Here is a 144,179-nt window from a genome sequence, read left to right as displayed (position 1 = left end):
TGGAATCATCAAGGGTTGAGGTTCTTTCTAGGCAAGTCAATGGAAAGAAAATGGAGCAAAGGAGTGGTAAGACAGACCATGAAATCCATAATGGAAAGTGAAGAGAGTGAAGAGAGAAAGCTGCTGATTAAAAAGGAAAACAATGAGAGGGAAGGTCAAAGAAGAGTTTTGGTAAAGTAAGACAACAGCTGGAATGGGAGCACCTAAGTGGAAAAGCTGAACAGAGAGGTGGGTATGGAAACATGAGCAATTTTACCAAGGAACTTTACTGATGACATTGATGAATTCTGCCTTTTACTTTGCTCAATTTGGTTGATGCTATTTAATAGTAATGTTTAGTGAATCTCCTATGATTATAAATGGAATGTTTCTCAAGTTTCCATAAAATGTTCAGAGAATATGTAAATATCATTGTGTGATAACTGCAGTGATTAAGAGCTCAAGATCTGAGGTTGAGTGATGGGCATTGAGGAGGGTACTTGTTGGCATGAGCACTGGGTATTTTGTATGTAAGCGATGAATCATGGGCATCTACCCCCAAAACCAAGAGCACGATGTATGCACTCTATGTTAGCCAACTTAACAATAAATTGTACTTAAAAAAAAAAAAAGATCTGAGGTTAGGTTAGAATCCTGTCTCTTGAACCTGCTTTTTCATTTATAAAAGTGGGATAAAATGGTATTTACTAAAAAAAATGGTCAAATGACATTTGGTCAAATGACAGTGCACATAAAGTATTTAGAATAGTTTTGGGCACATAGTAAGTGCCCGCTAAGTGTTAGCTATTATTATCATTACCATTACTATTAGAGATAATTTTGTCTAATTAGCTCATTTTACAGATGAGGAACCTGAGGTTCATTGAAACATATTGACAGTCCCAAGTCAGGCAGTAGACCTAAGTCTAGATCCAGATCTCTAGATTCTTGGTCATTCTCTATCTTTTCTGTGTCACAATGTTTGGATTTTTAGCTACTTACAAGGAGCCAGACCTGCCAATTGGCCCCAGCCCCTCAGACAGAAGAATGTATAGCACAGAGATGCCCAGCAGAGAGCTAGCTCCTCCTCAGGCTTCTCCTGTGCCTTCTCATGTGGCTTCTCATGGTATAGTGACACCATGAGACAGTCATGCACAAGAGACAGTACAAGTAGATCCAGAAGTCTACGGCAAGGTCACCAAATTGCCAATTCATGGGCCTTGTGCCATCTCATCATAACAAAGAAAATTGCACTTTCACAAGCTTCAGTGCATTTTCTGTTGTTCTATAAAATGAAGGCAGCAGCTGTTCTCATCTAATTTACTGTCCTGTCCAGATGGTGGAAGAAAAGATATAATCAAAGTCATTGATGGTATTTTAAAGTTGGGACTCTGTAAGCACTCACTCTTTCCAGCCTTTGATTGTTTACAAAGTCTTCCAGCTAAAATTGGATGCAAACTGACCTGTCCTTCTCTGAAGTAATGGAGCTAATGCTGGGAAAAATTGGTGATTACTTTCTTAATTCCTATGCCTCCAAATACTGTGTGCACAAATTTTTCTGACTGATGGCCTCTGGATCTCTGTCATGACCAAATACTCACACAATCCTTCCTGAGATGTGTATCACCTCTAAAATTTGCCAAAGTTGATTATTAAAGAACCTAAACTGAAACCTTGAAAATCATACAGGGTAAATCATGCAGATGAGATTTCCAAACCAATTTTGGGTTCAGGTGGCCTAATTTAGTTCAAATCCCTATGTGCTCCAAATCAGAATCTTGATTTGTGGTTCCTCAGCTGTGGCCTCAGCCTTCCTACACAATATTCAGGTGGTTTGTTTTGTTGTGGCTGTTGCTGTTATTTTGTTTCTTTCTAACTGAAATTAGAAACAAAGGCTATGTGAGTTATTTATAGTTGCCACATTTGACATGTACTATGCATTTAGGTCTAGAGAAGTAGCTCTTAACCTCCACTGTGCATCAGAATTGACTGGTAAGCTTTTAAAAAACATAGATCTCTGGGTGTTCTTTTTCAGTGACTTACAAGCGGTTTCAAATGTAAGGCAGGGTTGAGAACCAATGCTTTAGACACGTGCTTCTCAAACTTTAATGTGCATATGAATTCTTACTCCTGAAAATGTGATCTGTAGACCTGCACCATTAACATCATACAGCATGTTAGAAATGTAGTCAGCTCCCACCCCAGACATACTGAATCAGAATCTGTGCTTTAACAGGATCCCAGATGTGTCATGTACACATTAAAGCTTGAGAGGTAGTGCTCTAAAGAGTTCTGTTTTCTTCTATAGATCATGATTTACGTATGCTGCCACCAAGATTTTGTGCCTGAGTTGTGGCATGGAAATCCCAACCCTAGGCTTCAAAGATTATCAAAGGCTTTCCCATGTTACTCTTAACATATAATATGAATTTTCAAAAAAGAGAGGTATAAAACTTTATATATAAAGAATGATTCCAGTTATACAAAATGCAAATAAAAATAAAGGAAATATATACTATCTCTGAGTTGTAAAAATGTGGGTGATTTTTATTTTTTATATTTTTTTGTATCTTACAAGTTTCCTTCAATACTATAATCAGAAAAAGTAGTTTCAACAAGACAAAAATCCTATACAAATATCTAACTTCCTTATTATCTTTTACTCTTCTTGGTCCCTAAAGGAAAAATTCTTCATTTTAATATTAAAGCATATCAGGAGATGTTACTTCAACATATTTATTCTCTAGGCTTTTCCACTGTTAGGCAAGAAACCTGACTTTTTTTTAAAGAGCAAGAAACTTGGTATCTTAGAGCATGTAGTGATGAGCTTCTTGTCAGTCTTGATGAAAATTCTAGGGGAAAAAAATCTCATTCTTAGAGAGTAAAAAGAGGTGACTGTTGGAGGCTGGCATAAGTAACACAAAAATGATACATGATTAACCCTAGTTCCTTTTATAGCAAAGTCAATAGAATGGTAAAGAAAGAGGATGTTTTAAATTTTATCTAGCTTGTTTTGTTCCAAAAATTAATTTCATGTTATTCTGATTAAAATATTGAAAATATCAAGAACTGTGGCTTGAATGGTATTAAAATTGGTAACAAACAGTCAGAATCCCAGTAGGAATGAAACATTCAAACAGGTTAACCTAAGAGAGTTTAATAAAGGGACAATTACAAAGTGGGAGCACATTTAGGGGAAACCCACATGGGATGGTGTAGTACAGAGGGATTAGCTATAATGGACAATTGTTACCACCTGGTGCCTGCATGTGCAAGGAGAAGGAGAGGTTACCAGAAGGCAGAGAGAATTCCTATATAGAAGTCTGACAGAAGATGTGCACTTAATGAAGAAAAGGAGCCAAACCATAGCAACCTGGCAAAGGGAATTACTTCAACTACAAAAGGGGTTATTCACTCTTCACCTGTGGATTTCACCTGGTGTCACTTATTGGCCAAACCACCCAAAGGTTAGAGGCCAGGGATCCTGTCCGTGCAGGTCAACCCCCAAGTAAAGCAGTATACCAAGTAAAGTGGTAATAGATCCACAAATGCATGTGGAAAATATTAACTATTAAACTATGTAGATCCCTAATAGGTTGAAAGAAAATAAAAGAATTAGTTAATGGTTTAGAAGTCCATTTACAGGGGTGCCTGGGTGGCTCAGCTGGTTAAGCATCTGACTCTTGATTTTGGCTCAGGTCATGATCTCACAATTCATGAGACTGAGCCTTGCATTGGGCTCCGTGCTGACAGCACAGAGCCTGCTTGGCATTCTCTCTCTCCCTCTCTCTCCATCCTTCCCTCCCTCTCTCTCTCTCTTAAAATAAATAAGTAAACATTTAAAAAAGTAATCCATTTATGTCTTTGCTTCATTCAACATTGCATCAATACTTTGAAGATAGAGAGGATACATGTTAACAAATTTGAAGATGTCACAAAAGTAGGGAATAGGGGAAACATCAGACATACAGTCTCAGTATTCAAAAGAATGATGTTCTGGTTCTAATACAAAATATTTAATAGGTATAAATGAAAGGCCAGCATTTGAGTTAAAAACATAAAATGTATCTATAATTGTGGGAGAGATATGACTAAGTATTATTGCTTATCATTAAGATTTTCAATTAACAAGATCAGTATAAATAATCAGTCATGAAAAGACTGCCGCCCAAACTAATGTGACTTTAGTATGAATTAGAACCAAAATGTCCAGAAAGAGGGGTGAAAGTCTCACTCTATTCTATGCTGAATAGACAGTAATGATAAAATGAATTATTTGCAGGGGATTTAGGACCAGGATGGTAAATATTTAACCTGGAGAATGAGACTCTGTCCAGGAAAGGAGGTGAAGGAATAGATTCTGGGGTAAGTTCCCAAATGTCTAAGGACTCCCCTGTAAAGAGTGATAAGACTTTCTTCCAGCTCTGGGGGCAGAGGGTCATAGGCACAGGGAGCAGATATCAAATTACATAAATCAGCTAAACAAGCCATGCCATCTGAAAATCGAATGCATCTACTGTAGGATCATAAACTCTTTATCCTATTCAATCCTATTCAAACAAAGGCTGAGTGACCACTTACCAGATATACTGCTAAGGAGCCTGGTTGCAGAGAACTGTGCTCTCTGTTATCTTGGAGGCGAGACCCCACCATACCTGAATCCTCAGGGTTATGGTGGCCCCTCTCATCCTGTTTTCTTCTCTATCTCTCTATCAATACTGCATGTTGGTGTTTTCTTCATGTTGTCTTCCCCAGAGCTAAGTAGAAATATAAGCTTAAGCTATGGAGTTTTAGAAGGATTTTGAAGCTTTAGAACTGTTGTTCCCAATTTCCACCAATGGCTTAAATATTTTTCATTAAACATTAAGTGCTAAAGCAGCCCTTCTTATCTCCCACACCAATTACTCTTTTTAAAGAAAAGGCCAGCTTCAATTCCAAATATAATAGTTAAAAACAAATTTTAATTTAGGCCTTTATTTAGCTATTTATTTTTCTGTCTATACAAGTTCAAATAAATTAAAAAGGTATAGAAATGAAAGCAAAAGTCTCTAGAAATCCTACCACCCTGAAATAGTCACATCAATGTTTTGGTGAGCATTCTATGGACCTCTGTCTATGAGTACCAACATAAGGCTTTCTGGATACACAGAAAGATATATTATACATGCTGCTATGCCATCTGTTTTTTATATGCAACATCATGTTGTTGAAATACTTCCATGTTAGTGAACGCTTTTTAATGCTCTGTATGATTATACTTATATTATATTATATTATATTATATTATATTATATTATATGAATGTAATGTGGATATTACTACATACCCATCTAAATAGAATATAGTAAAATATTTAACATGCATTTATTGGTTCTTTTCAAATAGACTACTAAGAGAATATGGTATCCCAGCTGATACAATTTCAGCTCCCTTTCTGGATGACAGCAGTCCTTAAGAGGACAGGTCCGGGGCGCCTGGGTGGCGCAGTCGGTTGAGCGTCCGACTTCAGCCAGGTCACGATCTCGCGGTCCGTGAGTTCGAGCCCCGCGTCAGGCTCTGGGCTGATGGCTCAGAGCCTGGAGCCTGTTTCCGATTCTGTGTCTCCCTCTCTCTCTGCCCCTCCCCCGTTCATGCTCTGTCTCTCTCTGTCTCAAAAAAAATAAATAAACGTTAAAAAAAATTGTTTAAAAAAAAATTAAAAAAAGAGGACAGGTCCATGATTATATAGCAAGGTCAGATGGGATGCTAGGAAAAGCTGGAGCTGTGAGGCTCAAATGAAAATTTTAATTTCAGGAATGAATAAAAGTATTTATGGACTCATTGCTGTGTTAAGATGAAAACTTTAGTGTTTTCTCTCCTTTTCTATCCCTGTTACACATATTGAATGGATTTAATCAGATTCATTTTATTTTTAACATGCTCATATTTTTTAGTGTCTATCAGATTATATTATCTGTAGCTCTCGAAGGTCTAAAAATCTTGTTTCTTTCAGTATAAATTCTCTTGATCATGTTGGATTTTCTAGACTTCTATGTTTTGTTGTTTCAAATTGTGAGTTCATCATCAGTGGGCCTTAATCTATAGAAATGTACTCCCCAAAACAGACATGTAAATAAAGAATAGAATAGAGAACTCTGAAGTGGACCCACAAATGTACAGCCAACTAATCTTCAACAAAGCAGGACATATTATGCAGTTGAAAAAAGAAAGTCTTTTCAGCAAATCGTGCTGGGAAAACAGGACAGCAACATGCAGAAGAATGAAACTGGACCACTTTCTTATACCATGCACAAAAATAAATTCAAAATGGATGAAAGACCTAAATGTAAGACAGGAAACCATCAAAACACCAAAGGAGAAAACAGGCAGCAAATTCTTACCAGACATGTCTCCAGAGGCAAGGGAAACAAAAGCAAACATGAACTATTGGGACTTCATCAAAATAAAAAGGTCCTGCACAATGAAGAAAACAATCAACAAAACTAAAAGGCAGCCTACAGAATGGGAGAAGATATTTGCAAATGACATATCAGATAAAGTGTTAGTATCCAAAATCTATAAAGAACTTATCAAACTCAACACCCTCCCCCCCCAAAAAACCCCAAATAATTCAGTGAAGAAATGAGCAAAAGAAATGAACACTTTTACAAAGAAGATATCCAGATGGCTAACAGACACATGAAAAGATGCTCAACATCACTCATCATCAGGGAAATACAAATCAAAACCACAATGAGATACTACCTCACACCTGTCCAAACAGCTAAAATTAAAAACTCAGGCAACAATACATATTGGCAAGGATGCAAAGAAAAGAGAACCCTTTTGCATTGTTGGTGGGAATGCAAACTGGTGCAGCAACTCTGGAAAACAGTATGGAGATTCCTCAAAAAATTAAAAATAGAGCTACCCTACAACCCAGCAAATTGTATTACTAGGTATTTATCCAAAGGGTACAAAAATGCTGATTTGAAGGGCACATGCACCCCAATGTTTCTAGCAGCACTATCAATAATAGCCAAATTATGGAAAGAATCCAAATGTCTATTGAGAGATGAATGGGTAAAGAAGAATATGTTTTACACACACACACACACACACACACACACACACACACACACACACACACAATGGGATACTACTTGCGATCAAAAAGAACAAAATATTGCCATTTGCAACAATGTGGAAAGAGCTAGAGTATATTATACTAAGCGAAATAAGTCAGTCAAAGAAAGACAAATATCATATGATTTCACTTTTTGTGGAGTTTAAGAAGCACTACAGATGAACATAGTTGAAGCGAAGGAAAAATAAGATAAAAAGAGAGAGGGGGGCAAGCCATAGAAGATTTTTAAATACAGAAAAGAAACTGAGGGTTGCTGAAGGAGTGTTTAGTGGGGAGATGGGCTAAATGGGTGACAGGCATCAAGGAGAGCTCTTGTTGGGATGAACATTGGATGTTATTTATATGTAAGTGATGAATCACTGGGTTCTACTCTGGAAACCAATACTACTGTTATGTTAACCAACTTCAATTTAAATGAATAAATAAAAAAAAAGAAAGAAAGATGCCCTATTGGCTAGTAATGCATCCCTCCAAAGAGGCTTTGTATTTAATTATGCTAAATATCCCAGGGACCAACTTTTAAGGTAACTTCTATTGGAGGAGATTTCTATACCATGTAGGTAGCATTAACTCATACCACACTTTATATGAACATAGATTATGTGGTTGCTATAATTTTTTAGAACCTTGGCCAGGATGCAGGCCCTTTGGTCATCTCTTTGTGCTGGTGAAAATAATTTTTTTCATTCCTCTTCAATGAAGAGTTCTAGCTTACATTGAGGGGACTTTAGAGGGGTAGTTACCACCATTACTCACTCAGTGGTAAAATATTGAAAGTTTATCCCTTTTACTGACACCAAAACAAAGATGTTCATTATCACCATTTCTATTCAACATGGTACTGAAAGAACTAGCCAGGGCAATAATGCAAGAGAAGGAAACAAGGCATATAGATTAAAAAGAAGAAATAAAAACTTTTTTATCCATATATAATGTTTCATAAATAATCCAAAAGAATCTATAAAGTATTATAAATAATCGAATTTAGCAATATTACTTAATGCAAGATCAATGTATAAAAAGCAATTGTATTTTTATGTAGTAGCAAACAGTATGTAACAGCAAACAGTTGGAAAATAAAAACAATAAGCATTTATAACAGTACTGAACGTCAAATACCTACTAATAAATCTAATGAAATAGGTGAAAACTTCTCCATTAGTAAAAATAACAATGGAGAAATTAAGGAAGACCTAAATAAAGAAGTATAGATGGAGAAAGATTATAGGTTAATGCATTGGGAGACCCAAATGGTTAAGTTGTCAATTCTCAAATTGGTCTTTGAACTCAATGTATTCTTAATCAAAATCATAGTAGCTTTTTTCTTTTGGTGGAAATTGGCAGGCATGATTCTAAACTGTATATGAGAATGCAAAGAGAGTCTTGAAAAAGAACAAATCTGGAGGTCTTCCTCCACCAGATTTTAACTTACTATAAAGGTGTAATATTATAGTAGTTAAGACATCTTGGCATTGGTGCAAAGCTAGAAAAATAGAACAATGGTACAGAGATGCCATAAATAGACACATACATATATGGCAATTTGGTTTAGCAAAAGGTATCATTTCTAGTCAATGAAGATAAAAGAACTTCTTTTCAATGAATAATGCTGGGGCAATTAGAAACATGGGAAAAAACAGAAACTTTGAATCCTTCATCAAACCATACATAAAAGTTAATTTGAAGTGGATCATTGACCTTTAGTTTCTTAGTGGAAGCTAAAAATAAATCAAGCTCTAGAATAATCTAGGAAAATATTTTTATGACTTTAAGGTAAGCCTCTCTGGAGCTTGTGTTTTAATCTGAAACTATCTCCTGTACTCAGAGGGCAGGGAAAGACTGATGAAAGATGAAGTCTACTTTAGGATGATGGGTGGCCCATTTCAATAAGCAAGGAAACTTACATATGAGGCTTGTCTTGGACAGCAGCAAGATGTATAAATCCCTGCACCCGCCCACCAGATCGTAAAAATTTTTAAAGAGGACTTAACTGGGTTCAGTCACATATGTATGGTGCAGATGTTCTCAGTACCACATCACTATCTCAATGTTGTATCTTTGGAAAGCCTCTGGGAATGGGAAAGGAAAGCATCATCCACATTCCAAGGAAAGGGGAGGTGTTAAGGAGCTTCTGTGTGCTGTGTGATTTTAAATATGTCTCTTATCTTCTTAGAGTCTTAGTTCCTTCTATAGGTTAATATTTTTGGACCAGATGTTTTTTTAAAATTTTTTTAATGTTTATTTATTTCTGAGACAGAGAGAGACAGAGCATGAGTGGGGCAGGGGCAGAAAGAGAGGGATACACAGAATCAGAAGCAGACTCCAGGCTCTGAGCTGTCAGTACAGATCCCGACTCCGGCCTCAAACTCACAAACTGTGAGATCATGACCTGAGCCCAAGTCTGTTGCTCAACTGACTGAGCCACCCAGGCACCCCTGGACCAGATGTTTTATAAGATCTCTCCTGTGATTCTACCTCAATTTATATTATTCACTGCATTATGTTATAGGTTACACATATATTATATAATATATAATATATATAAGTTTCCATTTGATTTTTGTTGTAATAAGAGTATTATAGACCAAAATTAGGCAATGAATTTTAGAAGTTTTTATTTGCCCTTGCTCTTGTCACATATATGGAAATAATTGACAGAGGATAATATACAAGAGCTCAAAATAACTTGGACTTTATTAGAAAAAATAACCAAACTACTCTAGAGCAATTATAAAAATATCATTAAAAATATTACTTATCTTTCTGTAATCAAAACAAATTTTAAGTTACTGTCATGTGTGGCAGGATATAGGAACTTTCTGGGTTTATAAATTGAATACAAATCACACCTGTTATTTATATCATATCTATTTATAAAGAAGTAAAATTGCACTGTATTTTAAAGGAATATTTTCATTTTTAAAATTAGTAATGAAATTTAATGAATGTATTATTATCTCAAGTTCGTTAGAGCTCTTCAGATAGCAAATGCAACAGTTGAGACCTGAAAAGCTGTTGATTATCACACTTATTTTATTTTATTTTATTTTAGAGAGGGAGAGTGCAAGCAGGGGAGAGGGGCAGAGGAAGAGAGAGAGAAAATCTTCAGCAGACTCCACATTCAGCAGGACTCAATCCCACGACCCTGGGGTCATGAACTGAGCCAAAATCAAGAGTCACTGAACCAACTGAGCCACCCAGATGCCCCCAGATTGTCATCTTTTATTTTTTTACTTTCTAAGTGCCTAGAAGAGCATGGTCCTTGATTTTTCTCACTTAAAAAATATTGATAGGGATAGAATAACATTTTCCTGGAGTATTTATAAGCTTTTGTTTGTCCATATCCCTATCACAGATCTTCTGCTTCCACTTAGAAAGCCACTGGATATGGGAGCTCCCACCCTAACAATGAGGACAACCAATATAAAGTATATAATTATAGTTGCAAAAATACAAACAAACAATAAACCCCTTCAGTGGCCTAAGGACTCAAAGAAACCCAGGTGAACTAAACTTTACAAGTTATTAGCCCTTCCTAGAGGAAAAGAGACCCCTGGCCATTTTCTTTCCTAGCATGACAGCAGTAGGAGGTAAAGGAGAAACCAGCCAAACTTGTATGTGAGTTGGTGTGATGGATTAGAAACTATGGCCACAGAGCAGCCTTCATCCACCCATCATGGACCTTCACCAAGTATGCCAAGAAATTAAGGTTGGGTTCAAGACAGAAGAGATGAGGGCCATCTACATGAGGAAGCTTTTGGAGTCACTGAGGTACTTTGTTGGTCTCAATCCCTTTATAGACTCCAGTGGTTATTTGAAGGATGAGGAGACCCTTCTGTTCCCGGCATTAAGAATGATAACGATTGGAGGATGGTTAAAATGGTGGAGTAGTTTAGGGACCCTGAGCTTGTTTCATCCCTGAAACACAGCTAGATCAGCGTCAACCCATTATGAACACCTAGGAAATTGATCTGAGGATTAATGCAACAAATCTGCAAAATTTGACCTAGAGAGCCTGGCAGGTACACAGTGCAGAAAGGTGAATTAGGGAGAGAAAGGCACAGAACCATGGAGGTTACGGAGCCATTTTTGTGGAGAGAGGACAGAGAGAGAAAGAGAAAGGGGAAGAAAGTGCAGAGCTTTGGGATTGAGCAAATAAAGCACTCCCCCTGAAAGTAGCTGGAGGAAAAAGAGAGAGAGAGAGAGTGAAAACACTCTTAGGGGACTGGAAAAGAAATCTGTTCCTCAAGACCATTGACAGGGAGGAAGGAAAGGGTTTCACTCCCTCCCAGGTTTCTATAAACAGTGGAGCTCAAAGTCTGAAGTTTAGAGCTCAGTGCCTGATAGTGCTCCTGCAAGGAAGTAGGGTGAATCCCTAGGAGGAGGCAGTGCAGTCTGAGGGGTTCCTGTGCCACACAGGGAGAAGCGGTTCACTGCTTGGAGTACATTTGGTAGAGGATATATGGCCTCCCTGTGGGCAATGAAACTTAGAGCTGATTCTTAGAAAGAATTAACAAAATTGATAAACCCCTATCCAGATTTATTAAAAAGACAAAGGAAATGACCCAAATAAATAAAATCACAAATGAAAGAGTAGAGATCACAATCAACATAGCAGAAATACAAACAATAATAAGAGAATATTATGAGCAATTATATGCCAACAAATTGGGCAATCTGGAAGAAATGGATAAATTCCTAGAAACATTTTAAACTACCAAAATTAAAACAGGAAGAAATAAAAAGTTTGAACAGACCCATAACTAGAAAAGAAATTGAATCAGTAATCAAAAATCTCCCAACAAACAAGAGTCCAGGGCTGGATGGCTTTCTGGGGGAATTCTACCAAACATTTAAAGAAGAGTTGATACCTATTCTTTGGAAGTTGTTCCAAAAAATAGAAATGGAAGGAAAATTTCCAAACTCCATTCCATGATGTCAGTGTTACTTTGATTCCAAAACCAGGCAAAAGACCCCACTAAAAAGGGAAATTGCAGACCAATTTCCCTGATGAACAGGGATGTAAAAATTCTCAACAAGATACTAGCAAATTGAATCCAACAATACATTAAAACAATTATTCACCATGATCAAGTAAAATTTACTCCTGGGCTGCAAGGATGGTTCAATATCTATAAATCAATCAACATGATACATCACATTAGTAAAACAAAGGGTAAGAACCACATGATCTTCTCAATAAATGCAGAAGTAACATTTGACAAAATACAACACCCTTTCTTGATAAAAACCCTTGAGAAAGTAGAAACATACCTCAATATCCATATATGAAAGACCCACATATGAAAGATCCAGGTTTAAAAAAAAAGATCCAGGTTAATCTGGATCCTGGTTAATTTATGTGTTAACTTGAGTGGACTACTGGAAGCCCAGAGAGCTGATAAACATCATTTCACAGGGGTTGCCTATGAGGGTATCTCCAGAAGAAATTGGCATTTTAATCAGTAGACTGAATAAAGAAGATTGCTCTCACCAATGTGGTGGGAATCATCCAAGCCATTGAAGGCCTAAAAAGAACAAAAAAAGTGGAGGAAGGGTGTATTTATTTCTGCTTCAGATGAGACATTCATCTTCTCCTGCTGTCGGACATCGGTGCTCCTGGTACTTGAACTTTTGGACTGAAACTGAGATTTGAATTCTTATTCCCATAAGGTCATTAACCCATAAGCTCAAAGGTTCATAGGTATGAGAACAAAATCTGCCTATATGGGGAAACTGTCTATGGACAAGAAACTGAATGTTCAGATACTGTTGCCAATTCTTGTGACTGTTTTTTCATTCATTCACGGATTTACCTAATGCCTGCTATGTGCTGGATACTTCTCTAGGAACTGGGAATTCACCAGTTAAAAGCACCCAGGAGATTTCTGACCTCATGAAGCCTACATTCTAGCTTGAGAAAGAAAGATAATAAAAAAATCAACAAATTAATAAATAATATATAAGATGGTGATAAATGCTATGAAGAAAAATAAGACAGGAAGAAGGGATAGGAAGGCACAGAGGGCAGATTTAAAGGATTTACATGAAGGGGCACCTTGGTATCTCAGTTGGTTAAGTGTCCAACTCTTGATTTCAGCTCAGGTGATGATCTCAAGGTCATTGAGGTCAAATACAATGTTGGGCTCTGTGCTGAGCATGGGGCCTGCTTAAGATTCTCTCTCTCGGAGGAGAAGGCAAGATGGAAGAACAGCATGGAAGTTTTTTGTGTGTCTCTCATCAATGAAATACAGCCAGACCAACACTAAACCATCCCACATACCTAGAAAACTGATCTGAGGATTAACACAGAAATCTGCACAACCTGAACCACAGAATTCAACAGATACGTGGCATGGAGAGGTGAACTTGGGGAAAGAGAAGCCGTGGAGGGCAGGGAGCTGCTTTTGCGTGTGGAGAGAGGATGGAGATGGGGGCAGGGGAGAATACGGGAAAAGCACCCCTCCCCAAAAGCAGCTGGAGAGAAAATGGAAAATTGGAAATAGCCGCAAAGACTGAACTAAAAAGGGAGAAAGGAGAGGGTTTAAATTCAATTAAGACTGTAAACAGGGGGAGTGCAGAATCTAAAACTCCACAGCTCCATACCTGGTGGTGCTCTGGTGGGAGGGGCAAATGCCCAGGAGCAGAGTGGGGTCTGGGAGGTTCTCGGGCCACAAGGGGAAAAGCGGTTCCACTGCTGGAAGGACATTTGGTAGAGGCTGTAAGGCCACCAAGGCCCAGCAGACCCCAGAGAATTGCCACATTTGCTGGTACTTGAACAAGGATGTTGGGGGTGAAGCCTGGTGCCAGATGTATGTTGTGATTTTCCATAATCCCTGAGGCACTGCTGCTACACTGTCTTATGAACTTTTTCTGGGAAAACTGGCACCTGGCTGCACTCTCTGGGCATTGGCAGCAGCACAATCCCACAAGCGTTCCTGGGTATAGCCAGCACCTGGCCATTGCTCAGTGAGACCCTCTGCAGAAGGACTGAGCAGGTCAAAGCCGCAGTCCCTCAGAAGTGGGGGGCCAGGGAAGGCAGCCACATCTGAGACAAAACATGGGAGGGAGGTGCTGTCTGGGGCTTAGTCACAGACAGTGTGGAAGCATGGAGTGGACGGAAGCTGAAGACAAAGGATAGGTGTGCAATTGCTGATTGAGAACAGAGATCTGATACCAGAGACTGGGTAGCTGTGTGAGGCCATTTCCACTGCTCCCGCACATGCGTGTACCCACCTACGAGCACCACAACAATCCACCCCAGTAGGCAAACAGCTCCACCTAGTGGCAGGCGGAGCCAATACCTTAAGCCCCGTCCAACTGGGCCAACCTCGCTCTACAAGAACAAAAGTCTTGCTGCTAGCTTAGTTTATGGACTATAAAGTACTTCAGAGTTGGACTTCTAGACAAAATGAAGTAATTTCAGTTGGATTTCAGTCTGTTAGCTGGTCTAACCAATTTTCTTTCTTTCTTTCTTTTTCTCTTTTTCATTTTGTTTCGTTTCTTTTCTTTTTCTTTTTTCTTTTTTTTTAAATAGATTTTTTAATTTTTTTTTTTTTTTTGAGACAGAGACAGAGCGTGAAGAGGGGAGGGGCAGAGAAAGAGGGAGAAAGAGAATCCAAAACAGGCTCCAGGCTCCACACTGTCAGCACAGAGCCTGACACGGGGCTCAAACCCATGACCTGTGAGATCATGACTTGAGACAAAGTCAAACGCTTAACCAGCTGAGCCACCCAGGCACCCGTTCTTTTCTTTTTCTTGAATACAGAAAGAGAAAAATACATTTTTATTTTCAATTTTTATTAAAAATATTTTTCTTTAGAGTTTTATACTATATTTTTTAGTTTTGTGTAAATTTTTTCAAATTTTATTTTATTTTATTTTTTTCAAATATGAAATTTAGCATCAAACTGGTTTCCATACAACACCCAGTGCTCATCCCAAAAGGCGCCCTCCTCAATAACCATCACCCACCTCCCCTCCCTCCCACCCCCATCATCCCTCAGTTTGTTCTGTTTTTAAGAGTCTCTTATGTTTTGGCTCTCTCCCTCTCTAACCTCTTTTTTTCTTCCCCTCCCCCATAGACTTCTGTTAAGTTTCTCAAGATCCACATAAGAGTGAAAACATATGATATCTGTCTTTCCCTGTATGACTTATTTCACTTAACATAACACTCTCCAGTTGCATCCACGTTGCTACAAAGGGCCATATTTCATTCTTTCTCATTGCCACATAGTATTCCATTGTGTATATAAACCACAATTTCTTTATCCATTCATCAGTTGATGGACATTTAGGCTTTTTCCATAATTTGGCTATTGTTGAGAGTGCTGCTATAAACATTGGGGTACAAGTGCCCCTATGTATCAGCACTCCTGTATCCCTTGGATAAATTCCTAGCAGTGCTATTGCTGGGTCATAGGGTAGGTCTATTTTTAATTTTTTGAGGAACCTCCACACTGTTTTCCAGAGTGGCTGCACCAATTTGCATTCCCACCAACAGTACCAGAGGGTTCCCATTTCTCCACATCCTCTCCAGCATCTATAGTCTCCTGTTTTGTTCATTTTGGCCACTCTGACTGATGTGAGGTGGTATCTGAGTGTGGTTTTGATTTGTATTTCCCTGATGAGGAGTGATGTTGAGCATCTTTTCATGTGCCTGTTGGCCATCTGGATGTCTTCTTTAGAGAAGTATCTGTTCATGTTTTCTGCCCATTTCTACACTGGATTATTTGTTTTTCGGGTGTGGAGTTTGGTGAGTTCTTTATAGATTTTGGATACTAGCCCTTTGTCTGATATGTCATTTGCAAATATCTTTTCCCATTCTGTTGGTTGCCTTTTAGTTTTGTTGGTTGTTTCCTTTGCTGTGCAGAAGCTTTTTATCTTCACGAGGTCCCAATAGTTCATTTTTGCTTTTAATTCCCTTAGACTTGGGGATGTGTCAAGTAAGAAATTGCTGCGGCTGAGGTCAAAGAGATTTTTTCCTGCTTTGTCCTCTAGGGTTTTGATGGTTTCCTGTCTCACATTCAGGTCCTTTATCCATTTTGAGTTTATTTTTGTGAATGGTGTAAGATAAGTGGTCTAGTTTCATCCTTCTGCATGTTGCTTTCCAGTTCTCCCAGCACCATTTGTTAAAGAGACAGTCTCTTCTATTGGATATTCTTTCCTGCTTTGTCAAAGATTAGTTGGCCATACGTTTGTGGGTCTAGTTCTGGGGTTTCTATTCTATTCCATTGGTCGATGTGTCTGTTTTTGTGCCAATACCATGCTGTCTTGATGATGACAGCTTTGTAGTAGAGGCTAAAGTCTGGGATTGTGAAGCCTCCTGCTTTGGTCTTCTTCTTCAAAATTACTTTGGCTATTCAGGGCCTTTTGTGGTTCCATACAAATTTTAGGATTGCTTGTTCTAGTTTCAAAAAGAATGCTGGTGCAATTTTGATTGGGATTGCACTGAATGTGTAGATAGCTTTGGGTAGTATTGACATTTTAACAATATTTATTCTTCCAATCCATGAGATGGAATGTTTTTCCATTTCTTTATATCTACTTCAATTTCCTTCATAAGCTTTCTATAGTCTTCAGCATACAGGTCTTTTACATCTTTGGTCAGGTTTATTCCTAGGTATTTTATGCTTCTCGGTGCAATTGTGAATGGGATCAGTCTCTTTATTTGTCTTTCTGTTGCTTCATTATTAGTGTATAAGAATGCAATTGATTTCTGTACATTGGTTTTGTATTCTGTGACTTTGCTGAATTCATGTATCAGTTCTAGCAGACTTTTGTGGAGTCAATTGGGTTTTCCATGTATAATATGATGTCATCTGCAAAAAGTGAAAGCTTAACTTCATCTTTGCCAATTTGGATGCCTTTGATTTCCTTTTGTTGTCTGATTGCTGATGCTAGCACTTCCAACACTATGTTAAACAACAGCGGTGAGAGTGGACATCCCTGTCGTATTCCTGATCTCAGGGAGAAAGCTCTCAGTTCTTCCCCATTGAGGATGATATTAGCTGTGGGCTTTTTCTAAATGGCTTTTATGATGTTTAAGTATGTTCCTCCTATCCCGACTTTCTCAAGGGTTTTTATTAAGAAAGGATGCTGAATTTCATCAAGTGCTTTTTCTGCATCGATTGACTGGATCATATGGTTCTTATCTTTTCTTTTATTAATATGGTGTATCACACTGATTGATTTGCGAATGTTGAACCAGCCCTGCATCCCAGGAATGAATCCCACTTGATCATGGTGAATAATTCTTTTTATATGCTGTTGAATTCGATTTGCTAGTATCTTATTGAGAATTTTTGCATCCATATTCATCAGGGATATTGACCTGTAGTTCTCTTTTTTTTACTGGGTCTCTGTCTGGTTTAGGAATCAAAGTAATGCTAGCTTCATAGAATGAGTCTGAAAGTTTTCCTTCCCTTTCAATTTTTTGGAATAGCTTGAGAAGGATAGGTATTATCTCTGCTTTATGTGTCTGGTAGAACACCCTGGGAAGCCATCTGGTCCTGGACTCTTATTTGTTGGGAGTTTTTTGATAACTGACTCAATTTCTTCACTGGTTATGGGTCTGTTCAAGCTTTCTGTTTCTTCCTGTTTGAGTTTTGGGAGTGTGTGGGTGTTTAGGAATTTGTCAATTTCTTCCAGGTTGTCCAGTTTATTGGCATATAATTTTTCATAGTATTCCCTGATAATTGCTTGTATTTCTGAAGGATTGGTTGTAATTAAAATTCTGTTTTACTTCCATCATGTCATTTCAGTCTACTTCAGTGTATTCATTTTTTCAAATTTTCAAACAATTTCCTTTTTTTTCCTTTTTTCCTTTCCCCTTTTTTCTCTAATCTATCAAGCCACTTTCAACACCAAGATCAAAACACACAGGATCTAGTATCATTTATTCTATTTTGTGCGTGTGTGTTTTTTTAACTTTTTAATTTTAATATTTTTTAATTTTAATACTTTTTACTTTAATTTTTCTACCTCATTAATTCCTTTTCTCCCTTAAAAATGATGAAACGAAGGAATTCACTTCAAAAGAAAGAGTAGGAAGAAATGACAGCCAGGGACTTAACCAACACAGACACAAGCAAGATGTCTGAACCAGAATTTAGAATCACAGTAATAAGAGTATTAGCTGGAGTGTAAAATAAATTAGAATCCCTTTGTGCAGAGATAAAAGAAGTAAAACCAGTCACGATGAAATAAATAATGCTATAACTGAGTTGCAGTCATGGATGGATGCCACAGGGGCAAAGCTGGATGAGGCAGAACAGAGAATCAGTGACATAGAGGAGAAACTTATGGAGAATAATGAAGCAGAAAACAAGAGGGAGATAAAGGCAAAAGAGCACAATTTAAGAATTAGAGGAATCAATGACTCAATAAAAAGGAACAACATCAGAATCATAGGGGTCCCAGAAGAGGAAGAGAGAGAAATAGGGGTAGGAGGGTTATGTGAGCACATCATGGTGGAAAACTTTCCTAACTTGGGGAAAGACACAGACATCAAAATCCAGGAAGCACAAAGGACCCCCATTAGATTCAACAAAAACCGACATCAACAAGGCATATCATAGTCAAATTCACAAAATACTCAAGCAAGGAGAGAATCATGAAAGCAGCTAGGGAAAAAAAGTCCTTAACCTACAAGGGAATACAGAGCAGGTTTGCAGCAGACCTATCCACAGAAACTAGGCAGGCCAGAAAGGAGTGGCAGGGTAAATTCAGTGTGCTGAATCAGAAAAATATGCAGCCAAGAATTCTTTATCCAGCAAGGCTGTCATTCAAAATAGAAGGAGAGATCAAAATTTTCCCAGACAAACAAAAATTAAAGGAGTTTGTGACCACGAAACCAGCCCTGCAAGATATTTTAAGGGGGATTCTCTGAGGGGAGAAAAAATGAATGAATAAACAAACAAACAAACAAACAAACAAATACCAAAAACAACCAAGATAAGAAAGGACCAGAGAACACCACCAGAAACTCCAACTCTATAAGCAACATAATGGCAATAAATTCATATCTTTCAGTACTCAGTCTAAATGTCAATGGACTCAATGCTCCATTCAAAAGACATAGGGTAACAGAATGGATCAGAAAACAAGATCCATCTATATGCTGTTTACAAGAGACCCACTTTAGACCGAAAGACACCATCAGATTGAAAGTAAGGGGATGGAACCATCTATCATGCTAATGTTCAACAAAAGAAAGCCAGAGTAGCCATACTTATATCAGAGAATCTAGACTTTAAAATAAAGACTGTATTAAGAGATGCAGAAGGGCATTATATCATAATTAACAGGTCTATCCACCAAGAAGACCTAACACTTGTAAACATTTATGCACCAAATGTGAGAGCACCCAAATATATAAGTCAATTAATCACAAACATAAGAAACTCATTGATAGTAATGCCATAAGTGTAGGAGACGTCAATACCTCACTCACAGCAGTGGACACATCATCTAATCAAAAAATCAACAGGAAACAATGGCTTTAAATGACACACTGGACCAGATGGATTTAACAAATATATTCAGAACATTTCATCCTAAACACTGGAATATACATTCTTCTCCAGTGTACATGGAACATTCTCCAGAATAGACCACATACTGGGACACAAATCAGCCCTCAGAAAGTACAAAAAGATCAAGATAATACCGTGCATATTGTCAGACCACAAGGTTATGAAACTCGCAATCAACCACAAGAAAAAATTTGGAAAGGTAACAAATACTTGGAGACTGAAGAACATCCTACTAAATAATGAATAGGCCAACCAAGAAGTTAAAGAGGAAGTTAAAATGTATATGGAAGCCAATGAAAATGATAACACCACAACCCAAAACCTCTGAGACAAAGCAAAGTTAGTCATAAGAGGAAAGTATATAGCAATCCAGGCCTTCCTAAAGAAGGAAGAAAGATCTCAGATACACAACCCAACCTTACTCATTAAAGAGCTGGAAAAAGAGCAGCAAATAAATCCCAAAACTAGCAGAAGACAGGAAATAATAAAGATTAGAGCAGAAATTAATGCTATCAAAACCAAAAAAAAAAAAAAAACAAACAAACCAGTAGCACAGATCAATGAAACCAGAAGCTGTTTGTTTGAAAGAATTAACAGAATTGATAAACCACTAACCAGTTTGATCAAAAAGAAGAAGGAAAGGATCCAAATAAATAAAATCAAGAATGAAAGAGGAGAGATCACAAACAACACAACAGAAATATAAACAATATTAAGAGAATATTATGAGCAATTATATGCCAATAAAATGGGCAATCTGGAAGAAATGGACAAATTCCTAGAAACATATATACACTACCAAAACGGAAACAGGAAGAAATAGAAAATTTGAACAGACCCATAACCAGTAAAGACATCGAATTAGTAATAAAAAATCTGCCAAAAAACAAGAGTTCAGGGTCAGATGGCCTTCCAGGGGAATTCTACCAAACATTTAAGGAAGAGTTAACACCTATTCTCTTGAAGCTGTTCCAAAAAATAGAAGTGGAAGGAAAACTTCCAAACTTTTTCTATGAAGCCAGCATTACTTTGATTCCCAAACCAGACAGAGACCACACTAAAAAGGAGAACTATAGAGCAATTTCTCTGATGAACATGGGTGCAAAAATTCTCAATAAGATACTAGCCAACTGTATCCAACAATACATTAAAAAAAATATTCACCACGACCAAGTGGGATTTATGCCTGGGATGCAGAGCTGGTTCAATATCTGCAAAACAATCATTGTGATATATCACATCAATAAAACAAAGGACAAGAATCACATGATCCTCTCCATAGATGGAGAGAAACCATTTGGCAAAATACAGCATCCTTTTTTGATAAAAACCCTCAAGAAAGTAGGGATAGAAGGAGTATACCTCAAGATCACAAAAACCATATATGAACGACCCAATGCTAATATCTTCCTCAATGGGGAAAAACTGACAGCTTTCCTCCTTAGGTCAGGAACAAGACAGGGATGTCCACTCTCACCACTGTTATTCAACATAGTATTGGAAGTCTTAGCCTCTGCAATCAGACAACACAAAGAAATAAAAGGCATACAAATCTGCCAGGAGGAGGTCAAACTTTCACTCTTTGCAGATGACATGATAGTGTATATGGAAAACCCAAAATATTCCACCAAAAAACTGCTATAACTGATTCATGAATTCAGCAAAGTTGCAGGATATAAAATCAATGCACAGAAATCGGTTGCATTCCTATACACCAACAATGAAGTGACAGAAAGAGAAATCAAGGAATCGATCCCATTTACAGTTGCACCAAAAAACCCATAAAATACCTAGGAACAAATCTAACCCAAGAGGTGAAACATCTATACAGTGAAACCTATAGAAAGCTGATGAAAGAAATTGAAGAAGACACAAAGAAATGGAAAAAGATTCCATGCTCCTAGATAGGAAGAACAAATATTGTTAAAATGTCGATACTACCCAAAGCAATCTACGTATTCAATGCGATCCCTGTCAAAGTAACACGAGCAGTCTTCACAGAGCTAGAACAAATAATCCTAAAATTTGTGTGGAGCCAGAAAAGACCCCAAATAGCCAAAGCAATGTTGAAAAAGAAAACCAAAGCAGGAGGCATCACAATCCCAGACTTCAAGCTATACTACAAAACTGTAATCATCAAGACAGTATGGTACTGGCACAAGAACAGACACTCAGATTGATGGAACAGAATAGAGAACCTAGAAATGGACCCACAAACATATGGGCAACTCATCTTTGACAAAGCAGGAAAGAATATCCAATGCAATAAAGACAGTGTCTTCAGCAAGTGGTACTGGGAAAACTGGACAGCGACATGCAGAAGAATGAACCTGGACCACTTTCTTACACCAGACACAAAAATGAACTCAAAATGGATGAAAGACCTCAATGTAAGACAGGAAGCCATCAAAGTCCTCGAGGACAAAGCAGGCAAAAACCTCTTTGATCTTGCCCGCAGCAATTTCTTACTCAACACGTCTTCGGAGGCAAGGGAAACAAAAGCAAAAATGAACTACTGGGACCTCATCAAAATAAAAAGCTTCTGCACAGCGAAGGAAACAATCAGCAAAACTAAAAGGCACCTGACAGAATGGGAGAAGACATTTGCAAACGACATCTCAGATAAAGTGTCAGTATCTAAAATCTGTAAAGAACTTATCAAACTCAACACCCAAAAAACAAATAATCCAGTGAAGAAATGGACAAAAGACATGAATAGACATCTCCAAAGAAGACATCCAGATGGCCAACCAACACATGAAAAAATGCTCAACATCACTCATCATCAGGGAAATACAAATCAAAACCACAATGAGATACTACCTCACACCTGTCAGAATGGCTAATATTAACAACTCAGGCAACAGATGTTGGTGAGGATGCAGGGAAAGAGGATCTCTTTTGCATTGTTGGTGGGAATGCAAGCTGGTGCAGCCACTCTGGAAAACAGTATGGAGGTTTCTCCCAAAACTAAAAATAGAACTACCCTACGACCCAGCAATTGCACTACTAGGCATTTATCCAAGGGATACAGGTGTGCTGTTTCGAAGGGACACATGCACCCCCATGTTTATAGCAGCACTATCAACAATAGCTAAAGTATGGAAAGAGCCCAAATTTCCATCGATGGATGAATGGATAGAGAAAATGTGGTGTATATATATATACAATGGAGTATTACTCAGCAATCAAAAAGAATGAAATCTTGCCATTTGCAATGACGTGGATGGAACTGGAGGGTATTATGCTAAGTGAAATTAGTCAAAGAAAGACAAAAATCATATGACTTCACTCATATGAGGACTTTAAGAGACAAAACAGATGAACATTAAAGAAGGGAAACAAAAATAATATAAAAACGGAGAGGGACAAAACAAAAGAGACTCATAAGTATGGAGAACAAACTGAGGGTTGCTGGAAAGGTTGTGGGAGGGGGGATGGGCTAAATGGGTAAGGGGCTTTAAGGAACCTATTCCTGAAAGCATTGTTGTACTAGATGCTAAGTAATTTGGATGTAAATTTAAAAAATTAAATTAAAAAAAATAGTTTCTCTCTCTCTGCCCCTCCTCCACCCCTTTCCTCCCCCCACCCCTCAAAAATAAAGAATTTACATGAGTCAATAAGAAAAAGGCACACTACAGAAATACAGCAAATGAACCAATAGAGACACAGGCCTAAATTATAAACAGGCATTTGACAGAAAAAGAAAGCTGAGTGCCTAATAAACATACAAAAATATATCACTAGTTATCAGGAAAATAGAATTCAAATAATGAGACACCATTCCCTAAGAGCCCATTAGATCAAATTATAGTCTGAAAATACCAAGTTTTTGCAAGGCTGTGGAATAACAGGAACTCTTATCCATTTTTGATAAGTTGTTTAAAAATTGGCTCAATCTCTTTGGAAAACAGTTTGGCATAATTTATTAAAGTTGAATAGATGCATTCCAAACAAATCTATTCCTACTACCAATGTCTATATCAGTCATGATAAGCCAGCCAAGGCTTTGGTTAACAAACCCAAGTGACTTAAAATAACAAAGGTTTCTGTCTCACTCATGATACATGGTCCCTGTGGGCTGAATGGAGACCTGATTCTATGTCATTGACATCCTTACTTTGGGATCCATGCAGACTGAGCAGCTACTATGTGGAATACTTCCAGGCACCATAGAAAAGGGAAAAAGAACATTGCATGTATTGCTTCTTAAAGCTTCTGCCCAGAAATGTCACACATCACTTTAGCCCACATTTCATTAGTCCAACACGGCCATACCGAAATTATGTGGGCCACGGAGGGTAATCATAGCATGAGCCTTGATGGAAAACAGCAGCAGAATATATGTGACCAGTGTTAATGACACTTACAGCATACTCCCAGGAGAAACTCTTGCTCATGCATGCCAGGAGCCACATAATGTGAATTCCAAGACACACTGTTTATAAGCATGAAATTTCCATCAACAGTAAAATGGATAAACAAATCCTGTTATGTTCAAAAATGAAATACGAAACATCAATGAACAAAATGAACTACCACTCAAAATGTTGAGTGAAAAAGAAAGTCATAGAAGTATACTGTGTTATTCATTTATACAAAGTGGAAAATCAGGAAAAATCAGACAACATACTGTGTTGGGATAGATGTGTATGTGGTAAAACTATACAGAAGAGCAAGAGAGTGACTAATAATACTGGATTTTTGTTACTTCTGGGCTGACAAGAGGTAGTAGAGGAAGGTGGATATCAGCAGGGGGAGCACACATGGGGCTTCAAAGATAGTGGATATATTCTATTTTTTTTTAAGTTGGCTGGTGGCACATGGGTATTTTATTATTTTATTTTATGTCATTTTTATTCTTAAGAAATATGTATCTTAGTCTGCTCAGGCTGCTATAACAAAAATAGCATAGACTAGGTGGCTTAAACAACAGATATTATGGCTCACAGTTTTGGAGGATAGAATTCTGAGATGAGGGTGTTGGCCAATTTTATTCCCAGTGAGAACCTTCTTCCTGATTTGAATATGGTGGCCTACTAATATATCCTCACATGGCAGAGAGAGAAACCATCTCTCTCATGTCTCTTCTTACAAAGGCACTAATGCCATTCATAAGGGTTCCACCCTCATGAGCTAAGTACCTCCTAGAGTCCCCACCTCTGAATCAGATATATACATGTTTGACATTTTACAATAAAAAGAGGAGTCTTTTAAGTGTTCTTTCCTGAACAATGAGTGATTTGATTCTCTGCCTTTAATAGTAGTTTCTTGGATTTTCACCAGCTAAGTACACATACCCAGTGCCAATGCCAGGAAACCGATCTCCTTTCCTCACATTGAGAGGAAAGGGTTTGGGTGCTACTGTGAAGATAGCTGACTTTTCCTGGGCTGCCCATATCAACAGAGAAGAAAGTTTTAGGATTCTGAAAAGAATTTTCTCTGACCTGTTCTGTGGTTCAATGTGGTTTAATAGATATCCCATATTATAAAGTGTCTGAGAAGGTAACTTAGAGGACATTCAGCATCTGCCCTCAGATGTAGGTGGTGAGAAAGAGAAGGGTGCCCACATGGCACACAGCATGTGCCCACTCCTTCCAGCTGTCTGTGAAGCATTACACACAATTAGCAGAGATGAAAAAGAGAACAGAGCAAAGCTATGTAGATATCAGAACCCTTGAGTCTTAGTGGGTCCTTGCAGAGCTGGGATCTGGAGGGTCCTCTTGCCAAGAACACACCCTCAGAGAGCAACAGTGATCTTTGGCTGAAGTCACCCAACATGTTGAGGGACCTGGGCCAACATTAGACATGTCTTCCTTAAAGTGAAATCAGTGCAGTCCAATGGGAAAGTGGAGTTTGTTAAAAGACAAACAAGAACAGAATTGCTTAGTCTCTATTCTCTGTTCCACTAACTGGTAAGAATGTAGAACCACATAATCATAAACGTTTTGTCATTTCAGACACAGAAAACTGAGGGCAAATATGTAACCTTCACTGATCGTTCTGTCTGCAGAGGCAAAGTGGAGTGAGGGATTATGATAATTATCGGGCAACCAAGGTAATTCTACCATTCTGAGTAGGAAAACATTTTTTAAAAAATCTATGATCTCTACAAATATTATCTAGCTATATTTTATCTGTGGTAATTGCATAAATTGTAAGACAGTGTGACCTAATGAAAAATAGACTTTCAAGTTCCAACTTTGATATTTGGTAGCTTGTGTGACTTTGTCCCAGGATGCTTTCAATTGTAAATTAATACAAAAAAACAATAACAGTGAGTTAAACTATTGCATCTCAAACATTAATGTGCATATGGATCACCTGCAGACTTATTAAAATGCAGATTCTGATTCAGTAGGTGTGAAATGGGGCCCAAGATTCTGCATTTCCAACAATATCCCAAGTGTGCTGATGATGTTTGGACACAGACCACACTCTGAGTAGCAAAGACTGAAAGACTAAGTATGTTTTTGAAGTCAACAGAAAAAAAAACAAAAACGCAGAGACAGGCAGCTCCAGGTTTGGCCAATAGCTCAAAGATGTCATAAGCACTTAGGTTCTTTACTTTTGTTTTGCCATCTTTAGCATGGCAGTGACAACTTTTTTTTTAAGTTTATTTATTTATTTATTTATTTATTGAGAGAGAGAGAGAGAGAGAGAGAGAGAGAGAATCTTAAGCAAGCTCCATGCTCAATGCAGAGCCCAGCGCAGGGCTCAATCTCACAACCATGAGATTATGACCTGAGCCAAAATCAAGAGTCTGACACTTAACTGACTGAGCCATACAGACACCCTGACAGTGAAAACTTTTGATTGCAGAAGAGTTTTAGCAATTTCTGCACCAATTTCTCAGACTTCAGTTTCCAGAGGCACTTTCTCCTTGGCCTTCCATCTGACTTCTCTTCCTAATTTATAAGCCAGAATTGCACTACCAGTCCATTCTTTATCCCATAACTGGCAAGAGGAGTAGAGTTACCACTTGATAGACTTCGACTAATCAATAGATTCCCCCCTTTCTGCTATCATCCCTTAGCCGGGGGGGGGGGGGGGCGTGGAATTGACCTTCTCCAAAAGGGGAATAGATAGTGATTAGATAAGCTACACTGTCTGTTATTGGTCTTCAGCAGGGTGATATGGCAGACTGAGATTGGACTAATACTGCTGGGGTTGTATCTTGGGCAAAGAAATGAAAGCAGAACTCTCAACAAATTAAGTAGAAAAATCATTTAGCATGGTAAAGTAAAATCCACTTAAAGCTAGGTTCAAAAGGCCTAGACTCTGTGTATGTTGTGATGGACATCTGTTATTTCAATACCCAGCACACCTTTGCCTTTCTTCTGTAAGTACAGTATGATTTCCTGAGGGACAACCTACCACTTTCAACTGCAGAATGTGACCTTGGCTAACTAAGCTAGTCAAGATTTTCATCACCTTGCTCACAATCATTGGTTTAGGGATTGGCATATGACTTAACTTAAGCCAAATAGGTTCAAAATTATTTTGGGGGGGATTTTGGCTCACTGTATGGGAAGTAATCCTTCCTTATGTGTTTTTAGATACAAAAAGCCAAAAGAATTAAGAGCCATTAGAAATTCAAAAATAATCCACACTCAATAATCAGTCCATATAAATGCATAATATATACTTAAAAATACTGGTTGAATAACCATATTCAGTATTTAGTGAAATTGAGAAGATAGATAGTTCATGACTTAATACTTCCAGGTATGTACCATAGAGAAATTCTCACACAAGGAAACATGCACAAAGATATCATTACATCATTGCTGGTGATAGCAGTAAAATGTCAAATGAGTATACAATGTTATCTCTAAATAAGCCATGAAAACAATACTAGATCATAAAGGTCAGAATGGGCATACAGTACAACACCACTTATATATATAAAATTTAAAGCTTATATGTGGCAGCCGTGGTGTGTCACTTTGATCTCCCTTCAAAAAAGAACCTGCCGGTCAATTGCTGAAAAAGCAATTGGCTGACAGCCTCCATCTATTAGAGATTTCGAGTACCCTTCAGCTCTTAAAGTGAGGCTACATTCTTCTAGGATGTCCCCAGAGTCTGAGCCTCGTGGAAATACTAGGGACCTGGTCATTTCTGCCCAATGTGGGTCTCTATTAATGGGCAATTTTTGCTCTGGCGTTGCCCACTGGGGCACCATTACCTGAAGTTCCCTTCTCTCATCCCTGCTTCTTCCTTCATTTCTTTCATTGGTGTTAGTGGTGGAAAAAGTTCCAAGACAGAATTTATGAAAAGCCACAGTAGGAGAATTACAGTGCAAATTCTTGATTTTCTGAAGTAAGGCCATGTCATCTGCAGTTGAGTGTTATAAGCTTTTTGAAAAGTAGCTCTTGGCATGCTACAGGGCCCTGATACAGATGGAACATTTGGCAATGGGACTTCAAGTGGCTGTGAACTTGGAACCGCACATCATAAGCTGGGTTCTATTAAAGCTGGGTTCTATGTTGTAAAGTCAGGTAGGTCCAGGAGCAATTTACGTGAAATTAAAAAGATACATGGAAAAGAATCAATCCCCAGTGGAACCAGAGGGTATGAGTAGCTACATCAGCAGCTAGCCCAGAAAGCTGTATTATCTACCTTTGTTGCAGGAGCTCCCCACCACATATGGCTATATGGGAGAATCCTCCCATATAAGGGAAGTCCAAAAGACTTTACATAATTCTTTCCACAGCACATGTGGAACATTTGAAGGCCATGTGTGTTGGCCCTCTCAGTCATACCTAAGGAATGCATACTCAAAGCATTCATATCTACTTCCTTTTCTTTTTTTCTTTCCCAACAGTAAATTATAAAACTATTTTCTGTCAATCACCTGAGTTCTACTCTCAACTCAACACCTTAATAGTAATAATAATTTAAAAATTATTATATTTTAGGTGTGCCTGGGTGGATCAGTCAGTTAAGTGTCTGACTCAATTTTGGCTCAGATCATGATCTTATGGTTCATGAGTTCAATCCCCAAGTTAGGCTCTGGCTGATTGTGTGGAGCCTGCTTGGGATTCTCTCTCTCCTTCTCTCTCACTCTCTGCTCCTCCCCCACTTGTGTGTGCTCTCTCTCTCTGAAAATAAGTAAATAAACTTAAAAAATAAAAATTCTTATATTTTCAGTTCTAAGACAATTTTATAGCATTTCAAATTTTCTGGTGTCTTATAATGGATGTCTGTATTTGATATAATGATGTGACTTTTCTTCACCCAATCTGTGATGTAACTTATAATTGCTAGCATCTGGGGACCAAGAAAAATGCTACTGCTGCTCAGCTTTCTATGCATGCCATGAAATAATATGACCCTAATGACTAGGGAAAGCCAGCCCAGTGAGAAAAGATCCCTAAGAGGTGTGGCTGAAGGTAGACATTGGAGAGAACTATTTGTTCCAAAGCAGCACCTATAATATCATTCCTGGTTCCCTTCTAAACAAAAAATGTTTTTCAGGTGGACATCGAGAGAGCAGTTTATACACATTGCTGTATGTACAAAGACCTGGGGAGCTTATTAAAAAGTACAAATGCTCAGACACCACCATCAGAGGTTCAGTTTGAATTGGTCTGGGGAGAGTGGGGACAAGTGTCAGTATTTTTAAAAGTTCCTCAGGTGATTCTAACGTGCAAAGAAGTTGAGAACCAATGTGCTAACACCTTTGTTTTCAGTGAATTCCTTCCTTAATAGATATTAATTAACTCAGGAAGAATGTAACTCAGGATTGTATCTGATGAATACTTTCTTCTGGAAGAGAAGTTTGCTAATAAAAAGGGAACTAGAAGTGGAGTTAGAAAGTGCTAAAGATGTATTTGTACTCCAAATTGTTCAAAGGCCCCTGACTGTGCTTTGTGACTCTTTGGCAGCTGGATGTGTCAACCCAACATTTACAAATTATAGCGTTCTGAAGAACTTGTGATTTTATGTTAATTGACACAAATTGGGTCATTCATAATTGATTTTAGAATTCAAAAGAGCATAATGATTTATTAGAGTGGACACATGTTGACAGCATGCCTGTTTTCCCTTCCACTGGAGAAGTGCTATTCACCCATTCCCTGTGGTCCTGAAATTCTGCCTGCCCAGCAGTAGGGGTGGGCATGTGATAGATGCAGGCTGGTCCCTGGCTCATGTGCAAGTATCTTTCTAGCCTAAGTTCTCAGAAGTAAAATTACTGAGTTCTAGAATATGTATATTTTCCATTTAGGATTTATCTAAGTGCCCTCCAAAATGGGTCTATTGACTTACACTTTCATGAGAAGTGAATAAAACGGTTATATCATCAGACTTATTTTCTTTTCTCTCTCTCTAAATTTTTTATCTTTCTAAATATTTATCTTAATTTTTTTAGAAAGTAGGAAGAGGCATTCTTTTTTAATGTTTATTTATTTTTGAGAGGGGGGGGAGACAGCGTGGAGGGGGGAGGGGTAGAGTGAGGGGGAGACACAGAAACCGAAGCAGGCTCGAGGCTCTGAGCTTTCAGCACATAGCCTGACATGGGGCTTGAACCCACGGACTGCTAGATCATGACCTGAGCCAAAATCAGAAACTCAACAGACTGAGCCACCCAGGTATCCCAATCTTATTTTTTTTTTAAATCTAAAGTGTGTGGGGGCGCCTGGGTGGCGCAGTCGGTTAAGCGTCCGACTTTAGCCAGGTCACGATCTCGCGGTCCGTGAGTTCGAGCCCCGCGTCAGGCTCTGGGCTGATGGCTCAGAGCCTGGAGCCTGCTTCCGATTCTGTGTCTCCCTCTCTCTCTGCCCCTCCCCCGTTCATGCTCTGTCTCTCTCTGTCTTAAAAATAAATAAATAAACGTTGGAAAAAAAATAAAATCTAAAGTGTGTGAAGTGACATCTTTTGTTGCTTTATTGTGTATTTCTAGGGTTTTTAAGAATTTCAAGCATGTTTTCAATGCCTTTGGGCATTTTGATACAGTCTTCAGTGACATATTTATTACTTTCTTTTGACCATTTAAATTGTGGTTTGGAGTTTAAATCAATTTATTGTTATTTATAAAAATGTTTATTTTTGATTTTTATTATTTAACTTTATTTTTTAAAATTTACATACAACTTAGTATATAGTGAAGCAACAATTTCAGTAGATTCCTTAATGCCCCTTACCCATTTAGCCCATTCCCCCTCCCACAACCTTTCCAGCAACCCTCAGTTTGTTCTCCATACTTATGAGTCTCTTTTGTTTTGTCCCTCTCCGTTTTTATATTATTTTTGTTTCCCTTCTTTAATGTTCATCTGTTTTGTCTCTTAAAGTCCTCATATGAGTGAAGTCATATGATTTTTGTCTTTCTTTGACTAATTTCACTTAGCATAATACCCTCCAGTTCCATCCACGTCATTGCAAATGGCAAGATTTCATTCTTTTTGATTGCTGAGTAATACTCCATTGTATATATATATACACCACATTTTCTCTATCCATTCATCCATCGATGGAAATTTGGGCTCTTTCCATACTTTAGCTATTGTTGATAGTGCTGCTATAAACATGGGGGTGCATGTGTCCCTTCGAAACAGCACACCTGTATCCCTTGGATAAATGCCTAGTAGTGCAATTGCTGGGTCGTAGGGTAGTTCTATTTTTAGTTTTGGGAGAAACCTCCATACTGTTTTCCAGAGTGGCTGCACCAGCTTGCATTCCCACCAACAATGCAAAAGAGATCCTCTTTCCCTGCATCCTCACCAACATCTGTTGCCTGAGTTGTTAATATTAGCCATTCTGACAGGTGTGAGGTAGTATCTCATTGTGGTTTTGATTTGTATTTCCCTGATGATGAGTGATGTTGAGCATTTTTTCATGTGTTGGTTGGCCATCTGGATGTCTTCTTTGGAGATGTCTATTCATGTCTTTTGTCCATTTCTTCACTGGATTATTTGTTTTTTGGGTGTTGAGTTTGATAAGTTCTTTACAGATTTTAGATACTGACACTTTATCTGAGATGTCGTTTGCAAATGTCTTCTCCCATTCTGTCAGGTGCCTTTTAGTTTTGCTGATTGTTTCCTTCGCTGTGCAGAAGCTTTTTATTTTGATGAGGTCCCAGTAGTTCATTTTTGCTTTTGTTTCCCTTGCCTCCGAAGACGTGTTGAGTAAGAAATTGCTGCGGGCAAGATCAAAGAGGTTTTTGCCTGCTTTGTCCTCGAGGACTTTGATGGCTTCCTGTCTTACATTGAGGTCTTTCATCCATTTTGAGTTCATTTTTGTGTCTGGTGTAAGAAAGTGGTCCAGGTTCATTCTTCTGCATGTCGCTGTCCAGTTTTCCCAGTACCACTTGCTGAAGACACTGTCTTTATTGCATTGGATATTCTTTCCTGCTTTGTCAAAGATGAGTTGCCCATATGTTTGTGGGTCCATTTCTAGGTTCTCTATTCTGTTCCATCAATCTGAGTGTCTGTTCTTGTGCCAGTACCATACTGTCTTGATGATTACAGTTTTGTAGTATAGCTTGAAGTCTGGGATTGTGATGCCTCCTGCTTTGGTTTTCTTTTTCAACATTGCTTTGGCTATTTGGGGTCTTTTCTGGCTCCACACAAATTTTAGGATTATTTGTTCTAGCTCTGTGAAGACTGCTCGTGTTACTTTGACAGGGATCGCATTGAATACGTAGATTGCTTTGGGTAGTATCGACATTTTAACAATATTTGTTCTTCCTATCTAGGAGCATGGAATCTTTTTCCATTTCTTTGTGTCTTCTTCAATTTCTTTCATCAGCTTTCTATAGGTTTCACTGTATAGATGTTTCACCTCTTGGGTTAGATTTGTTCCTAGGTATTTTATGGGTTTTTTGGTGCAACTGTAAATGGGATCGATTCCTTGATTTCTCTTTCTGTCACTTCATTGTTGGTGTATAGGAATGCAACCGATTTCTGTGCATTGATTTTATATCCTGACAGAGAGAAAGAGTGAGTGAGTGGGGGAGGAGCAGGGAGAGAGGGAGACACAGAATCTGAAGCTAGGCTCCAGGCTCTGAGCTGTCAGCACAGAATTCATGAAGCACGAGATCATGACCTGAGCCAAAGTCAGACGCTTAACTGGCTGAGCCACCCAGGTGCCCCTAAATCGATTTTTTTATGAAAGGAAATTTGACTTTGAATTTGTGTTTGTATTATGAGGTAACAATTAGATTTATGGAAATTTATTCAAGGAAACAATATTATTAGATATCGTGTCAAGAACCTTCATCATAGCTATGGTTGTCATTACAAAGAAAAAAAAAGAAAACAAAATATGTCCAACAATGAGAATTTGTTAATAATCTATGATAAATATATAATTATGCTTCATAAAATATGATGATATGATAGGAGATGATAGCAACAATATATAGGTAAGTGATTAAATAAAAGAATGTATATGTTCCCCTCTTTGTGAAAGTAAATTATGTATGTGTACATTTATATTTATTTTCAAAATACTGGAAGGAAATGAAAAAAACATGACAATGGTTACCTTCAAGCTAAGACCATAGATGATTTTTCTTTTTCTTCTTGTTAGTGAACTTTATTGCCAAATTTTATGTAAAAAAACCTGTATAACTTTGTAATGAGGAAAACTAATAAATGTTAACTATTGATCAAGCTAAACCTTTTGCTTAGCCAAACAAAATCTGGCTATCTTAATTTCTTTTCTTAGTGCTTGCATTTTAAATGTGATAATCATGCCTTTTTATTGCAATTTGCATTGAAATTTTGCATAAAGTCCATTGGCATTACGATGCTATAATCTACAAACATGGTAATCTAACAATTAGTAGAAATTATATACTTTAAGAAAATGAATGGTATTAAGTTCTCCTGCAGCTGCTTCAATTATAATCTAAGAGGAGTAAACAATAGTGGACTTAACCCTTTCCATTAAGCTTTTGAAAACACACTACAGTGTCTTATGAATATTATTGTTATAAACTAAGCCAAGGAGTTTTGAAAACAACACACACTTGTTTGTTGATAACAACCTCCTCAAAATCTTATTCCTACTGCAAGATCTTTAACTCTGCTCTGAAATGGGCTAATTTATAATGATGTTCTGAAAGGAGAACTTTTTTCATGACTGAGCCATATTTGGCTACTTAATCCAGGCTGAATGAGTGGTGGCTCCAATGTATTTATCCTGCTAACAGAAAAAAATATCACAACTTGTAATTATAATGACTCTTTTCATTTAGATAACAGACACTTCTCTATTGTTTTCTACCTGTTGCTTCATGTGAGGGAAATTCTTACATAAAATGTAATTAACTCTATCCAAAGTTGCAGTAAACGGTTCTGTGAATACCATATCAGTGAGTTATTTATTGTTCTCTAGAGACATAAATTCTGAGTTAATAGGTGTAAAGCCTTTAAAACAGTTTCTGGCACATAGTATGTGTTCAAGATCAAGAATATGTTCATTTCTTTTGCAGAGAGTAATGGAAAAGGAAGAAATGATTCAGCATGAGACTCACGGTCTTTTTTGTTATCTGAATCACAGTCACAAATTTCAATTTCTAAACAGTAAAAATACAAACACAATCTATTTATATTTGTATATTATTCGGCAAGCGTCTCATGTTCATTTCTTTGAATTTCCTCCCTCACTTTAAAACAGATTCGCAGCCTCCAGCTATATATATGGCAGAGGGTGAACAATTTAGAAAGGACTGTCCTGGTCCTAGTGTATATTTGAGACACAAGTTCACCGGTGTTTTCTATTTGGGGGACTGCTTCAGATGCCATCACCTTGAATAATTCTTCTCAAACACTCTTTTTCCTTATTAGAAATATTTTACCATATAAACAGTATTGGAAATCTGTGCCTAACTGGGAATTGAAAGATCAGTGATTCCTAGGGGAAAAAACCCTGCTAAATATGCCTGGCACTGGGGCCTTCAGATACCTGATTTCCAGAGTGTGGGAACTCTCAGGTTCTTCTGGAGGTGCAACCAGATGAAGCATGGGGGGGTTTATCATAGCTTTTTTTTCCTTAAAAACATTAAAATGGGGAAGCTAGGAAAATTTCTAAAGGCATGCCTTTATCTTCCAAATGGAGAAGGAACGATGATGGAAAAACATCAGATGCTTCTTTTAATCAGATTAAACCAGGAAAGGGTAAGTTCCAGCCTCTATCTTTTGGGATTCATGCCACATGCTGATTGGCAGGATCTGAGAAAGTTGCGGGAAGCAACTAAATGATCACAGTGGTCTTGCCTATATCCCCCTCTGGCACATAGGAAACTTGATAGAAGCTGTGGTCTCTGCTTTAGGCCCCAGCCTGGTCCCCTCACCTGGATAGGGAGGCCACTGAGACAGTGCCTGGGCCGTCTTCAAGATGTGAAGCTACTTTCACACCTCTACCCAGCTTCTCAGGCCTGAAGGTCTTCACATGTCTTCCTTCTGGCTGCAAATTTTGTTTCCTATTCTTTCTAGCTTTGATGAAATGATCAAAGGAGAATATTTAGGTGACTCCTCAGAGAGTTATCTGTTCTTGTTTATTGATTTCTAATTATTTATTCCCTTTGCCAAATATGGTTCAGCCATGCTTCTAAGCTTGCAAGTCCCATTCCAGAGTTCCTGGAATAAAATAAGTTTTTCTACTCAAGACATGAAGTCAGAGGCTCACTGCTCACTGATGCATGGTTATGAATTGGCACATGCCTCTCAGTTCCTGTTCCTCAACAGATTCCAAAGGCAAATGACCTGAGTGCCTGAACAGCCCTATTTGGCTGCCTTTACCACCTCTGACCTCATCATTCCTGCAGTGTCTCTGGGGCATGCTGTAACCATTACTCAGAGTCTCTTTTATGTCTAAGTGTGTCTCCAATTTGGGGGAAAAATAGTTTTTCACAATGCCTGAGCACTGCCAGTTCTAGAACAAGGATCAAGTACTCTGACTGATAAAAGATACATTATTGAGCTGGTCCCCATATCCATCACTACTCTATGTCCCATGTATAAAGGGCTCCAAATTCATAAGCAGATGAGTCTATTAAATGTTCTGTTAAAATGGAAATTCCCAAGTAGTAATTTGGGAAGGACTATCTTTGTAGACTTCCTCAATGTAATTTCATAAAACCTCTTTCTGAAATCTTGCACTTGTCTCAAATAATAATTTCAATTTTGGGGCAGCTGGGTAGCTCAGTTGTTTAAGTGTCCAACTTTGACTCCGGTCATGATCTTGCAGTTCATGAGTTCAAACCCTGCAGCATTGGGCTCTGTGCTGACCACTCAGAGCCTGGAGCCTGCTTCTGATTCTGTGTCTCCCTCTCTCTTTGCCCCTCCCCTACTCATGCTATGTGTATAAAGTGCGTGTGTGTGTGTGTGTGTGTGTGTGTGTATCCCTTTATCCCTTTTATCTCCTTTCTCATTGTGAAAACCCATATTGACTCATATATATGGCAATGATTTTCATATAAGTTTTAGGTAGAGTCTCACCTTAGTTTCAAAATTGAGAATGACAATCCCCTGGACAATCATTGACTGTTCTTTATGGTTCTGTATTTAAAGAGAAACAATCCAAAGAAGATTCCTCACTTTCAGAGCTCTCTCAAACATTTACAGTGTATATAGAAATTCTTATTAAAATCACCTGTGCTCTATTATTCTCTGGTACCTTCAAACTCCAAGAAACTCTCAATGTCTTCCCCCAAGAGAGTCCTCTTTCTCATCCATATGTGTCTTCCCTGCATCCCGTTTACTTACTCTGAGCCATACCATCCTCTTAGTAACCCCTACTCTCTCTCCCAGTTATATTTCCCATCCACATGCTGAAGGCTGGGAATGTTTTTTCCCATTGGGTCTGCTGTTTTCCTTTCATGGCTCTGCATCTCTTATTTTTGTCCTTTTATCCCCAGAGAGCAAGGGAGATGGGCAGATTGTGAATCCTAAGTATTAGTAGTTAATAATCCATCATGCACATATTTCATTTATCAATCTATCTATCTATCTATCTATTTTTAAAAGTTTTTGTATGTTTATTTATTTTGAGAGAGAGAGAAAGAGAGAGCTGCATGTGTATGCAGACAGAGAGAGAGAGAGAGAATCCCAAATAGCCTCTATGCTATCAGTGCAGATTCTGATACAAGGCTTGATCTCACGAACCATGAGATCATGACCTGAGTGGAAATCAAGAGTTGGATGCTTAACCAACTGAGCCACCCAGGCACCCCATAAAGTTTTAATTCCAGTATAGTTAACATGCAGTGTTATGTTAATTTCAGATGTACAATATAGTGATTCAACAATTCTATACATTACTTAGTGTTCATCACAATAAGTGTACTCTTAATCCCCTTCTTTCAGCCAAACTGCCACCCACCTCCCCTCTGGTAACCATCAGTCTATTCTCTATAGTTAAGAGTCTGTTTTTTGGTTTGTCTTTTTTTCTTTGTTTTGTTTCTGAAATTACACATAGAAGTGAAATCAGATGGCATTTGTCTTTCTCTGACATATTTCACTTAGCATTATCCCCTGTAGATCTATCTATGTTGTTGCAAATGGCAAGATTTTATTCTTTTTTTATGGCCAAGTTATATTCTGTTATATATATATACACCACATCTTCTTTATCCATTTGTGTATTGATGGACATGAGTTGCTTTCGTATCTTGACTATTGTAAATAATTCTGCAATAAACATGGGAGTACGTGTATCTTTTCAGATTAGTGTTTTTGTTTTCTCTGGATAAATATACCCAATAGTGGAATTACTGGATCATATAGTAATTCTACTTTTAATTTTTTTGAGGGACGTCCATTCTGTTTTCCACAGTGACTGTGCATCAGTTTGCATTACCACCAACAGTGCATGACAGTTCCTTTTTTTCCACACCCTCGACATTTGTTTCCTGTCTTTTTTATTTTAGCCATTCTGACAAGTGTGAGGTGGTATCTCATTGTGGTTTTTATTTGCATTTCCCTGATGATTAGTGATGTTGAGCACCTTTTCATGTGTCTGTTGGCCATCTGTATATCTTCTTTAAAGAAATGTCTATTCTTATCTTCTACCCACTTTTTAATTGTATTATTTGTTTTTTGGGGTTGAGTTTCATAAATTATATACATATTTTGGATATTAATCCCTTCTCAGATATGTCATTTGCAAATATCTTCTCCCATTCTGTAGATTGTCTTTTAGTTTTGTTGATTGTTTCCTTCACTGTGCAGAAGCATTTTATTTTGATACAATCCCAATCTTTGCTTTTGTTTCCCTCACCTCAGAATACATATCTAGAAAAACGTTGCTGTGGCCAATGTCAGAAAAATTATTGCCTGTGCCCTCTTCTAGGATTTTTAATAAAGAAGTCCAGTTTCATTCTTTTGCATGTAGCTGTGCACTTTCCTCAAAACCATTGTTGAAGAGACCTTTTTCCCATTGCATATTCTTGCCTCTTTTGTAGAAGATTAACTGACTGTATAATCATGGGTTTACATCTCTCTATTCTGTTCTATTGATGTATGTATCTATTTTTGTGCCAGCACCACACTGTTTTGGTTTCTATAGCTTTGTAGTATCTCCTGAAATCTGGGACTGTGATCTATTTTCTTCTTTTTCAAGATTTCTTTGGCTATTCTGGTTCTTTTGTGACTCCATACAGATTTTAGGATTATTTGTAATCTTAACAACACCTTCATTATTATTTTTGTCCTGTTTTTTTTTCAAGTAACAAGATGGTTCAGAGAAACAAGGCCATGTAGCATACAAGTATAGGAACTTGGATTCAAATCCATGTCTGTCTGGCTCATGCTGCCTCACAAACAACAAGGCAGTGGCACTACTGTGGTATGAACCATATTCTGGTTTCTATTTCTATTATCTGTCAGATATTATCCCTTCTATAAAATAAAATTTAAAAAACCCAAATCGTATTCACAACTTTATCCATAAAGAACAAATGTTTGTACTTAGTAATCACTCAACTGTTGATTAATGGGAAAGAGAGAATATATTTTCTTCCCAAAAAAGCTGTTAATGAACAGTAAGAGAAACAGAGCAAGAAAGCACCAGGTTTCTCGCCCATCCTTTAGGGAATTTTTCACTCTGAGAAACGAACACACCACCCTTTGATAAACACTACATCTTTCCATTTTCTGTTCCTAACACACCTGGAGCCTGGCATAGAGTCGACATTCAATAAATGCTTTTTTTTTTCAAGTTTATTTATTTATTTTGAAAGAAAGAGAGTGTGAACAGGGAAGGGTCAGAGAGAGAGAGAGGGAGAGAGAGAATCCCAAGCAGGCTTCACATAGGCAGCACCAAGCCCAATATGGGGCTTGAAATCACAAACCATGAGATCATGACCTGAGCTGAAATCAAGAGTCAGATGCTTAACTGACTGAGTAATCCAGGCACCCCATCAATAAATGCTTTTGGATGAAAGAAAATATGTATTAGACTTTTCTTCAGCACTGTAATTGCTGATTTGTGACTTTTAATTTTAAAATGATTAGCCTAAATTTTTACTGTGTCTAATTTTACTTCAAAACTCATGACTTTCATTTGGTGTTACACCAATACTACACTCTTTAGTTATTATTCAAGTTTCTGTTTTACTCACAGACAACATGATAAGAGAAAGAGAGAGTTTTCTGAAGGATAAGCAAAAGGAAAACTAAAGAAGACACAAAGCCTTATGTGTCTGTGACAGTGGAACTTAATGAATTAAGAACTGAAACACCAAAGAAAATGGGAAGATACAACATAGAATTAATCTGAGCAGAAAGAAAGTGATAGTGAAAAAGAGAGATCCTTGGACAGATTCCCCAGTGCTGTTGATTTAGAACAACTCGGTTAGAGCAGGTGGTAATGATAGGAAATTGGTTCAGGAGTGAAAAAAGAAAAAAGGTGAAAATGGATGCTATAGTCATGCTAGTCTGGGGCTTGAACTGTGAGGCCAGCACCCCACAAAGCCTGCCATCCTAGGCTTGGAAACTTCTAGAAGTGGAGAATCACAATCTTCAGAGAATTCCCATTCTATTGTCAGGTGGCTCTGTCAATAGACAAAGTTTTTCTTACCCTGAGCTCATGTCTCCCTCCCCATATATTTTTACCCATTTATTTTAAGTCTACCCTTTGGAACCAGATGGATAATGTCTACTTCTAGATATGATCATTTATTATCTCTTTGAAGAAAACTATGTTAGGCACAAGTTGGTTACCATTAATTCATGGACTGCCTCTACTCAGGTAATGGATATACTGTTTTCAGTGCACTAGCAGGCTTCACTCAAACAAATGAAAGAATGATATAATAACAGTAATGACATATATTTAAATGGTTTCTGAAAATTTAAGCTGCATTTCAGGGTGACAATATTGTGTGGTAGAAGACAGGTCATGTTTCCCAAATCATTTTGGTAAAATAGTTATGTCATAGTGTACTAATCCTACTTTCAAACATGTTGAAATGTGATATATTTTCTCACTTGAGTTTTTAATGGTTTATTTTTACAATTAAAAAATTAATTTAAGGTGGCCCATTCAAACCTCTTTTCTCATTTGGTCGGAACTTATTCAAATATGAAAAAAGAACCCTTTTCTAAAATTATGCTGCAATTATTGTTTTGAACTACCCCAGCAAGAAATATGCTAGTAATAAAAGCCAACCTCTATTAATATTTCTAGCGACTTCTTTGTACAAGTTTACCTAGTGATTTTATTTTATTACCAGAAAAGAATAATTTAATTTAATTTTTTTTAATTGTGAACTATATCACTCATATAGAATAGTATATTGTCTTTTTGATGTGTCAGCTTGGCTAATCTCTTTCCAGTTAGGGTGGGCTATAAGAGATATTCTCCCAGTTGGATGGACAGATGGATGACAGACAGAAGGGGCACACTGGCCATTTTGTGGCATGCACACCCCTTCTCTCTGTTATTCAATTAAACACAAATCTAGGCTCTACAGTGAAAGGATTCTGTAAATGTGGATCATGATGGCTTTAAGTTAATCAAAAAGGAGATAACCCTTTATGGGAGTGCCTTAATCAGTTGGAAATTCTTTACAACAGAACTTGCAGCCTTCCCTCAGCTCAGAGACTCCAAACAGCAGCTAGGTTTACAGCTTTTCTCCCTTCCTCCCCATCTTCCTTCCTGATTGATTCCAATGGACAGCAATCTCCAGCTTCTGCCCCTGGAATTCCAGGCTGGACATGATTTTCCCTTCTTGCTTGACTGTCCTATGGACTTTACATTTGATTAGCCAGGCACTATTGTATTTGCCAATTCCTTGTATAAATTCATGTATACCTCTTACTGGTTTTGATTCTCTGGTGGAACCTTGGCTAATACACATATGAAATATATATATATATATATATATATACACAGTTTAAAAATATTAACACTAAAATCATACACATCATCAACCTAAGCTAAGAAATAAATACTACCACCTTTGCAGAAGCCCCCAATGTTCCTTTTTTGCACGTGTCTCTGTCTTTCCTCCACAGAAGTAACCACTATTCTGACTTTTAAGTTAATCACTCCCTTGTTTTTCTTTAGTTTATACTACATATGTATATATCTCTAAGCAACATATTGGTTAGTTTTAAAAAATACTGAATAGAAAGCACAAATGTAACTGTGTAAAGAACTGGTAATATTGCCACTATTAGATGAGGTCTTCCAAGAGAAGATAAATCAAACATACATTGCTGGATTACTGTCCGAAGAAATCAATGGGCAAGGTCATGAATGAACCTTGGGAAATTCAAAGCTCACCACAGGAAGGTGAAAGCTAGGTGTGGGCATCTAGGTATTACTGGCTTCCAAATTCACCACTGAGTATGTACAGTTCTCCAAAGAGAACTCATCTGAAATGATTGTCCTCAGCCAATTCACACAGCAAGGCATGGAGGAGAAAGTAAGAGCTTCATTAACACATAACAAGTTAAGCAAGAACAGGGGCCAAGCTCCCTTGGGCATTCTGTTCTGGGGTTAGAAAGTTGTAGAATGGTAGCTAGCAGGAGTCTTGGAATGACAGCCTTCCGTGTCCATCTCTAAGTCACACTCTCTGGTCCATTCTAACTTCTCCCATTAGGCCCTCAGCTGTCATTTTATACCCTAGGTCTTTCCCTTTTTTGTTTTAATATCTGCTTTTGTAGGGCATATATTCTAGAAGGTTCTTGATAAAAGGTGCATTGTTGTTTTTGAGATTTTGAATGTCTGAAAATTTTCTTTTACCCTACTACTTAATTGATAATTTGGTTAGGGATAGAATTCTAGCTTGAAAGTAAATTTTCTTTAGAATTTCAAACACATTGCTTAATTACATTCTTTCTTCTAGAGTTGCTGTTGAAAAATCCAAACTTACTCTGATACTTGATTGCTTGTATGTGACTGTTTTGTTTTGTTTTGAATCTTGTGCAACTTTTATTTTCTCCCATTGTTCTGGAAGTTCACAATGATATTTGCCTGTGTATATTTTTACCTATTATAATGAATACCCACCTAAGTCTTTTTTTTTTTTTTCAACGTTTATTTATTTTTTTGGGACACAGAGAGACAGAGCATGAACGGGGGAGAGGCAGAGAGAGAGGGAGACACAGAATCGGAAACAGGCTCCAGGCTCTGAGCCATCAGCCCAGAGCCTGACGCGGGGCTCGAACTCACGGACCTCGAGATCGTGACCTGGCTGAAGTCGGACGCTTAACCGACTGCGCCACCCAGGCACCCCCACCTAAGTCTTTTTAATCTGAAAATTCATATCCTAAATTTCAGGGGGCATTTTCTTGAACTATTTCATTCACAGTTTCCTCAACTCCATTTTTTTCTGGCCTCTCTTTTTTTAATTCATTTTTTACATGATGGACCTCCTGATCTTGCCCTCCATTTATTATTATTATTATTATTCCCATTTTCTTTCATTATGCTTTCTTCCCCACTTTTGGGAAGACACTAACATCTTTATCTTCCAACTCTTCTATTAAGTTTTAAATTTCTGCCTATTGTGCTTTTAATTTTCAACAGCTCTGTGAAAATTCTAGCATCCTATTCTTAAGCAGAGTTCCGGCATTGTTCCTATTTTCTCCAAGTTATTCTCTTTTCCTGTTAATTTTGTTTTGCATGCCTCTCATGTGTCATAATCCTTGTTTATCTGTTAATACTAAAAGCGAAGAGCTGAACAATGGAAGTGAGGTTTTTCAATTTTGAGCTTCAATGTAGGATTATCTGGTTAGGGCTTTTGCCAGAGGAACCCATATATCACTATCTCTAGGCTTTTCTTTGTGGAGCTGTCAGAATCTCCATAGATGACGTCATATTCTCTCCTATTTGGAGGACAAAAGCCTAGCAACCAGCCTCCTAGTTGCTGAATAGAGAAAGAATGGGGTCTCAATAGTTAGCATTTTATGTGCAGAGTCATTTAATCTAATATTTTCCATGTAGTACTCACGCTTTTAAATGTGCCTGGCAATCGCATAGACTGCAGAGAATAATTCCCAGTCTTCATGATGGTGGGTGAGGAGGGGAAATCTAGGCACTTAAAGGCTCCCAGAGCAGATTACCCCCAGCCCTCCTTGTTTGATTGCCCATCCTGTCACTCCAAGTTCTATAGGTACCTGGTGCTGATAGATCCACACACTTGTAGTGGTTCTGTTTGAGAAAATGGATCAGCTCATAGCTGTCTTCATATCTAGCTTAGAATTTGTTGTTTTCAGGCCAGTTAGCACCCCTCTATCAGCTTTTCAGCTTCTGAGATTGTGTTGCTGGTTTTCCCTCTTTGTTATTTCTAATCTTTTGAGTTCATGTCTTCAAAAAAAGATTCTCTATACTATAGTTTTAGTGGCGTTTTGGATGTAGCAAAATTACATGTGTTAGTTTAATCAAGCATCACTTTGATTCTCAAAATCACATTTTAAAAAAATTTTCATGAATTCAGGGTTTAAAAAAAATTTAGAAAAGTTGAATGTGCAGTGAGTTTTATTAGTTCAAGTTCTTTTCCTGTCTTGGTTATTTATGGGATGTCACTATTGCTAAAATGGGGAAATTCAGGGGATGCACAGACTTGGAGGGAAAGATCAGTGTTCAATTTCAAACATGTTAACTTTGAGATCATTATGAAATATATACATGAAATGAAAATAGGTAGGAGGATATATGAGACTAGACATCAGAAGAAAAACCCAACTGGGAGAGCCTGGGTGGCTCAGTCGGTGGGGTGTCCGACTTCGGCTCAGGTCATGATCTCGCAGTTCATGGGCTTGAGCCCCACGTCCGGTTCTGTGCTGACAGCTCAGAGCGTGGAGCCTGCTTGGGATTCTGTGTCTCCCTCTCCCTCTGCCCCTCCCCTGCTCAAGCTCTGTCTCTGTCTCTCTCAAAAATAAACAAACATTGGAAGGAACCAGAAGATGGTGGCTTAGGAGGACGCTGGGCTCACCACGCATCCTGCTGATCACTTAGATTCCACCTACACCTAACTAACCCAGAAAACCACCAGAAACTAGCAGAACAGAGTCTCCAGAGCCAAGCGCAGACGAGAGGCCCACGGAAGAGGGTAGGAAGGGCAGAGAGGCGGTGTGCGCTCCACGGACTGGCGGGAGGGAGCCGGGGCGGAGAGGAGGCCTGCCGGCCAAGCAGAGCCCCCGAGTCCAGCTGGCAAAAGTGGAGGGGTTTTGTGTGTTCCGACAGTAAGAGGGACTTGACATCTGGAAGGTTGTAAGTTAACAGTTCTGCTCGGAAAGCGGGAAGCCTGGAGGACAAAGGGAGGGAGAGTTGCTGAGCCCCGGGATGGCAGAGCTCAGTTTGGCTGGGAACAAAGGCGCTCGCCAGCGCCATCTCCCTCGCCCATCCCCCAGCCAAAATCCCAAAGGGAACCAGTCCCTGCCAGGGAACTTGCTTGCTCCGCCCAAACACCCAACGCTGTGCTTCTGCTGAGCCATCCCTCCGGCGGTGGGTCTGACTCCCTCCCAGTGCCTCAGGGCCCCTCCCGAAGTGGATCTCCGAAGGAAAAGCGAGCTGAGCCTGCCCCTCCTGCCCCTGTGCACCCTGCCTACCCACCCCAGCTAATACGCCAGATCCCCAGCACCACAAGCCTGGCAATGTGCAAGTAGCCCAGACGGGCCACACCACCCCACAGTGAATCCCGCCCCTAGGAGAGGGGAAGAGAAGGCACACACCAGTCTGACTGTGGCCCCAGCGGTGGGCTGGGGGCAGACATCAGGTCTGACTGGGGCCCCGCCCACCAACTCCAGTTATACACCACAGCACAGGGGAAGTGCCCTGCAGGTTCTCACCACTCCAGGGACTATCCAAAATGACCAAACGGAAGAATTCCCCTCAGAAGAATCTCCAGGAAATAACAACAGCTAATGAACTGATCAAAAAGGATTTAAATAAAATAACAGAAAGTGAATTTAGAATAATAGTCATAAAATTAATCGCTGGGCTTGAAAACAGTACAGAAGAGAGCAGAGAATCTCTTGCTACAGAGATCAAGGGACTCAGGAACAGTCAGGAGGAGCTGAAAAACGCTTTAAACGAAATGCAAAACAAAATGGAAATGACGGCTCGGATTGAAGAGGCAGAGGAGAGAATAGGTGAACTAGAAGATAAAGTTATGGAAAAAGAGGAAGCTGAGAAAAAGAGAGATAAAAATCCAGGAGTATGAGGGAAAAATTAGAGAACTAAGTGACACACTAAAAAGAAATAATATACTCATAATTGGTATTCCAGAGGAGGAAGAGAGAGGGAAAGGTGCTGAAGGTGTACTTGAAGAAATAATAGCTGAGAACTTCCCTGAACTGGGGAAGGAAAAAGGCATTGAAATCCAAGAGGCACAGAGAACTCCCTTCAGACGTAACTTGAATTGATCTTCTGCATGACATATCATAGTCAAACTGGCAAAATACAAGGATAAAGAGAAAATTCTGAAAGCAGCAAAGGATAAACATGCCCTAACATATAAAGAGAGACCTATAAGACTCGTGACTGATCTCTCTTTTGAAACTTGGCAGGCCAGAAAGGATTGGCACGAGATCTTCAATGTGTTGAACAGAAAAAATATACAGCCGAGAATCCTTTATCCAGCAAGTCTGTCATTTAGAATAGAAGGAGAGATAAAGGTCTTCCCAAACAAACAAAAACTGAAGGAATTTGTCACCACTAAACCAGCCCTACAAGAAATCCTAAGGGGGACCCTGTGAGACAAAGTACCAGAGACATCACTACAAGCATAAAACATACAGACATCACAATGACTCTAAACGCGTATCTTTCTATAATAACACTGAATGTAAATGGATTAAATGCGCCAACCAAAAGACATAGGGTATCAGAATGGATAAAAACACAAGACCCATCTATTTGCTGTCTACAAGAGACTCATTTTAGACCTGAGGACACCTTCAGATTGAGAGTGAGGGGATGGAGAACTATTTATCATGCCACTGGAAGTCAAAAGAAAGCTGGAGTAGCCATACTTATATCAGACAAACTAGACTTTAAATTAAAGGCTGTAACAAGAGATGAAGAAGGGCATTATATAATAATTACAGGGTCTATCCATCAGGAAGAGCTAACAATTATAAATGTCTATGCACCGAATACCGGAGCCCCCAAATATATAAAACAATTACTCACAAACATAAGCAACCTTATTGATAAGAATGTGGTAATTGCAGGGGACTTTAACACTCCACTTACAGAAATGGATAGATCATCTAGACACACGGTCAATAAAGAAACAAGGGCCCTGAATGACACATTGGATCAGATGGACTTGACAGATATATTTAGAACTCTGCATCCCAAAGCAACAGAATATACTTTCTTCTCGAGTGCACATGGAACATTCTCCAAGATAGATCATATACTGGGTCACAAAACAGCCCTTCATAAGTTTACAAGAATTGAAATCATACCATGCATACTTTCAGACCACAATGCCATGAAGCTTGAAACCAACCACAGGAAAAAGTCTGGAAAACCTCCAAAAGCAAGGAGGTTAAAGAACACCCTACTAAAGAATGAGTGGGTCAACCAGGCAATTAGAGAAGAAATCAAAAAATATATGGAAACAAACGAAAATGAAAATACAGCAATCCAAACGCTTTGGGACGCAGCGAAGGCAGTCCTGAGAGGAAAATACATTGCAATCCAGGCCTATCTCAAGAAACAAGAAAAATCCCAAATGCAAAATCTAAAAGCACACCTAAAGGAAATAGAAGCAGAACAGCAAAGGCAGCCTAAACCCAGCAGAAGAAGAGAAATATTAAAAATCAGAGCATAGGGCGCCTGGGTGGCGCAGTCGGTTAAGCGTCCGACTTCAGCCAGGTCACGATCTCGCGGTCCGTGAGTTCGAGCCCCGCGTCGGGCTCTGGGCTGATGGCTCAGAGCCTGGAGCCTGTTTCCGATTCTGTGTCTCCCTCTCTCTCTGCCCCTCCCCCGTTCATGCTCTGTCTCTCTCTGTCCCAAAAATAAATAAACGTTGAAAAAAAAAATTAAAAAAAAAAAATAAAAAAAAAAATCAGAGCATAAATAAACAATATAGAATCTAAAAAAACGGTAGAGCAGATCAACGAAACCAAGAGTTGGTTTCTTGAAAAAATAAACAAAATTGACAAACCTCTAGCCAGGCTTCTCAAAAGAAAAGGGAGATGACCCAAATAGATAAAATCATGAATGAAAATGGAATTATTACAACCAATCCCTCAGAGATACAAACAATTATCAGGGAATACTATGAAAAATTATATGCCAACAAATTGGACAACCTGGAAGAAATGGACAAATTCCTAAACACCCACACTCTTCCAAAACTCAATCAGGAGAAAATAGAAAGCTTGAACAGACCCATAACCAGCGAAGAAATTGAATCAGTTATCAAAAATCTCCCAAGAAATAAGAGTCCAGGACCAGATGGCTTCCCAGGGGAGTTCTACCAGACGTTTAAAGCAGAGATAACACCTATCCTTCTCAAGCTATTCCAAGAAATAGAAAGGGAAGGAAAACTTCCAGACTGATTCTATGAAGCCAATATTACTTTGATTCCTAAACTAGACAGAGACCCAGTAAAAAAAGAGAACTACAGGCCAATATCCCTGATGAATATGGATGCAAAAATTCTCAATAAGATACTAGCAAATCGAATTCAACAGCATATAAAAAGAATTATTCACCATGATCAAGTGGGATTCATTCCTGGGATGCAGGGCTGGTTCAACTTTCCCAAATCAATCAACGTGATACATCACATTAATAAAAGAAAAGAGAAGAACCATATGATCCTGTCAATCGATGCAGAAAAGGCCTTTGACAAAATCCAGCACCCTTTCTTAATAAAAACCCTTGAGAAAGTCAGGATAGAAGGAACATACTTAAACGTCATAAAAGCCATTTATGAAAAGCCCACAGCTAACATCATCCTCAATGGGGAAAAACTGAGAGCTTTTTCCCTGAGATCAGGAACACGACAGGGATGCCCACTCTCACTGCTGTTGTTTAACATAGTGTTGGAAGTTCTAGCATCAGCAATCAGACAACAAAAGGAAATCAAAGGCATCCAAATTGGCAAAGATGAAGTCAAGCTTTCACTTTTTGCAGATGACATGATATTATACATGGAAAATCCGATAGACTCCACCAAAAGTCTGCTAGAACTGATACATGAATTCAGCAAAGTCGCAGGATACAAAATCAATGTACAGAAATCAGTTGCATTCTTATACACTAACAATGAAGCAACAGAAAGACAAATAAAGAGACTGATCCCATTCACAATTGCTCCAAGAAGCATAAAATACCTAGGAATAAATCTAACCAAAGATGTAAAAGATCTCTATGCTGAAAACTATAGAAAGCTTATGAAGGAAATTGAAGAAGATATAAAGAAATGGAAAGACATATCCTGCTCATGGATTGGAAGAATAAATATTGTCAAAATGTCAATACTACCCAAAGCTATCTACACATTCAATGCAATCCCAATCAAAATTGCACCAGCATTCTTCTCGAAGCTAGAACAGGCAATCCTTAAATTCATATGGAAACACAAAAGGCCCCGAATAGCCAAAGTAATTTTGAAGAAGTAGACCAAAGCAGGAGGCATCACAATCCCAGACTTTAGCCTCTACTACAAAGCTGTCATCATCAAGACAGCATGGTATTGGCCCCAAAACAGACACATAGACCAATGGAATAGAATAGAAACCCCAGAACTAGACCCACAAACGTATGGCCAACTCATCTTTGACAAAGCAGGAAAGCACATCCAATGGAAAAAAGACAGCCTCTTTAACAAATGGTGCTGGGAGAACTGGACAGCAACATGCAGAAGGTTGAAAGTAGACCACTTTCTCACACCATTCACAAAAGTAAACTCAAAATGGATAAAGGACCTGAATGTGAGACAGGAAACCATCAAAACCCTAGAGGACAAAGCAGGAAAAGACCTCTCTGACCTCAGCCGTAGCAATCTCTTACTCGACACATCCCCAAAGGCAAGGGAATTAAAAGCAAAAATGAACTACTGGGACCTTATGAAGATAAAAAGCTTCTGCACAGCAAAGGAAACAACCAACAAAACTAAAAGGCAACCAATGGAATGGGAAAAGATATTTGCAAATGACATATTGGACAAAGGGCTAGTATCCAAAATCTATAAAGAGCTCACCAAACTCCACACCCGAAAAACAAATACCCCAGTGAAGAAATGGGCAGAAAACATGAATAGACACTTCTCTAAAGAAGACATCCGGATGGCCAACAGGCACATGAAAAGATGCTCAACGTCACTCTTCATCAGGGAAATACAAATCAAAACCACACTGAGATACTACCTCATGCCAGTCAGAGTGGCCAAAATGAACAAATCAGGAGACTATAGATGCTGGAGAGGATGTGGAGAAACGGGAACCCTCTTGCACTGTTGCTGGGAATGTAAACTGATGCAGCCACTCTGGAAAACAGTGTGGGTTTCCTCAGAAAATTAAAAATAGACCTACCCTATGACCCAGCAATAGCACTGCTAGGAATTTATCCAAGGGATATAGGAGTACTGATGCATAGGGGCACTTGTACCCCAATGTTTATAGCAGCACTCTCAACAATAGCCAAATTGTGGAAAGAGCCTAAATGTCCATCAACTGATGAATGGATAAAGAAATTGTGGTTTATATACACAATGGAGTACTACATGGCAATGAGAAAGAACGAAATATGGCCCTTTGTAGCAACGTGGATGGAACTGGAGAGTGTGATGCTAAGTGAAATAAGCCATACAGAGAAAGACAGATACCATATGTTTTCACTCTTATGTGGATCCTGAGAAACTTAACAGAAACCCATGGGGGAGGGGAAGGAAAAAAAAAAAGAGGTTAGAGTGGGAGACAGCCAAAGCATAAGAGACTCTTAAAAACTGAGAACAGGGGCGCCTGGGTGGCGCAGTCGGTTAAGCGTCCGACTTCAGCCAGGTCACGATCTCGCGGTCCGTGAGTTCGAGCCCCGCGTCAGGCTCTGGGCTGATGGCTCAGAGCCTGGAGCTTGTTTCCGATTCTGTGTCTCCCTCTCTCTCTGCCCCTCCCCCGTTCATGCTCTGCCTCTCTCTGTCCCAAAAATAAATAAACGTTGAAAAAAAAAAAAAACAAAAAAAAAAACCTGAGAACAAACTGAGGGTTGATGGGGGGTGGGAGGGAGGGGAGGGTGGGTGATGGGTATTGAGGAGGGCACCTTTTGGGATGAGCACTGGGTATTGTATGGAAACCAATTTGACAGTAAATTTCATAATTGGAAAAAATAAATAAAAATAGATAAATAAATAAATAAATAAATAAATAAATAATAAAATAAATAAATAAATAAACATTTAAAAAAATTTTAGAAGAAAAACCCAACTAGACCTAAATTTAAGAGCTGATGACATACAGATTATGCTGAGAGTGGGTGTTGAATGACAATGGAAGATTTTAATATGATAGCATTTTTCATTCAAATTGTTGCTGAGGTAAATATAGATTCACATGCACTGGTAAGAGATAATTTAGAGAGATTGGGGGCCTGGGTGGCTCAGTCAGTTATGTGTCTGACTCTTGATTTCAGCTCATGGTTTTTGAGTTCAAGCCCAGCATCAGATTCCTCGCTGACAGTATGGAGCCTGCTTGGGATTCTCTCTCTCTCTCTCTCTCTCTCTCTCTCTCTCTCTCTCTCTCTCTCTCTCTCAAAATAAATAAATAAACATAAAGAAATAAAGAAATAATACAGAGAGATCCCATGTGCCCTTTACCCCCTTTAATTCAATGATAACATCTTAAACAACTATAGTACAGTGTCATATTCAGGATATTGACATTGATATAACCTGCCTATCTTATTCAGATTTCCTCAGTTTTACTTGTATTTATTTGTGTGTGTGTGTGTGTGTGTGTGTGTGTGTGTATGTGTGTATGTATTTAGTTCTTTGCAGTTTTATTATATATATAGATTTGTGTGTTCCACTACCATAGCTAAGGTATAAAACTTTTTGTTAAAGAAAAATATTTTCAAAATCTTAACAAGAAAACCACTGAAGTTAAACTTATAATTTCATGGTCTTAAAAATTCTAATTTTACGTCAAAATGTTCTTATTTTCTCTTACAGTCAAGTGTAAGTCCTCATGAGTGGGCCTGGATAGATTCCAGGAGATAGTATCTTCTGATAAATTTCTAAATACCCTGAACCTACTATATCAATTTTACTTCTTTTCCAAGTAATTCACTCATTTATCCAATGAGACTGTTTCTGTTTTGATTGAAGAGTTTATAATTCCCTTACCTAGGACAGAGGGGCTTTTCAAAGGAAGCCATTTCCTCTCAGTCATCATCACCATACCCTGCATTATCTCCAGATCTTTAATTATAAGCAAATTCTGGCAATTCTCTTACGGTCTAAGGAGCAACGCAGGTTGTCCTCAGCAGCCCTTCCTATTTAGACAATATGACTTAGCAGATCAACTCATATTTCAATGTCTGGCAGTTAGGAATGTGGCATGAATCATGTGGCAGGCCCAAAAAGAACATCTCAGTAGAGAACTCTAGAGTTTTAGAACAAAACCATCCTATTTTTAGCAAGCTAATTATTCTCCTTTCAAGAAATAGCTCCTGTATTGCCCCTGGACCCTGGTAGCCACAGAACCTGAGCATGTGACTTACCCAACATAAATTGGATACTACCAAATCCATTTAGCCATAGAATTGGATAGGTGTTGAAGCATTCAAAAATTATCCTTCAAGGCTTAACATCATCTCCCAATGCCCCTACTTCTGACAAACTTCTGCTACTGTTTTAGCCTCACAGAGAATTTTCTAGGAGAAGTTGATTAAAGTGGAAAATCTTCAAGTCAGCTCTATGAATGACTCTACCCCAGTGGGAAGTGGACTATTGTGCTATTACATCTGTCTCAGAAGTAATCCCCAGAGACAGTGGAAAGAAGGAACTACAAGGAGAACATGTCCATTATCTACTTTTTCTGGAACAAGAGTTGGTCTTATTAAGCCCATCTCTCTGTCATGGCTAATAATTTGGCTCCATGGTCAGAGAAATAAGATTGGAGAATTAGTTACATGAAGGTTTGGCAAAGGACAGAAGATGGCCCTTGTGAAATGGCCCCAGAAGCATAGTTGTGTCCCATGTGAATCCTGAAACATAAAAGTTCCCACTGCAAAGGAGGTAACACACCCTGAATAAGTTGCTCAACCTGTTTCTTCACTTACCTCAGGGCTTTTTTTAATGGATTAATAATCCAACTGGCCAAGATGGCAGGAATCATGCTATAAATGGGGTAGATGATAAGTGCATGGGTAGAATCTTGCCTGTCCCAACTATTGAGCAGTGGTTGATTTCAGGATAGATATTGAAAATAGAGTTTACAGGATCTGCTGGTTCACTGGTGAGGTGAGAGAGGGGGAGGTGTCAAGGATGACTTTAAGGCTTTTCGGCTGAGCCAAATAAGTTGCCATTTACTTCAAGAGAAAGAGCAAATCTGAGTGAGCTCATGGTCTAATCTGGAGAGTCAGTTGATTCCTTCCAGGACTCTAAATCTTAAGCAAGTGACACAGAGAAGAAGGGGACACCACATTAATCACAAAGACAGTGGAAGAGCCAGACCAGATTGCTGCTGACCACTACTGTCCTTTCAGATGCCCAGCTCCCTGGAGCTCCTGTGATCTGGCCCAACATCTAGGTCCTGGTTCTCCAGCTTCTCATTCATTTTGTCAGCCCTTTGTAGTCTTCAGTTACTTTCCAATGAATGACATCTAGCTAGGCTCAGTTGCAGTTGCAGTTTGCGTGACAGGATGTTGAATATGCTGTGAGGTAGTTTGGAGTCAGCTGGTGGTCTCAGGACCACTGGCATCTTGCTGCCATAGCAACACAAGGAACAGAAGCCAAATGGGGTTTGTTATTTTGTTACAAACATATTTGTTATAGATATAAAATGTGATGTGTATGTTTAACTTAAAATACATTGTTTTATGAGAATATCAAACATACTAATCCTTGCCTGTCAGATCTCCCATCCTTGCCAAGTAACTACATTTATAGGAAACCACAATCTTGATGCTATTCTTAAATTTGATCCAGGGGACCTGGGTAGCTCAGCTGGTTGAGCATCCAACTCAGGTCATGATCTCATATATTGTAAGTTCGAGCCCCTCGTCAGGCTCCCTCCTGTCAGTGCAGAGCCCACTTCAGATCCTCTGTCCACCTCTATGTGCCCCTCCCCTGCTTGTGCTCTCTCAAAAATAAATTAACATGAAAAAATTGATCCAGTAATGAGTTTTATAGAGCTGGTTTCTGAAATTTTTTAGTGTTTATTTATTTTTGAGAAAGAGAGAAAGAGACAGAGACAGAGTACAAGCGGGGGAGGGGCAGAGAGAGAGGGAGACACAGAATCCAAAGCAGGCTCCAGGCTCTGAGCTGTCAGCACAGATCCCAACATGCGGCTTGAACTCATGAACCACGAGATTGTGACATGAGCCAAAGTCCGACTCTCAACTGACTGAGCCACCCAGGTGCCCCTAGACCTAGTTTTTTGTTCATAGTGATCCTCAGTATAAGTAGACTGCTTTGCACCAAATTTCAATTTAGTAAAAAGATTCTTAGTATATATAGGAGCAATAATATATAATATTTTTGCCTTGATTTTGAGTTTTCACTTTTTATATCTTGTTCCATTATATATTTTCTTAAAAACTGCCACAATTGTGTGTGTGTGTGTGTGTGTGTGCGTGTGTAATAAGACAGGGTATAAATCAATGAATCTTCATGGAAGATTATAATTAAACAAGCAAATATGTGTCTTTCTTTTGAAGATATTCCATAGGTCATATCAAGCATAACAACACGCACTGTTGAAAAATTGTTTCCGATATATAATCTAAGATCAACCTACTTTAATTTACCATAACTTTCACTTGACTTATCATTAATAGAGATGCTTACTAACTGATCATTTTTCCTCATGTCAAGCTCAATGTAATGAACACGTTTTTTATTTTATGGATTACTAATTTCATTTAGTTCCTTTGTAATAAGTAGAACTTTCAATGCATCCTATTTACCTGTGATAATACCTATCCTATCAATACCTATCCAAGTGTTATTATAGAGATAAAGTAATTGTTAAAATAGTAACAGTCTGTTTTCACATATATGCAGACACAGTTCCATATTCTGAAAATGCCTTATTTTACCAAAAGGTATTTTGTTCCTAATTTGGACAATACCTTGTTTATGGTGGCAGGAAACACCCCCAAAATGTCAGTTCATTTTGAAAATATATACCTTTGTTCAACATATCATCAAGGGAACTGGTTAAAATTTGGTGGGGTGAGGATAGGTAGATTCCCAGGAAATGGCTTACTGGTTTTAAAATTTGGAGAAAGGGAAATAGCATAATGCTGGAGGTATCCTTAGAGTAAAAGTACTAGAGTAATGCAGAAACCCACAGGGACTCAGAATTCTTCTTCCTCATTCCATCCCAATATCATAGATGCCTTAAACAACCTCAGCCAACATAGCACCATGGCAGACAGGGAGGGAAGCAGAAAGAAAGGGGAGAAAGGACAACACACAGGCCAGCTTCACAGAGACATGTATGCAGGTGGCTCCTGGGAAAAGGAAAGGATCTTCTGCAAGACCAGTGACTGCATCAAGGAGGGTGGGGGTGGGATTTCCGTCACTCGGTAATTTTCATCTTAAACTCAGCCACAATCACCCCAAAATTTAATTTAAAACTATATTTTCAGTCCTGCAAAGGAAACACAAATATTTGTTAGTGGATTAGACTGACACAGCAATGAAATAGTATGGTCAATTAACGAGGTTATTTGAAGAGAAAGTTTTGAGAAGACAAATCATAATTAGTTCTGAAATTAGTCCACTGTTTCAGTGGTGACTGATGTAACTGATCCATATTTGTGTAGTCAGGCATCAAAATCAGTCTGCTACCATGGACATTTTCTCTTGCTGTTCAATCATCAAGATTCCTGAAGTAATTTATTTCTCTGGAAGCATCATAGCTTTGGGGGGGAAATAACCACAGGGCAATTATGGGCTTTATTAGCATATTCCAGATATTCTTTCTCTCTTCATAAAATAAAAAACAATACAGTAAATAGTACTCCTCCTGACAGTGCATTAACAGTAATTCTTCACAGAATTCTCACACTTTCACAGATAATGTCTAAAACTGACCATTAAAAGTTAATGAAGCTTAAAAGTTACTGCTTCAAATGGGCTCGATTTTTTTCCAGAGAACTTTTAAAAAACAATGTGCCCATCGGAATAACCTAATATATTGTCTTCCAGATATCCAGCTGCCCACCTAGCCTTCAAACAAATGAATGGCTGTCAGCAGGACACCCCAACAGCTGCTGTACAGGATTATGTTACTCATTCCACCTCCACAGGCTTACTTCTTTTGTTTCCACACCTAAGACACCCCACCCTCTCCTCCTTATCCAAATCTCAGCCAGCCTTTAAGGTTCAAGTTCCCCTTTCTTTCTGAAATCTTGGTTACTCTAGGTGTTATTAAATTCTTAAACTTACACATTTTTATAGCATTTTATTACAATGTTACTGATGTTTATCTAGTTGGCAAACATTGTTATCTATTCAGTTCCAGATATTATGGACTAAGAATATGGAGATTTTAAGAAAAAAAAAATGATTGCTTTCCTTTAGGAGCTTGCTATTGTCCTGGACATATATATTTTGTTTTCCCATCTAAGTGTAAACTCTTTTAAAAAAAGGATTACATTCACATCTAATATTAATATGACCCATACATCCAACCTCAAGCTTCTAATATAGAGATGAAAATGTATCTATTACTGGTAATCAATAAATCTTAGATTTACTAATTATACATAGGGTCTAAAGGAAAAATAGTACTTCTCAAAATTATTTGATGCCAGTTTCAAAGCTTCTATCCATCAGAAGCTATATTTTCCATGTTACTCTCAATGCATTTCTCTGTTTCTTCAATCTCTAGTACATTATATAATAATTTATTGTACTTATAGTAAAGCAGAGTGATGAAAAATGTAGATTCTGGAGCAGATTGTCTGGATTCAGATTTTAGAATCTTACACATATGACCTGGACTCATCTAAGTTTTCTCATCTGTAAAATGAACATAAGTGTATATAAGTTATAAGGTAGTTGTGAGATTAAACAAACTAATGAAAATAAAACATCTGGAAAACTACCTGTCACGGAGTAAATTCCTGGAATTTTTATTCATGACCATTATGCTTTCTTATGGCACCATCAAGGGATAACCAGATGTTGGGATGCCTAGGTGGATCAGTTGGTTAAGTGTCTGGCTCTTGGTTTGGGCTTAGGTCATGATTTCGCAGTTTCCTGAGTTCGAGCCCCTCTCTGTGCTAAGAGCGGGAAGCCTGCTTGGGATTCTTTCTCTCTCCTCTCTTTTCCCCTCCCCCACTTGCACTCACTCTCTCTCTCCAAATAAGTAAACTTGAAAAAAAAAAGATAACCAGGTGTTATTTCACCTCTACAGATCAAACACTTGAACCAAAAAAGAGGGTATTTGATGTATTATGAATTACAATAGATATAATTTCTAAAGGCAGAGTGTGAATTCCCTGAATCCACTGGTTTTAAAATAAACACTGAACTGTCCTATCTTCTTTCCCAGACTGGTTCTGCTTTCAGGTTCAGTGCAGGGCAATATTTGGTGTTGCGAGGCTGCAAGAAAAGGACGAATAAGACATGGTCTCTTTTCTCAAGTAGTTGACTCTCTCAATTGTGCTGAATAGTATGTCACTACCTTTTCTTCCAATCATGCTACCATAATAGATGTGAGTGGAATTTTCCTTAACCAAAACCCAGGAAGTACACCGTTGATTCTGTTGTACTTGAACTTTCCTATAGTAGTAATAATATGTGAGTCATTGGGTTACTGGTAGAGATAGTGTCTCAGAATAGTGCATCAGCCAGGTCTCTTACCTGCAGATAACAGGACCCAGCTAGTTTAAATGGGAAAGGATTTATTAAAAAGTGTAGATAGCTTAAAGTATTTCCTTAAGGGCCAGGGAAATGGTTTCATAGCTATGTGACCAGAAAAAAGAATAGCTGAGAGTAATGCTCAACCATGAAACAGAAATGTTCTGGTAGAAACCCCATTGCTGTCTTCTCACATAGCTCAACATCATGACATAGAGCCTGGGCATTAAAACCTTCACTGTTGTTGCCTTCAAGCACCAAATTTCTTGGCTAAAATGCTTGCAAAGAGACCCACTGGCCATTTGCATAGTCACTTCCTTACATTGGCAGCTTTCTCCTTATCAGTCTTGGCAGAGACACAAGAAATCAAAACCATAACAAAAACCTTACCTTATCTTCAAGACAGATAAGGGGTTTTTTCTTCTTTCTCTCCTTCTCCTTCTCTTTCATCTTTTTTTCTTTTTCAAGTTCCTATCACTTAAGTTTAAGATACCTTTGGTACTGATCAAGACCTGCCATGTATATATTACTTCTACTTTATGAGGGGTGCTCCTAAGCATGCCCAACTTTGTGAATTATGGGTCAGAAATAACATACAGTTTGTGATAAGGCAGTTCAGGTTCAAATCTATTTGCTTTATCAAAGTCAGGTATTCAGCAGCAAGCCAGAATTTGTCTATTCTCTATCAAAGAGAAAATAGTTGCCAAAAAGGGCATAGATTTGCTCCACCATTGTATGAGTCTGTGTTATGGTTCTCCTCCTAGGGAGTTCTAGAGTAATGAAATCTGGCAGTAGACACCTATCTTAGTCTATGTAGTTTGTTATAATCAAATAACATAGACTAGGTGGCTTCTAAACATTTATTTCTCAAAGTTCTGGAGGTTGGGAAGTCCAAGCCACAGCATGAGTAGATCTGGTGTTTGGTGACAGCCCACTTCTGGTTCATAGAAGGCCATCTTTTCACTGTAACCTCACGTGGCAGAGGAAGTGAGGATCACCCTGGGGCCTCTTTTATGAGAGCACTAATCCCTTTTGTAAGAGCTCCACTCTCATGGCCTAATCATCTTCCAAAGGCCTCACTTCCTAAGACCATAGCCTCAGGGGTTAGCATTTCATCTTATGAATTTTAGGGGGGACACATATTCAGTCTACAGTACTAGCCTTATTTATTTATTTATTTTTACTTTTTTTTTTTAATTTATTTTTGAGACAGAGACAGAGCATGAACGGGGGAGGGTCAGAGAGAGAGGGAGACACAGAATCTGAAATGGGCTCCAGGCTCTGAGCTGTCAGCACAGAGCCCGATGCCGGGCTTGAGCTCACGGACTGCGAGATCATGACCCGGCCGAAGTCGGATGCCCAACTGACTGAGCCACCCAGGCGCCCCAATACTAGTCTAATTTAAAACGTGTGTCTAAAATCTTACAATCTTAAGGCCCTATGTATATAATCAGGACCCAGTTGATTCCAATTTTAACAATGGATGCAAATGTAATTCAGGAGGAAGATAAAGCTTTTCATGTCTACAAATGATAGAAGATCCCCGCACAAAGTTAGTAACAAAAATTACCCATTAAGGTAATTACATAGCTTAATTTCTAGATCAATGAACTGTTCTCTCAGAACATGAAGATAAATTTAACTGTAAACTTAATGATTTTTAAAAGCTAATGATAGAAGGGATACAAGCATTATTTAGATTTATATAGTACAGCAAAAGCAGGCTTAATCATCTCATGGTGATGAAATATGTAGCAATTTTTTCCACTTGGACACTTCTTGAATGTCAGTAGCAAGAACTTGAGCCCTCACCCCTTCATCTAAAAACAAACAAACAAAATCCAAAACAATCTTTTAATGGCCATGGGTTGTTATTCACATTCAAAATGTTATGCAGCAGTCACAAGAGTGGAGTCAAATTAAGTTACCAAGCTGAGGTCGTGCTAACAGTGTGGAGGCAGAAAAGTGGAAATGGACACTGACACTAAGCAGAGGGCAGATTGTCAGCATAGAGATGATGTAGATGCCACAGGAGTCCCTGTGCCTGGTCAGTGTTCAGTACTTCTTCTCTGTTAGAGCCTAAAGAGGCTTCCAAATCAATCCCAGTTTTTCCAGCCATCTTGCACAACACTGACATGGGATACTATGTGTAAGGAGACTAAATGTATGGGCAAATTATTCTTTGATAGTCATGAGGCATCAGAAGAATAGGAGAATTAAGAATTACTTTAGGGGCACCTAGGTGGCTCAGTCGGTTGAGCATGTGACTTCAGCTCAGGTCATGATCTCAAGGTTCTGACTTCGAACCCTGCGTTGGGCTCTGTGCTGACAGCTCAGAGCCTGGAGCCTGCTTCGAATTCTGTGATTCCCCTCTCTCTCTGCTCCTCTCCTGCTCACACTCTGTCTCTCTCAAAAATAAATAAAACATGAAAATAAATAATTACTTTAATGATGTATTTTTCTAGATCACATAAGTAAAAATGAAATAGTAATAGTTTAGGATAATTTTCAGAAGTTTTATTTTCAGCCTTCTTTAGTATTTTAGTTCCACCTGGACTATTTTATTTCCATTTTTTCCAACTGTAACACTTGGCACAATTTTGTGCAATATGCCTGTTTTATGTTCCTCCTTCTACTGCTCTATGAACTGTAGAAGGGAAGGGAGATTTCTTTTTCATGATTACAATTCCAGCAGCCAGAGTTTGGTATATATTGGAGGCTCAATGAAAGTTTGCTGAATGAAGACATGAATGACTGCTGTGTCAATGATAATTACAGAAAACTTTATTTTTTAAAATTTTGTTAATGTTTTATTTTATTTTTTTGAGGGTCAGAGAGAGACAGAGCATGAACAGGGGAGGGGCAGAGAGACGGTGACACAGAATCCAAAGCAGGCTCCAGAAGAGCCCGATGTGGGGCTCAAACCCACAAATGTGAGATCATGGCCTGAGCCAAACTCGGACGCTCAACCGACTGAGCCACCCAGGCAACCCAATATAGAAAACTTTAAAATAATGCCTTGTGTATTGATTTAGATAAGTGTTGTTCTGATTATATAATTGAAGTGAATAAAGATACAAATGTAATAAGATTAACCACCCAAAAAATATTTACCTTTTAATTGTTTAAAGAACACCCTCATCCTAACTATGTAATTTTCTCTGTAGATATAAGTATACACATGCACACACTAAGCAAGCCTGTTTGGACTAATGCATCAGTGAGGCTGCCATATTCAAGAATGAAAGATTTTCATAAATTTAAGTAGTAAATAATTAAAATAGGAGTTTGTACACCCAAATGAATGTCTGTTTGAAATGTGAGTAGGAGATATTTTCGCACAGAGAAGGCCTAAGTCTTTGCCTAATGAAGGCTACCACAATCAACCTCCTCTTGTAGCAACCCTCACCAACCCCTCCTCCACATCACACTTCAGGAGGAAAAAAGTGAGGGACCAGCATTGCAGAAGAACACCATCTACCCCTCTCAATCAATATCTTCTGTGGGAAGTTTGTATGATCTCACCTAACAAATACTGAATATTTGAAACCACCACCAACAAGTTTAAAAAGGTAAACTCTTTGGTCAGATTCCTTCATTTAATACATCTCCATCTCCATTCCCCCTCCACCCCCAACACGGTTTGCATGATTTCAGCTGAAATCTACAACTCAGAAATACCCACAGACAGTGTCTACTAAACCAGGGTACATTACAGTGTTATCCGGCAGGCCTAGAAGGGAAAGAAAGATTGTCACAAACTCACTCTGCAACAGTCCCTAGAGGAATTACTTTGCCCAACTTGATTAAAATTGCATGTGACATGACTGTTCCTTGAAAAGAAAACGTGCTCCAAGTCACTACATTGTGATGCATTTTTGTGATCAATGTGAGCAATTTTAGAACCAACGATTCCTGTCACACACGATGGTCTAATCAAATTAAGTTAAATAAATACGTCATGAATCCACATTAAATTTAATCAAAGGCACAGGGCTGCATGTATGACATATATTGAAATCAGAAGTGGCCATCTCTGATCAGTGAGCAGATGAACAAAAATTCCTACCCAATAGGCTTGTTGTGAAGGCCAAACATGCAACATCCAATCATCCTGGATCCCCAAGAAGGATTTCTGTGTATAATATGATATATAATAAATATAATATAATATATAATATAATATAATATAATATAATATAATATAATTAATACAATAATAATGGTGGAAGGCCTAAGGAAAGAGGTGAGTGAAAGGACATCAAATAAAGGAAGAAATGAGGAGAGGAGTAAAGGAGACCAGATAGGACGGCAGCAGACAGGCTGAATGAGTTATAAAAGTGTGAAGGGGAAAATGGGAAGAATGACTTCTCTACTCTTGCAAATAATCTATAATTCACAGTTGCATGCTTAGCCTTTACAACAACCCTATTGGATAGGAATTTTTGTTCATCTGCTCATTGATCAAGAATATTTATTTATTTAAAACTCACTCTGTGCCAGGCCTTTTTTTTAGGTCCTGGGAGTAAAAGAACCTATTATACAACTTATATTGTAGAATGGAGAAACATCAACCACAGCAACAAAGGCCTAAAAAAGTAAGTAAATAAAACACATTTTAGAGATGAATCTCAGAGCTCATATTAATTTCCTATTGCTGCTAGACTAAATTATCACAAATCTACTGGCTTAAAGCAATACAAATTTATTCTCCTACAGTTGTAGTTGTGGACCTCAGAAATCTGAAATGGGTTAGCAGAACCATGTTCCTTCTGAAAACTCTAAGAGAAAGTCCATTTTCTTGCCCTTTCCAGCTTCCAGAGGCTTCCTGCAATCCTTAGCTTATGGCCCTGTTTTACTGTTTCTGTTATCACATCTTTGTCTCTGACTCTGACCCTCCCTCTTTCCTATTACAAGGACCTTGGTGATTACAATGGACCCACCTGGGTAACCCAAGATTATTTCCAAGTCCTTTAATTAATCACATATACCAAGTCTCCTTTGCCATGTAAGGTAACATAGTCACAGGTTACAGGGATTAGGACAGGGACATCTTTGGAGAGCCATTATTCAGCTTATCACAGAGCCTGGAGTGAATTGTTCAACTGCCTATATCTGGTCCAGACCTTCAGTCTTCTGAATCCAAATGCACTGATCTTTCTCCTTTACCATGGCTGAACCCCTCATCCTCTGTTCATCCTCCACCTGCTAAGGAAATCAGAGTCCACTTGATGTTCTTTAATGTTTTCTATAGTTTTAGTTACCCTGCTTCATTCACGTTGTGTTTTAAAGCTAGTGAAAACATACCTAATTTGTTCAAAGGTAACAGCAACTCACAACTGGTTAATGTATCCATCCATTCAACAACTATTTACTGAGAACTGCTTATGTGCTAAATTCAAAACTAGAGTAGAAAACAAAACAGATGTTGCCTTTGCCTTGTTGGAACTTTTAGTCTTGTGGGAAAGAAAGATATTAAACTATCTAACACATAGATAATTATGCATTCTAGTAAGTGGTAAGAAAGAAATGAAAAGGGTTTGATGACAGATTATAATTAGGGAAATCAATTAGACAGGGAGGTTAAGGACAGATTTTCTCTGAAGGGAACACTGAAGCACAGACTGACAGATGAACAGAAGCCTTCCTTGTAAAGGGAGTGTGGGCAGAGAAAGGTCTTTCTGTGTATGGGTGGGTGGAAGGTGCTTTTACGGGCAGCGCAAACTCCATGGCCCTGAGATGGAAAAGAGCTTGATAATTTGGATAATTACTTAAAAATCCATGTGACTGGAGAATAATGAGTGGGGGAGAGGAGGCCTAAGATATTATGAGCTGATAGGTAGGGAGAGTATAGGTCATGCAGACCACAGACTGTGGGGAAAAGTTTGGATTTTATTTGAAAGTGCACTGGGAAATTACTGAAGGATTCTGAGGTGAGAGTGAAGTGATCTAATTGTATTTATGCTTTTAAAAGATGATTTTTATTTTATTTTTTTTAATTTTTTTTCAACGTTTATTTATTTTTTATTTTTGGGACAGAGAGAGACACAGCATGAACAGGGGAGGGGCAGAGAGAGAGGGAGACACAGAATCGGAAACAGGCTCCAGGCTCTGAGCCATCAGCCCAGAGCCCGATGCGGGGCTCGAACTCACGGACCGCGAGATCGTGACCTGGCTGAAGTCGGACGCTTAACCGACTGCGCCACCCAGGCGCCCCTAAAAGATGATTTTTAAAAGATTGGGAAAAATCCAGCATGGAAGCTGAGACATTAATAAGGAAGCTGCTGTAGGGAAATGATTGCTTGGACCAGAGCTGGGCTGGGAAAGAGGCGAGCAATGGACAGACAGGAGATGCACTGTGGACTACGAGAAACAGGATTTGTTAATGGACAAGATGCAGGGAGTGAGGACACACATACATATCAAGTTTGACTCCCAGGTTGCAAGTTTGAGAATCTAGGTAGTTGGTCAGGCTGTTTATGGAGATGACAAAGAACAGAGAAGAAATGACATTAGGACAGAAAGTCAATAAGTTCTTCCTCTTTAGACCTCTTAATTTTGAGATTTTTGTGAAATTTTAAGCAAGGATGTCATGTAAGCAGGTAGATGAATGAGTCTGGAGGTTAGAGGAGAGCCTGAGGTGGACATAAATTTAGAACTTAGTGGCATAGCAGTAATATATAAGTACGGGGATGGATGAGATCAGCTGGGAAGAATGTTGAGGCAGGAGGGATTAGGGAGCAAGCCTTGGTTGATTCAAATATTTAGAGTTGGAGAGTATTCAGGGAGAAGGAGGCTGAGAATTGAGGCCAGAGAGGTAAAGGAAAATCAGAGAAATACAGTTCAACAAAACCAAGAGAAGAGAGTGTTTCACAAACAAGTGGCTTACAAGGTTCATTACCGTGAACACTTGTTTTTGTCAAAAACAAAAGTATCACAAAGGAGAGCAGTTTCAAAATACAGAGCAGACAAGTACAACTGAAGATTACATGTTAAGAAGATATACTTTTCTTCATTTGTTTCTGAGAAAGCACATTTGTTTCTAGCTGCTAGAAACTGAGCTGAGGCTCGCAGTCAGGCCCTGCTGTTTTCCTGTTGGACATAAGCTCACAGAACATTGGACAAGGTCATTCTGACACCACAATAAAAGTAAGTAAAAAAAAATCACCATGAGGCCCACAAAATATCAAATGCCCTCTGTACTCGGCTGCAATGAGTGACTGCTACTTCTTTACTAATTTACAGCTTTATCCTGATTTTAATCTGTCCTTCCTGTAGATTAGATTTGTTCAGATACTCAGTTACAGAATTGCCCCTGCTTTCTGCCAGACACACTCCAAACTGAGCCACTGCTTCCTTAGACTCTTCTTAAAATAATCCATACAAAGCCTAAATCCCATAATAGCTTCTTTGTGACATCCCTTACGGAGGGGCCTCAGAGACACCCCCACCCCACAGGGAGCACTGCCCTTCAGTGCTGAAGACCTGCAAGAAGTCCTCTGGCTGAGGGGCATTGACATTTCCTAGTCCCCTAAAAATATCAACAATCCATAATTGATAAACACATATAACCAACTAATAAAAACACTAAATTAGCCAGAACTCCCCATTACTCAACCATTCCAGATGAATTATATCTATTAGTTATATAAAGATTACTATTATTGCTCCTAAAACATTTGCATTATAATTTCCTCTTACCTACATAAAACCTCAGTTTCATTAACAGCTCAAAACCCTTGGAGCGCCTGGGTGGCTCAGTGGGTTAAAGCCTCAGACTCTTGGTTTCGGCTCAGGTCAGGATCTCATGGTTTGTGGGACAGAGCCCTGCACTGGGCTCTGGGCCAACAGTGTGAAGCCTGCTTGGGTTCTCTCTTTCCCTCTCTTTCTGCCCCCCACCTTCCCCCTCACGCTCTCTCACTCTCTCTCTTTTGCTGTCTCTCAAAATAAATGAATAAACGTTAAAAAAAAAAAAAGACCGCAAAAACCTCTACAGACCTTTATTTATTTTATTTTTTTCCTGTTCCTCACATAGTACAAATGACAATTCCTTTTTTCCTCGGTCTCATAGAGCTAGTCGGGAGGTCAATGTGATTTTTGTCACTGAAGTGCCAGAAGGTCATTAATAGGAAGTTCCTTCCTATTTATAAAGATTGAATCAAACTTCTATCAGAATGGTAAAAGATACTGTTCACATGTTAGTTGTCATGTCTTCTAGTGTCCTCTGATCTATGACAGGTTTGCCCTGTTGCCCTGTTTTTTTGTAACTTTGACAGTTTTGAAGAGTACAGTAAGATCAGATATTTCATACAATGTCCTCAGTGTGGGTTTGTCTGATATTTTCTTATTATTAGGTTGAGGTTGTAGCTTTTGGGAAAGAACACCATAGAAGAGAGATGCCCTTCTCATCATATCCTATCAGGAGGTACATGCTATCAACATGACTTGTCTCTGGTGAGGTTAACCTTGATCACGTGGTTTAGGTGGCACGTTTCAGGTTTCTTCATTGTGAGGTAACTAATTTTTTTCTTTTTAATAATATATTCCTTGGAAGGAGGTCACAAAGTCCAACTCACTCTCAGTGGGAGGGAAATTAAGCTGCATGTATTGGGGGTGAGGGGTGAGGAGGAAGTATCTACATATCTTATTTGAACATCTTTTACAAGTAAGATTTGTCCCTTCTCCCCCATTTACTTATTTGTTCAATCATGTATTTATATCTGGATGGACCCTTGGATATTTATTGCCTCCAGAACTGTGAAAAATAATGATTTCTTGTTTAAGCCATTCAGGCTATGGTATTTAGTTACTGTGGTCTGACCAATCAGGTTGAAGAAATTCCCTCTATTACTAGTTTGATGACTTTTTAAAAATAAATCATGAATGCATACTGGGTTTTGTTTCCTCACCTGGTTAAGATATCTGGGATCTGTTTGGATCCCTGCTTCCTGTCTTGTAGCCTGGAAACTGTCCAGCAACTGATCTGGTGTAATAATAAGGCTCTCTTTGTTTCTTTCCTTTCTTCAAAGAATTATGTATTTTGCCCAGTTTTCTAGTTTATTGGGATGGAAGGGTAAATCAGGTTCCTGCTACTTTATCATGGCTGGAAGTGGAAATCATTATCTTATTTTAATTTTCAAACTGTTCCTAGTAAGTTTGAAACTTTCCTTTTTAGTAACATTTGTAAGTCCTCCTTCTCAATTGTCTGTTATGAATAATTTGCCCATTTATCTATTAAAATATTTCTTTTTATATACATTAAGCATAAAAGGAATAACTTTCTAGATTACGGAAGGAGTAAGTATTCACTCCTCCTAAAACCTTTTCTACCCCCTTACTCCACTTTACCCACTCCCTATCCTCTCCTTAGATGTATATCTCTACTTTTAATATTTGTTCATTTTTCTCTTCCTATTGTGAATGTTGTGCTGTTGCTAAATATTTGTTTCTGCCCCTCCTCATTCTTTGAGAGGACTTTTCCTTCCCCACTTGTAGTGAGTCTTGTGAGGCTGTCAATCAAAAATCCTGATCCTCTTTCCATAGAGGTGTACATCTGGACCAGTTGAGCCAATCAGAGAAATTCATCCCCTATAGGCCTGGTCCATTATTTAAGGAGAGTTTATCAGAGTCCTTGAAAAGTAGGATTATGTATGCTCTTTAAGAGAGGTTTTCTTCTCTGTTTTTCTGAGATTAGAACTAAGACTAATGAAATCCTAAAGCTACTAGATTTTATCTTTATTTTATCTTTAATTAAAAAAAAATTTTAATGTTTATTTTCGAGAGAAAGAGAGTGTGAGCAGAGGAGGGGCAGAGAGAGAGAGGGAGACACAGAATCCAAAGCAGGCCCCAGGCTCCGAGCTGTCACCGCAGAGCCCTATGTGGGACTCAAAGTCATGAGCTGTCAGATCATGACCTGAGCTGAAGTCAGATGCTTAACCAACTGAGTCACCTATATTTTCACCTCCATGAAGAAAGCATACAAGAGACAGAAAGCAGCACGTGGAAAGCAGATGAAAGATGGAGAAACAGAACAAGAATCACACTGATATCATTTCAACCTTGGCTACAACAATGCCTAAAGTCCCTCTCATCATCATGTCAAAAATGCATTCCATTCTATATTTCAGTCACTTTGATTTGAGTTTCTGTTCACCAAGATTCCTGGCAAATCCAAATTCTATATGATTAGCTTTCTGAAGCTGACCGTGACTATTCTACCACAACATCAGTGCAACACATCTCTCTAACCATGGCTTCAGGTATCTTGGAGGCTTGGAGTGTGCCCTTAATAATGGCTGGCCTTGAATTAAAGATCAAATGAGAAAGGAAAGCTGCCACCCATATTTTGCATTTTAAATGAACCTACCACTACTACTGCATGTGGAGTACATATAGATGGCTTGGGATGGGTTGAGGAAGGAGACATCATACATTTCTAAGCATATAGAGAATCATTTTTGAGATAGTGTAGAATAGAAAACTCATTCAACTAGGTTTTTATATGTGATCAATTGCATCACTTGACCCTGTTGTTACATCTGTAAAGGCTTAGCATACCATGTACTTTATTTTAAAGAGAGGAAGCTATTATATTCATTTTGCCCAAACTCACCAGTTCTCACAGCAGCAACTGTCAGTTTGCCATCTCTGGTCAATAATCTTGATTCCTGTGTTTTGGAGGAGAATCACTATCAAGGATTCTTAAATTCATGAATTTTAAAAGATGCTTTAAAAAACCAGTCAGCATTGGGGCGCCTGGGTGGCTCAGTCGGTTAAGCGTCCGTCTGCGACTCAGGTCATGATCTCTCAGTTTGTGAGTTTGAGCCCACGTTGGGCTCTATGCTGACAGCTCAGAGCCTGGAGCCTGCTTCGGATTCTGTGTCTCTTCTTCTCTCTGCCCTTCCCATGCTCATGTTCTGTCTCTCAATAATAAATAAATGTAAAAAAAAAAAAAAAACCCGGGCGCCTGGGTGGCGCAGTCGGTTAAGCGTCCGACTTCAGCCAGGTCACGATCTCGCGGTCCGCGAGTTCGAGCCCCGCGTCGGGCTCTGGGCTGATGGCTCAGAGCCTGGAGCCTGTTTCCGATTCTGTGTCTCCCTCTCTCTCTGCCCCTCCCCCGTTCATGCTCTGTCTCTCTCTGTCCCAAAAATAAATAAACGTTGAAAAAAAAAATTAAAAAAAAAAACAAAAAACCAATCAGCATTTCTATACTATTTCCAATAACAAATGAAAATAACAGATGTGCCTACAATACATTAAAAATTCTTGTGAACATTTAAAACAGATACACAGCTGTCACATTTTTTGGATTTTAGTAAGAAAGTGTACTTTAACTTTTCATATTATTTATCTGTCCAATTATCAAAGATCCTATTTTCATAAGGAATAGATTTTTTCCTTAGCTGAAATAAAAATAAGCTATTTCATAATAAACCAGATCATAACAAGACCTAAAGAGAAAAACCAAACCCCTTCCATTATTGTTTCTTGTCCAATATTTGCTTTCCTAGCTTTTGGTACAGGAAGTCTTCCAGTCTCCTTTCCTATACCTTTACATTTTCAAGCTCTCCCTGAAGGAAAAGATTCTTCCAAGGATCTCCTCAAAACAAAAACAAACAAGCAAAAAAAAGCCATTTCTAAGCATTATGTCACATCAGATTTAAGAAAATTTTGGATAATATAAAGTTTGTCATTTAACATTGATTTGTGTGAAAAAAATACAAGTCTGTTCAAGAATATTTCCCCACCCCTCCAAGAAAACTTAACTCAGAGCTGATTGTACATATGGCAATCAACAGAGTGAAAGAAAGGACACTTAATTAGGAGGTGTGCATTTAAAATGATTGAAAGCATTTGACGTAGGAATGAAGCAGACTTCTAAACCTGAGTTAGTACGCCAGACTGGGAAGAGCGGAGAAGAGGAAAGACACATGGGCCAGAGATGTGAAAGAGTAAGCATCTGGTTTATCACAGAAAATTGCAGTAAATTGGGATCCCGTTGGGCTGGCTTCGTGGATTTGTGACTCGTGCAGTTACACAGGCCCCAGCTCAGAAGGACCCCGTGTTTGGTTTAATGCTCTGCTATAGCTGTCTTGAAATTCTCAGTGATCATTGAACGAGGGGGCCCTGCATTTTCACTTGTACCACATCCCACAAATCATGTAGGTAGTCTCCATCCCAGTTTAGTTCTCCTAGGACTTCTTAGATGTCTCATCTCTCAGTTCTACAGTCCTCATTTTCTACCACCAACAAAGGAGTGAAATTGGCTTTCTCACAGACATCTTGTGATTACAGTGAGATTCCATTTGCAAACAGGATACTATGGACATTTCCACTTCATTGTTTCTGCTCATCGATCCATTTAAAACCAATAGGGGGTGCCTGGGTGGCTCAGTTGGTTAGGCGTCTGATTCTTGATTTTGACTCAGATCATGATCTCACAGTTTGTGAGTTCAAGCCCCACCTCAGACTCTGTGCTGACAACCTGCAGCCTGCTTGGGATTCTCTCTCTCTCTCTTTCTTTCTCTGCCCCTTCCTCTCTCTCTCTCTCTCTCTCAATAAATAAATAAGTAAATAAATAAATAATAAAACCAATAGAAATCTGCCTTCACTCTGAGTCTAAAAGGACAAACCCTTGAAACATTCTACTCAAGTCATTTGGTTCTGCTCTTAAAACTCAACCTTGATATTTTTTTTGGTAAATGTTTTTATTTATTTTTGAGCGACAGAGAATGCAAGTGAGGAAGGGGCAGAGAGAGAAAGAGGCAGAGGATCTGAAGCAAGCTTTGCACTGACAGCAGGGAGCCTGATGTGGGGCTGGAACTCACCAACCATGAAATCATGACCTGAGCCAAAGTCGGATGCTTAACTGACTGATCCACCCAGGCACCCCTCAATCTTGATATTTTAAAAAAAAATTTTAATGTTTGTTTATTTTTGAGAGAGAGAGAGGGAGAGAGAACGTGATTGGGGGAGGGGCAGAGAGAGAGAGGGAGACACAGAATCTGAAGCAGGCTCCAGACTCTGAGCTGTCAGCACAGAGCCCAATGCAGAGCTCAAACTCTCAAACCCAGAAGATCATGGCCTGAGCTGAAGTTGGACGCTTAACCGACTGACCTACCCGGGAGCCCCACAACCTTGATATTTTTAAGACCAATGTGTACAAAGCATCATGTTCAGCACCATGGCAAAGAGAAAAGGACAAGAGACAGAATCTCCTCTCAGAGGAGTTCACAAATGAGTGGAGGCAGATGTGACACAAATAAGGGCGTGAAAGAAGGGGGCAAGGAAGGGGACTTTGGGCAGATGGAGAAGTGGTTATCACAGGCTGAACCCAGGCTCAGAGTGAGGACAGTGACATCATAGTTTGTGAGATATGCTTCTAAACTATCTCAAGGATAAAGAAATGAACACTCCTTAGCTCTAAAATAGAAGCAAACTTCTTCACAGGGTGAGTTTAAATGCTTGTCAAGAATGCTTGGAAAATGCCTTGCCTGATGCCTACTTCATAGCAAGTACTTGATAAAAAATATTTTTCCCTTTAATTATTGTTTTCGTAAAAATGACTGATGCATTTGCATGAAGTAGAAAAAGACTGAAAACTGCACAGCTCATCATCTGACCAGGCCGTCCCAGTTTCTAGAGCAGTGCTTAGTCCTGATAACAAGCTCTACTTCCAGCCCTGGTTCCATTATTACCGTGGTGTGTGATCTTGGGAAAATTCTCTAAAATGCTGCTATCTTATCTCTCAAATGAAACAGTTGTATGAAATTATTCCTTAATACTCTTTCAACTCCAAACTTTGATTCCAGGAAGTTTCCTCCTCCTCGTCCTTCTTCTTCTGTTGTTTAAAAAGATTAAAAAAATCAACCCTTCAGTGGTAATGATTAGCAGACTTTGGTAAGTATACATTCTGAAATTTTCTAAAATGTAAGTTGCAGAGTCTTATGTACACCATGATCTCATTTCTTAAAACTATATGTATATAATTCTAAAACTATATAATTATACACACACACACACACACACACACTTTTATGACATGAAATCACAGTGCAAATAAGATTTGGCAAATTCCATTTTTTCCTTTATATATTTTCACATTTAATCCATTCTTTTTAATGACTGACTAGTATTCAGTTGTATGAATCTCTCTGTCTCTCTCTTGACCCCCAAACTCCCATACACAGAAATTTAGGTTATTTCCACCTTGTTATTACAAAGAATGTTGTAGGGAACATCTTTACACGTATATTTGAACATATTAAGTGTTTCAATAGGTGAAATTTCTAGATGTTGAGAGCATTGGTAAAATGCTTATAAACATTTAACACATTTATTATATATCAAATTTCCCTCCATGAAGTTGTGCCAATTTGTGTTCCCACTAACACAGAATCTACTAAAAATGCCTATTTCCCCACACCTTCAGGATCAGTGGCTACTTTCAGTATGTTATCATTTTTGCCTGTATGTAGGTCACAAAATGTCTTACTGCTGTTTTAATTGGAATATTTGAATTATTATTAATAATTGTACTATAATTAATATCTGCATTTCCTCTTCAGTGAACTATTTACATATTTGATCATTCTTTCAACTAGGATATATCCTTTTTCTTTTTAGTTAGTAGAACCTTAAAAATATATTATGTGTTATATGTACAAGTATTTCCTCTCAGTGTGTCTCTTGTCTTTTGATTTTATTTATAGTATTTTTTGCCATCCAGATACTTTCTATATTCTTGTAGCCGTTTATGTTAAACATTTTCATTTTTTCATGTTTTATTTATTTTTGAAAGAGAGAGCACAAGCAAGGGAGGGACAGAGAGAGAGGGGAGCAGAAGATCCCAAGCAGGCTCTGCACTGACAGCAGTAAGCCCCAAGCGAGGCTTGAACTCACAAACTGTGAGATCATGACCTGAGCCAATGTCGAATGCTCAACCAACTGAGCCACCCAGGCTCCCCTCTGTTGAACATGTTCTATATCATTCTGAGATTTTATACCATTTACGAAGCCCTTCCCCAACCCAGGATTAAAAAAATATATTTTGTCTATTGTTATACTTTGCCTAACAATAGACAAAAATACTTTGCCTATACTAACAATAGACAAAATACTTTGTCTACTATTATACTTTTTTTTTAATGTTTTGACAAGTATTGTACTTGGAATTTATTTGTCTGTATGATTTGAGATTCAAATATAAACCTGTTTTCTTCCAAATGAAGAGCCAATTATTTTAGCTTCATTATTGAATAAATCATCTCATTTTCCTTGATTCAAGATGTCACCTGTATCACATCTTAAATTCTAATATTTATTTGAGTTTCCTTCTAGGCCCTATTTTGTGAACAGCTGTTAGACTGTAGAATAAATGTGTGCCTGCACTCATGGAATGCTGAGCTATAATGATACAGCTTTGGGCAGAACTGTTGGAATAAAAGTTTGAGATGTTCAACCTGCATTTCAGTAGGATTATGTGCATGAACTTATGTGTGCATGGTGGGCCCTAAAGGACATTCTGTGTGCCCTAGCACTAGTTTTGTGAGGGATATAGGATGTGGGAGAGTGAGCTAAGCCATGGACATATCATCTACGGAACTGCAGCTGGCCAGGAGGAACATATGTCAGTGAGAAGTCCAACCCAGTTCATCCTCACTCTTTTAGTCTCTCCCCTCTGTGAGAGACTCACCTCCACCCTTGGCTGTCACTCTTACATGACTGATTGCCATCCCAGTTGGAACAAATCCCTGCCTCTCAAATTATGCAATCAAAGTAATTTGGAAACAAAATTCAAAATCACTAGAACTTGTACCCATCTGATGTAGCATCAGGAGACAGATCAAAAATGAGACTAGGCATGGCTAAAACATAGTAGAAGATAATAACCATGATTTGGAAAAGAACTCTGAAATGCCTCCTGTTGTCAGAAAATTCCCCTTTCGTAAGAATTTCAGATGGCACATTGCTTCTTTGGGCCATGTATTCTACATTTTAAGGCTCGGAAACATAGGTAGATGAATAATTTCTATGTATAACCTAAATCTAAATTACATTAAAGGAATCATTACTTCAAAAATCTATTTGTATTTTCCTTCAATCTGTTGCACTTGACTTAAGGATCCAACCAAAAAAATCATGACAAATAATTAGTTTTGTTAAAATAGCTACCAGGGATGCATGCAAAATAATAAAAAGGTAATGACACTGCTGGCATATCCATTAACCCAATTAAAAATTTAGAGCACACCAATGAGAACACACTAATCAATAGACCTTTAGAGAATTGTATTCCAATCTTCTAAGAAGTTATTCAAGAATAACATTCTTCTTTAATTCTAATCATTTACAAAATTGTTTTAAATTTCAAAATTGTGAGCTTTGAATAGGTGTGGTCTATTTATAATGATATTTGTATGAGGTATAGCATTTACATACCTGTGAAAATGAGTTAGTTCCTTACACTTGAGTGACCTAACAAAATGCTCCCTTGTAAACTGCTAACTGACATGCATGGGGCCATTTTCAGCTTCTCTCCAGAGAAATTCCTGAGAGTATTTATTTGTGCTTAAGCTGATATGACAACAGGGATTTGGGGTAAGGGGGATTTGGGGAATATTTGGTTATGTTTTATATATGGTTACAATGAGTGAGTTGCAGCTGTTACTTGGTCATATTTTAAATAACTGGATATTATGCCTTGTCTTGAAACCTAAAAATTACAAAGGTCTCCATTTGGGTCAGTTTGGGAAAATGCTCCTGAATGAATTTTCATACTGCATCTGTATTTCCAAAATACAGATAGAATATGCCATGAAAGATGTTAGCAAATTTTAGCCATGGGCCTCTGAGAACAAGAAAGGATGGTTTCTGGTGTGTTTCTGGCGGCAAGGGACTGGCATAGTGACTTGCATCCAGCCCAGGGTGGAAGCTGAGCAGATAAGACGTGGAAAGGTTCACATGTCCATATTTGAGATCTGAATCCTCAGAGAGTACAAGTTTAGTCTCCCTTTCTCTCCTGTCACCTCATACCCTAGAAAAACCTGAAATTTTTGTGAAGGACGCTTCTCTTTATTATTATCCTACATTTTTTCTTCTTCCCTTGGTCTTCACTTTTTTTTTCTTGAGATCATTGGACAGAGTTTGCCTTTTCTTAAATTTGTCATTTTATCTCTGTGTTTTTCTTTTGGCTTCCATCTCTACATAGCTAAACACATATATCATGACTCAATAACTCCACATAGTAAATGGGTACAACATGTAAGGGAAATTTACTACCTTGACATTGCCATGTGTGCTAGTAGAAAATATAATTCAGGACATATGCCTGATTGACATCATGGAAAAATGCCCTGTCTTCTTAAATGTCACTATACCAAAATAGATTATAATGGAACTCAAACAGAAGTTTTTGGGTTTATTTTCTAAAGTCTTCACTGATAGAGGACACTAGATAGTATTTTTTCTATTCCACTTAGTCATCTCACTATTATTTCTTCAAGCTTGGTGGTCTTTTAAGTAGATTATCTACATGGAGTCTACATTTCTACATAGCATGGAGACTCTAGAGGGTTCTAGGTATCAAGATGAAAAGATCAGTGCTACCTATTTCCCCAGTTTACAGACATACTACAATAAATGGCCAGAAAGCATGCATGAAACTATATGAACACTTCCTGAAGACCCAGGGAGTTGATTATTTTATATCAAATGGCTTATGCTCTCAATGCACAAGGTATAGTTCAAAAATTTCTGTAATTGTTTTTCAGTTTCCAGCCAATTTTTGGATATTCATCAGGAGGCTACTTGTAAGTGTTATGAATTGGAAATGGGATAGATAAAGAACAAATGGAAAACACCTGTCTTGTGCTTCTGCAGCTGTCACAGCCTATTTCAACTGTAGACAAGCCCTGTGATGTCACCAGACAGGATCCTCACTGTCCCCAGTACACACTATCTCCATTGTCACCTTCAGCCTTTGCCCATTAGAACTATCATCTAACTCGCACTATTCTTTAGGACCCTCTTGATCGTTACTGACGGTTTCCCCCATGTGATCTTCCATGTCCTTTATTGTTTTTACATTGTGGAGCTTATGTGTTTCCATTTGTCTCATTAAATGGCTAACATTTATTGAGTACAATGTGGCAGGCACTATTATAATTTTAATTCTTTGGATTTCTACAGTCACTCTAGAAAGTAGGAAGTATTACTACCCCATTTTGTAAAGAAAAAAAACTGAGGAAAAGAGAAGTTAGGATTCTAACCTAGCATTCTACTGCCAGAGTCTGGCGCCCAAGTCTATGCCTTTAACAACAGTGCTGTATGGCTTCTTTAAGAATTATCTTCTAAAAACATTCATTTCTACTTGCCAGTTTACTTTTGCAAGTCAAACTCCATAACAAGCAGGTTGATGATACATTAGAGGCAGAGGTTGAAATTCTGGTAAGTGCCAACAGGTGAAGGATGCTATCATAAGTCATGACAATTTCAGTCATTTTCAACTACAGAAAAATTAAGAGGTAACATTGTTTTTTAAAAAACTTTTTAAAAAAATTTTTATTTATTTTTGAGACAGAGAGAGAGTGTGAGTGGAGGAGTGTCAGAGAGAGAGAGGGAGTCACAGAATCCAAAGCAAGTTCTGGGCTTCAAGCTGTCAGCACAGAGCCCAATGCAGGGCTCAAACCCATGAACCACGAATCATGACCTTAGCTGAAGTTGGACACTTAACCAACTGAGCCACCCAGGCGCCCCCACGAGGTAACACTGTTAACCAAAAATACCTATTAGTTATATATTCATACAGGTTTCAATAAAAACTGTCCATTGATATGTCATCAGAACCTAATACAGTGCCTGATATGCAATTGGTATCTAGTAAATAATTGTTAAATGAATCCCAAAAAATAAAGAGTAGATTTTAAAGAAATGCAACCTTTCAGGCATAGTTTAAATACTTTTTCTCATAGAAAATGAACGCTTATGCACTGTTGGTGGGATCGCAAACTCATGCAGCTACTGTGGAAAATAGTATGGAAATTCCTCAAAAACTTAAAAACAACTACCTTATGATCCAGTAATCACACTACTGGATATTTACCCAAAGAATATAAAAACACTGATTCAGGGGCGCCTGGGTGGCGCAGTCGGTTAAGCGTCCGACTTCAGCCAGGTCACCATCTCGCGGTCCGTGAGTTCGAGCCCCGCATCAGGCTCTGGGCTGATGGCTCAGAGCCTGGAGCCTGTTTCTGATTCTGTGTCTCCCTCTCTCTCTGCCCCTCCCCCGTTCATGCTCTGTCTCTCTCTGTCCCAAAAATAAATAAACATTGAAAAAAAAATTTAAAAATAAAAAAAAACACTGATTCAAATGTTTATAGCAGTATTATTTACACTCCTATGTTTATAGCAGTATTATCTACAATAGCCAAATGTATTGGAAGCAGTCCAAGTGTCCATTGATAGATGAATGGATAAAGAAGGTATGGTATATATAGTCAATGGAATATTATTCAACCATAAAAAGAATGAAATCCTTATTGTATGGAGTTAGAGAATAAAATGCTAAGCAAAATAAGTCATTGTGAGAAAGACAAACACCATATGACTTCCCTCATGTGGAATGTAGGAAACAAAACAAATGAACAAAGGAATAAAAAAGAAAAAAAAAACAAAATATAGATTCTTAACTATAGAGAACAAACTGATGGTTACCAGAAGGGAGGTGGATGGGGGGATGGTGAAACTAGGTGAAGGGAACCAAGAGTACACTTACTGTTATGAGTACCAGGTGATGTGGAATTACTGAATCAGTGTATTATGCACCTGTAACTAATATAACACTGTATGTTAACTACACCAGAATTTAAAAAAATTAATAAATAATACTTTTTCTCATTGGACTCCAACATTATCAATTGTTGAGGTTTCTATATCCATTTATTCTTTCTCTGTATGCATATTAATACAAATTTGCCATAATTTTTATGTTGGACTTTGCCTATCCACAGCTTCCAACTGGTCACTTGTTATTGAATCATTATGGCATTTTGAAAAATTTGGTTACAAAATGATGTTAAAGAATATGCCTTTGGGGAACCTGGGTGGGTGGCTCAGTTGGTTAAGTGTCTGACTTTGGTTCAGGTCATGATCTCACGGCTGATGAGTTTGAGTCTGACGCTGGGCTCTGTGTTGACACAGGCCTGGAGCCTGCTTTGGATTCTGTGTTTCCCTCTCTCTCTGCCCCTCTCCCACTCATGCTCTGTCTCCGTCTCTCTCTCTTAAAAATAAATAACCATTAAAATTTTTTAAAAAATATGCCTGCATTCTTGACATAGATAAATATTATTGTTTTTTTTTTTAACACCAGTTATTTCTTGATGAAAGCTTTCTCCTCTAACTGGTACTCCTATGTTTTTCTGTTGTTGGGTTGTTGTTTTTTTTGGGGGGGGAGGGTTTTGTTTTGTTTTGTTTTGCTTTGTTTTGTTTTCCAGAAACCAAAACCTCTTTTAGTCTTTCATGAAGTTGGATTGGCCAACTGCTTCCATGGATGATGGGAAATTTTTGTAAAGTACAATCAATCCCAGGTGCCATACTTCCACATGATATATTTCTCCATAGACTATTTTTTCTCTCTTTGAAAATTAGTTCTTTTGGAAAAGCTGTTCATCTGCTCCCTCTTTCCAAATATAGTGTTTCAGGATGTTAGCAAGTTTCTTTTGTGAAGAATATAAATATTTCTCAGATATCAGGGGCAATGAGAAATAGTTTGTTTACTAAACCTGAAAATTTAGGAAAGGATCAATATTGGTTTTACTTCCCTGGGATACATTTTGATAAAATAATAACCATTTTAAAAACATGATTATATGGTGGTTTCCACACATTCATGTGCTTATTATTAGAAAATATCTTTGTCTTTTATTCTTTGTGTTTTCCAACACTATTTCACACAGAGTTAGTGCACAGCAGGAATCCAATAAATACTTACAAATTAAACAGTTTTAATAGATTTAAAATAGATTAGTGATTAGTTAAATCACTAATGGATAGACTTTTTTCTCTTGTATTTTTGACTACAAGTGGAATATATTAGCTTACTTATATTACTGGATAATTCAACATCAAATTTCAAATAAAAACTAAGTTTTTCAAGACTCCTTTCTTTTTTCTCCATTGCTCACCACACACCCTTTTTATAAAGCAGGGTTTTTTTTTTATATATAAATATAACAGCCTTTTGAATTTTCTAGAGAATAGACTTTTTAGGAAGTTCACTTCTGGGGTGCATGGGTGGCTCAGTTGGTTGAGCCTCTGACTTCGGCTCAGGCCATGATCTCACAGTTCGTGGGTTCGAGCCCCGCATGGGGCTCTGTGCAGACAGCTCAGAGCCTGGAACCTGCTTCGGATTCTGTATCTCCCTCTCTCTCTGCCTTTCTCATGCTCTGTCTCTCTCTCTCAAAAGTAAATAAACATTAAATTTTTTTTTTAAAAAACTATAAAAAAAAGGTTCACTTCTGATACCTGAGTTATCTTTGCTTTCTCCAAGGACAGTTGTTCTATTTGTTCACCTTGGAGCTTCCTTTTCATGCTAATAATTCCTTTTTTTTTAATATATATATGAAATTTATTGACAAATTGGTTTCCATACAACACCCAGTGCTCATCCCAAAAGGTGCCCTCCTCAATACCCATCACCCACCCTCCCCTCCCTCCCACCCCCCATCAACCCTCAGTTTGTTCTCAGTTTTTAACAGTCTCTTATGCTTTGCCTCTCTCCCACTCTAACCTCTTTTTTTTTTTCCTTCCCCTCCCCCATGGGTTCCTGTTAAGTTTCTCAGGATCCACATAAGACACACAGACCAATGGAATAGAATAGAAACCCCAGAACTAGACCCACAAACGTATGGCCAACTCATCTTTGACAAAGCAGGAAAGAACATCCAATGGAAAAAAGACAGCCTCTTTAACAAATGGTGCTGGGAGAACTGGACAGCAACATGCAGGACGTTGAAACTAGACCACTTTCTCACACCATTTACAAAAATAAACTCAAAATGGATAAAGGACCTAAATGTGAGACAGGAAACCATCAAAACCTTAGAGGAGAAAGCAGGAAAAGACCTCTCTGACCTCAGCCGTAGCAATCTCTTACTCGACACATCCCCGAAGGCAAGGGAATTAAAAGCAAAAGTGAATTACTGGGACCTTATGAAGATAAAAAGCTTCTGCACAGCAAAGGAAACAACCAACAAAACTAAAAGGCAACCAACGGAATGGGAAAAGATATTTGCAAATGACATATCGGACAAAGGGCTAGTATCTAAAATCTATAAAGAGCTCACCAAACTCCACACCCGAAAAACAAATAACCCAGTGAAGAAATGGGCAGAAAACATGAATAGACACTTCTCTAAAGAAGACATCCGGATGGCCAACAGGCACATGAAAAGATGTTCAGCGTCGCTCCTTATCAGGGAAATACAAATCAAAACCACACTCAGGTATCCCCTCACGCCAGTCAGAGTGGCCAAAATGAACAAATCAGGAGACTATAGATGCTGGCGAGGATGTGGAGAAACGGGAACCCTCTTGCACTGTTGGTGGGAATGCAAATTGGTGCAGCCGCTCTGGAAAGCAGTGTGGAGGTTCCTCAGAAAATTAAAAATAGACCTACCATATGGCTAATAATTCCTTTTAAGGTCTGAAGATCCCTGGTGATTAAATCATGTTGAATGAAGAACTCTGCTTGGTCTGAATGGCTGGAAAATGTTTTTTCAGAGACAGGTAAATCTATTTTCTTTCTTTCTTTCTTTCTTTCTTTCTTTCTTCTTTCTTTCTTTCTTTCTTTCTCTCTTTCTTTTTTTGTGTTTTTTTTAAATATGAAAATTATTGTCAAATTGGTTTCCATACAACACCCAGTGCTCATTCCAACAGGTGCCCTCCTCAATACCCATCACCCACCCTCCCCTCCCTCCCACCCCCCACCAACCCTCAGTTTGTTCTCAGTTTTTAAGAGTCTCTTATGTTTTGGCTCCCTCCCTCTCTAACCTCTTTTTTTTTTTCCTTCCCCTCCCCTATGGTCTTCTGTTAAGTTTCTCAGGATCCACATAAGAGTGAAAACATATGGTATGTGTCTTTCTCTGTATGACTTATTTCACTTAGCATAACACTCTCCAGTTCCATCCACGTTGCTACAAAAGGCCATATTTCATTCTTTCTCCTGTAAATCTATTTTCTTAATGATCCTTCTTTTGACTAGGTGGGCTCACCATAGGCTTTGTGTGATGGCTTAGGGCATTTTGATGAGCAGGTTTTCTTCAAAGCTAAATAATGGGCAACAAAAAGGCAGGCTAGGATTTCCATAATTGCCAAAGTCAGGCAGTGGGACAGGGAGACCTAATTCTGGTAGTGGAGTGCTTTATTATTTCAGTCTTGAGTGCAGTAACTTATTCCATTCTTTCCTTCCTCCCTCCCCTTCTTTATTTTTTCTCTTTTTTTGAAGTCTGGACTTAATTCAGGCAATATAATGCTTTGTTGCTTGCCACAAAATTTCTGATGTCGTGTGCTATTCTTATTCTCTGTGCTTATTCTCTGTAGTTATTTCTCCATCAATCCTAAATCAGCTGAAATGTGTCAAGATGTCCAGTCCATTCATGGCATTTCTGTTTTACAGTGTTATTATGGATTTATTCTTTTATAAATGTATCCTCCTGTCATTTTAATGGAATTTGGGGTGGCGTTTAGAAGGTGGGAGAGGAGGATAGACCCCTGTGCTTAAACTGACATTTTGAGCAGGGAGCCTGAATATCATTTAGAAGTGCCTACCATTTTGTGTTAAAGTAAATGGATTAAGTTCAGAATTATCTTTAGTTTTCACTCAGATGTGGGCTTTTCCAAAGTCCCACTCCCCTCTAATGAGCATGAAAAGGAAAAAATAGTTTTAACAAATATAATGGATGTTAAACATTTCCAATAACTATTTACAAATTAATTTTTGAATATTGGAAGGCAAATTAAAAACAATAAAGGTGATAAAAAAAACCTATCATGACAGTTTCCTTCTACTTTTCCTCTGATAAGTTACATTTGACATCTTTTGGCTTAGATTATAACAGTACCTCCTAAAGAAAAGCCCTATTTTCTACACAAACCAAAATGCAAAAAAAAAAAAACTAACTCCCTGAGCAACAATATGATCAATGCTGTTTATTAGGATGCTAATAGCTTCCTTAATTAGGTCACCACACCTGACATTTTCTGTATCCTGTTTGCTTTTACATGAGGGAATGTTTACCCTTGTAAAGCTTCTGCTTCTGCAGTCAATCCAATAATTGGCATTGTGTATCATTTGTATGTTGAAAAAAATTAACCTTAGTCCTATGCCAAAAGACCCAATCTTCCTCTCAAATTTACATTTTGTGTGTGTGTGTCATTTCCTTCCAAAAGTATTAAAATGCAGAATACTTTGAAAGGCACAGGCTCAATAAAACTGTGAAAGCATGAAAACAATATAATAAATACAGGATTCAGGCTCTGAAAGAGAGGAGAGGTTTGGGAGGGATGGGAATGAGAATTACACAGAAGACTGCACCAACTAAGGAAAGTTCTACACTTGATCACACACAGTAAATCACCATGTAGGTAGTCATTTCCCAGTGTTGATGAAAGATCTTTGTGCAAGTAAATAATAGCCAGCAAGAGGCAGGAGCTGCTCATTTTCCATCCATACAAAGCATCACCAGGAGCATCAGTGGTGTGCATGCATGTGAACCCACACACCTACACACAAATGTGTATGTGCATGTGCACATGCAGAACATATGTAGAGTATATGGTACTCTCTGTCAAGAGATCTTAACATCAGTTTTATTGAAGATTCTGTCAACAGTTTAGCGGTCTCCTCTTCCTGCCAGAGTACCCAAAGAAACCAGGCAGAGGAAAATCTATTGGAGTCTCAGTCAGTGAGCAGGAAGGAGTGACTAAACCAGGTTTCTGAGTGAGCAGGCTGTAAATCAGAATGGCCCCACAGTGCTCCTGTCTTATGAATAACTCTTACCCAGGGAATAAACTTTGCAGATGACAGCAATCAAGGGTTGCGATCATTCTCTTGTTTCCCCAGCTGCCAATGAAAGAAATGAAAAAGTTCCAGATACAGAGTTGCTAAGGTAGAAGTGATGAGTTCAGCTGAGCAAACACAAACTCTCCTTTCTGTGGTGTTTAGCCCAGGATACTGGGGTTTCAGAATTGAACCATCAAGCCCAGAGAGAAAAAGAGGATTTCTGTAAAGCCCAACTCAGAAATCCCAAGGCTCAAGGTGCTTTATTTTTTTTTTTTTTAATTTTTTTTTTCAACGTTTATTTATTTTTGGGACAGAGAGAGACAGAGCATGAACGGGGGAGGGGCAGAGAGAGAGGGAGACGCAGAATCGGAAACAGGCTCCAGGCTCTGAGCCATCAGCCCAGAGCCTGACGCGGGGCTCGAACTCCCGGACCGCGAGATCGTGACCTGGCTGAAGTCGGACGCTTAACCGACTGCGCCACCCAGGCGCCCCTCAAGGTGCTTTAATACTTCTAGAGTACCAAGGAACCATGTGGTGATGGCTTCCAACTTTGGAAACTTAATCTGGTAAATCCTCCTTTTTTCTGTTTTTTTTTTTTTTTTTTTTTTTTGCCTGCCACCATTTCATTATCATCACATGAAAGAACAAGAATGACTAAGACACCTCCTATTTATAAAGGTCAAATATTTGTTAAGAACTGTGCTAGGTTTGGGGTGCCTGGATGGCTCAGTTAAGCATCTGACTTCAGCCCAGGTCATGATCTCATAGCTTGTGAGTTTGAGCCCCATGTAGGGCTCTGTGCTGACAGCTCAGAGCCTGGAGCCTGCTTTGGATTCTATGTCTTCCCCTCTCTCTGCCCCTCCCCTGCTCATCCTCTCTCTCTCTCTCTCTCCCTGTCTCCTTCTCTCTCTCCCTCTCTCCTTCTCTCTCTCTCCCTCCCTCCCTCTCTCTCATATAAATAAACATTACAAAAATTTAAAAGAACTATGCCAGGTTTATAAACATTACCTCATTTGATTTTTATTTACAACCCTATGAAAGGCAGTGTTTCTATTTTTGAAAGGAAGTCATCAAAGTTAAAGGCGGTTAAATAACTTTCCCAAGCTCACCAGCTGGTAGATGGTAGAGCCCGGATTTGGATCTGCCTGAATCCATATCCATGTATATGCTCTTGTCCTCTCATGGGTAAACCACATAGAAAGGTCATTTATTCAGATAGACTCTAGCTTCAGAATTTTGGAGCTTCAGAAGACTTTAGAGATGGCCCTGTCCAAACTTTTCATTTCATAGACAAGGATATGGAAGCCCAGGGAGGTGAGTGAATGATCAAGATGGTGCCAGTAACAAAAGTACAACTCAGGGCTCCTGACTCCTGAGAGAGGACCTTTTCTAGAATACCACCTTGCTACCTGGGAAAATACTTGAGACAACCTAAATAAGTTTACCAGGAACTTTTAAGACATTTAAAATTTTTTGATGTTTCGGACATGCTCAGCCCTCAACATGGACAAGTGAGTGTTTTTCATTTAATTCAGAAAAGAACATTTTAAACACTCTGACTAGAATTAATCAACCCTTGGCAGTGTTCCAAATTCAATGATTTTCACACACTAAATTTGGCTCAATTTAAAATTCCACGATTCAGTCCAATGAACAGTTTCTCTCCAGGTCATTCTGGTGATCTGTTGCTTGCTTCAAGAACTACTTTATCCCATCTCCTTGCAAGTTCTCACTGGGGTGTCTCCCTTGAGATTCTTCATCTTCTGTTCTTCTCAGGAAGATTAATTAGAAAACAGTCCTGGAAACTGATCAATCAATATGTTCACCATGATTTCCTTCAGATGTTTTTCTCTGATCTTCCCACCAATACTATTCAGAATTTATTTAGCTAATATGAGCATTCTCGGAGAGTGCTCAGGGCTTCTGAGATCACAATCAGCAACCTCCTAGAAATGCTATTCACAGGGCTCAGCATCCCTGGGGACTCTACAGAATCACATTTTAAGGGGCAAATAAAAAGGGTTAGTCCACTCAGATCTTGTCCTCCAGTTTGTTCGTGTTATCAGTTTTCTTTGGCGCAAAGATGTTGGAAAACAAATACCTCTCTCCCTTGACTTTTGTTTTCTCTAAAAGTAATTATGTGTTCCAAGGATGTATCTTTGAAATATACTAATATTCAAATGTATCATCAACATGATTATTTCCTTTATTTATGATTGTTTTGTTATTCTTTCATAGGGAATATTATTTGCGGGGGGGGGGATTCTTTCCATTCATCCCTTACAAAAAATCAGTTTTTATTTAGCCAAGACATTATGTGAATATAAGATTCATTTTTTACAAAGTAACTGATCATGATTGGTTACTCTTTGACATATATAGGGCAAATAAAGTAACAGAAGAAATGTATCTGCATCAAAGCAAAAATAGACAGTGATTCTGTGCTAAGTGATAAACAATTTCAGCCCTGAAACAAGTCAGAAACTTGGGGTCATCCTTGATTCTTCCATTTCTTTGCATCCTTCCCAGACATGATTAAGCTCTGTCAATTCTATAGCCAAAATATCTCCTCAATCTACCACTTTTCTTCTTTTCCCATCATGACTGCGGTAGTCCAGGCCATCACCCCCTCTTGTCCAATTGCTGCATCAGTCTCCTGGGGGCTTCCTTGCTTCTTCTCTTGTGCCCCTGCCCACCAACTCTCAGCACTGCACCCAGAGAGACCTCTGGACTGCAATTTAGATCATGTCATTATTTTCAACATGTCATTATCTTGGCTTTTGGGCTGGAACAAATTTCAAATGTCTCAAGTCAGGTAATGCCCTTCGAGGTCTGACCTCTGCAGCTGCACCAATCATCACTTTCCTTCATACTGTATATCCCAGCCTTGGTGCACTGCTGCTCCTTCCCTAACTGCTCCACGGCCTGCCTCCTCCCTGGGCCTTTGCATGTGCTGTTACTTCTTTCCAAGGCATTAGCCCCTTTCCCTCTCCCCCAGCTGCTTTCCTCTTTCTTTCTCCTAACTTTCCCTTTTCCCAGCTCCTTCTGAGCTTTTCATCCTCAATAGGCATCTTTTCCTCTGAGAAACCTTCTTTATTTCTGAGATAGGTGCCTCTCTTAGTATTCCCATCACCCCTCTGCTCATGACAGTCAGTACTTACACACTGGAGAACCATTACTCGTTGCTTGCTCATCTCCTCTGGACTGTAAGTTCCTTGAAAGATGGAACAAAGTCTTCTTCACCACCTCCTGGCTCTAAATTGGTAACATCAGGAATTATGAAATATAGTCTAAAGCCAAATTGTGAAAATATTTGCTGTGAAGGGTCATGAACTCACCCATACTGGCAAGCTTTTTATGCACATGATATATGCATCCACAGACTGAAAGCTAAATATATCTCTATGAATCTTGAGATCAAGAATTGAATTTTATCAAAGTCCCAAGTTTAGAGTCTGGAGGATTTCTAGGACTTCCCAAAATTTGAGCATCTTGCTGGTGCTGATTTCCTTATCCCATGGGCTTCTGCATCCTTATAAAATATATCTGTATTTCACTGCATTGACCTACATATGAAACTTAATGCATCTTTGAATCCTGCAAACACAAAAAAATGCTCTTTATACACAAACTTTAGTGAGGATGTGCACTTGACAGATTATTTTGTACCAGAGACAAAGGACAGTTTATACTGTGGATACTGTAGCCAAGTCCCTTTCTAACACATGCCAACATGGATGGCTCCGTCGGCCCCTTTGCCCATATAGCCTCCATGTTCGCTGTGTGCCTTCCCCACCAAATGCACAGCAATTCATTTACCTGCATGGAGAGACACATGAGGGGGGGATATAGAGGCTGGCACTGCCACTTTTACCTATGTGACCTTGGACAAGTAACCTTAACTGCTTTATGATTTAGATTCCTCAGTGGTAGAATAAAAATAAGAGTACTTACTACATAAGACTATTACAGTGAAGTTAAATAAATTAATAGACATTAAGTTCTTAAAATATGCCTGACATATACAACGCTCAACAAATGTTAGTAGTTTGTATTGTTCTACTCAAGCCCAAAGTATTCTGGAAAACTGCACTCTGGTTTATAGAGAGCAGAAATTTTTGTTGTCACATTACTAACCTAAGTTAGTTATCAAGGGTTATTACAATGTATATAAACTACAATTAGAGCTTATCAGAGTTTACTTAAGACTCCAGTGTGGAATGCCTGGGTGGCTCAGTTGGTTAAGCAACCACTCTTGATTTCAGCTCACGTCATGATCTCATGGTTCATGAGATTGAGCCTCACACTGGGATCCATGCTGATAGCATGGAGCCTGCTTGGGATTCTCTGTCTCCCCCTTTCTTTCTGCCCCTCCCTCAAGTGCTTTCTCTCTCTCTCTCTCTCTCTCTCTCAAATAAATAAACTTAAAAAAATACGAAAAGATTCTAGTTTCACATTCTTCTACTAAAGTATAAGTGTCACTCAAATGCAGCACTCCTGTTTATGGCAGATCCATGCATGTGGAACACAATGTTCAGGTGACTCCCTTCCTTCCCACTTAATGTGCTTCATGTATTGATTTGCTACATGTGACACAGCCATTAAAATAATGCACAATATGCTAGATATGTGAATACACAACATTCACATAGTTAATAAAATTGCTTGGTTGTTTTTCAATTAAGTTTTATAACAAAGATTATATGTGTAATTTCATGTTATTTTCTTATAAAGTAAATAATAAGCCACATGTATATGTTATAGGCAAAGAGTTTACCAAAATTTGTTTATTTTTTCCCTTTCAACTTCTCTCCTATCACTGAGCATATTTTTCCTTGGAAAATGAGAAGGGGTTAGATAGGTTTTGCTGATTTCAATACCAGCTGTGTAGGCAGTAGTCAGAAAATCTCAAATTCTATTTCTCCAAATGTGTAATACTGAGTAGGCATTCAAGAAATATTTTTTGAATTAATGTCAAATATGTATTTAAAAAAAAAAAAACAACAAATATCTAAGGAGCAACAAGCACACCGAGTACCCAGATCCTGGTTTCTAATACCATTTCCTAATTGAAGATCCAGGGATCCTTGGAGAAATGGATAATTCTAGGGTTGGAGCAGGAAATATAAATGTGAGCCTGGAGCACCTTGTAGTATCAGAAAATCAGGAACTTCTCAGAAATAAAAACTCTACAATGATGGGGGTACTTCAAAGGGACATGAGAGCCAGCTGAAAAAGTTCCTCATGGTCAAACCTGAAACAGTTTAAGGGGCACCTGGGTGGTCAGTAGGTTGAGCCTCTGACTTCAGCTCAGGTCATAATCTGGTGGTTTGTGAATTGGAGCCCCGCGTTGGGCTCTGTGCTGACAGCTTCAGATTCTGTGTCTCCCTCTCTGCCCCTCTCTTGCTCATGCTCGGTCTCTCTCTGTCTCTCAAATAAATAAATAAATGTTGAAAAAAAAACTTAAAAAAAAGCTGAAACAGTTTACAACAAAATAAACAACTTAGTATTAGATTATAACTCAAAACATAAAGTCAACACCCATGAGTCCATATCAATATAAATGGTGAGAACAGAAAAACCTCTAGTGAAGAATCCATGTAGCTACTATGCCTTCAGGGAGGTAGAGCCTAACTCCCCACTTAAGTGTAGTGACGTCCTTCCAAAGAGTACAGCATGGAGGGGAGGCGGGGAAGAATAATTTAAATGAGACAAAGCTGAAAAACACAACCTCAGTCAGGTGATCAAAGTTAACATTAATAGTGATAAGTCATACAGATAATATACATCCTTGCTATGATACTATGAGAATAGCACTATACCTCTCTGTGTCTTCCTTCTAGAAACTTATAATACCAAATCTAATTATAAGACAAATATCAGAAAAATCTCACTTGAGGGACATTCTATAAAATACTTGACCAGTATTCCTCAAAAGTGTCAAGGTCATCAAAAACAAGGAGAATCTGTGAAACTGTCAAAGCCAAGAGGAACCTAAATAGACATGACTACAAATGTGATATCCTGAGGGAGGGTCGGGGGGGGGATCCTGGATCAGAAAAGAATATCAGATAAAAATGAAGGTCTTTAGTTAAAATATTGAAAATATGGACTTCAGTTAACAACATTATGTTCATTAATTGTGGTCCATGAATAATGTTTCATTAATTGTGACTAATGTTCCATATTAACATAAAATATTAACAATAGATTAAACAGGGTGTGGGGAATCTGTACTATATATGCAACTTTTCTGTAAATTTAAATCTAAAGTTTAAAGAAAGAACTAAATTAAATTTTAGTCTTTTATATAATTCAACTGATAGTGAATAGCTGTACCTTAACCTAAAAACCAAAATCCTTTATTAAAATTCTTTTATACTTTCTCCTTTGCTGAAGATGATTAGACAAATGTTTAATCACATTATTCTTTCACATACTGATTAGGAATCCTCTCCTTAAAGTTGGTAAAGACATTTTTATTTCAATCCCTTACCTCAAAAGTCATCAAAAAGTAGAATTAAAAAAAAGAGGGAAAAATTTATCTTCAATAAAGCAAATGTAATCTTAACATTTTACAAGTGGAACTCAAGTGCTTAATCTGAAAGCATCTCTGCTGGTGTCTTTGCTGTTCACTCCTGAGGCCAAGTTCCTCCGTGTCTGCTTGCATGAGAATGCAGACAGATCCCATGGGTCTTCTGGTCATTCTCAGATAATTAAAAGTTCTCTGATACCTTTAGTGAAACAAAAAGGAAACTATCTCATTTCAGTAATTAATTTCTTTACCTCAGTTTAGTGAAAAGGTCGATCTTCATCCAAAGTTAAATTTTCTGCCCTCTGGCAAATTTAAGCCAGGTGCAAGGAGGTACCTACAATGATCAAGGTTAAGAAGACCTTCTTCTCTCCATCTTTGCCTTGGTTTTCTCTCCTCTTTCCTCTTCTCACTCTCCATGTTTTCTGCCTTGATGGTTAGAACAAAGGAGAGAGAGAAGAATACTTGGTCAACAAAGATATGAGTAGACTAGTCCTGCCTGGGGCAGGTACTCCCTGGTCCTGGCAAGTATTTAAAACCAACTCAATCTCAGAGGGTGCTTTCAGGGATCCAGTTTGAGGTCACAACATTTCTTTTTTTAATCTTTTTAATGTCTTTCTATTTTTGAGAGAGAAAGAGAGACTGCGAGTGGGGAAGGGGCAGAGAGAGAGGGAAACACAGAATCTGAAGCAGGCTCCAGGCTCTGAGCTGTCAACACAGAGCCTGACATGGTGTCTGAAGTCAGGGACAGTGAGATTATGACCTGAGCCAAAGTCAGATGCTCAACTGACTGAGCCACCCAGGCAGCCCTGGGTCACAACATTTCTGAAAATCTCTTGTCTACCAATCTCTTGATTAAAAAAAAAAATGAATCTCTCCTCTAATTACTAATGTCCTTCCTCGGCACTGTGTGTCTTCTAGTACCCCTACAGCTCCTGCCTGGTAAGGCCTTCTCACCTCATAGGCAGGTGTCTTGAACTAGGTCTAGGACTAAGGTCCCACATCTGGCCCACGGAGTCACTCAAATATCTCTGGCTCCAACAGGCTCTGGTGCCTTATGTTGTACCAATGCAATTCTCTCATTCATGTGCCCTGCTCTTAGAATGGCCTGCCAGAGCCCTACTCCCTTTAGATTTCTTAAGGTGTGAGTCAGACAGAAGTCCCTGGTGGATCAAGTTCCAGAGGATCTCAGAGGGCCTGTGGAACCTCCTTTCCCTTGGCTTAGAGTAAGGGATAGGTTCTCCTTCCTTATGCTTACTAGGGGGCTAGGTGGCAAAACTAACGATTCTCTCCTCAAATTCTCTCCTATCTCTAAAGCCTTTTTTATCATCCTTTCTAAATTTTTTAAAGGCTAACAGTGGGTGTCCAGCTAGGGGTTGAAAAATACTGTTTTTTTTACCACACCCCCTTTGTAAGTCCTTCTGGTGGCTGAGTGCTTCACTTTGCAGCATGCTATTATTTGCCTCGGGGCCTTGGCCAAAATCAACAAATAGTTCTTTTTGTGCACACTCTTCTAAAAGGAGACACACATAACTGCCAGGCCCACCTGCCAGACACTATGAAATCTGGACCATAATAAAGGAGGAGGTTGAGATAGCCCTAAGCAGGGAATGGAATTTTCTAATTGTAAGTAGCACAGTTCTAAAGCTAATTGTACTTTCTTCAGAACGAGTGGTAGGGATGTGGGTTATCCAAAGACATGGAAAAAAAGTCTATGGAGAGATCCAGATTCACACAAAAAAATAGCAGAGGAGGAAAAACTAAAGGGCTAATTATACTCTTAAACCATTTCAGCTGTTCATAGCTGAGCCTTAGGATGAAGTCTTTTGTGTTTTAACTAGCAACATAGAAGCAACCCAAATGTTAATAATAATCCTAACACTGTTTTTATCATATGACAGGCATTTCTCTAAGTGAATTTACATATACCAACTCATTCAATTCTCATAGCACCCCTATGAGATGGGCATTGTTGTTATAGCTCACCTGAGTCACAGAAATAGTAAGTAGTTTGCACAAGGTTATCCAGCAAGCAAATGTTGGAGCTAAGATTTTAAATCAGGCATCCAGGCCCCAGAGACTAACTTTTAATCCTGATTCTAATGTTACAGTTCTTTGCGACTGGAATAATTTGATCAACCCATTTCATTTTTTAAAATTATTTTATTTTTTTCAGAGAGTGAGAGAGCACATGAGCAGGAGAAGGACAAAGAGAAAGAGAGAGAGAGAGAGAGAGAATCCCAAGCAGGCTCCATACTCAGCATGGAGCTCAACACAGGGCTTGATCTTATGACCCTGAGATCATGACCCAAGCTGAAATCAAGAGTCAGACGCTCAGCCAACTGAGCCACCCAAGTACCCCAGTTGTTGTTTTTTTAAAATTTCTCTAATAGTTTACAGAAATTAAAATTTAGGTAAACAAAATCAAGTTTCAGCCAGTAGTTCTGGAGTTCTTGACACTATCATAAGTACTCTGGAAGAATACAAATATAAGACAAAGCCTCCGTCCTCAAAGAACTTAGAGTTGAATTGAAGGTCAGTAACGGATAAGAAAGATGTACCTTGATCTCCATTGTAGCATGATATTTTTTTAAATTTGCACAATATTTTATAAATACCATGTGAAGAATCAACAGGGTGCCAAAATACAGCAAAATGAACACCTCTTGTTGGTCTAGTGCTCACATACAGCAGGTGCCCACTCAATATCCATTGACTGAATAAGTGATGTATGCAGTTCAGAGGAAAGAAGAGCAACACTCAGTAAAGGCTACTTTGGAAAGATTTCATGGGATCTAATTGTATATATTTCCTTTAATCTTCCTAATGCTACAAGGAAGCTATTGTGGTCTTCATTTTCCATGAGAATATTAAAGCACAGATTACTTAATGCCTTGCCCAAATTTACATGAGTTTGAGGAAGCAGAACTGAAATCACCCTGCATCTATGCAAAGCCCAGTGTCTTTATCCACTGTGCTGTCCTGTGAGCAAGAGGGAGGCCACTTTTGGGGAAGGGAACGATAGAAGCAAAGTAAGGGCATCTGTGAAGGACTGAGCAGGTTTTCAGAACCATTGGGGCTGAGAATGCATGGAATTGGGGAGCAGCGAGATGGAAATGAGGTCCCACAAGCAGGTGGGGCCTGGACAAAGTCACTGTGGCAGCCAGCCTGAGGACTTGACATTGTGAAGTATGGGGAGCCACTGAAGGTGTATGGGCAGGAGGCAACGTGGATCTAGAAGATATCAACTGGATAAAGTGGAGAATCGATCTAAGAGAAGTAAATAAGAGGCACAGAGGAGGTTACTCCAACAGCCTAATTCTCATAGTGAACACCAGAGGTCATTAAAAAAAGCATCAGCAGCATCTTAGTAATAAGCTGTGCAAAGACAAAGCTTTGCACAAAGCTGTACAAAGGCAAATGATAAATGCATTATAAAGATGAGCCTTTGACAGAAGCAACAGGCATCTCTAGTGCTAAGTCAGAGCAGACTAATAAATACTTGCTGTGTTCTGAGGTGGGACAGGGAGTCATACATGTATGCCTTTGAGAATTGCAGCCCTACTTTGATATAAACAAATCGGGGGGGGGGACACAACAGTTAGAATTTTCTATAATTATTACTTAAACACAGAAACATAGCAACAGCAATTTGCCCCTCATTCTTCTTTTGTACATGTCAGTGCTTGAGGTTCAAGAGTTTAGCAGAGCGAAGGAAAAGATTGCAATTCCAATGACAGGGACCAAGGGAGAGCTCTACATGCCTGATTACATCCAATGGTGTTTGGTCAACTTACTTGTTTCTGTTTTCTCCCCACCTCAAGTGTCCTTGAGGACAAAGCTGAGCCCTGCATTTCCTTTGTATCTTCCACAGAGCTGGAGGCACAGCAAGAGCTTAATAAATGCTTCTTCAAAGGGGATAATAAACCACAGATAAAAAAGAAGTTAACAGTTAAAAGGACAGTATGACATTTTAGAGCATGAGTAACATTTACATAAAAGGGGTCTTATTCTCTCCTTGTCAGAAAAATGTCCCCAAACTGTCACTTACATACAACTAGGATACTCAGAGACAAGAACATTTAATGGCTTGGACTGTGAGAGAAATGCAAATCCTCTGTTCCCCCTTTCTGAAAGAGGTACACTTGCTGGTGGAAGGGGGGGGAGGAGAATGAGGAAAAGTAGAAAAGCCTTCTTTCCCTTCTTTACCTGGTGCCCAAGTTGATGGAAGCAGACAGAAGGAGGTGTTTGCAACTTTATTCCAGATGCACAGACCATTTAACCAGTGGTCTCTTACCAATGCTCAGGAACTTCCTTTGCATAGGTAGAAATATTATAATCTGGTTTTTCATACAGAGAGATTCATCAGACAAATCTGGAACTTTTCCAATGTCATATAAATTGTTAAATTCCTTCCCAAAAATGCCCACATATCATCTGTCTTCCAGTTGGACACTATTTTTTTGTAACTCATGTAGCCAATAAATGGTTTTTCATATAGATTTACAGAAACATTTTCTGAAAGTGTCTGATGTCTTTGAATATTATTTATTCTAGCAGATGTTCATGGAGTGCCTACTTTCTGTCAAGTACTGTGCCACGTGTTGAGAAACAAAAATATTTTCAGACTCAGTCCCTACCTAAAATAATTCAGTTCAGTGGGAGAGACTGACACATATCAGATAACTATCGAACAACATGGCAAGCACAGTAATTTCACAGATAATCATAACGGTAATCAGGAGCAAAGCCCAATTTGATCTGAGTGGACTTGGGGAGGAGAGGCGTCAGGGAAGATTTCTAGAGCTCACAATACCTGAATAGATTTTTTAAATGGTGGAGTCTTAAAAAAAAAAAAAAGAGGCAAATGAAAAGAAGTGATAAGCATGGAGTTATGAGCAGAAAGAAAGTCATAAACAAAGACTAGCATGGAGGTAAGAAACAACATGGCATATACATGGCATATATGACAAAATACATGTATTTCAGGGCTGCTGGGACAATAATCACTGGGCAAGGAGCAGAAGGAGGAGAAATCAGAGGCAACTCAAGCCACACACAAAGGATCTTGAGAGCCTTTCAATGGGCTGGGACTTTATCCTATTAGATGTGGACAAAGAGTCAATCAAGACTTTCCAACAGGTTAATTATATGATCCAATTTTCAAATAAGTCCCTCTAGCATCAAGAGTGTGTGGAACATTTGAAAAGGACAAGAATGAAGGTAGTGAGATTAGTTTCTAAGTAGTGGTTGAGGTTACACATGATGTGGGCAGTGAGTAAAAGGATGGACAAGAAGAGACCAGAGAAAAGTTTAAGTAAAAGCAATGGAAATGGGTGGTTAATCTGATATTGGGGTAAGGGAGACAGAGACGTCAAGACTCGAAGGTGCATGCTAAAACCATGACTACATAAGGAGAGGATGGGGGAGAGAGGGCAGTTGAGTTAAAATATTTGATGTGTGTTTGAGGTGACTTCCGGACATCTGAATAGAAATATCCAGCAGAGAGTTGGGTAAATGGGTATGAAGTTTGGAGCAGATTTTAGGCTGGAGATATAATCTGGAGTCAGTTAACCACTTCTGCTTGTGACCTACCATAAATATCCTGCTTGCAAACACTGTGCAAATTCACTCTTCTTAGTTGGAAAATGGCATATGCCTGGCTCACAGTGGCACTCATACTTAGTTCTCTTAGGGAGTTGTGACACTGTGATACTCTTCAACAATATAAAACCTGAAAGAAATGCCCATTAATAAAGAAAAGAATAACTTTAGCCTGCACTCATTAGGAGAAGAGAGTCTGAAGATGTAATGATCATGGACGTGTCTCTATCTCTAATCATGATTTTACAGACTACTTCACAGGATGTTGATAGAATCAAGAAAAATAGTGCAATCTCAAAGATTAAAAAGGCTTTTACTGTTGATAGACTTAAAAATAACATTTCATACTTTTGGGCATCTAGCTGCTTACAAATCCTTAATTTCTTTTATAAACAACATGAGAATATTATATCAAAGAAACTGAAACTAGGAAAAGAATTAAATCTGCAACAGCTTTCTGTCATGTATTCAGAAGCCCAAGCTTCATTAGGTAGTGAGTGTGTCCTCGGGGAATCTCCATTAGGTGGTCAATGACACTGGATCTAGAACTCCAAATAGAGTCTGGTTTCTGTGACATCAGAGCATTGAACTAATTCAATTGTAAGGGCAAAATACCAGGGGCTAAAAGAATTTGAAGGATAGGAAAAAGAAAAATTAGATAAGCAGCCAGACTTAAGATATGAACAATCATTATTACCAAGAACATGAGAGATGCAAACCTAGGGAAAACAGTCTTTGTCATTGGGAATGGATGACGTTGTTGTCCAATGTTAAAGCCACATGGAATGAAGTTAGCATTCTCTTGGTTCCACTCAATCTTATACATATCATCCAACCTGCCACTCTACAAAATGCCCTAATTTTCTCTAGTTTTCCATGGAGTCAATAGACTTTTTATTTACTTATTCATTTTTGTACTTATTTTGTACATCCAGTCACTAGTATGCCCTCTGTGCTTTTCTGCATCTGTGTTGTGTTGGCTTCTGTTTTAAGCTGCCCTTAGAGTGTTTCACAAAGTGTCCTACAGAAGGCTCTCTCCTTGCAGAGCAAGGATGGGGGAGACAGGATTTTGTGGTCAAGTAAAAATGGGAAATACTGTATTCTGTAATTTCCTCTTGGAGATTCAAAATGAACATTAGCAGACTAAAGGCTCTGGAAAAATAGAAACTGCTTAACTTTTTATTTATTTATTTAAAAAATATTTTTTAATGTTTTATTTATTTTTAAGACAGAGACAGAGCATGAGTGGGGATGGGGCAGAGAGAGAGGGAGACACAGAATCTGAAGCAGGATCCAGGCTCTGAGCTGTCAGCACAGAGCCCGACACGGGGCTCGGACTCATGAACTGTGTGATCATGGCCTGGGCCGAAGTCGGACGCTCAACCAACTGAGCCAGCGGGGTGCCCCAAAACTGCTTAACTTTTTAAATCCAGCTTTAAACTTGTTTGGTCACAGACCCTTTCCCTTGGAACAACTTTTAACCTGCCTCAGAAACCACTGTTCCAGTAGATCTACTCTGGAAAATAACCCCAGAGAATGGAAGCCTCACACTAAAGATTAATAAATAGGAACTGGATAATGTTTTAATATAATTCTGTCTGTTCTTCTGTTTGTATCTAAAGAACAGAGGAATGATAATAAAGAAACCTGAGTTCCATTCCTGAATGTGTAGCATTAAGCATATTATTTTACCTCTCTTTTCCTCATGGGGTAATGTTGTGACTATAAGTCAATACATATTCAAGTATTATGGGAAATAACAGATGTTATTTATTAAGTGCTCACTGTATGCCAGTATTATGCTAAACACTCTAAAAAATCATTTTTAAAATTCTCATGATGACACATGAGAACCAAGGTTTGCATCTCTCATATTCTTGTTAATAATGGTTGTTCATATTTTAAGTCTGGCAGCTTATCTAATTATTCTTTTTCTTATCCTTCAAATCCCTGGCCCCTGGTACCACTGGGCTTTTAATTTTTTTTTAATTTTTTAAAAATTTAGGTATTTATTTTGAGAGAGAGCACACGATCACCTGCAAGTGTGAGGGGGTGGCAGAGAGCGAGGAGAGTGAATCCCAAGCAAGCTATGCACTGTCAGTGCAGAGCCCCAAGTGGGGCTTGATCCTATAAACTGTGAGATCATTACCTGAGCCAAAGTCAGTCCCTTAACCAACTGAGCTACCCAGGTGCTAACCCCCTAATCCTGGTACCATTATTATTGCAAGTTTATAGATTTAAAAACTGAGGCTTACAGAGGGAAGTAACAAACCCAAAGTCAAACAGCTAGAAAATGCACCAGTTTATTTTTTTTAAGTTTTTATTTAAATTCAAGTTAGTTAACATACAATGTAATATTAGTTTCAGGTGTACAATACAATGATTCAACACTTACATACAACACCCTGTGCTCATTACAACAAAGGCACTCCTTAATCCCCATCACCTATTTACCCATCCCCCCACCCACTTCCTTTCTGGTAACCATTAGTTTGTTCTCCATAGTTGAGTCTGTTTCTTGGTTTTCCTCTCTCTTTTTTTCCTCATGATAATTTGTTTTTTTTTTAAATTCCACATATGAGGGGCGCCTGGGTGGCGCAGTCGGTTGAGCGGCCGACTTCAGCCAGGTCACGATCTCGCGGTCCAGGAGTTCGAGCCCCGCGTCAGGCTCTGGGCTGATGGCTCAGAGCCTGGAGCCTGTTTCCGATTCTGTGTCTCCCTCTCTCTCTGCCCCTCCCCCGTTCATGCTCTGTCTCTCTCTGTCCCAAAAATAAATAAACGTTGAAAAAAAAAATAAATTCCACATATGAGTGAAATCATATAGTATTTGTCTTTTTCTGACTTACTTTGCTTAGCATAGTGCTCTCTAACTCCATCCACATTGTTGCAAATGGCAAGATTTCATTCTTTTTTATGGCTGATATCATTCCATTGTGTGTGTGTGTGTGTGTGTGTACACATACATACATCACATCTTCGTTATCCACTCATTAATCAATGAACATTTGGGGTCTTTCTATAATTTGGCTATTATAGATAATGCTGCTGTAAACATCGGGGTGAAAATGCACCAGTTTAAACCCAGTCTGTTTGACTCCAGAACACAAGCTCCTAGCCACTACTGATATCCAGGCTTGTGGCTTAGGGAAAAGGCAACATAATTATTTCAGTATTCCATGTATTTCAGTTTGAACTCCCTCCATGAAATAACTTATCACTCAAAAAGATGCTTTACCTCACCGAGGGAGAGAAGAGCAGTCTTCTCAGGCTGATTGCTTTCCACCCTGCCTCAGGAGCAGTTAGTGCTGGGAGGAAGAGGTGCCTGTAATAGGTCAACTTATAAAATATCAGAAATCTTATTGTATATAAGTTCAGCTTAAACTCACCTTTCATGAATAATTGAGATAAAAGCTTAGGTAGTTCCCTATTAGGGTTATCGGAAATTACTGTCCTATCTCATTTCTGTAACTTCGCCTGCTTGCTAAATGGATAACTTAGGTGGCAAACCGCTCCCCCATCCCTTCTACCAAGATTCTGCCTTTGCCTAGGCAAAGACCAACATGTAAAAAGTCACGAACTCACTGCCCCATGGTATCTTAGGTGTCTATGATTGGTCATTTTAAACCCTCTTGCGACAAAGAACTTTAAATTGATAGGTTCCCGCCAAAACTAACGTCTGTATGTCACAATATAATTGGCTACCATGAAATGCTGTAAATTGTAATTGGTTAAATAATGACGTATTCTGACTTGCTAAAATCCATATAAGCTCCCTGCTACCTTTGTTCGGGGCCATTCTCTGCACTTTTCTCCTTAGATCAGGAGATCAGGTTTGGCCCTGCCGTGAATAAAATCTTGCCTCGCTTCTATTTGGCGTCTGGTGTTTTTTTTCGACAGCACCCTGTTTCAGTGCCAGGTGGGGTAATAGAGTTAGCCATGGCAATAATCCTACAGGCCTAAGATTCCACCATGATCCCAATGTTAAATGAGCAGCATTTCAACACTAGTGCTGAAATTTGTGAGAAAAACATTAAGATAGCCCCATAAAATATAGACATTCATTACAAAGCTGAAGGTATTCTTCATTATCTTATGATCACTGGCCAGCAAGGACCATAAAAGATTATTCAGTGTATCTCATCTCTCTCTCTGCCACACCAAAGCCATGGTTGTGAGAGTGAGGCTAAATGGGCCTTTTTTCTAGCAGTAAAAGCAGAACTTGGAAGGATGACAGAATTATGTTTTCATCGATTCAAATAGTATTTGCTGAATGCCTACTGTTCTAGGCTTTAGGAATACTACAGAAAAGCAACTAAGTCATGGAATGTATATTTTTTTGATGGATGGGATTATTGGTCTTAATAGGATTATTGCATCTAATTACATCTCCACTAATCATCATGTGACTTGCCTCTATTCCTGTGAAAGGAGTATGTATTCTCTTTGGCTCTTTGACTTTGTGCTTGGGAATTTAAGCACATGTGACTATCATATCTGAGCAGAATTAAAATTTTTTTTTAATATTTATTTATTTTTGAGAGAGAGAGCACAAGTTGGGAAGGGGCAGAGAGAGGGAGGCAGAGGATTGGAAGCAGTTTCAGCACTGTGAGTACAGAGCCCAATGAGGAGCTCATACTCAAGAACAATGAGATCATGACCTGAGCCAAAATCAAGAGTTAGCCACCTAGGCGCCCCAGAGCAGAATTTTTAAATGAGATTTCCTGATCTGTCTCCGCCTCCCCTTGTATTCCTGCAGTTTACCATAAGAGCAGTTTATCCTAGAGAAGGAATGTTTTTTCAATTTGAGTCCTGAAATAGAAGCAAGACTAGCTGAGCCTGGGTATGCTCAGGAGAACCCAGAAGAGCTGCAGCCTCCCCACAGCCATCATGTGGCATAAGCAAGGGATAAACGTTTCTTGTTGCAAGCCACTGAAATATTGAGGTCATTTGTCGCTGCAGCAAAAACTGATTGATACAGGCACTATTTTGGAATACAACAATATGTAAATATACAATATGTCAAGTAGTAAAAGTTTTATACAAAAATTTAAGCAGAATAAAGTGAAAAGAATAATGGTTTGGAGGTAGAGTTTGCTATCTTTTTTTTTTTTTAACATTTTATTTATTTTTGAGACAGGGAGAGACAGAGCATGAACAGGGGAGGGTCAGAAAGAGGGAGACACAGAATCTGAAACAGGCTCCAGGCTCTGAGCTGTCGGCACAGAGCCCGACGTGGGGCTCAAACCCACAAACCATGAGATCATGACCTGAGCCGAAGTCGGCCGCTCAACCGACTGAGCCACCCAGGCACCCCATGGAGTTTACTATCTTATTAAAGTAGTTAAGTGAAGGCTTCTCTGGCAGAGTTGCATCTGGTCAGAGATCCGAAGGAAAAGAGGCCAGAAAATAAGCATATAATTACAAGAAAAACCTTTCAGACACAGGGAAGATCAAGAACAAAAGCTCTGGGGATAAGAAATATAGGGGTTGAGTATAATTTAAATAATTTTCAGAGGTAGCAGGCTCCCCATTTATTGATTATCTAGAGCATCTATAGACGTGAAATTGTGTGAGAAGTCAGAGATGGAAGACATTATAGGATTATAGGATTTTATTTCTGGAAAGATTTTGGAGATCATCATCTAACATCGTCATTTTGTAGAAAAAGAAATTGAAACTCAGAAGGAAAGAGATTTGCCTAAAATCACACAAGCAGAAAGATCTTGAATTAGGTTTTCTGACTTAAAATCTAAGAGCATGCATGCATGATAAAAGCCCACAGCTTAGCAATTGATCCATAAAGAGATACAGCAGCTGGGGGTTGGGAGGCAGCAGTTGGTGTTCCCTATACCATTATCTGAACTAACAACAAACTTAATTCTCCAAGATAAAGCTGTGTTGAACTCAGTTGTCACCATTGACACAAGCATAACTATTTTCAAGGTAACTGGAATTTTAAATGATTAACTGTCCCCAAATATATTTGATTAGTAAAATTCCCTACTTCTGCCATTATTATATACTTCTGGAGAATCAATATATAAACTTAGTTCATAAAGGCACTACAGAAAATACAGTTGATTTGAGAAAATAAGCTTACGATGGACAGCCTTTTAAAATATAATCTAGGGGATTCTGGGAAGATGGCGGCGTAGGAGGACGCTGGGCTCACCGCGCGTCCTGCTGATCACTTAGATTCCACCTACACCTGCCTAAATAACCCAGAAAACCGCCAGAGGATTAGCAGAACAGAGTCACCGGACCCAAGTGCAGACGAGAGGCCCACGGAAGAGGGTAGGAAGGGCGGCGAGGCGGTGGGCGCTCCACGGACTGGCGGGAGGGAGCCGGGGCGGAGGGGCGGCTCGCCGGCCAAGCAGAGCCCCCGAGTCCGGCTTGCAAAAGCGGAGGGGCCTGACAGACTGTGTTCCGACAGCAAGCGCGACTTAGCGTCTGGGAGGTCATAAGTTAACAGCTCTGCTCAGAAAGCGGGAAGGCTGGAGGACAAAGGGAGGGTGAGCTGCGGAGCCCCCGGACGACAGAGCTCAGTTTGGCGGGGAACAAAGGCGCTAGCCAGCGCCATCTCCCCCGCCCATCCCCCAGCCAAAATCCCAAAGGGAACCGGCTCCGGCCAGGGAAATTGCTCGCTCCGCGCGAACACCCAACTCTGTGCTTCTGCGGAGCTAACCTCCGGCAGCGGATCTGACTCCCTCCGGCTGCCACAGGGCCCCTCCTGAAGTGGATCACCTAAGGAGAAGCGAGCTAAGCCTGCCCCCCCTGCCGCCGTGCACCTTGCCTTCCCACCCCAGCTAATACGCCAGATCCCCAGCATCACAAGCCTGGCAGTGTGCAAGTAGCCCAGACGGGCCACGCCACCCCACAGTGAATCCCGCCCCTAGGAGAGGGGAAGAGAAGGCACACACCAGTCTGACTGTGGCCCCAGCGGTGGGCTGGGGGCAGACATCAGGTCGGACTGCGGCCCCGCCCACCAACTCCAGTTATACACCACAGCACAGGGGAAGTGCCCTGCAGGCCCTCACCACACCAGGGACTATCCAAAATGACCAAGCGGAAGAATTCCCCTCAGAAGAATCTCCAGGAAATAACAACAGCTAATGAGCTGATCAAAAAGGATTTAAATAATATAACAGAAAGTGAATTTAGAATAATAGTCATAAAATTAATCGCTGGGCTGGAAAACAGCATACAGGACAGCAGAGAATCTCTTGCTACAGACATCAGGGAACTAAGGAACAGTCATGAGGAGCTGAAAAACGCTTTAAAGGAAATGGAAAACAAAATGCAAACCACCACGGCTCGGATGGAAGAGGCAGAGGAGAGAATAGGTGAACTAGAAGATAAAGTTATGGAAAAAGAGGAAGCTGAGAAAAAGAGAGATAAAAAAAATCCAGGAGTATGAGGGGAAAATTAGAGAACTAAGTGATACACTAAAAAGAAATAATATACGCATAATTGGTATCCCAGAGGAGGAAGAGAGAGGGAAAGGTGCTGAAGGGGTACTTGAAGAAATAATAGCTGAGAACTTCCCTGAACTGGGGAAGGAAAAAGGCATTGAAATCCAAGAGGCACAGAGAACTCCCTTCAGACGTAACTTGAATCGATCTTCTGCACGACATATCATAGTCAAACTGGCAAAATACAAGGATAAAGAGAAAATTCTGAAAGCAGCAAGGGGTAAACGTGCCCTCACATATAAAGGGAGACCTATAAGACTCGTGACTGATGTCTCTTTTGAAACTTGGCAGGCCAGAAAGAACTGGCACGAGATTTTCAGGGTGCTAGACAGCAAAAATATGCAGCCGAGAATCCTTTATCCAGCAAGTCTGTCATTTAGAATAGAAGGAGAGATAAAGGTCTTCCCAAACAAACAAAAACTGAAGGAATTTGTCACCACTAAACCAGCCCTACAAGAGATCCTAAGGGGGACCCTGTGAGACAAAGTACCAGAGACATCACTACAAGCATAAAACATACAGACATCACAATGACTCTAAACCCGTATCTTTCTATAATAACACTGAATGTAAATGGATTAAATGCGCCAACCAAAAGACATAGGGTATCAGAATGGATAAAAAAACAAGACCCATCTATTTGCTGTCTACAAGAGACTCATTTTAGACCTGAGGACACCTTTAGATTCAGAGTGAGGGGATGGAGAACTATTTATCATGCTACTGGAATCCAAAAGAAAGCTGGAGTAGCCATACTTATATCAGACAAACTAGACTTTAAATTAAAGGCTGTAACAAGAGATGAAGAAGGGCATTATATAATAATTACAGGGTCTATCCATCAGGAAGAGCTAACAATTATAAATGTCTATGTGCCGAATACCGGAGCCCCCAAATATATAAAACAATTACTCATAAACAGAAGCAACCTTATTGATAAGAATGTGGTAATTGCAGGGGACTTTAACACCCCACTTACAGAAATGGATAGATCATCTAGACACACGGTCAATAAAGAAACAAGGGCCCTGAATGAGACACTGGATCAGATGGACTTGACAGATATATTTAGAACTCTGCATCCCAAAGCAACAGAATATACTTTCTTCTCGAGTGCACATGGAACATTCTCCAAGATAGATCATATACTGGGTCACAAAACAGCCCTTCATAAGTTTACAAGAATTGAAATTATACCATGCATACTTTCAGACCACAATGCTATGAAGCTTGAAATCAACCACAGGAAAAAGTCTGGAAAACCTCCAAAAGCATGGAGGTTAAAGAACACCCTACTAACGAATGAGTGGGTCAACCAGGCAATTAGAGAAGAAATCAAAAAATATATGGAAACAAACGAAAATGAAAATACAACAATCCAAACGCTTTGGGACGCAGCGAAGGCAGTCCTGAGAGGAAAATACATTGCAATCCAGGCCTATCTCAAGAAACAAGAAAAATCCCAAATACAAAATCTAACAGCACACCTAAAGGAAATAGAAGCAGAACAGCAAAGGCAGCCTAAACCCAGCAGAAGAAGAGAAATAATAAAGATCAGAGCAGAAATAAACAATATAGAATCTAAAAAAACTGTAGAGCAGATCAACAAAACCAAGAGTTGGTTTTTTGAAAAAATAAACAAAATTGACAAACCTCTAGCCAGGCTTCTCAAAAAGAAAAGGGAGATGACCCAAATAGATAAAATCATGAATGAAAATGGAATTATTACAACCAATCCCTCAGAGATACAAACAATTATCAGGGAATACTATGAAAAATTATATGCCAACAAATTGGACAACCTGGAAGAAATGGACAAATTCCTAAACACCCACACTCTTCCAAAACTCAATCAGGAGGAAATAGAAAGCTTGAACAGACCCATAACTAGCGAAGAAATTGAATCGGTTATCAAAAATCTCCCAACAAATAAGAGTCCAGGACCAGATGGCTTCCCAGGGGAGTTCTACCAGACGTTTAAAGCAGAGATAATACCTATCCTTCTCAAGCTATTCCAAGAAATAGAAAGGGAAGGAAAACTTCCAGACTCATTCTATGAAGCCAGTATTACTTTGATTCCTAAACCAGACAGAGACCCAGTAAAAAAAGAGAACTACAGGCCAATATCCCTGATGAATATGGATGCCAAAATTCTCAATAAGATACTAGCAAATCGAATTCAACAGCATATAAAAAGAATTATTCACCATGATCAAGTGGGATTCATTCCTGGGATGCAGGGCTGGTTCAACATTCGCAAATCAATCAACGTGATCCATCACATTAACAAAAAAAAAGAGAAGAACCATATGATCCTGTCAATCGATGCAGAAAAGGCCTTTGACAAAATCCAGCACCCTTTCTTAATAAAAACCCTTGAGAAAGTCGGGATAGAAGGAACATACTTAAAGATCATAAAAGCCATTTATGAAAAGCCCACAGCTAACATCATCCTCAACGGGCAAAAACTGAGAGCTTTTTCCCTGAGATCAGGAACACGACAGGGATGCCCACTCTCACCGTTGTTGTTTAACATAGTGCTGGAAGTTCTAGCATCAGCAATCAGACAACAAAAGGAAATCAAAGGCATCAAAATTGGCAAAGATGAAGTCAAGCTTTCGCTTTTTGCAGATGACATGATATTATACATGGAAAATCCGATAGACTCCACCAAAAGTCTGCTAGAACTGATACATGAATTCAGCAAAGTTGCAGGATACAAAATCAATGTACAGAAATCAGTTGCATTCTTATACACTAACAATGAAGCAACAGAAAGACAAATAAAGAAACTGATCCCATTCACAATTGCACCAAGAAGCATAAAATACCTAGGAATAAATCTAACCAAAGATGTAAAAGATCTGTATGCTGAAAACTATAGAAAGCTTATGAAGGCAATTGAAGAAGATTTAAAGAAATGGAAAGACATTCCCTGCTCATGGATTGGAAAAATTAATATTGTCAAAATGTCAATACTACCCAAAGGTATCTACACATTCAATGCAATCCCAATCAAAATTGCACCAGCATTCTTCTCGAAACTAGAACAAGCAATCCTAAAATTCATATGGAACCACAAAAGGCCCCGAATAGCCAAAGGAATTTTGAAGAAGAAGACCAAAGCAGGAGGCATCACAATCCCAGACTTCAGCCTCTACTACAAAGCTGTCATCATCAAGACAGCATGGTATTGGCACAAAAACAGACACACAGACCAATGGAATAGAATAGAAACCCCAGAACTAGACCCACAAACATATGGCCAACTCATCTTTGACAAAGCAGGAAAGAACATCCAATGGAAAAAAGACAGCCTCTTTAACAAATGGTGCTGGGAGAACTGGACAGCAACATGCAGAAGGTTGAAACTAGACCACTTTCTCACACCATTTACAAAAATAAACTCAAAATGGATAAAGGACCTAAATGTGAGACAGGAAACCATCAGAACCTTAGAGGAGAAAGCAGGAAAAGACCTCTCTGACCTCAGCCGTAGCAATCTCTTACTCGACACATCCCCAAAGGCAAGGGAATTAAAAGCAAAAATGAACTACTGGGACCTTATGAAGATAAAAAGCTTCTGCACAGCAAAGGAAACAACCAACAAAACTAAAAGGCAACCAACGGAATGGGAAAAGATATTTGCAAATGACATATCGGACAAAGGGCTAGTATCTAAAATCTATAAAGAGCTCACCAAACTCCACACACGAAAAACAAATAACCCAGTGAAGAAATGGGCAGAAAACATGAATAGACACTTCTCTAAAGAAGACATCCAGATGGCCAACAGGCACATGAAAAGATGTTCAGCGTCGCTCCTTATCAGGGAAATACAAATCAAAACCACACTCAGGTATCACCTCACGCCAGTCAGAGTGGCCAAAATGAACAAATCAGGAGACTATAGATGCTGGAGAGGATGTGGAGAAACGGGAACCCTCTTGCACTGTTGGTGGGAATGCAAATTGGTGCAGCCGCTCTGGAAAGCAGTGTGGAGGTTCCTCAGAAAATTAAAAATAGACCTACCCTATGACCCAGCAATAGCACTGCTAGGAATCTACCCAAGGGATACAGGAGTACTGATGCATAGGGGCACTTGTACCCCAATGTTCATAGCAGCACTCTCAACAATAGCCAAATTATGGAAGGAGCCTAAATGTCCATCAACTGATGAATGGATAAAGAAATTGTGGTTTATATACACAATGGAATACTACGTGGCAATGAGAAAAAAAAAAATGAAATATGGCCTTTTGTAGCAACGTGGATGGAACTGGAGAGTGTGATGCTAAGTGAAATAAGCCATACAGAGAAAGACAGATACCATATGGTTTCACTCTTATGTGGATCCTGAGAAACTTAACAGGAACCCATGGGGGAGGGGAAGGAAAAAAAAAAAAAAAGAAAAGGACGTTAGAGTGGGAGAGAGCCAAAGCATAAGAGACTGTTCAAAACTGAGAACAAACTGAGGGTTGATGGGGGGTGGGAGGGAGGGGAGGGTGGGTGATGGGTATTGAGGAGGGCACCTTTTGGGATGAGCACTGGGTGTTGTATGGAAACCAATTTGTCAATAAACTTCATATAAAAAAAATAAAAAAAAATAAACAGCAACATACATTAAAAAAAATAAATAAAATAAAATATAATCTAAAACTGTAAATCATAAAAGAAGCATTGATACATTTCATGACATACAAATTTTAACCTTATGTATCAAAATAAATTGTAGCAAAAGTAAAATTAAAATATGGGGAAAACATCTACAACTCAGTTGACAGAAAAAAAGCCACTTACTTTAACATTAAAAAAATTTAAATGAAGGTTAAGAAATAAACAACTCGATAATAAAAGGGGCAGAGACATGAATAGGCATTTCATAAGAAAAGACATAACATGCTCAAAACAGATGAAAAATGTTCTTCTACTCACATCATTTTGCAAAAAGTATATTTAGAACATAGAAAAATAATTTTTTTTTTTTATGTCTCAATGGTAAATCTAAAAAGTGACTTCAGGTACCTAGACACCTTCACACATGGTTGGTGGGAGAAGCCAGTAGTAGAATAATTTTGAAGAAACCCTTGGTATATCCATAAAAATATAAAATGTATAAAATATAAAATATCCATAAAAATATAAAAAAATATAAAATGTTCTTGTGGCCCAGCAACTCCACACATAAGAGTATGAACCTCAAGGGATACCTAAGTTGCCCAGTTGGTTAGGCATCTGACTCTTGATTTTGGATCAGGTCATGAATGAGGTTGAGCCCCACGCTGGGCTTTGCACTGTTTGGGAGTCTCTCTCTCCCTCTCTCTCTGCCTCTAACTCTGCTCGTGCTCTCTCACTCTCTCTCTTTTTCTCTCTCTCTCTCTCTCAAAATAAATAAATAAACATTAAAAAAAAGAATATGAACCTCAATATTTATTATTTGAGCAAATATTTATGGAGTATTTACTATGTACCAAGATCTGTGCTAGGAGCTGGGGACAGAAGAGGAGCAGAGAAGTGTGGTAAGATATGTGGATGTCCTTGTTATCATGCAAGGACACTGTCAGCACATTGTAATGATGTAACAGAACATATTCTGACATATAAATTAGGAAGCCTAATTTTAGTTTTGATACTGTGGCCAAATTAATGAGTTAATTTTGTACCCCACAGTTTTTCTTTCAGTTAAGACAATCATATTTAAATACATTATATCTAGGGCTCTATCTACTTCTAGAATGGTTATGATTTAAAAATCCTCTCTCGGGGCGCCTGGGTGGCGCAGTCGGTTAAGCGTCCGACTTCAGCCAGGTCACGATCTCGTGGTCCGTGAGTTCGAGCCCCGTGTCAGGCTCTGGGCTGATGGCTCGGAGCCTGGAGCCTATTTCCGATTCTGTGTCTCCCTCTCTCTCTGCCCCTCCCCCGTTCATGCTCTGTCTCTCTCTGTCCCAAAATAAATAAAAAACGTTGAAAAAAAAATTAAAAAAAAAAAATCCTCTCTGAAGTTTAAAGCAGAATGCATATTTAGTAAGAGGGGAATGAGGTCTTGCTCTAACTCCAGATTTATGAGGCTCACCACCTCAAAATGGAGTACTTTCTTGATGACATTCTTAGAGCATAAATTCTACTTGATGGTGAATAACTTAAAACATCATTTATAGTTAAAAAACATATATGACTGGAGTACCAAAATGACATCTAGTTTTGAAATATGCATCAGAAATTTCCTATTTGCTGTGAATGCCTGTTTCACTCCCTTAGCCATTGCCCTGAATCATCTAGAGTCCTCTGTGATGAGGGTTATGTATGCCTGTGGAAACCTTTCAGAAGTGCTGTGCTAGTCATATTGCTAGCTACTGGCCATAGAGTTTTATGTTGACCTTTTAAAGACTCATTTTTAAAGTTGATTCTGGCTAATTTTGCCCCTGAATTTTAGTTCCTCAGGAAGAGACTTCTAGCATCTGTTCACAGCCTAACCTTTATTCCAGACTGTTCCCATCCATGGAACAAAGTATATCTTGCCATTTGGCCAGCAGATGGTCATAGTACTTAGGAAGCAACATTTTTCCACATCAACTTGCTTCTCTCATCTTTATAGTCCTGACATTCTCCTTGTCAGGCAAAGAACCCAGACTTTAGATCCTTTATAACAAGCCAGAATCCTGCAAAGTTTGCAGGGGATCTATACATGTGGTGCTTTTTCATGTCTATTTAATTTATCTCTCTCTCTCTCTCTCTCTCTCTCTCTCTCTCTTTGTGTATTATTATAGAGAGAGGGAGAGCATGAGTAGGCAGGGAGGGACAGAGGAAGAGAGAGAAAAAGAGAACCTCAAGCAGGCTCCACACTCAGCACAGAGCCTGCCATGGGACTCAAACCCATGATCCTGGGATCATGACCTGAGTTGAAATCAAGAGTCGGACGCTGAACCAGCAGAGCCACCCAGGCAGCCCTCTTTGTTAATATAAATTTTCCCCTTTATTTAGTAAGCCATGTCCCCAGTGATTAAATTTCTTCCTCCATTAATTATGATTCATAAACATTCCCCATCTATTAGGATCATTTCTTTTTGGCACTAATATTTTCTTTCTATTACAGCAGGGAGCTGGTCAAGGAAATAAATTTGGCAGAAGAGCTGTTATTTCAGGTGGCGGATATAAAAATTTACTATTACTTTTGAAGTTTAAAGTTTTTTTAACGTTTATTTTATTTTTGAGAGAGAGACAGAGCATGAGCAGGGGAGGGGCAGAAAGAGAGGGAGACACAGAATCCGAAGCAGGCTCCAGGCTCCAAGCTGAGCTCAAACCCATGAACTGTGAGATCCTGACCTAAGCCAAAGTCGGACGTTTAATCAACTGAGCCACCCTGATTACTTTTGAGGTTTTAAAGGTAATTTCCCAAAACAAAATTAGTCACAAAGTTTCAGAATTCTATAGGCTTTTATTTCAAAAATGCAATTGAAATATGAAATGAAAATCAAACTAGTTATATTTACCATTAACTAGAATTTTAATCCTTTCATATTATAAAATAAAATGCATAGAGAGAAAGTCATCAAATACAAATGTATAATTTAATAAATTATTGTCAGGAGCCATCAAAGATCTGTGATTTTATCCTACTAGCAAATTAACAGTTTAGTCTGCCTTAGTTTCATAAATGGTGTTAGTGCTGGTAGGAATGCAAACTGGTGCAGCCACTCTGGAAAACAGTATGGAGGTTCCTCAAAAAATTAAAAATAGAACTACCCTACGGCCCAGCAATTACACTACTAGATATTTATCAGAGGGATACAGGTATGGTATTTCAAAGGGGCACATGCACCCCAATGTTTATAGCAGCACTATTAACAATCACTAAAGTATGTAAAGAGCCCAAATGTCCTTCAAGGGATGAAGGATAAAGAAGATGTTGTGTATATATATATATATATATATATATATATACACACACACACACACAGTGGAATATTACTCAGCAATCAAAAGAATGAAAACTTGCCATTTGTAGCTATGTGGATGGAACTAGAAGGTATTAAGCTAAGTGAAATTAGTCAGAGTAAGACAAGTATCATATGACTTCACTCATATGAGCATGTTAAGATACAAAACAGATGAACATAAAGTAAGGGAAGCAAAAATAATATGAAAACAGGGAGGGGGACAAAACGTAAGACTCTTAAATATAGAGAACAAACAGAGGGTTGCTAGAGGGGTTGTGGGAGGGGGAATGGGCTAAATGGGTAAGGGGCATTAAGGAATCTACTCCTGAAATCATTTTTGCACCATATGCTAATTAACTTGGATGTAAATTAAAAAATAAATAAATTATTAACAAAAATAAATTAATTAAAAAATTAACACATACACAAAATAAATGTAAATAAATAAATAAACAAACAAATAAAGTTAGAAGTCCAGAGACTCCTGGATCAGAGACAAACACTTTATTACTTGGGCACAGTGGGCATGAGACTGATGTGGAATGGCCCAGATGGATGCTGACCACACAGTGGATTTGGATCAACCCTGAAGAACAAGCTTAAGAAACCTCAGCCTCAGGGCTCCTGGATGGCTCAGGTGGTTAAGCATCCAACTTCTTCTCAGGTCACGATCTTGCGGTCTGTGGGTTTGAGCCCCACGTTGGGCTCTGTGCTGACAGCTCAGAGCCTGGAGACTACTTTGGATTCTGTCTCCCCCTCTCTCTCTGCCCCTCCTCCACTCACATTGTCTCTCTCTCTCTCTTAAAAATAAATAAACATTTAAAAATTTACAAAAGAAAAGAAATCTCAGCCTCAATCTGCTTGCCTGTCTTTTGTTCTAAAGGGAAATTTTAACTTTGTATGATGAAACAAACCTACCCGCTAGTCCAGTGAGAGATACTGCCTAATCTTCCAAAGGAGTCCTCTACATGATTATTTTTGAAGATAGAGTCTGGAGCAAAATCTGTCAGTGCCTCCATTCACAAGATATATATAAATGTGAGAGACACATAAAGAACTGTCTCCAAACAATTATTACAAGGCAATCACTCATTTAAGCACCACCCGGGTCAACAAATTGAATATGGACAACATGCTGGCAGCCTCACACTTGCTTTTTCTAAACACAACCCACTCTGTCCACTAAAAGTAATCCTGACTTTTACAATAATTACTTCTTTGCTTTTCTTTATACTACCATAACTGTGAAAAGAAGACACAGATATGAATGAATTGTGAAGAGAAAAGGATTTTTACTTACAAACTTTGTTCACCAAATTTAAAAAATTCATCAGGAAGTTAAAGAATACCCAATTTTGCATGGTGACAGATGGTGACTTCACTCCTCATGACATGAAACTAATATAACATTATATGATAATTATACTTCAATTTAAAAAATAAAGTTAAAAATGATTAAAAAAATAATTAAAAAGGGGAAAGACCTTCTCCCAACAAGAGTCCTGGGCTAGATGGCTTTCCAGGGGAATTCTTCCAGACATTTAAAGAAGAGTTAACACCTATTCTTCTCAAAGTGTTCCAAAAAATAGAAATGGAAGGAAAGCTTCTGAACTCATTCCATGAGGCCAGCATTACCTTGATTCCAAAACCAGACAAAGACCACACTAAAAAGGAGAATTATAGGCCAATATCCTTGATGAACTTAGATGTAACAATTCTCAAAAGGGTACTAGCAAATCGAATTCAACAATACATTAAAAGAATTATACACCATGATCAAGTGGGATTTATTCCTGAGCTACAGGACTGGTTCAATATGCACAAATAAATCAATGTGATACACCACATTCATAAAAAAAAGTGATAACCTTATGATCCTCTCAATAGATGCAGAAAAAGCACTTGACAAAATACAGCATCTGTTCTTGATAAAAGCCCCCAAGAAAGTATGGATAGATGGAACATACTGTACCTCAAAACCATAGAGGCCATATATGCAAGACCCACAGCTAATATCCTCAATGGGGAAAAACTGTGAGCTTTCCCCATAAGGTCAGGAACATGACAGGGATACCCACTCTCACCACTGTTGTTCAACATAGTACTGAAAGTCCTAGCCTCATCAATCAGAAAACAGAAATAAAAGGCATACACATTGGCAAAGAAGAAGTCAAACTTTCACTCTTCACAGATGACATGATAGTCTACATGGAAAACCCAAAAGACTCAACCAAAATATTGTTAGAATTGATATGTGAATTAAGCAAAGTCACAGAATATAAAATCAACTATCCAGAAATCGGTTGCATTTCTATACACCAATAATGAAGCAGCAGAAAGAGAAATCAAGGAATTGATCCCATTTACAATTGCACCAAAACCCATAAAATACCTAGGAATAAACCTAACCAAAGAGGTAAAAGATCCGTATGCTGAAAACCAAAGAAAGCTTATGAAAGAAATTGAAAAAGACACAAAGAAATGAAAAAACATTCTATGCTCATGGATCAGGAGAACAAATATTGTTAAAATGTCTATACTACCTAAAGCAATGTACCCATTCATTGCAGTCCCTATCAAAACAACACCAGTATGCTTCACAGAGCTATAACAAATAATTCTAAAATTTGTATGGAACCACAAGAGACCTCGAATAGCCAGAGCAATCCTGAAAAAGAAAACTAAAGCTGGAGGTATCACAATTATGGACTTCAGGCTGTATTACAAAGCTGTAATCATCAAGACAGTATGGTACTGGCACAAAAACAGACACACAGATCAATGGAACAGAGAATCCAGAAATGGACCCACAAATGCATGGCCAACTAATCCTTGACAAATCAGGAAAGTGTATCCAATGGAAAAAAGAGAGTCTCTTCAGTAAATGGTGCTGGGAAAACTGGACAGCAACATGCACAAGAATAAAACTGGATCACTTTTCTACATCATACACAAAAATAAATTCAAAATGGATGAAAGACCTAAATGTGAGACAGGAAAACATCAAAATCCTAGAGGAGAAAACAGGCAGCAATCTAGTTGACCTAAGCCTCAGCAACTTCTTACTATCCATGTCACAGGAGGCAAGGGGAATGAAAACGAAAGTAACTATTGGGACCTCAAGATAAAAAAGCTTCTACACAGTGAAGGAAACAATCAACAAAACTAAAAGGCAACTGACAAATTGGGAGAAGATATGTGCAAGTGAGATATCAGATAAAAGATTAGTATCCAAAATCTATAAAGAACTTATCAGACTTAACACCCAAAAAACAAATAATCTAGTAAAGAAATGGGCAAAAGACATGAACATTTTTCCAAACAGACACATGAAAAGATGCTCAACATCACTAATCATCAGAGTGAGAAATATAAATCCAAACCACAATGAGACACCACCTCACACCTGTCAGAATGGCTAAAATTTACTCAGGAAACAACAGATGCTGGCGAGCATGCAGAGAAAGAGGATCTCTTTTGAATTGCTGGTGGTAATGCAAACTGGTGCAGCCACTCTGGAAAACAGTGTGGAGGTTTCTCAAAAAATTACAAATAGAGCTACCTTATGACCCAACAATTGCAGTACTAGGTATTTATCCACAGGATACAAAACTGCTCATTCAAAAGGGCACATGTACCCCAATGTTTATAGCAGTACTATCAACAAAGCCACATTATGGAAAGAGCCAAATGGACCCAAATGGATCCAAATGTCCATTGATTGATAAATGGGTAAATATATATATATATATATATGAATATTACTTGGCAATCAAAAAAGAACAAAATCTTGCCATTTGCAACAACGTGAAAGGAACTAGAGTATATTGTGCTAAGTGAAATAAGTAAGTCAGAGAAAGACAAATATACAATTTCACTCATATGTGGAATTTACAAAACACAACACATGAGCATAGGGAAAGGGAAGGAAAAATAAGATTAAAGCACAGAGGTAGGCAAACCATAAGAGACGCTTAAATACAGAGAATAAACTGGGGGGTGTTGGAGGGGTTTGAGTGGGGGGATTGGCTAAATGGGTGATGGGCATTAAGGAGGACATTTGTTGGGATGAGCATTGGGTGTTATATATAAGTAATAAATAACTGGGTTCTACTCTTGAAACCAAAACTACACTGTATGTTAATTAACTTGAATAAATAAATTATGTACTCTAAAAATAAAAAAAAATTTAAAAAGGGGAAATACCTAAAGTTGCTAAGGTTTCCAAGTTTATACTTAGTTCTTCAGGATGGAAAATACAATTTTCTTATAAGACATGTATCAACATTTCAAAAGTCAGAGATAATATTTGATTAGAGAGTTAGTAACTTATAGAAAATGACTCACTAGACAGGGTGACCGTGTTGGTTTTTTGTTTAATGTCAGGATGCAGTGTTTTTCTTTTTTTTTTTTTTTTTTATATAATTTTACTTTTCAGGGTTTTTTTTTAAATTTTTTATTTTAATTCCACTACAGTTAACATGCAGTGTAATATTAGTTTTAAGTGTACAATATAGTGATTCAAGATTTCCATACAACACCCAGTGCTCATCACAGCAAGTACATTCCTTAATCCCCATCACCTACTTCACCCATCCCTGCCCACCTGCCTCCCCTCAGGTAACTTCTGTTTGTTCTCTATAGTTAAAGTCTGTTTCTTGGTTTGCCTCCCTCTCTCTTTCTTTTCCCTTTGCTCATTGGTTTTGTTTCTCAAATTTCACTATGAGTGAGGTATTTGTCTTTCTCTAAGATGCAATGTTTTTCTTTCCTTGACTACGGGACACGATATGTACATTTTTTTTTTTTTTAATTTTTTTTTCTTTTTTTTTTTTTTTTTTTTAAATTTTTTTTTTCAACGTTTATTTATTTTTGGGACAGAGAGAGACAGAGCATGAATGGGGGAGGGGCAGAGAGAGAGGGAGACACAGAATCGGAAACAGACTCCAGGCTCCGAGCCATCAGCCCAGAGCCCCACGCGGGGCTCGAACTCACGGAGCGCGAGATCGTGACCTGGCTGAAGTCGGACACTTAACCGACTGCGCCACCCAGGCGCCCCGATATGTACATTTTTAACTTATAATAAAGCCAGGGCTAGGTGTCAGTTTTGGGCTTGCAGTCCCTCCTTGTGGTCAACCTATCCTCAGGATGTGGATTTGACCACAAAAATTTTGTTTTGTTTTGTTTTGTTTTTAAGCTAATTTCTGATTCAATAACATTTATTTGTTGTTTTCTTTATTTGGTCAATTTTATTTACATAGATACAAGAACTATTAATATACATGGAACTTATTTTTTTTAACATTTTTAAAATATTTATTTATTTTTGAGAGAGAAAGAGAGAGTGCTAGTGGGGGAGGGGCAGGGAGAGAGGGAGACACAGAATCCAAAGCAGGCTCCAGGCTCTGAGCTGTCAGCACAGAGCCCCATGTGGGGCTCCAACTCGAGAACTGTGAGGTCATGACCTAAGCCAAAGTCGGATGTTCAACCGAGACACCCAGGTGCCCCTATACATGGAACTTCTTACTGCATGGTTTCCAGAACTAGAACCATGTGGTACTAAGGCTTGAGAGTTAACTCCTGACTGGAAGCTTGGTAAAGCACCTGGGGTCATACGTTGATGATTCTCATGTGGCAGTATTTCCATGACTCTTATCAACTCAGTTCATTTTTTCAAAGGTTGGAGCCCCAAATTTGCAGTGCTCCTGTATCCAGATTCCGCATGGACTGCCTAAATTATAGAGGTATCCTCAAGTTTGTCAATGTCCGTATACCGGGATTGATACTGTTTGCTACCTATAAAACTGAGATTCTGTAAGCAGAGTTATTGCAACAGGTCCAAGTGTGGGTTCCTGGAAAGACATTGTGCATACCTTTCCTGCATCTGAAGTTTGTTATTTGTTTCTTAATAGTAGGATTTGAAACCTAATCAAATGGAATTTTTCTTTTAAAGTGGCATTTATGGCATAACAATGTTACAATTTTGAATTTATCTAAATTTTTTGAACCTCTGCAAATAACTACATGGTCATGAAAAGTAAAGGAATTCATTTTTTAAAGCCACTTTAAAAAATATTTAACATTTTTCTGAATAATGTTGTATACAAGGGATATCAGTATATTTCAAAAGATACTATACTATACTATATTTCAATAATTGACATGCTACATTATTTTTATATAATTTTGTCTGATGATTTATCAGCTTAAAATTTATATAAGGATTTTTATTGGATGTATTTTTTCTGAATTTTGAGTAGTCAGTTGTAACAAGATAACATTTAGAAACTATATCATTCTGGGGTGCCTGGGTGGCTCAGTTGGTTAAGTGTCCAACTTTGGTTCAGCTCACGATCTCATGGCTGGTGAATGTGAGCCCGACACTGGGCTCTGTGCTGACAGCTCAGAGCCTGGAAACTGGTTTGGATTCTGTGTCTCCCTCTCTCTCTCTGCCCCTCCCCCACTTGTGCTCTGTCTCTCTCTCTCTCTCTCTCAAAAATAAAAATTTTTTCCAAATGGAAAGTATATCCTTCTAGTTTGTACGATTCTAGCCTGTTAAATTAATGGTAATGTCTTACAAAGAAAAAAAAAAGGATTTTCTTATATGCCCAATAAAAAAAAAATGAAATGTTAATTGCAATTACATGAGATTCATGCAGTTGTAGGCAACTAATTTTATTTTGCTGATCTGGAATTAAGCAGTCCACTTTCACAAGGTCTTCTGTTTGAAGAAAAAAGGAAATCCTGATGTGAGTCCCCCCACTGGCTGAGAAGTTTCCTCTCTGGTCACAATGCCAGCTTCTCCTGGAAGCTCACAGCCAGGCTTCCATTCCCTTTCCCATCAATCATCCAAAGTACATGGAAGAGTCATTTGCTGAGGTACTTTTGATGCTTCTTCTAGAAAACTCAGTTTCCCACATCAGGCTTGCGTGATGGACTTCAGGCAAGCATTAGTGAAATGCAGACACCTTGTTATTCACAAGGCTGAGGGGCTCCTGTTCACTTACTCTAATCACTATAGTTACAAGTTATTTCTAGGGCTGTGATCATGAATTATCCTGAAAAATAAAAATAGATGGTGGAGAGTGAGGGCACTGCAAGTTTCTGGGGATTTCTAATTCATCCCCTAAAAATGTGCTATGAGAACAGGTTTTGATCATCACCAATTGACAAGGGTATTTTAAACCTAGGGAAAGTAATTTTTTTTTAAGTAATAAATTCATTGACTGTTATTGTGTCAGCCATGTCCATGATTATCTTTTCTTCATCCTATAAGCTATTTTGGTGATATAAGGAATTTTTAGATGAGCAATTGCATAGATCACCAGAGTGATAGTTATTTCATATTCAGAACATTTTCTGCACCCAGAAATCAATTTCTTACTTTAACAGAATGAAAACTAAGTTCTAGCTTTATTCTTTCTATATTCCTGTACATATCATTTTCTAATAAAAAATCCACACATCTCTTTTTCATCTTATAAATAACCCATCAATGTCAAATCAGATTTGTTGACATTTAAAAATATTTCATTGCTGGGGCACCTGGGTGGCTCAGTCGGTTGAGCGTCCGACTTTGGCTCAGGTCATGATCTAGCGGTTTGTGAGTTTGAGCCCCACGTCAGGCTCTGTGCTGACAGCTCAGAGTCTGGAGCCTGCTTCAGATTCTGTGCCTCCCTCCCTCTCTGCTCCCCCCACCCCCCACCCCTGTTCATGCTCTGTCTCTCTCTCTCTCAAAAAGAAACATTTAAAAAATTTTTAAAAAGTATTTCATTGCTTCTTTCAAACCCATTTAATTGGAAGTATGATAAATGAGGGAAAATAAAATTTACTTCCCTTCAAACCTTCTCCAGCTTAGTGTACACTCTTCTACCATCTTCTGTCACATTCTGGCACAAGCAAACAATTTTTTAATATTAAGATAAAGTTATTCTCTTTTTTCTTGGTACTATTTAAATGTATGTACCCAAAACGTAATATTGGTTTTACCGATTTACAATGAAGGTATACATATATATATTCTCTTGTCTCTGACTCCTTTTACTAACACTGTGTTTGTAAGATTCATGCACGTTGTTGTACATCGATGAAGTTCATTAGTTTTCATTGTATTCATTACATTCACTGTGTGACCATACCAAAATTTATCCATTCCATTGTTGGTGGATACTTAGGCAATTTTTAGTCTTTTATAGCAATGCTGCTATAAACCTTCTTGAAAAATGTATCCTAGAGCACATACACCTGTGTTTCTCCAGGTTACACACATAGTTTTCTTTGGTTCAGGTCATTATTATATGCATCTGGGCCATGAGTATATGCATCTTCCACTTTACTAGTTCAGACCAAATTGTTTCACTAAGTGCTTACACCATTTTAACTCCTGCCAATGGTGTAGAACAGTTTCTGTTGCTCCACACTCTCCTCAACACTTAGTATTGTCCGACTTTAATTTGAATTTTAAAAGGCAGTGGCAGTGGCTATAACTTCTGTGTGACTTATATCTTACATCACTCATCCCTCACTAGAAAACTCACATACTCCCTTCCCTTCTACCCTGCTCTCTGCAAACTTGATCCCCCTCTCCCATCATCCTGGCCACTGTCTATCCTGATTCTTCCTCTTTCTGTCCCCACTCTTTCCTTTCCTCTTTCCCCCTGAATTACTGTTTCTGAAGTCTTCTCTTCAGTTGAACCTTCTTTTTCCACTGGCCACTTTACCTGACTCCATCTCTTTTCAACAGCTACCATTTATCATACCAATTATAGGCTTTGTTCTCTTCTTAATTTCAAGAGGCAGGTAAGTAGAGCTCATTTCATGTCCCCAAAATATCTCTGTATTAGACACACCAATTGTGATGTTATCAGTCATATTCACTATCCTTCTAAGTGGAATAGCTTCTGCCCCAGCCTCTTAGGCTATTGTGTTTTTTAAATTAATTATGTGACTTGTATGATTCCTCCTCTAGTCATAGCCCATTGAACCAAGTGTGATAGTTGACTCAAGGTCAATCAGTCCATGAATAGTCCAGCAACCAAGACACAGCTGTGTAAGAAAAGATGAGCCAGGCCAATTTGATTCTTCCTTTAGAAATTTTAATAGGGAAAATAGATTGAGAATGAGGAATTAATCAGTAGAAACAGAAAATGAAAGAGAATTTAGAAAAGTCATAGTGGCCTAGGTACAAAACAGAAGTAAGGGGAAGCAGAAATAATAAATAAACAGACATTGAATAAGAAAGAAGAGGTTAAAGGTGATTGGTGGTAGTAGATGATGAAGAAGTAGACATTAATTATGGAGCGTAGCATGACTTTAATTCCTATGGTCCCAGGAGGCCTTTGGACCTGGTTCTAGTTGTTGTGAGGACCAGCTGTGATTATGTTCTGGAGGCTTGTGAGGAATATTTCTTGATTTCTGCCCTATCTATAGCCATCTGTTAAACCTTCTCATTTCTTGAGGTACTTTGAGAGAATTCCCTCCGTATAAGAACCAAGAGAGCTGATCTAGAAAACTCAAAATTAGTTGTACTTCTTAGGTGGGACCTTTCAGTGATGTTTCCCTTTTGTACACCCTTGACCTTCAATGGAGGCTGACCTTCAAATGCACCTGCATGCAGCCCCTCCAGATCTTATTTCGCATTTGTCTTTCAAGCACACAAAAGTTGTTATGTTGTTTGTTAAAGGGGCCACCGGCTGCTAGGTTTCTACATTTTTATCCATAATGTTTTTCAAGAGAAACTATTTTTACTGAAAACTACCAAGAAGGATGTAGCACTGCATGTTCCCAAATGGGAGTATTTGTGTCTTCACACATCTTGATGAAGGGCACCACTGAAGCCAAAGGCTAAAAATACAACAGCAAAGATAAGACATGGTAAAAATAAAACTTACAACATGTGATCCTGAGGGAATAACAAGGATTGCTGCTTTTAAATTAACACAAACCAGACACTGAATAATGATTTTAATGTAAAACTTTATCCTCTCCCCAGTTTTAATACAAAAAAGACACTCTAGGTTGGTTTAGTAGGACCTTTTCCAAGTATCTTCACCCTGACTATGTGTTCTCATTAGTAACCCTGCTATTATAGATGTATTAGCCGCCGAACTTATATAATTCTAGGAGGCGGAGGAGGGGGACTTCTGGAAGAGATTAGCCAACAAAACAGACGTACACAATCACAGTTCTTGCTCTACACTTGAGAAGAGACCAAGAGTTCAGCAAATGAGGAAACAGGGTCATTGAGTTGAAGTGACTTATCTGGAGTCACAAAGCTCTACAGGAGCCAGAACTAAAGCCCAGACACTGTCTTTCTTTTCTCCAGGGCCTTGCCCATTTATTCATAAATTTTTCAAAAACAAAATTGATCAGATTCTGCCAAATCTTAACCTGTCCTGTGAATTTGTATCCCAGGGCATATAGCCTTTATGATGTGTCATCTCAATATTTATGTCCTCTAGTCATTGAGAGTAAATATGATTCTGCATCGTATGGGAGGCAAGTGAGCTGATGTGAACACAGGACAAGCACAAATCTAGGAAGGCACAAGGATCTGGAAGTATGAGAGGCCGAGAGGCATGAATGGGAGGGGGAAATGCCATTCCTGGAGATGAGGGGTGGTACACACAAGATTTGGCCTACTTACTAATTTTTCTGAGACATTCTATTGGCTAAAATGAAGTCAGTCTGATTTTCACTATATGCTGATAGAAAAAGAAATAAAAAATAGATGACATAATTATGGAGGCACATGATTTTATAAGATGTGGATGATGAAATTAGGAAAGCCAAAATAAGATCTAAGCTTTGTGTTGCAGGAGATATAAAAGGAAATGAGAAAACATTCTTAATATAGAAGACTAAAAGGAAGATAAAGGAAAATGGTTTACATTCATTGGAAGGAGCAGAATTTTGTCTTAATGCCTTTTTTAAATGTTTATCTTAAAAAAAAAGGAATTGTGATAACTTGGGAAGATGAACAGGAAGCTTACCTTAAATAAGAAAGAAAAATTTTGTCATATAGCTACTCAAAGTAAGCTTTTCAAAATACAAATCTGATCATGTCTCTATTGTACCCCACTGTTGTTAAAAGACCAAAATCCTTAGCTCATCTTCAGGGTGTCACCTCACATGATCCTTCTGTACATCTCCAGACTCCTAATTTATATTCCACCAATTTCCTCCCTTTATCTGCATTTGCCCCCAAACCAGTCTGGTCATTTTGGCCAACTTTCAATGCACCTATTACCATGTTCCTTCCTGCCCCAGGGCCTTTTAAGTGCTCTTTCCTCTGCCTTAATCCTCCTTTTTCCCCCCTGAACTCCCACCTTCACCTAGTCAGCTCTTACTCCTCCTTCATACCTATCTCATCCTACACTTCAATTTCTCAGGAAAGACTGCTCTCCTCTTCTTGGCCCCAGTGTAAATTGAGTTACATTCTTATGACCCATGTGGGTTTTTTTTTTTAATAAAAATTACAATAGCTGTACAGTTACATAGAGTGTGTGATAATCTGAATGTGTCTACTCCCCTCTCTAAACAAAACTATAAGCTCTGCCTGGGTAGTCTTCAATTCTCTTTTCTTTTTTTTTTTTTTTGATTTTTTTTTTCAACGTTTATTTATTTTTGGGACAGAGAGAGACAGAGCATGAACGGGGGAGGGGCAGAGAAAGAGGGAGACACAGAATCGGAAACAGGCTCCAGGCTCCGAGCCATCAGCCCAGAGCCTGACGCGGGGCTCGAACTCACGGACCGCGAGATCGTGACCTGGCTGAAGTCGGACACTTAACCGACTGCGCCACCCAGGCGCCCCTTCAATTCTCTTTTCTGTTCACCAATGTTATCCTGAGTGTCCATCATATCTGCTGTATATTTTTTGTGCCAATAAATATTTGTTCAGTCAGTATTAAATGTCATGGGTTACTTAAAAATAATATAATAAATAAATCTTGAAATCTACACTTTCGCCTATAGTATTAGGAATGGAGCATAAGGTGAGAATCACTAATCCAATGGAGTTTTTAAGAATAAAATGAGATGCAATAATTGAAACCACTTAGCAGGGGTGCCTGGGTGGCTCAGTTGGTTAAGTTTCTGACTTTTGATTTCAGCTCAGGTTATGATCTCAAGTTCGGGAGATGGAGCCCTGCCCCACATCAGGCTCCATGTCCAGCATGGAGCTGGCTTAAGATTCTGCCTCACCCTCTCCCTCTGTCTCTCCCCCATTTGCACCCTCTGTCTCAAAAAAAAAATGAAATTAAATTAAAAAATGAGACTACTTCATAAATTTTAAAATTCTGTATAGTCATTGCATATCAAAAAATGAGTAACATTTATGTGTTCATCTTGCTTTTCATGCTGCAAGGGACAGAGACAGGCTCAGATAATCTTGAGAGATGTGAGTTTACTTTTAATGGAATAGTAGTTGCATTTTAGCACTCTCTGCTCTGGTATCTCCTCTTGGTATGCATGTGTGTGCTTGTACGTGCGTGTGTGTGTGTGTGTGTGTGTGTGTATTGCAGGTCTACTGCTGTCTTGTTTTCATCTTTGGTTTTCATCTTCGAACTCCACTAATCATGGAGATTTGATTAGCAGGTTGGTTAAGCATTATCTAATACAAAATGCCCCTACTGGACACTTTTGCCTTGGTCCTTGCTCCATGGGTTATCCCAACCCAGCTAGGGTAGCTGAAATAGTTTTCAGCAAATTACATGTTTCCTTTTTTCAAAAAAGTATTAAAGACGAGAGTTACCATTTGATATAATGAGGCTTCAGGTCCTCTACAGCACAATAAGCAAAAGGGCTTTGCAAATTAACAAGCACAATATCCTTGTTACATAAACCATCAGAAATCTGAGTGCAAAATAATGGTAGGAGGCCAAGCAGTGGTAGAAACACCAATGAAAATGAGCAAATGAGATGGTGATCTGCATTTATTTTGCAAGGCTGGATTGTCAGGCAATGTTGCTTCCTCCAGTTCCTGCCCTCCCTCCCTGCAAGCCAGTCTCCCACCCCCAGTCCACACACCCACATACACACACACACTCTCTCTCTCTCTCTCTCTCTCTCACACACACACACACACACAAACACACACATTTGTACTATTGTAGAGGCTACATTTTTATTCCAAAGCAAACTCCAAAGTACTAGTCTCCAAAGATACATTTAAGCAGTTATTCAGTGGCTCATCCCTCACTAAGACAGACTTTTTTGTCTCTGACATAGACAGTTAAGATATCAAAAATAGCAGGTATCCTCATCTGATCTCAGACAACGGATAGGATCTAGGCTCACATAAATGCTAAACATACTCAGTCACATTCGTTCAAAATATTGTGCACTCTGAGGATCTTGCCAGTTGTAGTTTTCTTCTTAATTTACAGGAGGACAGGTGGATGTGAAGAGGAAAAAACCATTTCTTTGATGATAGAAATGTTAAGAAGTCTGAAAATAGGATGAAATGAAATGTCTTTGGAGATAGAAAAAAAAGAGCACACAAAGCCTACAATTTAAAAAAGAAAAGAAAATGACTGCTGTGGGCCTCTAGAGGCAAATGAGAAGTCGGGGAAGCAAGTGCAATACCCACTCGAGTGAAATGAGCAAGACCTCCCCCTCTATCCAGGATGTCTCTCCTGGAATCAGTTGAAAGGATTCCTTCCACATGTGGTTCACCAGCTTTAACAAATATCAGAATGGTCTGGAGGGCTTTTTCAAACATAGCAAGGTTCCATACCCACTTTCTGCTTCAGTGGGTCTTAGAAAAGGCAAAAAAAATGTGCATTTCCAACAAGTTCCCAGGTGATGCTGACTCTGCAGGTCCAGGGACTGCACTTGGAGAACCATAGTGTGGACTGGGATTTGTACCAGGTGCAGAAGGATAAGGAAGAGATAAATGACCTTGCTCTCAAGAAACCTGAATGGGTCAGCTATGGGCTCTGTGTATCAAATCTCCCTATGTTCCCATGAAGCTCACAGACCACAATTTTAGTGTCACTTAATGACACCTGCTAAAACTAGCAAAGGGCTTTCACATGTGTAATCTCATTTGCACCTCACAACGAGATAGGCAGATGAAGTGTTTCCATGAACGCTTTACAGATGGACAAGCAAGATAAATGAAGACCGAAAGGGAATAAATGATTAGTCTAAAGTCATAGAGTGGGTAAATGAAAGACCAAGATCTTTGTTGATTAAATTCTGTGTTCTTTCCACTAACCTACTTTCTTGGGAGAAAGTATAATGAATCTTAGCTGTCAGCAAAAAGGGACTAGCATATATATGATTATAATGTGATGTAAACTTCTTTGTATTATATATGATTGTATCCAACTAATTCTTCTAACCACATATTATAAATACAGGGATTAACTAAAACAAAGAGGATTTAATAATAACAGGAAGAAAAGTCAACTACATCGCATCAAACAAAAGCAAAATCCTTCCATTCACATACTCACACCTCATTCTCTCCCATCCCACCCTTCTAAATTTTTCCTAACGAGAAAAATAAATCATTATTTAACTGAGTAGTAACACAGCTTGATAACTGTGAATTTCTTGTCAACATTTTCTTTTTAGAGAAGTTACAAGTTTGTCTTATGAGGACCCTAGGTCCACAGGCAAGGTGTACAGTTTAAGTTGGCTGGTTTGCAGTTCAGTTCACAGAGAAGTGATGATGATTCCAGGTCTGTTCTTCCAGGAGCTGAGAGCTGCTCTTTATTTCCTCTATGCCCAAGGATCTTCTGCTATTACATAGGGTTCAATAAAATCTTGGAGCAGGAGGGGATCCAGGAGATGAGGAAAATTCAGTCTCTCAATTGATAGTAAGAAAACTGAAGCCCAAGATTGTATAAGTGAGTTGGTCAAGGCTAATTCAGGGTAGAACACAGATTTTCTACATTTTAGTCTAGTGCTTTACAAAAATTCTCTCCTGATCATCCAAGGGGAAAAAAACTTTATTGAGTACCTATTAAGCTTGCAGAATGTCAGATTTAAAGAACTTTACAGATAATCTAAAACACTATCTATTTGAAATTTTTGTTTTATCTCCTTCAAATTGCATTTTAAATTTAGCTTTTTATGATTCTGGTTTCTCTAAATTTGTAGAATAGGTATATGCTACTTTAAAACATATTAAACAATACAATAATACACCCCAAAACAATGAATATACCTATACATCTCCCATCTAACCACTCTTAACTGGTATGGTTCTTGCCAGAACTTCTGTGATATATTTACACATGTTCATATTTATATGTGTGTATTCTCTTAAAGTGATTCATAGGTCTGTGATATATACATTTCACTTTACATTATCTCATAGACTATATTGAATGCTAAGAATAGGGCTACATCATTCTATTCACTGACTGGAATAATTACCCTTTTAGGGATTACCATGTTTTTAAGACAACTTTCTTTCTATGAACATTTATATTATTATTTTTTCTTTAAGAAATAGTGTTGAAAAAATATATAGTGTTGGAGGAAGTTCTAATACTCTTGTGGTGGTACAAGCCCATGGTAGCTCATCCTTCCTGCTGATAACAACTATTAACTATAAACAAGATACAAAAACCCCAACTACCTTAGAACTCTGCACAGTAAACAGTAGCTGGTGAATTGTGGAGCGGAGACAAACCTTGCAGGAGTGATCTCCATTTTACCTTCTTTCTCCAGTGGATTTGCCCTAAGGTAGACTTCAGTCCTGGAAGAGGCAGCTGAAAATCTGATAGAAACTCATGGGGCGCCTGGGTGGCGCAGTCGGTTAAGCGTCCGACTTCAGCCAGGTCACCATCTCGCGGTCCGTGAGTTCGAGCCCCGCGTCAGGCTCTGGGCTGATGGCTCAGAGCCTGGAGCCTGTTTCCGATTCTGTGTCTCCCTCTCTCTCTGCCTCTCCCCTGTTCATGCTCTGTCTCTCTCTGTCCCAAAAATAAATAAACGTTGAAAAAAAAATTAAAAAAAAAAAAAAAAAGAAAGAAACTCTCATCTCACCAGCTGCCAGAGCAACCTTGGAAAGGAGCTCCTGTAGGCCAAAAAAAAAATTAAAAAAAAAAAAAAAAGAAACTCTTATCTCACCAGCTGCCAGAGCAACCTTGGAAAGGAGCTCCTGTAGGCCAGAGGGTGAAATAGAGATCTCAGAGGGACTGAGACTGAAGAATCCTGAATTTAGTCTAAGAACCCACACAAGGCTTAGGCTAATCCATAGACCACACATGTGTAAGAACAACCAAAACCAGCTCAGTAAAGACTTAGCTTGAATTGAATTGAGATTTGAACCACTTACACAAATTCCAGCCTAACCCCTAAACCATACATGAGTGAGATAGACGCAAACCAGAATAGGAAAGGCTTTGAGAACTGAGCCAGGATGTGAAACATTGCCTAGAAAAGGAAAGTATCAACTTTCACCAGGTGATTATAACAATACATAGATTCTACACAACCTAATATTCAAAATGTAGAGGATATGGTTCAAAATCACACAATATACAAAGAAACCAGGAAAATAGAATTAATTCTCAAAGTCACCATATGCTAATTCTTAGATGTCCCAGATTTTGGAATTCACAGACAAAATTTGAAAGCACATATTATAATAATACTCCACGAGGTAAAAAAAAGAACATACCTGAAAAGAATGAAAAGATATCTCAACTAAGTAATCAAAACCAGAAAAAAATAGAAATTTTAAACAAAAATATAACTAAAATTTTTTTAATGTTTATTTATTTTTGAGACAGAGAGAGACACACCATGAACAGGAGACGGGCAGAGAGAGAGGGAGACACAGAATCTGAAGCAGGCTCCAGACTCTAAGCTGTCAGCACACAGCCCGATGCAGGGCTCAAACTCAACGAACTGTGAGATCATGACCTGAGCCGAAATCGGACACTTAACCAACTGAGCCACCCAGGCGCCTCCCAAAATATATAATTTTTTAAACAAATTCACTGGTTTGGTTCAATAGTACATAGAGATAATAGTGAAAATGTCAGTAAGGTTGACAAGATAATTCAATAGGAATTATTCAACTTGAAGAACAGAGAGAAAAAAGATAAAAATAACACAGTCTTGGAACTTGTGGAAAATTCAAAAGATTAAATATGCATGTAGTTGGAGTCCTGGAAGAAGAGGAGAAAAAGATTGAAGTGAAAAAAATATATGTGAACAAATGTCAAATCTCCCAACTTTGAAAACTTCCCAAATACATAAATTAACAAATTTGAGAAGTTCAGTGAATACTAGACAAAATAAATTCAAAGAAAATCTTTCCTACATATATTATCATCAAACTGAAGAATTCCAAAGCTGAGAAAATCTTAGGAGGCATAGCTAGAGGAAAAAGACATTGCATGCAGGAGTTGTGACCCATATGGTCATGGATTTCTCATCAGAAACCACAGACACTCGGGGCACCTGGGTGACTCAGTCAGTTGAGCTTCTGACTTCGGCTCAGGTCATAATCTCAGGGTTTGTGAGTTTGAGCCCCACATCGGGCTCATTGATAACAACTTGTCAGTGCAGAGCCCACTTAAGATCCTTTGTCCCCCTCTCTCCCGCCCTCCCCCACTTGTGCTCTCCCAAAAATAAATAAATATTTTTTTAAAAAAGAAAAAAAAACCCACAGATAGTAAAAAAAAACAAACAAACAACATAGATTTACATAGCAATTTGCACAACAAAACACAGATATAATTTTAAAGAAAAAAAACCTGTAATCCAGAATATATTTCAGGAATAAAAGTGAAATAAAGACTTTGCAGATAAAGCAAAACTAGTATTTGTTGCTAACTTACCTAGTATACCAGAAACGCTATAAAAAAAAAAGTTCTTTAGACTGAAGGGAAATGATATCAAGAGGTAAACTTGACTTCAAAAACAAAGGAAGATCATTACATATGGTACATATGGTAATTCTATGAACAATTTTAAGATCTTTAAAAGGTATGACTGTTTAAAGCAAAAGCTGTAAATTTGGGGAGCGGTTTCTATATATATACATACAGATGTAATGAACATAAAAATTATTTAAAAATGGAAATGGTTAAGAACCTATATGATCAAAAATTTTTGAAGTTTTTAATGAGGCAGTATAATACCAGCTCTAATCATTTCAGAAAATGATACATCTGCTGTAATATATGGAGCAACTCCTAGAATAATAAAAATATAGCCAGTGAGTCAACTGAAAAATTGAGATGGAATATTAAGATTTTCAAATAATCCCAAAAAAGGCCATAGAGAGAACAAAGAAACAAAAGTCAGAGGATATGAATAGAAAACAAGTAATGAAAAAGCAGATATGAACACAACCATATCAATAATTAAACTCAATGTTCTAAACACTCAAAGAGCAGATATTGAAAGAACAGATTTTTAAAAATCATAACCAACTATACACCTAAAAAAGACCCACTTTATCTATCTACTATCTATCTATCTAAGAGAGAGAGTGTGCACGCACTTGAGCAGGGGAGAGGGGCATAGGGAGAGAAGGAGAATCTTAAGCAGGCTCCATGCTCAGCACAGAGTCTGATGTTGGTATTGATTCCATGAACCAGTATCATGACCTGAGCTGAAATCAAGAGTCAGTGGCTCAACCAGGTGAGCTACCCAGGCACCCCTAAAGGAGGCCTACTCTAAATATAAACACAAAGATAGTTGAAAGTAAATAGATGAAAAAAGATATGCCATGCAAACAGTAAGCATAAGAAGAATGGGTGGCTTTTTAAATATCAGATAAAATAAACTATAAGTAACAATATTACTAGTGATACAGAGATACTTCATGATAATAGTGACAATCTATCAGAAAAACATAAAACTTTTAAATGTGTGTCAACCTAGTGAAAGAGCCTCAAAATACAGGAAGAAAGAAAATTAAATATTAAAGGGAGAAATAGAAAATTCCAAAATCATAGCATAAGAATCAAACACTTCTCTTTACAACTGATAAAAAATCAGACCAAAAATATTTAATAGAAACATAAATCTGAACATTATCAACCACCTTGATATAATTGACATTTATACCACACCATATCCAACAAATGCAGAGTGAACATTTTTTCAAGTGTAAATGGTACAATCACCAAGCTAGACCACAGTCTAGGCCAGAAAGCATTTATAAATAAATATTTAAATATTTAACTATTTTATGGTCAAACAACACACTGTATTATTTCAATTAAAAAAATCATCAAATTAGAAATAACAGAATAACATCCAACTGATAAATTAAAAACAATGCAATATTTAGGAATAACCAAAATATCTGGAAATAAAACAACACACTTCTAAATATTTCATGAGTCAGAGCCAAAAAATCACCAAAAAAAAAAAAAAACTTGGAAAATATTTTGAACTGAATGATGTTAAAAATACAATATATCGGGGCGCCTGGGTGGCGCAGTCGGTTAAGCGTCCGACTTCAGCCAGGTCACGATCTCGCGGTCCGTGAGTTCGAGCCCCGCATCGGGCTCTGGGCTGATGGCTCGGAGCCTGGAGCCTGTTTCCGATTCTGTGTCTCCCTCTCTCTCTGCCCCTCCCCCATTCATGCTCTGTCTCTCTCTGTCCCAAAAATAAATAAACGTTGAAAAAAAAAATTAAAAAAAAATAAAATAAAAATAAAAATACAATATATCAAAATTTTGAGATCCAACTAAAGCAGTGCTTAGAAGGAAATTTACAGCTTTAAGTGCTTACATCATGAAGGGAAAAAATCTAAAACAATGACCCAAGGCTCTACCTTAAGTAGAAAAAGAAGAGCAGAGTAAACCTGAGGTAATTCAAAGAGGAGAATAGTGAAGAGAAGAAAACAATGATAAAACAGACAGTAGAGAAGATTAGCAAAGCCAAAAAGTTGTTCTCCAAGAAGACTTTTTTTTTATTCAAAAATCCCTAGCTAAATTTCCTAGAAATCCTACCTAATACCCCTAGAAAAAGAGACAGCACTAAACATTAATATCTAGAATGAAAAGGAGGTGTACTTCAAATCTTATAGACATTAAATAGATAATAAGAGAATACTAAGAACAATTTTATTCTAACAAATTTAACAACTTAGATGAAATAAAAAAATTATTTTAAAAGTAAAATTGACAAAAGAGAACATCTGAATAGCCTTATATCTATTAAATGAATCATTATCAAAACTTATCAAGCATTTCAGGCCCAGATGTTTTCGCTGATGGATTATATCATTTGATTCAAGGAAGAAGTCACAACTATCTTACACAAATATTTTCAGAAATAGTAGGGAAAGAGATCATGAACAACTCACTTTAGAAGACCAGCTTGATTTTAATCCCCAAACTTGACAAATATATTACAAAGAAGACTACAGCCATTAACTCTCATGAATATAAATTTATTCTTTTAAAAATATTATCAAATAAACAATATATAAAAAGAACAGATCATGCTCAAATAGGATTTATCACAGAAATGCAAGATTTGTTTAGTGTTTGGAAATCAATCTGTGTAACTCACTTTATTAACAGAATCAAGAAAAATCATATGGTTTTCAGTAGTTGCAGAACAAATATTTGTCAAGTTTCAATACTTATTCATATTTATGAGTTTAAAAATTATCAGTAAGCTAGGAATAATAGAGAACAACTTCAAGTGGAAGGAAAATACACAAAAACCTACAGTTACCATTGTACTTAATGGTAATAAGCAGGATTCCCTCTGAAAAATCAAGCCCTGCTAAAAATCAGCTCCCTTTCCCTCAGATTAAAAACATATGGTAAAATGATGCACCATGAAGGAAAATCAGCAGACACAAAAAATGACTTAGGATGTAAAAATCTTGGAGTATTTCAACAATAATCAGAAAGAAAGAAAGAAAAAAAGAAAGAGAGAGAGGGAGGGAAGAAAGGAAAGAGAAAGAAAGAAAGAAAGAAAGAAAGAAAGAAAGAAAGAAAGAAAGAAAAAGAGAGAGAGAGAAAGGGAAGGAGGAAGGAAGGAAAGGAGGGAAGGAAGGAAAGCAATTGATATACCTCCCGCTACCCATTCCAGTTTTGCTGGTCTCAAGTATTTTGAGTCACACAGACATGTATGTTGATATTTGTGATTTTTCTCTCTTTTCAGTTTTCACTAAGTTTTCAGTCTGTGCATTGTGTGTTTTTGTTTTCATTCAGTGTTTCTCTGTATAACTTGCTAATGGAAAAGAGAAGATTCACAGCTAAGGTGTCATCATGATCCAAAGGAAGACTCTCTCCTCTCATATGTCTCTGTGCGGTCCTCCCCATTTTATTAAAATCACTTAACTAAAAAGGTAGAATGTCTTTTTTTATTCTTTTTTTTTAATGTTTATTTATTTTTGAGAGACAGAGACAGAGTGTGAGCAGGGGAGAAGCAGAGAGAGAGAAGGAGACACAGAATCCAAAGCAGGCTCCAGACTCTGAGCTGTCAGTACAGAGTCCAACGCGGGGCTTGAACCCACTAACTGTGAGATCGTGACCTGAGCCGAAGTCAGATGCTTAACCGACTGAGCCACCCAGGCGCCCCAAAAAGTAGAATGTCTTTTGACAATAAGTATAATGACATAATAAAGTCATAATTTTCACCTTATAACTTACGTTTTAAGGACATATATAATTGCTTCGATCTATATCTAAAGAGTTGAAACCATCACTTTCAACAGCTGATTTTAAAATGTGTGCTCTGGGGGCGCCTGGGTGGCGCAGTCGGTTGGGCGTCCGACTTCAGCCAGGTCACGATCTCGCGGTCCGTGGGTTCGAGCCCCGCGTCAGGCTCTGGGCTGATGGCTCGGAGCCTGGAGCCTGTTTCCGATTCTGTGTCTCCCTCTCTCTCTGCCCCTCCCCCGTTCATGCTCTGTCTCTCTCTGTCCCAAAAATTAATAAAAACGTGGGGAAAAAATTTAAAAAATAAAAATAAAAAATAAAATAAAATGTGTGCTCTGGAGGCATCTGAATGGCTCAGTTGGTTGGGTGCCTGACTTCGGCTCAGGTCATGATCTCATGGTTTATGAGTTTGAGCCTTGCATCGAGCTCTGTGCTGACAGCTCGGAGCCTGGAGGAACCTGCTTCAGATTCTGTCTCCCTCTCTCTCTAGCCCTCCCCTGCTTGCTCTCTCTCTCGCTCTCTCTCAAAAATAAACATTAAAATAATAATAATAATAATAATAAAAATAAAGTGTGTGCTCTGATATTAAAAACAGGATGACGTTTACTGTATTCATAGCCATAGAATTAGTTTTCTGGATTGTATGTACTCAGGGTATCACCACTTCTCTTAGCAAGTCTTTGAACAACAGGAGCTACTAGAATGTTCTAGAAGGTATATTGAAAGTGATGTCATATTATTTGCCATAATAAAAGTCCAAGTTATATGATCTTAAGGAATACATGAAATACTTTATGATAACTTTTATTAGTGTCATCTTACTTGTTTGATATTAAGCAGATACAGAGAGAAAAATGACTGAATTGCACACAACAGCGAAAGGACATCAGAAGTTAGGTTGACTCTAGTGGTACATATAGTTTTAGGGCCCAGGACAACAAGAAGGTGTTTTTACAATGTTGTGGGCTGGTTGCATCTTCCTAGAGTCACTATAGAGGGATTTGCAAGAACATGTTAGGCCTGTCACATTGAGAAGAAAATCAACCAGAGGGTATTTAACATTAAAGTAGTAGAAAGTAATGGCAGTATTTGTTTTTAGTGATTACAGTTGAACTTCTGCTTAATGTAATATTCTGTGATTTAAATATTCTGGATGCTTCAAAATAAACCTGGAAAACAATAAGCCACCTTTGTTTTCACATAGCTTGTGATTAGATTTAATTCAGATCAATAGGCCAGTAGACACTTCAAAATAACCATCATATGGAAAAATGACTGACTTCCCCCCATGGGACAAAACTAATCAATACTTCACTGAAACCTAGTGTATTTGCATGGTATCATGTCAGGCCCATACCTGCAAGTTTTTTCCACAGTGTGACTTCAATTTTTGATAGATGTTCTTTGATAATGTGCTTCTATAATGTTGCCCGGTTGGAGACAAGTATAAAATGTAAACAGACTATGAGTGAGCAAAATCATTTGTGCAGTCTGCCTTGTGTTATCTCAGGCCTTTGCATGGGCACTAGTTATACTAACAGTCCTTGCTGTTGGATTTTCCCAACTTACATACACATTTCTGAGTGGACTTAGCTCCCCTTGCCCAGTCTGCTTTTCTCCCCTGAACCAACATGACTGTCTTGGCTCCTGGGAGAAAATACCAAGATGAATGTCACCTGGAGTTTCTCTAAAATGATGGAGAAAATGTCCCTTTGGTGCTTTGTGTACAAAGACTACTAACACATACATGGATCCTTTGATTTCTTCATGGGAACAACAAGAAAAAGGATGAATAGAGGAAAAATGCTTAGCAGGATTTTTTTTTAAGTTTATTTATTCATTTTGAGAGAAAGAGGGAGAGCAAGAGAAGGGCAGAGAGAGAATCCCAAGCAGGCTCTGCACTGTCTGCACAGAGCCTGATGGGGGCTCGATTTCACAAATGGTGAGATCGTGACCTGAGCCAAAACCAAGAGTCGCACACTTAACCAACTGAATCACCCAAGCGCCCCAGAAATATGTTTTACTCCATCCTATTTCTCCACCAGTACAAGTAGCAAAGACCCTAAGAAACTTGAAAAGGACTGTGTGACTGTTGCAAAACAGGAAGAGGAGGGGTAGCATTTTAGATAAAAAGTCTCCTTCTTTAATACATGAAAATACAAAAGAAGAGTTGCACATAGGACAGCTACTACAAAATGAAATAAAAATGAACACAGAGAATTTTAGCTGGGGTGCAGCTACACAAAAGCCAGAAGAGAAAAGTAAAAAGGGTGGCCAAGAAGCCAAGTTAGGTCTGTTTCAAATTTATTTAGCAACTCCACCACCCCCACCCTGCCTCACCCCCACTGCCATCTCCTCACTCACAAATTTATCCTCCCAGATCCCTGTCTTAAAAGAATCATCCCTAAGATCCAGGCAGGAAGAGTCACATTTTCTGTAATGAAGGGATTGGAGACATAGCTTAACTCAGATTCTTTTTAGTATAGTTGATGCACAATGCTTTTTAGTTTCAGATGTACAACTCAGTGATTTTACAAGTTTACACATTATAGTATGTTAACAAGTATAGCCAGTATCTGTCCCCTTGCATGACTCTTACAATATTATTGACTTATCATTGTTCTCTGCTTTTTAGTCCTGTGACTTACTCATTCCATAAGTGGAGGCCTCTGTCTCCCACTCCCCTTCATCATTGTGCTCAACCATCTACCCACTTCCCCTCTGGGAACCATCACTTTGTTCTCTATTTATATGTTTGATTCTGCTTTTTGTCTATTCAAGTTTTTTTAGATTTAATTCACAAGTGGAATCATATAGTATTTGTGTTTCTCAGTCTGACTTATTTCACTTAGCATAGTACCCTCTAGGTCCATCTATGTTGTCTCAAATGTCATAATCTCATCCTTTCTATGGCAATGTAATATTCCATAGCTTTTTTATCCATTCATCTATTTATAGACACAGGTTGCTTCTGTGTCTTGGCTATTGTCAATAATGCTACAATAAACATAGGGGTGCATATATCTTTTCAAGTCAGTATTTTCCCTGAGTAGGTATCCAATAGTGGAATTATTGGGTCATATGGTACTTCTATTTTTAATTTTTTTAACTTTTTTTAATGTTTGTTTATTTTTAAGAGACAGAGACAGAGTGTGAGGAAGGAAGGGGCACAGAGAGGGAGGCACAGAATCTGAAGCAGGCTCTAGGCTCTGAGCCATCAGTACAGAGCCCAATGCGGGGCTTGAACCCCACAAGCTGTGAGATCGTGACCTGAGCCAAAGTCAGATGCTTAATCGACTGAGCCACCCAGGCATGATTCTATTTTTTTTTATTATTTAATTTTTATTTTTAAAATTTACATCCAAGTTAGTTAGCATATAGTGCAACAATGATTTCAGGAGTAGAATCCTTAATGCTTCTTACCCATTTAGCCCATCCCCCCTCCCACAACCCCTCTGTTTGTTCTCCATATTTAAGAGTCTCTCATGTTTTGTCCCCCTCCCTGTTTGTATATTATTTTTGCTTCCCTTACCTTGTGTTCATCTGTTCTGTGTCTTAAAGTCCTCATATGAGTGAAGTCATATGATATTTGTCTTTGACTAATTTCGCTTAGCAAAATACCCTCTAGTCCCCCACGTAGCTGTAAATGGCAAGATTTCATTCTTTTTGACTGCTAAGTAATACTCCATTGTATATATATACCACATCCTCTGTATCCATTCATCTGTTGATGGACATTTGGGCTCTTTCCATACTTTGGCTACTGTTGATAGTGCTACTATAAACACTGGGGTGCACGTGCCCCTTTGAAACAGCATACCTGTATCCCTTGGATAAATAAAATCCCTACTAGTGCAATTGCTGGGTCATAGAGTAGTTCTATTTTTAATTTTCTAAGGAACCTCCATACTGTTTTCCAGAGTGGTTGCACCAGTTTGCATTCCCACCAGCAGTGCAAAAGAGATCCTCTCTCTCCTCATCCTCACCAACATCTGTTGTTGCCTGAGTTGTTAATGTTAGCCATTGTGACAGGTGTGAGGTGGTATCTCATTGTGGTTTTGATTTGTATTTCTCTGATGATGAGTGATGTTGAGCATTTTTTCATGTGTGAGTTGGCCATCTGGATGTCTTCTTTAGAGAAGTGTCTATTCATGTCTTTTCAGACACAAAAGTGGTCATCTGACCCTGACTGGTCAATCAGAATCCCCATGACTTTCCTTACAGAGATGCAAACTGGAAAGAGTGCTTTCTTATTATTTGCCTATTGGTGCTAGGGAAGAGAGCCCTCTTTCCCTAGGATCTTGAGCCATAAAAACAGTAAAAGCCATAGATGCTACACTTTCTTTCCAAGCCACATTGAAGAAGAATCCATAGTAGGAAAAGTGAGGACAACAGCCAAAGAGAAGCAGAACTAAAGAAAGAAAAAGAGGGTAAAAAGGGAGAGGGCACAGACAATACTGATCCCCTGAATCCAGCTGGGCCTAAAGCCATGCCCACCTGAGACTTCCTAACACTTTGAACTAATAAACTTCCATTTTACTTAAACTCATGTGACTTCTCTCTTAATCCTGTATAGCCATATGAGTCTTAATACACCAAGATATACAGAAAGGCAGTGAGACTTCCATTCACTTCCTTGTCTTCTCCACTTGAATGTATGCTCCTCTGAGAGAATGAATTTTCCTCAGTTATCACAAGACCTGTAGGTCCTCCTCTTTGTTAAAAAGGGAAAAAAATCCATGGCCAATGGGCCTCCACACATATCAGTGGGCACCTGCTTCTATCACCTTATCTGTGATGTGAGAAAGTTGCTTATTTTTCTAAATCTCCATTTCCTGATGTTGAAAGAGGCATTGTAGTAGTGCTCAGTTCATAGGTGTCCTCTGAGAATTAAATAAGATACCAAATGTAAAGTATGAGATACATAATATATATTCAATCAATCTTAGCTATTATCATATAAACAGATATGATATAAGACAATGTGTTAAGTGCTATCATCGAAGTGTTGACCAAGACACTGGAGCCACACAGAGAAGCTCATTGTGCATTCTTCCTCTTGCATTGCTCCTGTAAGTCTTGTAGACCCACTTTCTTTAGTGTAAATGTTAGAAATTTCATGGGAACTCTCATCAACCTAGTCCAGAAAATTTTGCCTTGAGCAAGGTAAAAGCCTATGGTGGGAAAGCTTTGAGCTGGTTAACAATTCAAATACTTACTGATAAATCCATTAACAGAGTAATGATTAAGGAGTCAGAGGGGTCTATGACATGCTACTGAGTCCTAGTTAAAAGCATCAAAAGTTGACAGATTTGAATTTCACCTCTGCCACTGTTAACAAGAGGTTTTGGACAATTTACAAAAGGTCTTTGAGCCTTGTTTTCTGGATTTATGAATAGGAATAATAGTAGTTATCTTAAGTCATTGTGAAGCTAAGTAAGATAATGCATATGAAATGCTTAGCAGAAACCCTATCCATGACAGCTTGTTCATGGTGCTTATAGGGCATTATGGTGTCCTAGAGTCACTAATTGGGTCACAGAGGGTAAAACATTATTAGCAAGTCATTTTTGAGTCAGGAGGCTGAATCGGAAGAGGGAGACTGAGAAACAAGATAGATTCAGAGGCACAGCCTATTATCTGAGGCTCTTCAGTCTGAGATGTCTACACCCTTGACAACAGGGCATCCAAAGAAATTGTGAAAGACTTTGAAATGGGAAAAAATATATTGGTGTGTATCTTGTCTAGCTCATACAACCATATCTTCCTTGCCTTTCATTGTCTTTGAGCTATTTCACAACTCTGTAAGTTGCAAAAACTTGATAATATAATAATTCTTATCCAGGAAAATGTGTATTTGGTGAAATGCAATTTATTATTTCCCTTTGGATTGACCCATTTTACATGGATGTAAATTAGTTTCAAAATTGTTTATTCCCTATATATGCATGGTTTTTGAGGATTTTCCTTTGAAATGACTATAACATCTTACTGATTCCCTCATTAATTAATAGATTAAATAAAATGTTCGACATGTGTTCATTTTATGTTTGTATCAGAGTCGTAATTTTACCTTCTCTCTTTTTTTTTTTAAGACTTATCCCTTTTTTTTCAATTTATTTATTTACTTTGAGAGAGTGAGCACAAGAGGAGGAGAGACAGAGAGAGAATCCCAAGCAGGCTCCACACTGCCAGCACAGAGCCTGACATGCTGTAACTCACGGAACTGTGAGATCCTGACCTGAGCAGAAACCAAGAGTTGGATGCTCAACCAACTAAGCCACCAAGGTGCCCCAAGATTTATCTTTTTAAAGGGGGCTCTCTCAAATGCATGGGGAACCTCTGACATTATTTCAATTTTGCAGTTGAGCTCATGCTTAGTGAGTAGTCCTTTTAAAGGTAAAGAGAGATTACTGGTCTCTGCCCTCACTGCTTCATTGGAAGCAGCTTCTGCCAGAGACATCTTGGAAGTTTCAGAAGGGAAATTCAGTTATCAGGGATCTGTATCTTAGTCCCTGATTCTGCCTCTTTGCTGTTGACACTCCACGAGGGAAGGCCCTGTTCATGGAGGCCCACATTAGTCTCCACAGTCTATGGAGAATGGTCACCTCACTCTTGGCTAAGGTTACAGCTAAATCTCTTTTGATTAAATGATTGTTTAAATTTTATTCAGTAAAGTACTGTATTGAGCCACAGGTAATTTCCAATGGCAAGATTCACTCTCTTTCAAAAGTATTTCCTTTGATAGATAGTTAATAAATAAATCTTAGATGGGAACACAAAGATCATGCTGCACATAAATGTTTTCAAAAGAGTGGTGTGGACTCCAAAATAATTCAGTTAATAAGATGGAACCGGTGAGGATGATAGAAAACCTTTTAAGAGCCAATAACAACAAAAAATTAAAAAGCAGTCTCTTACAGTATTTATACCACAATGTACACATTTCACAAGCAGTATCATATTAACAATGAAAATACTGGTGAGGTCACATTTCAAATCCATAAACTGGATTTTAAGAATCCTCAAACCTGACTACCATGCAGATCAGCTACTATCTGGTTTGAGGTATGCTGCTCTCCCACAGAAAAGCCTCTAGGGAATGCTGTCTCATGCAGGAGAAGCATTGACTCACTGGCTCTCAGTCCTTGGCTCTACTTTTCCAAAAGGCAAACAAAAATAGACAAAATACTGAACAACACACTTGATGAGTATTGGTGCTGGTATATTCTTAGCCTATCTGGTAGCAGGATTTTTGATTCTTAAACTCCATGGTATAATCCAACTAAGATGAATGATGCTAAAATTGATAAGAACAGCCAAATAGTTATGGTCATGCAAGCCAGAATTGAGCTGAAGGGAGGTCAAGGAACATATCCAACTTCTATAGCCTCTCAAACCTTTGTGATTGTCCAAACTGCCATGTTTGTTCTTAGTGGTTCCCAGTAGATTGGGATACGTCAAGACCTGTCAGTGTCCCAAAAGTGTTAGAAATGTCCCCACATCTCAGCCTCTGAGAGGACTATGAATTGCCTGCTCCTTTAGCAATCCAATGCAGATTAATTGGAACCCTAACCTTTAGGCAACAAGATCTGGGAAAGTCAGGACATTAGATACCTAACAGGGAGAAAGCAGGGGCTGGGTGTTTTGCCTACTCATTCTTGCTGAGCCCAAGGGAATAGTTTCTAGGAGTGCTTATGCGTCGAAAGAGAACTACTTTTTTGTTTTGTGTGGTCTTGGGGGACTCACGAATACCAAGCCTTGTCAGTTCCCAGAGCTAGGTGATTTGGGAGCCAGTCTCTTGGGTGGTAGCCATAATGGTTGGTATGCTGGGTGTGTAGACAAGCTCCTTCCAGGCGGAAGCTGGAGACTTGGTTTTACTGTTGGCATGAGCCGGAAGGAGACAGCAGGGCATATGGTCACCAACTATTTCGGGCTCTTGGGAGAATCTCAGTCAGCTCCTTTTGGAAGGCTGATTAGAAGCTGGACGCTAAGGCAGCATCTGGGAAAGTATGCAGTCAAATCCTTTCCAGGCAGAAACTGGAAGATGGCATTTTTGCCTGCTGTCTCTGCACTGAATCCAGGAGAAATAGACCTGGAAAGTGCTTGTGTGCTAGTTTTACTGCTTCTTTGTTTGCTATGGTCCTGTGCAACTCATGAATTCAAACCCTATTAGCTCTCAGAGTTGGATGATTTGGGGGTCCATCCTTCATGTGGCAGCTCGAAATGTTGAGGTGCTAGATGTGTGGTCCAAACACTGGATCAAATATAACAGCTCATTTTGTGTCTCTGTGAATAATATCCAGAGCTAAACATTGGTAGTAGAGTTAATTGTCAAGAGAAAGATTGGACTGCTTTGCAGAAGAACATTAAGTATTTACCTGGCCACATCCTCAGCTGGGAAGAGTCAGAGCACTTGAGAGAGGTGGGATCTGGGACCAGAACCACCCTCGGAGTGAAGAATGAAAGGGGAATGATCAGACTCATGAATGGTGAATGAAGGAGGAACAACCAGAAAGATTTGAGGAAACTTTTGACATTATCATCATTCCAGCCAGTCAATACTGCTCCCAGACCCACCCAGAAGAAAAGGAAAGCCCATGCCCATTTGGCAAAACTAAGGGAAAGGAGTTTCAAGCAGGGCTTGAAAGATCTTTCCTACATAATAAATGTATACCAATGGAGAGATCTAAAGACAATTTTAATTTTTTATGATATACTATTTCAAATTATCCATTAGTGTCTTTTAAATACTAAAAACCTGATTGCAAAATTCAAGAAAGGGATTTTTTTTTAATTTAAATGCACCAAAGAGCGGTATTTGTATAGATTTGGCCTTTTACATTGTCTAACATAACTTTATAGACAATTTCATTGTTATTTAAAATGTATTAATGCGCAGCCACTACATGAGACAAAAAAATTTTTTTATCAAATTACTTCTTTTTAAAATCACCCTACAATACAACTTTGGCTTCTAGTTGATCTTGCAAAGTATCCAACTGCAGTCTTGTAAGTGGGAGAAACACAAAAGGCTTTCAGTGCTGGACCTTTAGCAGTGGTCAGGGCAGTCACTTTGAGCAAAGATAGTGTCACATCTGCGAATGCCTGCTCACAACTGTGTTTATGGGCAAGAATTAAGGTGACATGGGGAATGGCTTTGGGTCAGTCACACATTTAAAGGTTCTATTGAGATACCCTATTAAAAAGGAAAAGGAGTTTATTTTTAACACAGTGTCAGATATTGTAGTTCTTTTGATTGAATGTATTTAGCAATAAATGTATTTTTCGGTGACTGTGGCAAACAAAATGTAACAACTTTGCCCTCAAGAAGCGAATTTAAGCCAGACTCAGGAGCATTTTCAAAACAGGTTTCTGGGATACAGGAATTGGTTTTTAAAAATAACAGTAACTCTCTCTCTTACTATAGTAACCCCAACTCTTATGTCTGGATCCTAGGTAATGGCAAGTCAATTCTTTTCAAACTATGAATTGAAACTTCTCCACTCATACCCCCCTTCAACTTAAAAACAACAAAAACAAAATAATAACAAGGAGTTAATTTCCTTAAATATATTTTATGGGGAAATATTATAGAAGAATTTTAAAGCAAAAGCATCTTTTTTTCTCATTGGCTATGGTTTTCTTCTGAGATAAAAGTTAGAACACTGGGGCAATGAAATACCTTTTATTTATTTATTTTTAAAAAAAAATTTTTTTTCAACGTTTATTTATTTTTGGGACAGAGAGAGACAGAGCATGAACGGGGGAGGGGCAGAGAGAGAGGGAGACACAGAATCGGAAACAGGCTCCAGGCTCTGAGCTGTCAGCACAGAGCACGACGCGGGGCTCGAACTCCCGGACCGCGAGATCGTGACCTGGCTGAAGTCGGACGCTTAACCGACTGCGCCACCCAGGCGCCCCATGAAATACCTTTTAAAAAACACTGTATACAAATTATCAACTTTATGAGGTGAAATAAATTTAGATATTGTCTCGTACAACCTTTTTATTTTCATATGACAAAACTGAGGTTCAGAAACAGAACACTAGCCTTTTCTCTAGGCTTCTGAGCAAGCATTTTGCATTGTATTATGCCTTCCATAGAATTATTGCTCAATTGTGTTTTGAATTATAGTTTTCTGAGTTGTAGCACTCTTATTACAATATGGCTAAGTGGATCATGAGAAGAGATCTTTCCTACTTGGTCCATTAGCATAGAAGTGATAATCAAAGCTCAAGAAATAAAAGTTAATTACTAAAGAGATTGGCTCTAGAAGTGAAAGCCTTGTACAGATCCTAGGGGAACACTTCTATTAAGAGACAGAGGAGAACAAAGAGCCTATGGATGAGACAGGGAAAATGTCTTCAGAGGTTAGGAAGAGAACCAATGACATATCGGGGGTTAGAAGTCAAATTAGAAGGTAAGTGAGGTAAAGAAGGAGAAATGAAGAAAACAAGTATAAAGACGTTTGGAAAGAAAGAAAGGAAAAAGAAGGGGAGGAGAAAGGAAAGACCCAAGAGTAGCTAAAGGAGTAGTTCTAAGAAAACATTTAAAAATACAAAGGACTTGATTATTTATCTATGTATGAAAAACAGATTGCAAATATAAAGTTACAAGAGAAAAACAGATTATTGATGAAATGAGGCTCTAGAGGAGGAAGGAAGAAATCAATCTGGCATCCTAGAGGAAGGATGGCTGTTTCTCTAGGACAGGCAGGAAGGAGAAGATGGAATGTGAAGAAGTTCTCACCAAAGTAAATTACCAGATAAGTACATCCGTCCAGAGGATAATGGGCAAATATCTGAAAAAGTCTCCACCAGTTTTTTGAGAGTAGTTGCTCCTGCTTGAGCCAAACATCTCAAGGTGAGAGCCCCACATATGTGGTAGTAGGCTTGAGGGAGACAAGGGAAGGAGTCAGGAGATCAATGTCTGCAGAGATAAAGCCAAAGAAATGAGAAACAGTCTGCATTCTGGCACTTTATACATCCATTTATTGGAGTCAGGAGGTCAAGAATGTGACTGACAATATTATGATGGTCTCAGGGCCCCTAAGAAAATGTCCCCCTCTTGTTGCACTTGTGCACCTGCATGGCAGTGCAGTAAAGGAAGTGAATGAAAGCAAGTAGAAAGATAAAGAGAGGCTCCAATCTAGATCCTATTCCTCCCCTACCTTGGTGCTTTTGTGTCTATATAAAACAGGGTTTCCCACTCAGAACATGTCTGGGGAGGTGGATGGGTGACTCTTGAAACAGAGTGGATAAGAATTAGGAACTACTAAACCAATAACCATTTTCTAGATTTAGATTTGTTTAATTTTTAAATTTTTATTTTTTTAATGTTATTCTTATTTTTGAGAGAGAGATAGAGAGAGAGAGAGACAGAGCATGAGCAGGGGAGAAGCAGAGAGAGAAGGAGACGCAGAATCCGAAGCAGGCTCCAGGCTCTGAGCTGTCAGCACAGAGCCCGACATGGGGCTTGAACTCAACGAACTGTGAGATCATGACCTGAGCCGTTTAACTGACTGAGCCACCCAGGCGCCCCTAGATTTTTTTTTAAATGAAAGGCCATCATAGAACCAATCACTGAGTCCTTTGAAAGTGTGGAGCAGCTTGGTCCAAAGTTAATTAAATCCTCAAAGCATTGTCTGAAGGAAAAAGAGCATGAGCTGTTTTACAAAATTCCTGAATGTTGGAGGAGTTTGTGCCAAGGTAGTTTTTGAAGATTTTTCTAAAACTTGAATTTAAAATGCAGACTTTATGCCAACTGTGTTAAGTATAAGTCGTGGGGTAACACCAGCCTACAGTGGTAATAATTCTCTACGGAACACATCCTCACAGCTGGGGATATTTTATTTGTGGCAGCTGAAATGTTTTAGCCCCATCTAATTTTCACCCACTGAAAAAAGTATAGCCGAGGAGTTTTAACTGGCATCCTTGGTAATAATAAATGTAAATTCTGACTTTCTGTTATACTAAAAGGGAGGACTTTATTTTTTTTTATTTTTTTTTTAAATTTTTTTTTCAACGTTTATTTATTTTTGGGACAGAGAGAGACAGAGCATGAACGGGGGAGGGGCAGAGAGAGAGGGAGACACAGAATCGGAAACAGGCTCCAGGCTCCGAGCCATCAGCCCAGAGCCTGACGCGGGGCTCGAACTCCTGGACCGCGAGATCGTGACCTGGCTGAAGTCGGACGCTTAACCGACTGCGCCACCCAGGCGCCCCTAAAAGGGAGGACTTTAGACCACAATGAATGAGATTTCAACTGGGCTGGTCTCCTGCTGAAGCAAAAGGGGATCCATGTTTCAATCCGAGAGACATACCTGAGGTCCATATCATTTACAGAGGTTTTGAGAGAAGTAGAAACAGTCTATGGGAATATAGAAACATTAAGAACTTTGGAGCATTGGGTCTTCGGGGAAAAAGGCACATAAGAAGTCTCTGAGATTCTTGTGAACATCTTAAGTGTTTTTATGGGTCAACTTTTTTCTTTCCAGAAAATCATTTCACATCATCTCTAGAATTTCTTGCATATAAGCTCCTACAGATGAACACAATGTGGCCCAGGCTGCTTAGCTTCTCACTCTTACCTCCTACCCTTTTGCTTCACCGACTTCTCATTTATTCCTGTGGCACAGAGAGCTAACTGCTCTCACTGTTTCCACATTGTAAAGTGGTTTCTGGAAAGTGACTGCCCAACCAAGATTTATGTTTCCCAGCTGCCTTTGTTTCTAGGTGGGGAAACATGACTAGTTCTCACCTCCAGAATATGAGAACAAGTGCTGTGTGTGTCTTTTATCCTCAGAAAGTTAAGTGGTAATGCCAGATAAGTAGGTGTGCCTTTTCCATATTGTTTTTCTTATCCTTCTGCTGGATAC

Source organism: Lynx rufus, unplaced genomic scaffold, assembly GCF_022079265.1.
Source record: "Lynx rufus isolate CCGP_SWC_20201006 ecotype Redwood Valley unplaced genomic scaffold, mLynRuf1.p SCAF_6, whole genome shotgun sequence".
NCBI lineage: Eukaryota > Metazoa > Chordata > Mammalia > Carnivora > Felidae > Lynx > Lynx rufus.
This window is presented reverse-complemented; position numbering follows the sequence as displayed.